Source organism: Rhamphochromis sp. 'chilingali' (assembly GCF_963969265.1).
Source record: "Rhamphochromis sp. 'chilingali' genome assembly, chromosome: 21".
NCBI classification, from domain to species: domain Eukaryota; kingdom Metazoa; phylum Chordata; class Actinopteri; order Cichliformes; family Cichlidae; genus Rhamphochromis; species Rhamphochromis sp. 'chilingali'.
Window position 1 is genome coordinate 19,014,227 of NC_137949.1, and position 115,826 is coordinate 19,130,052.

Here is a 115,826-nt window from a genome sequence, read left to right on the forward strand (position 1 = left end):
CACATGGTACTCAGCACATTTCTGCATGTTGCAGGTCTGCAGAGAAGGAGGAGCGTCAGCGTAAGCGGCACAAATGGCATCCTCCACCACGCGGGGTCCCGAGACATCATTGGAAACACACTGCACACTGCGCACCTGAGAGCCTCCACCACAGGTAACTGAGCAGGCGTTCCACTCCCCAGTTTGCCAGCTGAGAAAACCACCAAAAGACAAGAAACAGGAGTCAGTCTCTTTGCTGCCGATATAGACACTGTACAGCTGACCATACAGCATACACAGCTTCAGCCAAGAGGAGTGATGGGAAGAGTTTCGTTCCAAAATCAGGAAAAACAAATGAGTTGAACAAATACTGTCCAGTTTGACTTCACTGCTCTTCAGAGCCGGTTTTTTACATTTTACTTTAACTATAACATAAACATTTCTTCGTCAGTACCTGACCTGGGACATAGTCTTCCATAAAATCTTTAGTAGATTATGTATATATTTTAAATGTTATTTTTGGCTGGATGCATGGATAAACTAATACGGGAAAGAAGCGTTATAATTTTCAGCAGTGAGAAATACAAAGACATTTATTTTACTTTTTTTTTTAAATGAGCAGAATAACTTGACCTATGACCTACATGCTAAACCTATTTGTGTTAACATATCAGCATTTTTTTTTTTTGACTGACAAATTCAATAATTATTTCATATTTGATGCAAATCGCTGTTTGGAATGAAACCTCCGGATGCCTTTAAAAGGCTGCGCTGCTGTTTGAACAAAGCCTCTCACATGCAGCTAGAAAAACTACTAAACCCCTGGACACATACACACTGATAACAACACTTTTAGAGACAGACATCGAGACACCAGCTGATCCCAGATGAACCTCAGACAGTGTTTTTCTCACTATAATAGCTTAGAACCAGCACTAATGGGGCTGCTAGAAGCATAGGCAGAAGTGAAAGCAGCAATAAACGGCATTTAATTCCTCGCATCTCCGCAAATTAAGCATCTACTGATTCTGGCTTTAGGTGTTAACTTTAATGGATACTGAGGGTGCAGTTAGAGTCACTTGAGCTACATAAACATCTCAGGTTTCTAAGCTGCAGCAGCATGAAAGAAAAGAAAGCAGGAAATACCAGAAAGTCATAGACTAAAGCGACTATTTACTACTTAGCACTACTGCCGTGTCCCAGCCTGAAAAGTACACAATCCCCAACACCCACGGCATGACGATCTTTAACCTCTAAGCGCCTCACAACACATTGGCTACAATATTGCACAGGAACAGAGAGCTTTACAGTTTGCTGAAGAGATCAGGCAGCAGCCCAGCTCAGGAATCAGACACAGGTGCCACAGCTTAAAGGTTAAAGAAGAAGAAGAGTTGGCTCTTTGGGGGGGAAAATGCTACATCCAATCATCCATCACTCACTTTACAAAGTGCTGGATGTTGTCTAAGGTAAATGAGGGTCATTAAAAGGTTGAAAAGAGATCTCTGAGCTTGACAGTTGCCCCATGCCTTCATCCTTATCTCACATGGACAGAACAGACTTGGCACTAAAGACGGACTTGACTAGAGTCAAACACTTCTAAAGGGGGAGAGATCGCGCTTTCAATCAACATTTCTGGTCATTTTTGATATTTTCAGCCCAATTTTAGGGACAAGTAGCCAAAAATGATTCGTTGTAAAAGTGTTTGTTTGACAGAAAGTATGGAAATGATCTAAGAGAGCTAATAAAAGAATCTTTTCAAGGAAATAAGTGAAAGTGTTTAATTATTTAGATCTTCCCCCGGTGTTTGCAGACACCTAAAACTCCTCTACGAGCGCTGAACATGGGTTACCTGAACACAGAGGCTCTAGGCCTCTTTGAGGATCTCAACAACTGTGGTGGATACAGGTACGCCATCCTTTCAGACAGGCATAACATACCAACAACAGTCAAAATACTGCTCTGGGAGTTATTTATGGTACTCTTTAAATTCATTCATTCAGAGTGGAGCAAAGTAAACTCTGGAAACGTCTAAAATTTAGCTTGCATTTACTGAAATAACACATTTCATTTGAGAAGTTTAAGCATTACTTACCTGCGGATTTGTGGGCATGGTTGAGGGTTGCATGTACGGTTGCTCTGTGGCCTCGGCAGAGAAGCACAGAGATAGTCAGGATAGGCCTCATTGTCGATTGAACAGAAGACCAAACGAGACTGGTAGCCTGATAAAGGAAGGTATGGAGCTATTATACTGTCCAAAAACAAGGATGTTTAAAACATTTTAAATTAAATTATGCTGGCAACAAATAAAAGTTGCAGTCTAACCTGATCCACACTCTTTGCTGCAAGCAGACCAGGATCCATAGCTCCAGTAGTAGCCCTCTCTGGAGCGTCCATTTGGAAGGTAGTATTCATATTCCACTCCCTGATTGGGCTCCTGGCTGATCAGCTGAGGGGACAGGGTTAATTTTAACTCCTACTTTTATCCACACATCCAAAACGCTACCTTAAGTTTACAATTTTAAACAAACACTTATGGCATGAAGAAACTAAATGTTTCTCTTTTCTGGAAATGTTTCTCATATATTTCTGTGGCGGAGGTGTGGTCCCTGGCTCAGCTGCAGGGGAGGGAGCTCAACGGGGCGGTGCCAACGGGGCGGTGCCAGCGAGGCAGGTGAGAACACAGCTGGTGGCATTTGGACTGATGACAGTCTTTTTCCCCTTTTAGTGAGGGAGGAGACGAGAGAGGGGAGGATGGAAAGCTGAGACCAGTGCAGACCAGACCGTGGGTCGTTGTATAAGAACCAAAACAAACTTGACACCTGTGAGCACAACCATTGTGTGTGTGGAGTGCATTCTACAATTTCATATTTATAACCCTGTGAAGTCTATTTGATCATGAATGGTCATTTGTTTTTTACCTCAACAACAAGTGGTTCAGTGGTGGGGCCACGGCCGATGATGGTTTCAGGGACACTGTCGCCCTCAGCTCCTCTCTGGTAGTACAGCATGGTGCCGCCAATAGGTGTGGCTCTGGAAAACTCAATTACCCAGTGGCCATTGAGATAGTACTCTCCACGTAGATTCTTGATAGCTGTAAAGAAGTTGTAAATGTCAATTATTTTGATTATCTTGTAGTGTGTTTTCTAAAAGGTCTGACACACACTTACCGAGGTAGTTACGTGTGGCATGTGTCTCTCTGATGCTGATGGTGGTGGCTCCAACGGGGATGATGAACATCTGGTTGTAGCCTGAAATAAAAGTGGCAAAAAAGAAGAAACTGGGGTTTAAACTTCAGGAGAGGATTTAAATGACACATATTTAGATGATGATGATTTATGACATTTATCAGGTACATGTTGGGTACATATATCATTTGGCATATCATTTGGGAGTAAGCGTGACCAAATTATAATATGAATCATACCGGTTGGCAGGTCGCGGGCAGTGAAGCTGTTCTTGACACGGTAGCAGGACTGGCCGTTACCCCCGCACTGCAGACAGGGGTCCTCCTGCTGAGGAGACTCCAGCATGTTGTCGCAGCCCATACGCTGATGAAAGGAAAAGTTGGGAAAAAATGATCAAAAAAGAAGACGAAAACCACAGTTCACCTCAACCTGTATTCTGTGTCATTTAGGTTGTCTTCTGCAGATATAAACAAGCACAAATAACATCATTTAAAAACTTTAAATCTTGATCTTAATAAAAATCAGATGTGTTCATCTTGTAAAATTCCTGTCTTTGTATGACAACTGTCAAAGTCACGACTCCACTATAATAGAGAGAGATTAGAAATCATCTCCCGAGAATATATGTGCTAAAACATTATTTCTGTGAAACGTGTAGTTTGAAGAAAAACATGGTTGGAGGTGAAATAATTGAAAATAAATAAATAAAGACCCGAGAAAAGAGTGGATTTGGGACAGCTGTTCCCTTCAGGGAAGGTGATAGAGACATGAAGTCAGAGGTTAAATTGACGAGGTTTACTCATGAGGAAAAAGTTGCAGCAATAATTGCATGAGAAAAGAACAAGAGCAGAAGTGTTTGATGTTATACAGACTGAAGCTAATCTTTCATCCTGCTGCTCAGCTCCACTGATTGTGTCCTGTCTGATTAACGAAGTGATGCTGCATAAGCAAACCCCAAATCATGGATGGGCAGACTAATCAAATCATTAGACCTAACTGGCAACTCATATCAGGCTATGTGTTGCATTTTTTTAAATAAGACCTCTACAGCTCTTCACATTCCTTTAGTGTGTGGTAAACACCAAATTGCATATGTTATACATACTGTATGGTATTTGAGCTGCCACCTGCAGGGCAGAGAGCAGAACTACAAAATATGTGCCTTGCAACTTAGTTAACTTTATCATTGAAATGTTCATGCACACATTTATTAAATTGCAACCAATATATTTTTATCAATCATGTTTTCCCAAATAGATTTTGACCTCTGCTGGACACTACGTATTCTGCATGCAAGTATAAGGTAATGTACTTTTAGTACATTACATTTAGTACATTAGTTCAAGGAGTACTTTTAGCTGTCTCCTTGTTTCCCAAGAGGTCACTACAGCGGATGGATTTTCATATTTTATTTGACACCACCCTCCCATTTATCCAGGCTTGGGCCAACACTAGGAGTAGACTAGCTTGCTCCCCATTGAGGCTGGCTCTCAAACCAGGGATCTTTTGTGTGTTTTTGTGCGTTAACCACTGCATGTAGCTATTACTACTGCATATAACTGTGTTATGTGCAATTATAAATTGCTTTAACACGTGTTTTCTTGTCCACATAGAAACCCCAGATACAAATCACACGTTCGTGTCAGGTATAACCGGGGTAAAAATGTCAGCAGGGATTGCCCTGGGGGTAAGTGCTGAGGAGAAGCCAACAGGAGCATGTTGAGACTAAAGAACTTACAGTACACTCATATTTGGAAAGTTTACCACTTAAAATAATACAATAAATTTCCCGTTACATAACCTATAACAGACAGAAAAGAATACTTATTATTAGAATTATTAATACTCTTTCTCAAGAAGTATGGAGTAATAAAAAGTTACGGTTTCAGGACATTTTCAGGACAAGTTGGAAAACATAGAATTACATTTAGATGTCACAAACCTCCTTCCTACCCTCTCTGTTTTCGTCACCTGTCAGATATTAATTTATTAATTAATTTATTATTAATTAATTAATTTCTTTGTGTGTGTGCAAGTGTGTGCGCAATATTTGGCGGGGCATCCTACCCTGCACACTCCATCCACACAGATATCCGTCCGCCCTGGGTGACAGGGCGTACCATCAATCACGGCTCTGCGGTGGCGGTAGAAAAAGTTTTCCCCTCTTGGCATGCAGTTCAGCTCACAGGGGTTCTCAGCTATCACAGAAATAAGGCTAATTTTAACAATTTAAAGAACTTAGAAATACAAATGCTCACAAATAGCCGGTGCTTGGCAAATGTCACAAGAAAATTCAGTCAATAGTATACATAATATGGCCTGTCAAAGCAAACTCTCAGCTTTGTTTTTGTTTCTGACCTCCGTAATATGGAAGCCATTTGTAGCGTTTCCCGTGGAAATCTGTCCCATCAAACTGGGAGCACTGCTCTTCGCGGAAATCTCTGGATCCCTCTGGACAGTCCTGAGTTGAATAAGGAGATGCAGCAAAGGTCAAAGGTCAGTAATCCTAAAATAACTACTGTATTGTATTTTGAATTAATACAAATTCAAAAAATATATTTACAATGTCTTCTTTAAGGAAGAAACACACTTTTGTACTTTGATTTGCCTTAGGTTTTAGTGCATCATAGTGATTATTGCTATCAAGTTATCGTGTTTAAAAAAAAGTCCTTTGATATATAAAAAAAATTTAGAGGTCTAAATATAAAAGTATACATGAAAATAAAAGGTTGACCATTAAAACCAAATTAGTTTCACATGTGATCACCTGGATGTTGCAGGACCGATATGACTTGTCTGGTCCCACACAGTTGTGCCCTCCATCCTCCCTGAGTGCAAATAAAATAAAACATGAACATGACATTTCATGTAATACTTTTATGAATGAACCCTGATCTGCCCGATATAGTGAGAGCAATTTCCACAAGAGTAGAAGAGACTAAGACCTCCTGACTGACTTTTATCCTTGCTTCTACTACTCCTTATGCTTTAAAAACACTCCACAACATCATAGATACATTTCTTTAGATGCTTTAGAATCTAAAGCATCTAGGGTTGCATCAGGGCTGCCCAATCCCAGTCCTCGAGAGCTACTATCCTGCAGCTTTTAGATGCATCCCTACTCCAACACAGCTGAATCAAATGGTTTGATTACCTCTTCAGCATGCCATCATGTTTGGCAAAGGCCTGATAACAAGCCATTCATTTGATTCGGGTGTGTGGGAACAAGGATGCATCTAAAAGCTGCAGGACGGTAGCTCTCGAGGACCGGGATTGGGCACCCCTGCTTTAGATGCTCTGTGTTTCTTAATGACCACTTCATTTAAATTTGTATCACAGACTTTCTGTTAAAAGAAGATGTTCACAAATAATCCTGTCTTCCTTCTCTCACCCCAACCGCCCCTCCCTGAGCCTGGTTCTGCTGGAGGTTTCTTCCTATTAAAAGGGAGTTTTTCCTTCCCACTGTCGCCAAAGTGCTTGCTCATAGGGGGTCATATGATTGTTGGGTATTTCTCTGTATGTATTACTGTAGGGTCTGCCTTACAATATAAAGTGCCTTGAGTCAACTGTTGTTGTGATTTGGCGCTATATAAATAAAATTGGATTGAATTGAAAATGGGCTGACGATCCAGTATAAAGTCATTGCCCTTAACTTCCCACCAAACTTTCTCACATCTTTCCCAAGTAAAGTTTCATAAAAACTTGACAGCTTCTCATTGCGAGACAAAAACAGTTAATGAGTAGGTGCAATGAATGTATGCAAATACAGCAGAGACTGTCTGCACAAGCAGAAATAACAAGTTTCAGCTCTGACATTAAACAACATTCCTCTTTAATCTGTACCTGTTAAAAAAATGACCTCTCAGCACAGCAGAAACCTCAACATCAACATTGCTAAGCCCTAGTTTTGCACAGACATCCGTGCACATGCCAGTAAACTGCGAGATAGCAGACTGTTTCGCCACTCACCATTCCAGCACTGCTGATAATTCATGATTTAGTCATCTTCAAAAGTACCTGGCCTTAAGCCGTAAAACAAGACATGCTCCTGTCAGCACACCTGAACTGAAACTAAAACATGTCAAAACAACGGCTTTTCACTTAATAATGGAAAACAGCACATTGGCAGCATTAAACACTACTTTCAGTTTAAAATGATACAAAACAGAAATGTGGAAAAGTGGCAGTTATTCATGCAAAATTATTGATTGCACATAATTGAAACTGATTATAGCCCCGACTGACAAAATGACAACCCCAATCATGCTTGTTTTTCTTATGAATGTGTTTTTTTTACTAAAATGAATGTATGGTGAGACGTGGGAGTTCCTGTAAAGCACAGAGGGAGCTGTCAAATCACTGTGTTTAAAGGAGTGATTCAGCAAGCCTGGCAGACAAGACATGACAGAGTTCATCTGACTGGCAATGGGTAGGACCTCTTCCCTATTATTCATCATTTTCCTAAAGAAGGGCTACAGACTCACTATAAGGCTCTGACTCACTGGCTGACTGCACGAACATGTTGAAAACAAGCATCAAGAGACATCAGACATCAAAACACTGCCATCAAGCTTCTACAGAGATGTAGAAGCTGCACAAACAGCTATATCAACACTGTATGATAAAAACAACATATCTAACAGCTTGTGGTCAGGTAAATGCAACAAGATATGACACATGAAGTAAAACAAAGTACTTAGACCTGTTAAAAACAGCTCCTCACAGACTTGTTCTGTCTAGTGGGAATATTTCTGCGCAAAAGAAAATAAGACTTGTTGTTTTTAGAAAGGTATTCAGTATATTAAGCTAAATTATAGGCCGCTGAGATACTCCGTCGTCTACTTTACAGGAAGACTTTTGTTTTAAGCCTCTTTGATAGTTTTATTTATAGCGTGGCTATATTAAGATTGACTTTTTTCTCTATTTTTGTAAGGTACACTGGAGAAAACGAGCGGAAATGCAGGAAACAAAGCGGGGAAGTGACACAGGGGAGAGAGGCGGGGGTGTACCCTGGACAGGTTGCCAATCTAAGGCTAACACAGAGAGACAGACAATCATTCCTGCCTACATTCTCAACTATAGCTTATTTACTCTCGCCAGTTCACCTAGCATTCACTTCTTTGTCTCAAAATGAAATGATCCGTCAGTGCTGCCACAGCAGTCTGTCACACACCTGAAATCCTTCAGCCAGTAAGTTAACAATAAAATCTACAGCTATCCATCCATCCAGTTTAATCCCAATATCCAGGTAGAATTTTGAATGCTAGTTTTATGTGTAATATAGTATCTTTACTTCAATTTTCTCATATTTGTATCTCTGTAAAAGATCTGAGTACTTCTTCCAAATGGCAATATGCCAGACGGCCCCCAGCAATACTGCAACATTTACAGGAAAAGCTGGGAGCGTGCTTACATATTAGTCACATGTGAGAGGAGAAGCTTTAAAAACGAATCCAAAACGAAAGAAAAACTGTACGTGTTACTTAAATGTAACAACACGTGTGCCGCAAAGGAAACCTAAAATGTAATGTTGACTTTTAAAACCACTACTGAAGCAGAAAAATGGCAGCTCGAAACGTTCACTTCCCACCTGATCCTCTTCAGCAGACAACCGACAACACACAACACAGAGACGTCCTTTTAATATTAAAGGGCCCCTCCCTGCAGTGTGTTTTTGGAAGTAAGACAAGCCGACATCCTCGTGACTTCAAGGCATTCTTTCACAATAAAAATACACAGTCTGTGCCCGTGAACCTCACAATTAGCTTTATTCAAACAGGAAAAAACTCTGTGTGTGTGTGTGTTATAAGTTTATACATGTATTTATGTACATCAAGATGCATTAAAAAGGATAAAGTTAATGTGCAGAAGACTTACCTGTGAGTAATACAGCGCCTAGTTCTCACAGTCACACCCCCGCCACAAGTCCGACTGCATTCTCCATATGGACCCCATGAGTCCCAGTAATCCACACTGGGCCCCTGGGTGCAAAATTAGACATCAGAATTTGACAAAATTACTTTTTTTTCTCAGTGTTTTTCTGTATTAGCTGGGAAATTACCATGAGAGCTGGAGTCAGGAGCAGCTGTAGGATTGCCAAAGGCAGGAGCATCCTCGTTATTCCCTGGAAAAAAAAGAAGAATTAAAGGGCATCCAGAGTTAGTCACTGTGACTAATAAAGATGACTGCACATGCAGCAAACTTTTTCAAAAACAAGCCAAGAGTGAGAAAGAAACAGTAATTGATTAGGCGCACAACAAATGGGTTAACACAAGCAGAACAGAGCTCTAAGGAAGAGGGGAAAAGACTAAGCAAAACACTGCCGGCTGACACTCAGTAGACATCATTTTTGTTGCCTTGCAGCATTTCCTAAAATTTCCTAGTACATAAATCAGTTTGTGGTGCTTCTGCACTGCTCGTACTTCAGTGTTGGGTACTTTGACAGTTTTACAGACAGACTTTTACAAAGTTTTTTTCCTGGCAAAATGCAAAAACATTTACTGGCTCATCTTTAGATATGCATTGTTTTTCTTAGTCCTCTATAACAGTAAGTTTAATATGTTTTCCACTGGTCCAAATAGTGCTTATTGAAAAAATATTCACCAAATGTATGACTTGTTGTTCCAGTTATTGTTAAAACTGGACATTCACAATCCAAAATGCGCATATAGTGACAGGAAGAATGCGGACATGAAGAAAGCCTCTTTAGGAAAAACACTTTTTATCAGATGTCCATCACTTCAAGCGCCAGCCTTATCATTTCCCTCTGCTATCTCATTGCTTAATTGCTTAACTGAGCTAAAATGTTTCCTTTGTTGCATGTGGAGAGGCTGTTTGTTTGTTTTGTTTTTTCCAGGGCAAATTGCATGTTTCCTGCCTCTCTGAGAGTGAGAAGGGGGTTGTCTGTAGCTGCCAAATTACCCCTGACCGCTTAGCCATGACCACCAAACTGAAAGGAAAGTTACTTCACAGCAAATACACAAAACAAAGCAAAAAGGATGGCCGTGCCCAAGTGAAGAGAATACAGGGTGTCAGCTGGTCTGTCTCAGACATATATACACAAACACTTACTGAGCCATAGGGACAAAATTGAGTAACTTAATGCGGTAATTGGCCTGGGTGGGGTTAATCTGAGGCTGTTCTGTCTGGACCCGCAGCAGTCCTTGATGATGAAACCAGCACCTCCACATAAAACTTGTCATGTCATTTACTACTGGAGTGGTAACTGGTTTCATGAATGAGTTAATAAAATAGTTAATAAAATACAAATCTCTGATCCAAACCCTGTAATGTTTAATTGACATTTTTATAATTTCTATTTATTGTTTTTTTTTTTTTTTTTGGGGGGGGGGGGGGGGGGGGGTTGCTTCAAGGCTGGTTTGTATTTTTTTTTCCCTTAATAACAATTAACTATTTTTTTAATGAATTCATTTTACACCCATCAACAACCACATTAATCGTGAATTTCTGCTTTCATTTGTTTCGGTGGGTTCAGCTATAAATATTAGTTCAAAAACAATAATTTAGAAATAAACTCGCCAAATTAAGCACTTTCGAAAATAGATAGAAACACAGAAATACCCCCACAGAAACACATCTAATAAAAAAAACTTCATATCATTATATTATAGCTTTATTAAAAGTATTACAACATATTAATGCATCCTGAAACAAAGCACTAGAATCAAATATTAATTGATTAAAGTTTTAAGCTAATAAATCTTAGTTGTTTTAACAGCGATTGTAAACTGATCCCGACTATAATCGGTCACTGATCTATTTAGAAGTTCCCTATGAGATTCCAGCCTCGCTCCCTTTTTATTGTGCCGGCTCATAAAGCCTTTATCCTCGGGCGATTACATGCTTTTATCCAACCAAATTAACAATTATTCGCCAGTCAGCGAGGGCATGCAGTGTCTTGTGTCCTCTGTACTGTGGGTGAAGAATCTCTGCATCAGGCACCTGATCAGCCGGGAAAATTATAACAATTTAGCCTATTTGTGCTATTTCCATATTAAATAATAATAATAATAATAATAATAATATTAATAAAACATACTATTAAAATAAATGTTACCTCCTATGGTACCTCAGTGATATTTACAAAAGCACTATCGGTGACTCGGTGACCGTGAACAGGTTAGTTTTAAAAACTTGAAGTAAAGTCAGGTAAAATAATGTTGGATCCTCACCGTGTTCAGCGGGTTTAATAATGTTTTCTTGGAGTTCCAACCCGTCGGACCTTGCAGCGCGCAGCAGACCTGACAGCTGGTTTCTCTCTCTCCGAGTTTTGACCTGAAGATGCTACCGGTGCAGTGTCCTGGATATATGAGGAAAGTTATCTGGGAGGAAACCTCTCGCTCCCTCTCTATTTCTTTCTTTCTGCCGTGCGCCCAGCCTACGAGGAGAAGAGAAAGACCCGTTGGTTAAACCTCCTCCGCGTCGTTACCGCGCCTTTTAACCAGGAGCTCATCCAACCCGATTACAGCCCCCCCTAACTGCAGAGGAGGGAACATTTTACTCAACATCTCTAATTTCAGACTGTAATAAAAAAAGGGTTAATCAGCATGTTCGCTTGTTCTAGGCTCCCCACAAGCAAACGCTAAAAGAAAAAGACCCGCTTTGCTGTAACCAAACGCGTTATTATCATGCTCCCCCACTGTACCCACCGAACATGTAATACCGAACATGTAACACCAAGTTAATCATCCAAAGTCGTGGCTCTATTTTAAATGCTCAGTTACAAATTGTAAAACTGAAAATAGGTCCCAAATGTTCCCTGGATTGTATGTTCAGCAGGAATGTGTTGGTTTAATCTTTGTGTTTTACTTTTGCCTCTTTATGTCTTGAGAAATTGCGCCTGAGAAGAGAAACAGCCAAAGACATTCAAAAAATAATAATTACATCAAATATAGATTTCCTTTTTCAGAAGAAAAATTGTACATTATGCTAAATTCTCTGTGGGTTGTGTGGTCTGTTACTCAGAACTGCAATAACAGAAATCCAAGTAGACTAATATAGAAAAAAGAAGTCACAAATTACAAAACATCCCTTTCTTTAGTTTCAGATATCCAACTTATTACCGCACAATCAGTCAAGATGTACACTGAAAACTGCTGTCAATAATTCAAAAGTCCGATTTTTTTCCTCTGTTTTTCTTTTTACATTTTTTTCATAATCAAAACAATTTAACAGACATATGTCTAACAAAGTGTTTTGATGACCTCTTACTCAAACAAAAAGAGATCATCTTAATTACAATCACCCAATTCTTACAGTTCTTACAGGAAAAACAGACTGAAGAAAACTAACTAAAAAAGACACCTGTGTAGTTTGATAGCACCAAAACGTTCAAGGCTTTAACAGCAGTAAATATACCTGTAACAGTTTTGTCAAATTACACTGGCGTGGATTAAAAGTCCACCTACATGCCCCACTTTGACATATATTTGTGCAACTTTTATAAGTTGCCACTTTACCTAATCCCCCAGTCTTGTATCAAAGCCTCTCTGGGTGTCTTCCAGTCCCTCAGGGTGATTTGTTGTCCAATCATAGCAGTCATTGTCCAGTGTTACTTGGGCCCCAGTAAAATTGGTGAACATTTTTAAACTCTACAACTCTTAAATCTGATTTCAAACTTGACAAAAACAGTCTATTTGTAGAATTTGGTGATTTAATTTTCAAAACTTACTGAAAATGTTAAAACTAGAAGATACGAGCACAAAAAGGTTGTTGTTTTTTTCCTTTGGGTTTTAAATGCAAAACCAGATCTATAAACATCTCCAAGTATGTAACATGATTTTTTTTTTCCGTCCCACTTCTTCTTTTCCCAACCACAATGTGAAAACTCCACAACCATCTAAAATTATATAGTTTGGGATTCATAAAAATACAGCTTGGGTGTGATTTGTAGTTGTTTTGAGCCAGCTTTCTACAGTTGACATCATTTGTTTTTCATCCAGAGAGACACTGTGGTCCAGAAACCTTCCTGAAGTGTTTTGTTGCTGAATCTTTGGCTCCAAAAAGCGCTTTTTTCTTCTTACAATGAAACCTCATTTTAAATCTTTAAGCCAGACTGAGTGGCTCTCAAATCTAAGAATGAATATGTAGAATTTCAGTTACCTTCATCTTTAGTGCAAACTTGGCAAACCTAGCACACCTCTCACTCTGCTTAAATTCAGTGGACCATCAACAAGACACTGAGTAACCTCCTGTGGTCCAAATCAAATATACCACCTAGTTATAGCTCTCAAGACTCTGTGTCTTCAATCCAGTGTATGACATTTACAATAACATGCTTCCTATACACTGCACAACCGTGCTTTTATTTTATCACTGGTAAGGCCGTTGTTTAAAGAGACCACAGCAGCCTATTTTGGTAAACGTATATACTTTAAACCATCAAAAGCAAAAGGACTCATTGCGATATTGTTTGATATATATACATTTTCAGACTTATATATCTCACAACACAGCTAGCGCTACTCTCAGAAACCGTGGATGAAAAATGAGCTTGAATAGTCACGACAATTTTGCATAATAATGATCAAGGAAGTGATTTCAGAGCCCATTGCTCATTCAGTGGGCTGGTTCCAGTTATTGTGCAAATGTACTGTTCAGAAGGCTGAGGAAACCTGCTATCCTCAGCCAGCTGAGGATAGCAGCTGAGACGAAGTGACTCGGATGAGTGATGACAAAAAACATATTGAGCTAAAATAAGGGTAATAGGTGCACTTTAATTAAATTAAAAACTCTTTAAATCACCTTGACTGTCATTTGGTACATTGTCATTATTATTACTCTTCTTAACAAAGTAGCTCAGAGTTGTTGTCATTGGAAGAAAGCATGCTACACAAGCTTGTTCCAACATTCATTTGATGACGAACGTCTTTGAACTGGCCTTTTTTTATCTATATTGTACTCCTCCTAAAGTGTTTTTACAATCCAAACAATTTTGATATCTTCTACAGTTTCAACACTGCAAAACTCTCTAGAGTTAAAGGAACTTTTTGCAGTACCACTCACTTTGTACATACTCACAATCAGAGTGTTGATTAGTGTTGGATTTCAACTACTGAGAAAGCTTGTGAGGAATATCGAAGAGAGGATCCAAAGTCAGGATGCAGTCAGGTGAAACAAGCAAAATGCAAACCTCAGTCACTGAAGTCTCCTGTTGTTATCTTACAATAATGTCCTTTATCATCTTGAATATGTTTTGTCCTTGAAGGCAGCGATGTGCCTGCTGTGGGAGGCAAAAGGCCACCTGTGACATGAGTTTTAAACCTACAGTACATGAATCTCAGTGCATGTTTGAAGATCTGTGCTGTGGTTCACGGCAGTGAGCTCAGATTTCAGGGCAAATTAAGGTCCCTGATGTGTTCTGTAGAATATATTAACTGAACATTAACAGGTGAAGATGATTTGAAGTCAGAGTTGTGGAATATTTTTTTAAAAATCTAGGCACACGTGTGTCATTGCTGTCTCACAAGATGTCAGCAGAGATGTGATTGGTCAAATGTTTTTCAAAACAGCTGTATGGAATTTTACTCTTATGGACAAGAGTACAAGAAAACAACAAAATGCCACAAATAAGATTTGAGAGAGAAAGATTTTTTTTGTATAGCTGTCAGCACTGAGTCTGCTCCTTCGCTCTGCCTGAGAAGGCTTAAGGCAGCCACACCCTCAGACTGTTTCTGTGGATTGATTTTAAGCCTTGTGGTGATCATCCCTATCTGGGTTTGTTAAAAGTAGGCAAAGGGTGGATTTGACTGAAACCCCAAAAACAATACATGATGAGAGCAATTACAAAGTCACCGCACCCTAACACGTACCCTGATATATCGTTAGTTTTGCTTTAAATATGACTATAACTTGAAAATGATCGTGAGGTTGTGCTCCTTGAGACTTTAAACTAGCAATTAAAACTTTACAGAGGAAATAAATCAAGTGAAAATCAGGCTCATTTCTCAGAACCTTTTATACAATCGGACTTCCTTTCAAAATCAGTGAAGTCGCCACCTGCTGGCTTTCAGAAAGAATGCATGTTTAATGCACATGTTTGACTACATCAGTTTTTTTATGCAGTGTAAAACCATTAAAATTGTAAATTAACATGATGCAAAAAGCCTTAACACAAGCAACTGTCAGTCTTATATGCATAAGATGTTTAGAATTTAAACATGCTGAACAACAAATCAAAGCACATTTTCTCTGTTTTTCTTGTATTTGCACTCTTTCTGTGGGCGGGAGGGATAGCAAGTTATTTTTAGTCCTTGACACAACCAAAAATAGCTGACCACCCACTTAAAAATAATATCCAGTGGCTTTTATCCTGTAATAACTTTACAGGGAAGTGTATCTTAGCTTCCAGGAATGTTGTTTTAATTATAGAAATCTAATGAGCATAATTCTACTCTGTGCATAATCTTCACCCATTTTCAAGTTCACACATTCCACATCCACATCTCTTAAAGACTTTCGGTTTTTATTCCTGGTCATTAAGTCTTGTTGCAGCTTTAAAAGGACTCTAAGCCACAGGATTTAAGTTACATTCAAATTACTAAGCTTTACAGCCACTCTGCCGCAGGCATTAACTGTACACATATGTTCACTCTATATGTTAAAGGAAACAGCTGTGCCCAGTTTATTTTGCATGCCCACCCAGATTCTAGACATCATCTTCAACGAGCAATACTTTGTTCTTTTTCCATTCGCCTTCCAGTCTGGTTTTCCTACAGGACTGGGTCACATCGGGTTCCCACTCTGCATGTCGGCCCTCAGAGCTGCCTGCTGAGCTTCTGAGCTTGCCTTTCTTTTGCATTGAAGGCATATTTTGTGTCCTGTAGCTGTTCTATAATCTCCTTGGCTTCCTTCATCTCCACAGCGAGCTGGTTGTACTTCTCCACCAGCTCCTGGTTCTCTCGCCGGAGCTCCACCACCAGCTGGCTCAGCTCCTCGCTCTGCCTTCCGCAGTGCGTTTTCAGCTGCTCCATCTCCGACAGTGTCTCCTCCATACGCTTCACCAGGCTCTCCAGCTTGTCCTTGGACATCTCTGGTGGTTATTTATTCACCTTTACGGGCTTTTCTGCTCTTTTTGTCAAAGCTTCGTGTCCTCTCTCCCGTGCCGCTGAGTGTCTGCGCTTGTTGTCTGCGCAGAGCGATTAACGAAGCCTAATCCTCAATTCCTTGCATGTCTCACATGCAGAAGACGTCCCTCCCTGCACGATAATCTCCTTATTAGCACTATCCTGGGAAACCTCTTACGTGCACAGGTGTGATACACAGCCACAAAGTCTCCTGGCTAAATCAACTCCCATTAGAGGATGACAGTGATTGGCAGATTACCTCAGTTCACTCTGTGGTCTCACATGCCCAGTAAAGGAGCTTAAACAGCCACAGCCACAGAGGGATGTGGAAAGTTATAGCTTTCATGTGAAGTGTTAAGTCTTACTTGCTGGCTTACCATTAGTATTAACCAATATGAATGTGTCCTATGTATGAATCTATATTAATTAAAAGTACCTGCCTGTAGTGTAGGTCCCCCTGACCCCTGTTTCAGATGCTCAGTTGTATTGAGCTCTTAGATAGACGGTAGAGATTAAAGTAACATCATTATGAGTACCAGGACACAGTGTGTCCAAGCAGAACATTACCCAGCATCATACTACCTCCACCTGGTAGCTTTCTTCTCATAGATCCTGCCTCCTTCTCTTTCCCAGGTAAACTTGAACGCACCACAGTGGGTTTCATCCACGTTCCATTGCTCTGTGCTCCACTCTGATTGGTCTATGAGATGCACTCTGTTTCTGTTACTTCTTTTTCTATTGTGCAGACATCATCTGCAGACATCACCAGACACACTGATGAGTCTTCGCTGCCTATGACCCTGTCACCAGTTCACCGGTTGTCCTTTCTTTGACCACGTTTGGTACACACTAATCACTGGATGCTGGAAAAACCTGGTAATATCTGCCATCTTGGTGATGCTCTGACCCAGCTGTCCAGTCATGACAGTCTCACTCTCGTTAATGACTGTTCATCTGCAGAGTTACATCTCACAACTGACAGGTACTATGGATGCCCTTCATAGTGTAAACGTCTATGAGGGGATTTACTGCACTTTTCCAGCAAATACTTGCACATCCATAAAGTCTAATTTTTGTGCATTTTCACTTTTAATATTTGCAGTGTCTATATCTATGTCAGTGCAGCACATGAGACTTGCGTGTCTTTCATTGAAGGGAGAAAGTTAAAATAAGTTTGAATCTTTTTCCCCCTTGGTGAGAAGCCCAAAAGAGCTTCAAGTGCAGGGTATAACTTAATCTGAACAGAGCAGGTTTCTGGAATCAGTGCAAGGAAAGCATAATGGAATTAACTCGTAGGTGTTCACCGGTCGAGCTGCAGGATTTGCATGCCAGGAGGAGGCCTCACTGAGGGCTTGTTAGGTAAGTCACAGTATGAGGCTAAATATTCTGGGTAAACTGCCATACTGTGCCACTGTCCCAGCCAGCGAGGCCAAACAATCCCCATGGTGACAGCAAAAGCGACCAGTGCCCCAGGCTACATGCCAACTGCGTCTGCCAGCCAGCTGGCATCAGGGGATGCTGAGTGCGGGATGCCAGTTTACCAGCACGCCAAGGAATTTCCACAATGTTCCCACCGACCCGCGTAGTTCTGCGACAATCTCATGAGGGATTGCTCACTGAAAATCAAAAAAGGCTAAAGTGTTTTTCAACTATTTGAAGGTTGATGTTGATCCTGACCTTTGTGGGGTGTGGAAATGAAAAAGAGAACAATCTAGTTTATAGCTTTTGTGCTGAAATGACTAAATATCCTGTTTTGTTTCTATCTCGATTCATCTGCTTAACTAAATATTTGATCCAAGTGCCTGAAGAAGTCACTTGGATGAGTGACAAAATGTTTCTCCCACTGAAAACGCTCCAGATGAACAGAATCAAGATACAGAGACATTAATTAACAATTCTGTTAATTTAGGGCAGCTGTGGTGTAAACCATACATTTGGTGGTGGCCCGATGCATTAGCTATGAACTGTAAGTAGCAGAAAGAGCAAAGACTTCCAGGACTATAACTGTGGTCCCACCGTTTGTACAGGTTGAGAATGGATATAGAAGCAGATGTCTGATAAGAAACTGCAGCAATAATAAAAAAAAAAAGGCTTTTTCAATTTTATTGTTCATTTTTTTATTAAAAAAAAAAAAAAAGAACAAAATTTGAATTGGAGGAACCTTGCATAACACACATAAGCATGTGAAGGACAAAAAAAAAAGCCAGTTACCCAGGTCATTCCCAAAAACCAAAAGGGGGGGGGGGGGAAAAAACGGTCTGTTTAAAATGTCGCCTCTTGAATTCTTCTCTTTGCAAGCATGAGCCTCTAGTGGAATAACAGAAGTGCTGGTCACCCTCCAAAGTAATGTGCAGGCTTTTTGTTCTTACACATATCATATCGCTTTTTTAAATTTTTGAATGAAAGTTTTTGGTTTTAATCCGACTAAAGCAGTCTGCTTCATAAGTGGAGATTAAGTTGTTTGCAAATTGAGGTGTCAAATTGAAATAGATGCACTCGTTCACTTATCAGGTTTTGACGCTCAACAACTGCACGTCACTGTTTTCACACGCTCGCAGGTTTTAATAAACTGGCAGGAATCCAGTGAATACAGTCATGTCTCTAAAAGTACTGTTTCTTTTCTGCATATGTTGAGAAAAAAAAAACAAAACCCCAAAACAAAACATAACTGTATCTGCTTGTAAGTAAAATCATTTCAGTATCGATGTAGCATAGTTCCAAAAAGCACCAGGCGAGCATCATGAGGGCAGCTATAGCCTAAAGGTTCAGAGTTTGTGACCATGTGATCACAGGTTACAATCCCAATCGACAGGTTGGAAAAAAAAAATAATAATAAAGACAAGGGAAAAAGAAGGAAAAGGATGTTTCTGGCCTACAACAACAACTACTTAAATGCCCTTGAGCAAGGCACTGAACCACCGGCTGCTCCAGCAGAGCTCCTCAGTGGCAGACAAGTCTCAGGTGTGAGAGTGTCACTGTAGTGCTCTTTCCTCCCTCTACGAGCTGCGAATTCAAATCTGATTCCATTTAAAACTGGGGGCAGAAAACTTGGTGAAATTATGTAATGGGTGCCACAATAACACTTATTATTCAGTCCAAGAGAGAAAAGTCTCTACTATTCACATAAGGAAGAGCCTCACATGATCAAAGCATCCATTTCAGCGTACATCAATGTAAATCACACCTGCTTCAGACTTCTGCGTGTCTAAAGTGATTTTTTTTTAACCATTCTTAGCAGTGAGAAAAGCACACTCTGGTGACTGATATCTTATACACAATCAAACTACACATTTCTATCTATTATCACTATCATCACTGAGTGTCCATTCGTCTGATGAAGGCTTGGTAATCTTCGGTTTAGTTCGGGGCCAGTGGTAGCTCTGCAGTAATGCAAACAGATGTGACAGGAAGGTTGTTCAAAGTCTTTAAAGGAAGATTTCATGAAAACGTCTCCCTTTGCTCAACAGCTACCGCTAAGGTGTCCCTGAGGAAGGCACCTGCTGTAAAGCCACAGCTGTAGAAGACTGCGGTTGGACTGGGCTTCTCCTGGTTTTGAGTGTGTGTGTGTGTGTGTGGGGGGGGGGGGGTGTCTGTGTGTATGCAAAAAAAAGAAAAAAAATGGGCACTGCTGAGAAAGGAGCGGATGAGCTCTTGTAAAGCTTCCCTGGATAAATAAAAGTAAAAGCTTCCCACTGGGTTTGGACTGCGCCTGAAGCTGTTGATCAGCGAACGAACTGAAGATGAGATCCCAAGCCGAGCGAGAAGCGTCGCTTCTTGGTTTAACACAGAAATACAAAGGTTTAAGAACAGCTGTTGTGGAGAATACGCTCCTTCGGTGCCAGAAAAAAAGGCAGAGAAAAAACAACTTGTGTCCCAGCATCATGAGCTCTTAGGAGGGGATGTGGGGGCGGGAGGGGCCCCAGCATCGCTCTTTGTTCCCCGGCTGTGAAGGAGCTGCTCTCATGTTGTTGGCCGGAGAGCTATGTGGGTGAGGGTTATCAGGGCAGCGTCCTGCTAAATGTAGAACTGGTGTAGCGCCAGCTTGTCCATGAAGGGCCGTACCAAGTTATCTGTGGCGAAATAGAAGACGAGGCCGAAAAAAATGGAGATGGGCAGAGCGGGGAGTGCTTTCTTGAAGATGGCGAGGAGGAGCAGAGTCAGACATAAGCCCTGCGGGGGCAGAGACAGACAAAATAAAACACTTTGGAAATAGCACACTGAGTAATTGTATACCAAACAAAATCAGCGCTGAAGGAGGCAAAAAATTGCTTATTATGTAATCAAGAGGTTTACATAAAGGGGGGTGGGTACTGTGCACCGAGAGAGGGTTGAAACTGCGGTGAGTCGAGTTTGATACCAAAATAAACAGCTGATCACTCACAATGAGGATGGCTACGAAGCAGGCGAGGGTGGTGTTCCAGTCGCCGCTGGCCGTGGCTGAGGCTTTTCCCACCAGCATGCTGTAGAAGATGAAGTCTCCGAGTCCCAGCTTGACACCCCCTGAGGAGGCAGAGGGACGCCACATTCAGGGTGGAGTCAATTCAAACAAGTTTTGCTTCAGCCACACACCCTATAACCCTTATAGAAACCTTTCCTTGTGTGTAATTACTGTACAAACAAGATCGCTCACCCCATATTTACTGAAGCTTTAAGTTAAAACGAGCACTGGCCTCAATATAGCACAGAGATGAACACTAGCAATTTCCTTGAATAATCGCTTCCTAATTTTCTCAGTCCCAAAATAGTTCCATTCACACATGCCTCCAATTTCACAGAAAAGGGAATACTTAAAAACATTCCTAAAATGTTTAATGTCTGAGTAGAAGAGGGAAGTGAAAGCTGATGATTACACGCTGAGAAGAAGAAAGCAGACAATGTGAGAATTCACAGGTTTGAATTACCAAACCCGGCTTTTAAATTTTTTACACTTTTAAAATCTAAAAATGACCCTGACGGGTTTTGTTTTTACTTAATAGCTAATCTGGATGATTTAAAGTATGATGCTCAACTCTATGGAGCACGACAAAATATTTTATGTTTCAGCAGGCAGCTGTTTTCAGAAAACGCAGGTAGGATCTTTGCCCATTTTAAGTAATACTTGTAGAATAGAGTGGAATAATTCACCGCTGCAAAGCCACATAGTTGCAGGGAATACTGGGCTTAAATCTGCAATCCTGCATGGACGCCAACGTTAGTAAATATACTTGTTCCATTACTTAACATTCTGTTTATGCTTCCATCTGCCCTGTGTACTTAGTACTACATAAGATCCAGCAGTAACCACACATTAGTCAGCCATAATGTTCAATATTGTTTCACCACTTACTCTCCTCATCGTCCTCTTCAACAGGAGGACGCGCTGAGGGCATCTGCTGGATTTCCCGTCTGGTCTCCTCGGTGGACTGGAGCGGCCCCAGTCGATGCTCCTGTTGGCTGACCCAGGACTGGTTGAAACCTCCATCATCCTGTGACGGACTCGATGGGACCGGAGATGCCACTGGTGCTGAAAAAAGATACCAGTCAGGTTTGAAAAGTAACCGTCGAGTAGGGCTGTGCGATATGACCAAAATCTCATATCCCGATATAAAACATCTATCGTCCAATAACAATATAAATCACAAAATTTTAACATTGTCTGTAAATTCTGTGAATCTCGGGCAGCTCAACTTGTGTGAAGTGTTTCCAGCTGGGCGTCGTGTACCTGAAGTCGAGTGTTTTAACAGATGCATGAAACTATACATTTTTAGACATAAGTTGTAACGGCCGCCGTTTTCTTTGTATTTATTACACAGCGTGCTGCGGGGAAAAGCCTGTTCTAACGTTTGAGTCAAAGGTTTATTTTTAGCACCTGACGGCTCTTTTTTGCTTCTCATCCGTAAATACTCTGCATACTCTTTCACGTGATTCAGTTTATTTTGAAAAGTCTCAACAGGATCTTGAGCTTTATTGTGAAAGGTTTATGTGGAAAATAAACAAGCGGACACCCGATGGTTTGACCGCCGTTGTTGCTAACGACAACCCATAAAAACAGGCGCTTGTCCGTCCGTAGTGTGGTTATATTAAATATAAGAGAAAGAGAGAACTTTAAGAAATGAATATAGCCACTACAGTGACCATCAAAACGATGAAAAAATATTGCCGTAAACGTTTATTTTGCGACACCACGAAACAAACGATAGCGTAAAATGAAATGATAGATGTTTTTATATCATCATCCGATATATATCGTTTTATCGTACAGCCCTACCGTCGAGCACCAAAGTCAAGCGCAGTCCATCTCTTTGAGTTGTTAGTTACCTTCTTGAGGCTCTTGTTGAGGCGAAGCTGCTTCTGTCGAGTTCCTATTTGGCCTGTCTGTGTCTGCCATGTTGACGAGCCACACCATCGTAGCTGGAGAAGAAGGTTTGGGAGATCGGTTTGTGTTAAGAGCCTTTAAAAGGTAAATATAAGTTAGCAACAGCTGAAGCTAGAGTGCTACAAACACATCTTAAAATGAGCTGAAAAAAACAAAACAAAACAAAAAAACAAGCACTATATGAAGTTGAAGTGTCCATTAAAGGAAACACCATCTGTTTAAGGGAAGGCAGACATTCTAAAACAAAGCTTAAATTTAAGATTATTTGAACTATTGAAAGCAGAAGAAGTTTCATTAGAAATAACTGCTGAAGGTAGCTGAAGTTTCTGATGATATTTAAAAACATTTGAGTGTTTGAATGGAGGTGAATGGTTAAGGTCTCACTGTTTAAAGCAGGATGTGTGATACTGACTTTTATCGGTTTTCAGCGTCATTTTGTTATCGTTTTTATCGTTAACTCGGTTTTCCTGGGTCTTTTCACGTGTGTTATGAATAAATCTTCTTTGTTTCGGTACCGGTACTAGTTTTATTTTGTTGTATTTATCCGCGACACCTTAAAGGCCGGTCCGTGAAAATATTGTCGGGCATAAACTGCTCCGTGGCGCAAAAAAGGTTGGAGACCGCTGGTAGTTTTGCCTCCGTAAAACCACCACAGAGAATTTTAAACCAAAAAACAATCGAGATGTGACTGAAGTGCAGACTTTCAGATTTATTTCAAGGACTTTAACGCAAGTTGTATTAACCATGTAAGTTGCAGCCAATTTTATAGAGTCCTACATTTTCTGAGGCTCAAATTAAACTGACATAATGTAAAATATAATGATTGTTTTTACTAACTGGAGGAAAATCATTTGCAGTTAATGGCGCCGTGATATTTAGAATCAACGGACATTATTAAATGCTGGCCTTTGCTATAGCTACCTTCAATGCTGCATGTGTGTGGGTCTTTCTGCTCTCCGTTTAATCTGCAGTAAATGAAAAGTAAGCTCTGCTGGTTCTTAGATCTCGCTGAATCAGAGCAGATACTACAGCCCTGTACACTTCACATTTATCCTACTACTTCTATCAGCAGTCGCATCATCATTAAACACTAGTGACCCGATTGTCAGCCAGACATGGCCAATGGCATAAAACCACCTCCACCATGTCTGACGGATGATGCGGTTTTCTTTGGCTGATGATCAATTTGTGTCCTTCTCCATACTTTTCTCTTTCAATCATTTTGTTACAAGTTAGTCTTCGTTTTGTTTATCCAAAGATTTTTTTCCAGAACTGGGACTCTGGGAGAGTCTAATCTGGTCGTTTTGTTCTTGAGCGTAAACAGTGTTTTGTACATTGTTGTAAACCCTCTGTATTTCCGGTTATGAAGGCGTCCCCTGATTGTAGACCTTAACAAATGTGCCGAGCTCCTGATGAATGTTCTTCAGGCAGACGTTGCAAAGTTGTTTTCTTAGTGATGAAATTAATTATATTACCGTGCTATTTAAGCTATAAATTACAAATTTACCTCTTTAAATCAATTTTAGGCATTATGTCTGCTTAATTTGTCATGAAATAACAAGAGATGAATTCTCTCCTGTCATTTAAAAGTCCAATTAATTTTGAGCCACTGAAGAAAGGGGACTGTGTATAAAAATACCTGTAATTCCTAAGTTCTTGATGTAATATGCTTTTAAAACCCCTTAAATATCAGCAAAAATCTGCACTTTAAAAACATTACGATTGTTTGAAATTAAATCCACTGTGGTGGTGGTGGTGGTGGTGGTGTACAGGTCCAAAGCTACAAAAACTGTGTTTGTTCAGCAAGTTATGGATTTAACCCTTGTATGGTGTTCGGGTCTGTGAGACCCGTTTTCAGTTTTTCCCAAAAGAAAAATTAAACAATTAATTATTTTTCCAACCTGAAATTCATTGGCTTTGGCTTATTTTCTGTGAAGAACATAAATCCGAACTAATTTTCAATGACCTCATACCGTACCTCCCCCCACGCATTTACATTACATACAAGGTGTTCGGGTCCACTGGACCCAGGTCTAATAAAAGTGTTGAAAGTGTCGGTCCTGTGTTCCCACACTCTGTCCTCCTCCTTTCTGGTGCTGCTGATAGTGTTTTCTTCCCCTCCTGCTCCGCACAAAGTTGCAACATTGTTGAAAATTCAACTACCAACACCGTCCGCTCTTACATTCCCGCACATTTTACCCTCTTTCTTGATCCAAATTTTATTTTCTCATACCCTGTCCCACCTGCAAATTAGGGGCATAATACTATAAATAAGACTTTGCCAGTGTGGTTCTTTATCACAACTGATCAAGATGGCAAAAGATTATCTGCTGCGAGGGCCATCCAATTGATTTTGGAAGAGAGAGGAGCTTCTGATGATGATGTTGACAAAGAGGTTTCAGAATATTTCACATTTCTGAAAATTCAGAGTCTGACAGTGACTTTGAAGAAGAGGATGAGGTTGAGCACCATTTAGTAACAAAACGAAGACGAGTACCCCATCTGCAGCCAGCTCCAGGACCAGAACAAGCCCACCAGTCAGCAAGTGAAGAAATATGGATGTCAATAACTGGTGAAATTGAATGGTCTTCTTGCCCAAGAAATGAGCCACCCTGCAGAGCTGTTACTGTGATAAGCCAGGGCCAACACGGCTGACAGTTACTCATGTGCAGGACATCAAGTCTTCATTTGAGCTTTTCATCCCAGATTCCATCCAGAAAATTATTCTGGATTGCAGTAATCTAGAAGGAAGGTGTGTTTTTGGAGAGAGGTGGAAGGAGATGGACCAAATTCATCTAAGAACCCCAAAGGCCTACTTTGGGGTTTTTATCCTTGCAGGAGTTTTCAGGTCCAAAGGGGAATCCACAGAATCCCTGTGGGATGCAGAAACCGGCAAGAACCTTTCCGTGCATCAATGTCTCTGGAAAACTTCCACAAAATTTCCAGGATTATCCGTTTTGATAACCGAGACGACAGACCAGCTCGACGGCAGAGAGACAAGCTAGCTGCCATCAGGACAGTGTGGGATAAGTGTGTGCACCACCTCCCCTGTTTTACAACCCTGGGCCTAATGTCACCATTGATGAGCAGCTGATCCCATTTAGTTGTGAAACATATTGCTTCACATGTAAATGTGTTGTGTCTTTCCACTCACTCCACTTGATTATAACTGATTTATTTTTATAACATTTTATAAAAAAAGAAAAGAAACGAGAAGCACATTAATTCATAAATGTGATATAACAAAGGTAAAGGGAAAAAATTAAACATGTTTGCTGTTCATATGGTTTGTAATTGGGATGAAGTAAACATCTGTTGAGTAATTTAACATAAAATTGTTTGATAGTGTTAAACTCTAGCGGGTCCACCAGACCCATGAACACTGGCTGAGTAAGAAAAATATGAACACCACACAAGGGTTAACTGTAACACAACGGAAACACTGGAAACATTACATTTAGAGTAGAATTGGTATTTCTTAATCTACATATGAAATCATTTAAAATGCTAAAAATGAAATTAAATCACTTACAGAAGAGGAAAGAGTTTAAGTATGAGAAGAAAAATAACATTTTAAGTAAAGGTACTGAGGATTTCATTTGCCCATCTTTGTTTTAATGCAATAAAATGTTACTAAATGTAGTGGTGTAGGCCTGCGGACATTGTCCATCTTACAAGAATAGATGAGAGCTGGAAAGATGGGCTCATTTCTCTCTTGAGCAGTCTCCACCAGGATCCTCAGAGGCCCTTTGGGACAGAGCACTGCCAACAGATCTGCAAGAGAAAAGACGACAGAGGCCAGAAAAAGGATGTTAGCTACTGAACAGAGGGTTCTTTAAGAAGCCAAATGACCTGATGTGATATCTTCTATGAACAAGGGGCAGGAGCTTAAGTTAACATGCACAGTTTCTGGCAGTCCCAAATCTCTAAAGGGTTTATTTCCTAGTTTATTGAAACATGGCAAAATTTATGATACATCCAAGTATTACACAACACTGTGATCTGTGGCTAAACTTTGGCTCCCAGTTAAATAGTATTCTTGGAAAAGAAAACTGCCACACTAACAGGAAATCTAATTTGATGACGCTTGATATACCCTGGACTTTGTCCCAGTGCGCTGTCTTTGAGGAAATGCACAAATCAAGACAAAAATATTAAGCAAGCTTTCGGGCAAACACACTTCCTATGGCATAAACGCAAAGTGATTTAAGCCTGGAACACTAACTCAAAAATTCCTCTGTGACTGACACCTAATCTATCTACCGTATGTGTTTCTTGTTGCCACCACTGATTTGACAGTTTGAGCATCTGTGTGTGCTCTCTGGATATCAGGTTTGGCTTTTAGCCCTTCTGCCCCCACATTTCCATTCCTCACAGACTTTTCACCCCATTTTCAAGTACTTTTGTAAACGTTTTAGCTCTTGAGAAACATTCTTCCCTCTAGCAACGAGTTATTTCAACACTTGCATACATACCACTGCAGAGAGAAAACATTTTCCTATAAGTAAGAATACATTTGCACAGTGGTGTTTAGTTAAAGGTGTAACGGATTGGTCAAGATTAGGTTTTATTTCAGAGTTTATTCATTTATCAAAAATATAGAAAAGGCTCAATTGCTTAAAAAGTTTTTGTTTAAAAATCAAAAGTTTATATATCTTAAAACTGACATTTTAAAGTTTAGCTTTTTTTCCCCCCTCCATGCTTTTATCCAGCGCAACCGCTAAAAGAAACCAGATGACTGGACATTAGCACACAAAAACATCTTCAAAGGTTTGATGAAGACTTTAAAGAACATAGAGGTCAAAAAGCAGCGTGCGAGACTTACCGTAGACAGATATGACAGCTAATATGAGCCAGGCAGTCCACTCTGGCAGGTACTTGATGAAAACCAGGGCCATCAGGGCACTGATCATGATGAGGTAGGCCTGCTGGAGCCGCAGAGGTCCCTTCCAATGAATACACATCATCCCCACCACTCCGAAATTCCAGATTATTATCGCTAGGGTTACGTAGTCCATGGCCAGATTGTAGGTCTTAAAAACCTCTCTGTTTGGACAGAGTGAAAGCATAATGAATTAAACTGCTTGACACTTTGAAATGTTTGTAACAACTGCATTAAAAGTTAAGTTGTGCGGCTTACTTGAGGTAGATGTAGGAGAAGAAGAAGAGCAGGAGGAGAGAGGAAAGGAAGAGCCAGCCTTGGATCACCTGTGAGAACAAAAATCCGCATTATTTACAGAATATTTCACCGAATCTGTGCTTGTAAGACTCTGTATCTAGAATTTGATTTAAACTACAATATTTGACCCAAAAGGAGTCGCCTTTAGGTCTTTAATGAAAATTTGAGTCTCTTTAATCTCTCCTCCTGAAACATTTTTACTTCAGGGTATGACCAAAATATGTGATTATGGTCACTAATATGTGGCTCACATTTTCTCCAACACTCATTCAACTCAATTTCTGCTACCATTTCTTCCACCCTAAAAATCTCATGTAATGGGAGTTGGTTCTCTGATGTACTCCAGTCCATGTTCTTACCACTTATCCTGTAGTATAGCTGCATTTGCTTTGCCAGCAGAAGGTTTGTGGGTGGGGCTTCTGTGGTCACAGAGCAGTGTTCATGAGATGACCGTATGAGAGATGTTGTATTATTGCCATCACATACAGCCCAAGAATAGCAAAAATTGATCTGTGTTTGCAGCAGTCTGAAGCCTGTGCTTTTAGCTCAGACGGTTTACTTTTATATATGTTGCAAAGCCATGTTTAATACAAGGTAGACCACAGGAAACACAATGGACAAGCAGAAAACAGCATCAATGAGAGCTGTATTTGTATTTGTGATCACTCCATGATTAAATTGCTATATATTTCATCACACTTAATCCCTGTATTTTTTATTTTAGTCTCCAACTCAATGTGTAAATGTATCCATCATGCTGTGCATTCTAGCAATGGAAAGGGAAAACAATGGTGTCTGTTTCTTATAACTACTCTCTGCTAATTCAACAAAAATTATGAATGCAAAAGTCAAGTATTGATTAAAAACTAAACCTTTCAATAATAATGAAGGAGCTTTGATAAAGGAAGCAGTGATTTGGAGCCACACCTTACCAACTTTATTTTGTTTCTAACACAGTCACAGTTCCTGAAATCATATTTCTACAACTTGACTGGGGATCTACACCAACTGACAGACAACTTAAAACATGTTTTGTGTTTGGCGCTTTTCCACAGGAGATTTCTGTATTTGTTTTTTTATTGGTTTTTTTTGTTGTTGTTTTTTTATCTAAGCCGTACAGCTAAATAACAAATTATCACGAACACTATGTTCCTAGTGAAGCTATGTCTTTCCAACTTTAACAAGTTTAAACACATCCTGTAAAAAAGCCTTGAAACATTAAGTGTTTTTACACTCTAGGGTGCAGCTAATAAGACTATATACGTGGTGCAGCAAGATGTTAGAGGTGTTAATCTGTACCTTGTAGCAGCGGTACTTGTATAACATCACCAGCACCAAAGTCATAACGATGATTACAGTGATCATGATGGTGGCATTCAGAATGGAGTTGAGGGCTCTCTGTCCTACTGTGTCTGTGTCTTCAGGGAATGGTGTGTAGATCCTGAAGTGACAGATTAAACACACACACACACACACACACACACACACACACACACACACACACACACACACACACACACACACACACACACAGTACAGTTACAGTTTTGGAGCAGATGATTCAGGGGCATTAAAGTCTTCAGAAAAACTAAAGATATGTAAGATTATCTTTCTGTGGTTTGAGCCAAATTCAGGCTCTCTATAAAGATCTTAAGCATTAACAAAGCTACACGTATTACTGTCTACATGCCCAAAGCATGGACACAAGCACATTACATTATCTATACCTAGTGGCAGTTCTCCTGACCTGCACTGCATGTCATTCAAACAGAGGCTCTAATGTGAGCCTTGGATCATCTCATTTCCCTATTACAATCAGTGTGAAATGGGTCACAGCACTTACAATCTCTGCCCGTCATTCTGGGTGTAGAAGCTGACAGATTTTATGGTTGCCACGACGACCACCATGCAAAGCGTCACTGGGACAAAAAGCATGATGACATGCTTGGCCCCGTATTTCAAAGTCAGCTCCTCCTCATCCTCCTCCTCTCTTTCCACCACTCTTGGAGCGGGAGCAGCGGGGGGCTGCCCATTCTGCTCCGGGCTGGTGCCATTGCCACCTCCTCCACCGCCACTATCACCTCCTCCTCCAGTTCCAGCTCCAGCACCAGCTGCTGAACCACCTCTGGACCGCGCTCTGGGCACACCAGTTTCTTGTGGTTTCTGGGTGGAATCTGGGGATCTGTTAGCCTCCTGTTGGTTCTGCTGATGCAGGAAAAGAGCCATATTTGAAATGTGTGAAAAACAAACAAACAAACAACCACACACACACACAGTTATGCCTCCCGTTACTAAATAAAATTCCCTCAGACAGTTTTATCAGCCCCTACCTACTATGATAGAGTTAAAAAATGTATCTTACACATACATAATGAAATCTCTGAACTAAGATTTTGCCACACAAATGTCTAGTGGTGTACACATTTGCCTAACAAATGAAAGATCCCCAGATCAATCACAGGAGGAGACACAAATCCCTTTAGGGTTGTGCCAGGAACGCTGTGGTGACCACCTTATGATTACAGAAGCAGCCAAAAGTAGTTTCTTCTTTATATTGGCAAATTAAATGTTTTCATTTAGCCACTTTATTTGCGTAAATTGAAAACAAATGCACACCAAAATGTGAAAGATTAAAACTAAATGTTATCAGATGATCCATATGTGCACTTGACTGGCTCACCGCCTCTCTTGCTCCAAGGATAACAGCAGCGTGCTTGTTCCCACTCACCCTGAGGATCTGTCCCGTCAGGACAAAATAAGGACGCAACTCAAGGAGACTGTGTGAACTAAAACTGTCAGGCTGCCAGACGAGTCGAGACATGCGGCAGCCTAGACATGAAGCAATTGTACCAGGTACACAGAAATGAAGACAGGAGGCGTCTCCAGAGATCCGAGTAGTGAAAGCTGCCAGAGCTTTTAAACAGGCTGCTGTGCAAAAATGACCTCGCTGTGTGGTATGCTGCTTTGTGTCTCAGTCCTGGGAATTAGGCCAATATTGGTCTCAAGGACAAAAGAGATACAGACTGCTTTTCTGAATAAATTAACCAGGTATGTAGTGATACTGTAACAGCACGCCCTTCCTAGCCAGACTTGTCACTCTGACAAATCTGGCTGGAAAACAGAAACAAAGTGTTCCCTTAGCTGAAATATAGATGCAGTGTATGAGTTCAACTGTTGTAAAGCACAAGGCTAAGCACTGTTAAGTGCACTATGACAGTAAAAAGGGACTTTGAGTTATTCACTCCACGAAGGAGGAAATGCCTTTGTTTACAGTAACAGCAAACTTCAGAGCACAAAGCCAACTTGTTCCTAAAGCTTCTATGTATGATTTAAAGGTTAATGGTTGTGCTGTCAGCTGAAACACACTGCTCCTTATCAGAATATAATCACCCTGTCCTGGACAATTTACTGTAACAGAGACCAAATTAAATGATTCAATTAAAACTACTCAACAGCACATGACGTTACAAAATGACTACGAAACTTTACTTCCCTCTTACTGAGACTCTTGTGTGGCAATCATTAATCACTACATTAAAATAGACGGATATAGCATTAGAGGCACTGTGAAACTTTATTTCATACTGACCATATTGTTTTCGATATCCTCTGCATTGTTCGCCATTGTTGGCTCGGTGGACTCTTGTCCTTACATGCAAACTGGAACTTTTCAACCCTGATGAAAGAGAAGTGGGTCAATAGAACATATAACCACCAACACAGGAATAAATCAAGCGTGTAAAGACAGAGAGAGTCATGTTTTGTGCAGATTATAAACTAGATTAGGCAAATTTGTTATGTGAAATGAAAGGGACAGTGACAAAAGTAAATTAATCAGAAAACATGTTAAATATCAGTGAATATCAGAGTTCCATTGCGTGTGCATGTTGTTACAAAACACAAGACCAATATGGGTGTCGGTTAGCTCACAGCATGAACATGCAACCATATGCCGCAGCGGCCCAGGTTTGATTCAGATCCACAGCCCTTTGCTGCTCATCTTAACTACTTTCCTGTCTACCGGCCACTGTAAAAATGTTAAAAGCCAACCTAAAAATGCATGTTAAAAAACCTAAGACCCATATAAAATACTAAAGTAGCACTAATTAAGTGGTAGGAATTTACTTAGTGGTGGAATTCAGTGTTTCGCAGAGTTGGAAATCATTTTAAAAGACAATTTCACACTTTTTTTAAAAATACATTCTTCTCATATTTTAAACAGTTCCAGTTATTTCTCAAAAATATTACCTGTGAAATCGTTTCGAAGACTTATCAGTCATTCCATTTTAATTAAAACATTTTAAATACTAGGATAAACTTAAATATCAGGCTTAAATAACAACCTTGATTGTGCTGAATTATGTCGATGTGTCTATCTTTCCACAGAGGCCTTTCTTATTGTAAAATAAGGAGGAAATAGATTTTGATAAGACTTCAGTTTTAAGAGATAACAACACGATATGTCAAGGTAACATTTGAGCCACAAATTAGCCTTGGTCGAACTTCAATCAATCAATATATACAAAATGCGTGTGTATGTACACACACATTTTGGGGGGAGGAGATCAGACAAGGGCAGTGTTCACTTCACAGCCATTGTATACAAGAAGAATGATTACGCTGATTAGTAACTCTTCTTGTGTATACAGAGACTCGTGAGAATTGTATTTGAACCTGTACTTGAAGACTTGAAGATATCTTTGAAGGCCATAAAAATAAAAATAAAACATCTATGGGAATGTAACGTTCACGCTGCTGATTACACGCCGGGAAATCCAAAATCTGTATTATTTGATCCCTTCTTCTTGCTGACTTTACATGCCTATCAGAGAGAAACCAGTAAGCTGTAACGTTGATTATCTAGCTGTAATAACTACTCACAGAGGTCATTTTTAATTGGAGATTCGCTAAAATGGCTAGTTAACGATAGCCAATAATGTAATAACGATAGAGCAGGCTGCGACCGATGCGGGTGGTTAGCGCTGGGTAAGTTACGTAACCCAAATTTCAAATGGTTCCTGAAAAGGTCCCTTAAAAGAAAGACACTTACCTGCTATGAACGCAAGATAATTTTCTTAATTTGGGGGTTCTCGAGTCGGGTTTAAACCCGGGTGCTTTCTCCTCTTTGTTGTTCCTGTGTTCTCGCAATACATCCGGCCGCTGCTGCAAACTACTTCCTGTAGAGTCAGCGAATGTTCAGGATCAAAAAACAGTTCGAGATTTGTTTGTAGTCTTTATTGTTTTGCCAACCTCGTCGAATTAAATAAATTCTAAGGATGAAATGTTAGCTTTTATCGCCATACCGAAGCAGTAATAAGAAACCGAAACAAATAGCTTGAATTAAAATAGCGCATTTTGTTCTCAGCTGGTTGTTCTTCCGGGTAACAGAGGAGACGACGCAAGGAGCTAAGAAAATCTGCAGAGAGCTACTCAAAAGCGTCAGAAAACATGGTTAGTACGTTTTGATGCACTGTTTGCAGGAATGATTTGTACGAAGAGCAAAAGCAGTGCGTCGGTTTTAGCGGGTCATTTCAGCAGAGCCGGGTTTGTTGTAAAAACGATTTGTAACGCATAGTTAGCATGAGTGGGCGTTTGGCTCCAACAAACCTCTGAAGACATGAAGCACATTCACGACTGAGAGACTAGCAGCCTGAGGCGAAAATATTATTTTAATTACTTTTATTAACAGTTTTTTGCCACTTGCTTATCGCCTAAAGATAGTTTTACTTAGCACTTAGACGAATAGTTTGCTGTAGGCTTAGGTGTAGGTCTATTTGTTTATAATTCATTTCAAAATGGGCCGTTTGGATTTTGAAACATTTTTGTCAATTTTTTAAATTGTTGTTGTGGTTGGCCCCCAAAAATGTCCACTGTTCTTAATATTCCTCCATCAGTCCTAAATTTTCATGAGAATTAGTCATTCTAGGTTAATGAGCCAGATAAGATTCTAAAATTGCGTAGTTTTTACAAACAAAACCAAAATATTGCATTTTAATATACCATGTGTAATAACTTGATTATAACAGATGGAATGTATTTGTTGAATGTAATGTAGTTATTTATTTAATACTCAATGTGCCTTATATTGAAAGACAATTACATTAAATAAAAGTAAAAATGTTTGAAAATTAGTAATGTAAGTGACAGAACTGTGCAAAAGTCTTAAGCCACTCCTCATTTAATTATGTTTTGCTTCCAGTCAGCCAGAAATTTCTGTACTATTTTTAAGGGGTTCTTGAGCAGCAGTCCTCCAGTCTCACACAGGGTTAAAATAGTAATTTTGCACCATCAAGATGACTACAAAGAGTTAGTAGCTGAAAACTTGGCATATCGTAGCATGCCGTGCAGAGTGCATGGAAGAAAATTGAGGAAACCTGACAAAATAAGTGGTAGGATATAACTTTCAGACCAGATATCTGAAAGTTATATCCTTAAGAAATAGCAAATAAATAAATAAATCCAACAAAGACCCGACACAGGATCTGAGAGATGCATTTGACCCTTTAGTTGTTCCATCTACTGTTCACTGGGTTCATCAGAAGTGGTCTCAGTGGAAGGGTGGGTAATAAGAAGCTATTCTTAAGATGGGTAAACAGGAAGAAAAGGCTGAGGTATTCCATATTATACAAAACCTGGACTGAAAATCAGTGGGAACAGGTCTTATGAAGAAAATTTGACGTTTTTTGTACAAATTATCATTAATATGAGGAGGACTCAGGAGAAAGTGACCACAGTGAGTGTTTTGCAGTTTGGGGCTGCATTTCAGCCAGTACAATTGAGAAATTTGTCCAATTTGATAGAATTATGAACACAATTAGCACAGATGTTGATCTACTACGTAAAACCATCAGCAGTGCATCTGATTGGCAACACCTTAATTTTTCAGCATGACAATGACCCAAAATGGTAAATGGCTTGTATTTATATAGCGCTTTACTAGTCCCTAAGGACCCCAAAGCGCTTTACATATCCAGTCATCCACCCATTCACATACTGGTGATGACAGCTACATTGTAACCACAGCCACCCTGGGGCGCACTGACAGAGGCGAGGCTGCCGGACACTGGCGCCACCGGGCCCTCTGACCACCACCAAAAAAACACAAGCAATACAGTAAAAGCATACCTGGGTAGAAGAACACACTGTAGAACACTATCAGTCATGGACTGGCCTCCCCAGAGCCCAGGCCTCATTATTACTGAAGCATTGTTGTATCATGTTGACATGGATTGGGAAAAAAAAAAGTAGCCAACATCCAAACAATGGCGTTGAATCTCCTTCAAAGAGCCCTGCAGAGCTATTCCCAAAGACATGACAAGAAGCCTAAGATGGTCAGAGCAAATATTGACTTTCGTGCTTCTTAGAACTATAAACTGTTTTTGCCTCAGATTCTATATTCACACAGAAGTACACCCCCACAAACTAACAAAAAAGACATTTGAAGATGTTGAATAGAGAAGGTGACTTGTATTATCAGACTAACAATAAGTATTTTGTTTTTCAGTCTCACACCATACTTCTGGTACAGCCCACCAAGAGGCCGGAGGGAAGGACCTACGCTGATTATGAGTCAGTCAATGAGTGTATGGAGGGTAAGCTGGTGGTTCTTTGTTCTTTTGTGTATTGCCTTTTCTTTCAGTGATATGTAATTCCACTCCACACTTCCAGGCTTTCATTGTTTACATGTACACAGCTTACGTGCATCCACCTGGAATTTTAGTCAAACTTAGTGAAGTTTCCATGATATTTCCTATCTATCTTGAGTCTGTAGTGTTAAAATATTAAGGGAAACTGGTTATTTTCACCCGACATGTATGCAACTTGTGTTTACTTACATGAGAAAACTTTTGGTTGTAGTGGTCAGGCAGTTCAACTAAAACTGTCCAGTAAACTCTGGTCATTTGACAAGTAATTGTCAAATAAGCATTTCATATGGTAATAATCTCCTGTTTCTAGTAGCACAGTTATCTTTCTTTGACTTTAGGAAGGAATTAATCTGTTATCTTATTATTTTTACTGCAGTATTTCTAATCATAGACTTTTCAGGTATTTATTTTGTAAGGTATTCCTTATTTGCATCAGAAATCAAAACATTGTCAAGTGAATATGGAAATATTTACTCATTGTGAGTGTAACATAGCATATTTTCCCCTGGCAGGTGTATGCAAGATGTATGAGGAGCATTTAAAGAGAATGAACCCCAACAGTCCGTCGATAACATACGATATCAGCCAGCTGTTTGACTTTATTGATGACCTGGCTGACCTCAGCTGTTTGGTGTAAGTTTCATGTTAAATTATTAAATTGTTTGTCATATCCAGCCCTGTGTATGTCTTCTAAACCTATGTATGTGCAAAGCATAATTAACTGATGGTACAGAATGATCAGTTTTTAAAAAAAAACTAGAGGAGTCAATAGAGTGTTAAAAGTGTTTGCCACATCAGTGCATTCAGTTCACGATTCTGCTTGCTAAATCTGCTGGGCAGGACAGATTTAAAAAGGGGGGTGGGGTTCTATAAAAAAAAAGAGAAATAAGTCTTGATGCATGCTCAATCATCCAGGTAAAGAAATCCCAAAAAGTTGATTCTGTTCATCTGGATGTAGCGTTTTCAGTGGAGGAATCGTTTCATCACTCAAATGACTTTTTCAATCTGAGCTGAATGCAGGTTTCCCCAACCTTATAAACCGTGGAACCATGGAACGTGTCCTCTCTGGTGGGGAAGGAGCCTCAGCTAGTGTGTGAGGTTGAGAGGTACTGGCTGGATAAGGTCAGGCTCACCTAAGCGCACGCACAGCTTAGGCTCCAGAACCAATCTCGTGGAAAGGGCCCGGACTCTTTCTCAGTCGGGAGTTGCCCTTGGTGAGAGGCGGCGGCCTGGGGTGGGTATCTTAGCATCCACTCGGCTTGCTGCTTGTACAGTGGGGTTTTTCCCAGTGGGTGAGAGGGTTTGTTCCCTGCACCTTCTGGTTGGGGAACAGGTCTTGACTATTGTCTGCTCCTATGCGCTGAACGACAGTTCAGAGTACCAAGCCTTCTTTGGAGTCCCTGGGTTGGAGTGTTTGAGGGTGCTCCACCTGGAGACTCTTTCTTTTTACTGGGAGACTTGAATGCTGACGTGGGTAACGACGGTGAGAACTGGAGGGGAGTGACTGGGAAGAACGACCTACCAGATCTGAATCCGAGTGGTGTTCTCTTATTGGACTTCTGTGCAATATATGTGAGGTCACTGAGGCATATTATCAATTCCTTGGTGGCAGGGCCCTTGTGGTGGATAGGGTTCGCCCTGAGTTCCTGAAGGACTTGGCCCACATAACTGGCAATAAGTCAGACCCCAGTGAGTTTTGGACTCTGCCAGGGCTGCCTTGGCATCTTGTGGTGGCCTCCAGCTCACACTGGAGTGGTTTGCACCCAAGTGTGACGCACAGGAATGAGAATCAGCACTCCAAGTCTGAAGCCATGGTCCTCGGCCGGAAAAAGGGTGGAGTGCCCACTCCTGGTCAGTGACCAGTTACTTTAACTCCTCCACTTGGGGCAGTATCTTGGGTTCTTTTCACAAGTGAGAGAACGGGAGATCGACAGACCGATTGTTGCTGTGGCTACAGTGATATGGGCACTGTACTGGTCAGTTGAAGTGAAAAGGAGGTTGAGAATAAAAGCAAAGTTCTCAATTTACTGGTCAGACTACGTCCCTGCCATCACCTGTTGTCAGGAGCCTTGAGTAGTGACCAAAAGAAAGAGATTGTGGATAAAAGCAGTGAAAATTAGCTTTCTCCAAAGGGTAGCCTAACCCTTCCCTTAGAGAGGGTGAGGAGTTCGGCCATCCGGGAATGGAACAGAGTAGAGGCGCTACTCCACCACATCGTTAGGAGCCAGTTGAGGTGGTTCGGGCATCTTAAAAGGATGCCTCCTGAATGAGGTGTTCTGGGCATGTCCCACTGGGAGGAAGTCCTGGGGCAGACCCAGGACATACTGGAGAGGTTATATCTCTCAGCTGGCCTGGAAACACCTTGGTGTTGGGGAGAGGGAGGTCTGGGTTTCTCTGCTTAGGCTGCTCCCCCTGCAACCTGGCCTTGGATAAGCGGAAGAAGATGGATGGATAGGTCAGTACATGGACTGTGCGCTCAAACCAGCGTTTCTCCCTGTCCAGGATGCGTACATCCTTATCATTGAAATAGTGGCCACTGGCCTGTAGGTGTAAATAGACTGCAGAGTCCCCTGGCCTGACGAGTTAGCTCTTCTGTGTCATGCTATCCACTTAGCCAAAGGTTGTTTCGTTGCCTTGATGTCTTAATCATGGCAGGTTTGTGTCGGGGGACCGGATCCTTGTGGTGGACCAATTTTTAGCGCGGCATGTTTTGGGGATGTTTGTGGATGTGTTATGCTCCAGGTAGTCCAGGAAGGATGAAGGACAAGTGCTACCTAAGTGAAAATCTTTAGTGATCCCTTGTGTGTCAGGAGTATCGGAAGAGTTTAGATGCATTTTCTCTAGACACCACATCTCTGTGGCTTTCAAACCTCACAGCCCATCATTCATCAGTGGTGCTAGTTTAAGTCATTATGCAAATTTACTGTTTATAAGAGACTGAGACTGAAGAAGTCGTTTGGATGAGTGACATTTCACCCACCGAAAACAGTACAGCCAAATGAACAGAATCAACTTTTTGGGGCAATAAGACAAGTGATTAAGAAATGAGATGAATGCTGCAGAAACTCGTTAATCTCTGGATTCATCACACAGAGCAGTGAAATGTGTTTTAATTCAAGTTAATTATTTTATCTCTGAGTGCGCTCTCAGGGATGCTGTTTATTCTAAAGTGATAGCAGCAAATTAGAGCTCTAAAACTTTTAACCAGATACATTAACATATTAAATGCTACTGTCCCACAGCCTGATAGAGGAGATGTAGAAATCACTTTAGTTTCTCGGCATATCAAAGTGAAATAATTTTTTTTGATTGAACAGGTATTCTTGCTGTGTGTTCTGTATTTTAGTAGCTGCAGTTCCACCAGGCTAAATGAGGCTTAACCGCAGATTAGGACCAAATATAACAACATTTATGTAATTTATGCATCGCAAAATTAATAAAAGTGCATTTCCATGACAATGTGGTGTCCAGTTTGCACTTTATTTACTGTTTTTAGGTTCAGCTTAACAAAATGCACATATAAACTTATTTCTCCAGCAAAGGATCTATATTGTGCTTACAGCATGCTGTAAGTAAAAGAATCAGTGAAAACATGTCACTTTCACACTATTTTAAAACCAAAGCTGCTCCCCAGGTTATGTGTTCAGCATAAGTTATCATGGCGATTTAACCAGGTAAAAAGAGAGCCACCCGCGACATAGAAAATAACTGTCCAACCTATTAATCTCATTTCATTGTACACCCTTCAGGTGTAAGAATTTAGATGAGCAATGTTGACAGACTTAAAAAAAAAAAGATATTACAGTTATAATGGCACACTTGATGTTTTGTATTTTTAAAGAAAAACAGATCAGCCCCTCCTCGAGCTAAAATCTGTCCTCAAATTATTTAGAACCCATATCTTTTGATGATGACAAATCAATGACAGTCCTTTTTTTCCCTCAATCTTTTTGTCATCTGCTGGGTTTTCTTATTTCCTTCATTTAGATTTCTCCATCACAAAGCTGCCAAAACATGTATATAATTCATAGAGCAACCCTGCAGGGATATTTCCAGCAGTTTTCTAACACAGTTTGATTTGAAACAAAGTCTTTAGCAGTAAGTTTGCCTTCTAAAAAGAGCTTGTTTCCAGCTTTTTTTTCTGCTGCATTTGGCAGGAACGGGCACATCTCAGCATAAGTGTTTCTATTAATATTTTTTTAATGCTCGTGGCAGTGAGTGAAAACCACATCAAGCTTTATAGAGATGTAGAACAAGCCAGCTGCAATAACCTGCCCACAGGTGATTTAGGGCAATTTGTTATTCTTAATTTGGGGAGTTCAAGCTCATTTATTCAGGCAAGATTACTCTGTTTGAGTTCCTCTGAGCTAATCGCAGCTCGCAAAAAGACAAATCTAGAAGAACAGTCGCTACTTAGGTCACTTATTTGCTCATGTTGGGTGTTTTTAAAAATAAGGAGTTGCATGTTTTCATTAAAAAAACTGAAGATCCTGGGCCAACCAGAGGGGGGGGGGGGAAGAAAAACGTTGAAACTGAATTTAATTTTTGGTGCTGCCTCAGGTATCGTGCTGACACGCAGACGTACCAGCCGTACAACAAGGACTGGATCAAAGAGAAGATCTACGTGCTGCTGCGGCGTCAGGCTCAGCAGGCAGCGCAGTGAAGCTTCTGAGGAGGTGGAGAGTGGGGGGGATCAGAATTATTTTTCCTGTCTTGAACTTGTTTTAAAAGTTTTAAGTAACTTGTTTTCAGAAGTTTTTGACTTTTTTTTTTCTCATCTCATGTGGGGGGATGTATTTTGTATTTTATTGTTGGACTTAATAAAGTTTCCCTTTAAATAGCAAAACTCAAGACTCTCGTCTTATTGTCCTATGTTCTGTATTTCTGTGTTCTGTCTCTTCTTTCTTGAATTGAATTTTGCTCATCTTTTATTTATTTATTTATTTTTTATCTCTGTTGTATTTCCTTTAGTGGAATATTTTGTTTTCTTACTAGTTTTATGTGTCTTTCATCTACATTCCCTCTTGAACAGCATGTCAGCTGTAGAAAAGTGCTAATAGTGATTGACTTTAAAGTACTCGTGAAGTTTTCCCCTTTTTGCCGCTGCTTTTCTGTTTACATTATTCTTTTTTGTAATTGCGTTCTTTTACTGCCTTGTTCCTCATTTTCTGCACTATTTATTCTGCCCCTCTCCCTTCTGCTATCAATTTGTCAAATGTAGAAACGTGCTGCTGAGAATGATAATTTGCCTTTCAGTCCTGCACGTTGTGAGGCTTCCAGTTTTGGCTCAACAATACAAAAGCAAATAAGCTTAACAAAGCAAATAAGCTCTGTGTTTAAAAAAGGGGGTTTCAAAAAGTACGGACTGATTTACATGATTTTTTTTTCTTTGTTATTATTATTAGAGGTGAGACTTGACCCAACTAGATGCAGGGACTGAATTAATGAATAGCTTGGAGTTATTTTTCAGCCTTAATAGAGCCTCCATCTCACATTATCCAGCATCCTCTTCAGTCACACCAACCCTCTCCATGTCCTCCTCCACTACATCTGTGAATCTTCTCTGTGGTCTTCTGCTTTTTCTCCTGCCTGACATCCACCTTCAACATCCTATGTCCAGTATTGTCTGTCTAACTTTGTCTCCTACTTCTCAGCCTGAGCTGTCCGTCTGATGTACTCATTTCTAATCTTGCCCATTCTGTTCACTCCAAATTAAAATTTTAAGCACCTTCACCTCTGCCCTCTTATCTTTTTTGTCAGCACCGTCTACAAGCTATACATCACAGCAGGTATCGCTACCATCTCGTAGACTTAAGTTAAACAGACTCTTGCTGCACTCTGTAATTAGCTCCTTAATGACTCGGTCCAGTGGTAAACAGTTTGGTATCCTTTCAGAATAAATGGGGATACGGTTTCGAAGAAAAAGCTTCCTTCTTCACTGATATTTTTTCCCCTTACACTCATTCTCCTTTGGCAGTTTAGTGCATAACTTTTGAAAACTGTGACTAATTATGTTAGTTTGCTTTGGAGTTATCCCTCATTTCACAGACAAATAACTCTTTGTGTATGTGTGTGTTTTTCCATGGATCATACTTAAGCAGACTTCTTTTTTTTCTTTCTTATTTCTGGTTATATGTGGCCTACATTCAATCTTTTTCCACCTTCTTTAATTTCCTTTCTCTTTTTTCCCCTCATTTTTTCCACTTTCTCCTCTCTTGATCTCTTGAACAGTGCGTGATTAAGCAACCCTCTTTGCAGCAGAAATAGTTTTAAAAAACGAAAAACTATTTCCTCAGTCATTTTATTTATAAGCATTATTTGCTAATGTTTTCTCATCTTCTGTTAGCACTTGTTGTACTTTCTTCTTCCTTAACACCATAAAGTCCTACACGAATGCAGCTTGCTTTACTTTCCCGTAGTTATGTCTTCCTCCTTTAGGTAGCACATTGCATGTCCAAACATTGATTTTCTTTTTCTTTACAATTGTGACCTACAAATGTATTACAAATATCAGAAGCGAGTGACTAAAAGATGCATATAATGCAAGAAAAGCCTCAGTAATCGGGATGAGGGAGCTCCGCGGTGAAGCGCAGACACATCTGAAGCGTCTGCCGCCTGGCGGAGCGCACAGCGCGGTCAGCCTCCTCCCGCAGTCGCGCCGCTGAATCTGGATACTTGTCTCCTCTCAGCTGTATTTTCCTCCTCTCCACCTTTGTGCTGTGATCGGCTCTCCCAGTCTGTTTCTCACACCCACCCCGGTACCCCCCATCCGCACCCCTCCTCCTTCCCACCTCCATCCCACCCTACCCTACCCCATCCACCGCCACCCCCTCTCCTCCTTTTAGCATCTGAAAAGACCACTGAGTGAGAATCGATGGCGCAGAGGCCCGCTTGACAGGACAATAAACCACAAAGAAGGGGTGAGTTTTTTTTCCCTCTCTTGGTTGTTTTTTTTGAATTGCGGAATTAACTCTAATGGCACAACCATAAGGGGATCGCTCGAGGCTGGCTGCGCGGAGATGATATTTTAACACACGGCATCTTTTGTTACCGCGATATGATTTACAGCAGGCGTCAGCTGCCGTGGTCCCACTCAGGGGGTGGGGGGGGAGAGAGGAAAAATTATATATATATTTTTCTAAAAATAAATTAAAAAAATATATACCGTAAGGGGAAACCAGCGGCTCTGCATCCAGCATCGTTTGGGACATTAATTTCACATGAACACACATTCACCTTACGTAACCTATAAATGCATCACAGAATCCAAGAGAATAGCATGGCACTTGCCGCTGCAGCTTTAGATGAGTGTCGTTTGCCTGGATTTCATTGGGCGATGCGGTACCTTGAGGGTGTTAATGCGGTTGTCTCTTGTTGTAAACAAAAATATGTCAGCGGAATCGGAGAGGGAGGCTTGTCTTGTCTTTTTGAGGGACCTCCCCGGGAAATTGAGCGCAAGGCAGTGAGTAATGTTATAATTGGCTTGCTCTGCGCCGAGCTTTTCCACATTGCTTCCCTTTTCAGCCATGAGGAGAGGACAAGTCACATCCAAGGCGCAGGGGGAGCCGTCTATTTACAGCTGAGGCGCTCAGATCTGCCTCTCACGTCTGTGAGCGCCACAACAATAGCTTCCATTTTCCTCATCAACCTCGGGCATAATCGATAGTAAAATATATATGTGTGTATTACACTATTGTTAGTGCAGATTTGGTCCAGTCTCCCAGGTGTCTGCTACAAAAATCACACCAGCACTGCCCACAGCTGAGAAGAAACTGATGAATCATATATTGATCTTATGTCTCAGCGTTCAGATGAGAATGTGTTTTGGCTGCTGATAACCTCAAGTGACCTGACAGCATGTGGTGGTCTGTTTGTGCCCCCCCTCCCCTCCTTGCGTACAGCATCTTCACCGGCTACCCGCACCGTGAGACGCAGCGATGCCCCAGCAGAGGGAGGTCTCGTCTCCGTCCCGCCGCCTCGGCCTGGCATCCACCCGCCTCCAGACACTGATGCCCGACCACGACTTCCCATGAGGCCACCACCAGAACTCAGCTCGACCGCTCTGTATGGGGCCTCTCACATATGAAGTAGGTTCCTCTTATATATGGTATATGGGTGAGATACATCCAGTGCTCATGTTTTACATCAGGACTATAAAATGGCCCAATAATTCTCGTTTTGAGATCAAGATAGATTTCTGGATTCAGTTTTTTCACGTTTCCCTGTGAAACATGTGACACTTTTACTCCTTCAAATTTATAAAAAGAAATATTTGTTAATTGAACTAATAGCCACGAACATTACTTTATATTTTCTGATTATTGTGTGAGCTCTTGCATTGCAATATTGAAAAAGGCACACACACAAAACACCGTTTACATTTATAAAGAGTTATTAAATTATTATTTTTTAAGTGGTGTTGAGCAGTAGTTCTTCAGGCTTTCTGAAGGTCTTTGGATAGCAGCCTGTCACAAAAACCAGATGTCATTTGTTTCTTTATTTGAATCTATAAAAAATAAAATCAAGGATAACACAAATTGACAGGCATAAAACTGAAAACCTGGCAAACCTCAGCATGCTGTGCAGAGTGTTCTTAAAAAAAATTGGAGGAAACTGAACAAGTGGAGGAAAAAGGAAGAAATGGCAGACCTAAAAGACAATCTACAGCACACAAACAGTCCATGAAGTTGCTTAAGAGTAGGAACAATTTTAGCAAATACCTGATTTAGGACCTGAGAGATGCATCCCTTCAGTTGATCCATCTATTGTTCACTGAAACCTTACCAGAAATGGTCTCAGAGAAAGGGAAACAGGGATGTAATACTGAATAATGCCAAATTACACAGGAATTGGAGTAAAAAACAAAAATGTACAGAGGAAATCAGGACAGAGATACATCTTTAAAACAGTGTGGAGGCTCTCCATGGTTTGGGGCTGCCTTTCAGCCAGTGGTGTTGGAGATCTTGTCAAAATTTTAAATGCAGAAAAGCACCATCAGTTTCCAGCTTCTGGAAACACAAACACACACTGACAATCCAGCAGAAGCATATCTGGATAGGAAAAAAAAACACAGCGATGGACTGACTTCCCTAGAGCCCAGATACTGAAGCGGTGTGGGACAGAGAATGGGACAAAAGGGAACCGACATCCAAAGAAGATCTCTGAATGTCCTGCAAGAAGCCCCGAGGACTATTTCTGAAGACTGCTTAGAGAAAGCTTGCCTCAGAGTATTGAAAGATAAAGGTGATTATACTAAATAGTGACATATTTCCACATTTCAATAATTCACTGCACCTAATTCGAATTTTCCTCTTAAAATATGAAGAAATGAGGGGTGGCTTGAGACTTTCGCACAGTATGGAGAACAATACCGAAGCAAGCGTTAACAAAATGATTTAAAATATCTTTAAATTCAGATAAATAATGCACATGGGAATATGAAGCAACTTTACTTGGTTGGGTTTGCAAACTGAGAGCAGGAATATTGTTTGTAGTAGAGAGGTTCTTAGAAGTTTAGTTTACAAAGAGCAGAAGCTTAAATTCGCAAAAGAAAATGTTTTTACCAGAGGAGAAGCCAATGTTCAAGTCCTGGGTAAAACCTATTAGGCAGATTGTTGAACAAGCTAATCTCTGGTTCTGCAGGAAGACGCAAAACCAGGAATTGCTATGGTCTGAACTATGTGTAACAAAGCCAAGTTTTTTTGGCATATTTTATAGATTGTAAGAGTGTGTGGCCTCATTTCATTTCTACAGTTTTTGATTTTGTCATTAATTTGTTAATTATAATTTTTCCAGGCTAAAAAAAAGTAGAATGATGATTAAAATAAGTGTGGGTGATGGACAAATAAACTAATTACTGTTTTACTGTCCCCGTATCCAGTCACCGGCTCCATCTACTGAGTCAGTTTCAGCAAATGTTGTCCACCCAAACTATCTCTCGTTCAAAAGCAGATTTAGCCACTTAACCGGCTGGGCTGTCCTTAAAACCAAGCAGCTTGCATCAAGTTTCAAAATGTTCACTGTTTCCTCCTCTTCCTTTCAGTTGACATGGAGGATGAAGATGGGACTTGTCTACTTGATGTTTTGTGGTGAGTTTCTGATCTGTAATCGTACAGCAGGTAAAAAACAACAACAAAAAAACAGTCTCAAAGATATTTAAAGTACATAGATTATAATAAATTAAGGTTATTAACTGATTTTTTTGTTCTTTGCCTTTGTAGTGACCCCCAAGCCCTGAACGACTTCCTTCATGGGACCAATGAGGTAACAAATACTTAAATAAAGGGACTCAAATGGGGGAAAAAAATCAATAGTGCTAATGATGGATTTGAGTTGGAAATATTTCTGGGCACATGGTACTGAGAGATGTCTGGAGGAGCGCAGAGAGTGTGAAAGGGACTCGTTATGTAGTACTGCGTGAATTTCTCAGCACGTTTGCGTGAGCCCGACTTAAAATTGGCTGATTTTATTCCACCAGCTGCAGACTGAAGACCTGCTCATTAACTCCTCCTCTGGGGAGCCCTCCCTCTTCACAGATGCCCCGGTGAGTGTCTGGATCCACAGCCAGTAGCGTCACAACAAACAGCATTTTCCCTCAGGAGAATTATGTTTTTCTCCCCTTCTGTGCTTGAAAAAGCTTCCTGTTAACTTGTGCTAATCACACAGTTCTCCCCTATTTTCACTCAGCTTCTTCTCTCTGTTGTCTGCACCTTTCTGTTTACCTCCCACTGCTTCTTCCCCCAGAGTCCTGTCTCTCTGCTGGGAGATGGCAGGGACTCCCCAGACACGCCTCCGCCTGGATGTGTGGATCTGTCCTTCTTGGAAGAGGCCCTCCTGTCATCTCCAGAGGGTGGAGAAGACCCACAGGTGGTGCAGGGTGAGCCACCTGTGGAGGCAGCTTGTGAGGCAGAGAAGAGAGAAGTGGAGGAAGAGGAGGAGGCGGAGGTGGCATGTGATATCCTCCAGCAGAGCCTACAGGAGGCTGAGATCACTGAGCAGACCATGGCTCTGGAAGCAGGTCTGGCACAATCAGGGGACAGCCTGTCCCTGTACTCACCGGCCCCTCTCCTTTCTCCACCCACCGCTCCATTCATTCCTAAATCTGTGACCTTGCCCGTGACCACGGCATTGCCCAGAGACACCCAGGCAGCAGTGGAGCCTCCCCAGCCCTCCCTACTGGCTGTCGGGCCTGGATGTCCTTCTTTAAAGCCTGCCGCCCCTCCTCAGCTGATGGGGCTACTACCTGGAAATGTATTTCCTGCTCCTTCTCCAGAGACCTCCTTTTCTCTAAGTCCTGCCCAGGGCTCAAGTATGATCATCCACAAGGCTGTGCCGAGCGTTGCCAGTCGACCTCTTATAACTCCAACCCTGAGAGCAGCAGCAGCAGCAGCACCGAGCATCGTCCTGCAGCGCGCACCTCATCCTATACAGCCCAAGTTGCCCATCAGCATTCAGCCCAGACTGGTTCAAATTAGCCCCAAGCCCTCTGGGCAGAAGCCCACTCCTGGTCTTACATTCGTCCCTGGGACTGCCTCACCAAACATTCTATTGTCTCAAGCAGCGGGCCAAAAGACTGTCGCTCCGCCACCGCAGCCCACCCAGCAGCTCCCCAAACCAGTCAGCCTGCAGCTGGTCAATCAGGGTGGCTCCTTTGTGCTGCAGCCTCAGGGACTATTCCAAGGCCAAAACCAGTTCCTTCTTCCGGGCCAGTCTCCTGTTACAATCTCCCAGTCTGTCAGTGCAGCACGACCGCTGCTGACACCCAGTCACCAAGGCTCATCGGTTCACAGCATGACCCCCTCCACTGGGCAGCTTGTAGATGGCTCTCAGATCTTAACTGTGCCCCAAAGACAGCTGAATTTCAGCCCTGTGTTCACCACCGCAGCTGGGCAGCTAGCGCTCCGCCAGGCCACTGTGCTTTCAGGACCTTTGCAGCTACAGTCAGCACCTGCTACTGTCTTCCAGATGCCAGCACAGCTGGCTGGAACCTATGCTCCAGGAGGGCAGGGGCAACGTGCCACCCTGGTCCACAGTCCTGCTCTTGGAAACCACATTACCTTGATCAACAGTTCAGGGGTGCTTCCCCCAGATCTTACTTCTATCTCAATTGTTAATGGCCCCTCAATGGTTCAGGGGATGCCTTTTGCTGCCCAGGGCCCAGCTCCTCCGAGAGGAGTGACAGAAGGACAGCTAAACCTCCAGCAGGCCTCGGTGGTCCTGCTGCCAGAGAGAACTATTCAAGAAGAGAGGACCAGCTCTGAGGAGACTTTTCACCAGCTACAACAGGTGAGCTGTAACTGGAGTGTAGAGGCACATGATCTGCATGAAGGAGCTTTTGGTGTAGATACTTACAAAGTAAAACTGAGTAGCTGCTTTAACATAAAGTAACAACTTTGAACTGTCTGATTTCTTACTGTAGTAACACACGAGATTCCTCAAAATGCCTAAAATCCCATTTTGCCCACAGAGATTCAGAAAATATTCCCTCCATAAACACACCAAGTCTACACGGCTACATTTACTTTTTTTTATCTGTTCCTGAACTTAATTACCACACAATAATAATATAACTTTGATATAAAGACTTGATGGTCATTGTGCTCAATTACACAACCCAGTTTTATCTGACTCTAACGTCTCCTTCTGCAGCCCTATGGACACACTCTCCAGCACGTCTCTGTACAGCCCACCACTTCTGCAGGGCTGCAGTCCTCCTCTCCCCCTGTGGTTACAGTCCTACAGCCACCTCCCGAAGCACCTCTGGCCCCCGACCCTGCAGAGATGCCCAAACTCTTGTTGCCCCCATCAGATATGACCCAAGTGGTAGAGGAGGTGACCCACTCGATGAGTCAGAACCAGGCCTTTATGCAACATCTGCAACAGGTCAGAGCTCGAGCAACCCCCTGCGAATTTTACATTTACATGACAGCAAGAAAGTGCCGATTCTCATCAGTGAAGTGGATGTAAAAATATAAGCAACAGGCAGCTAAACGGTAGAATGTAATTTAAGGTCTAACTTTACAGTACAGAAACTTTACAGAAAAGGACAAAATGATGGTGTATTAAAAAAGGAGTTTCACTGATAGAAACAATTTATGTTATAATAACACGCCCTGGGTGCAAGTATGTGATTATGTTTCAAATAGCTGCTGCTATTTGATAGACTTGCCTCTGTTTCCTGTGGAAGCAGGCTCACCAAAAACAAGGATTTGCGTGAAGTTTAAGGCTCAGGCAAACTGGAAGAACTTAGATAGGCGATACAGAGAGAAGTAAATGGATTGATTCCTATATAGCGCTTTTCTACTCTCCCGGAGTCCTCAAAGCGCTGTGTACAATGTGCCACATTCACCCAATCACACCCATTCTCCCAAGCACCGACTCTAAACTGAGTGCTTTTCTAACAACATTCACACACTGATGGATGCATCGGTGAGCAACTTGGGTATCTTGCCCAAGGATACTTGGCATGCAGACTGGAGGAGCCGGGGATCGAATCACCAACCTTCGGATCAGTAGGTGACCTGCTCTACATCCTGAGCTACAGCCACCCCCAAGAAGTTAGACGACCTTTTTAAAGATGTGCAAAGTCAAATGTTAGATTTTTGAGTTTGCTGCTTTAAGGAGGGACTAGACCCCCTAAGTCACCCCTCTTTTCTAGCATAATTGTGGCCATAAACACTATAGGATTCAAATTACAAAAAGAACTCGCAATATAGCATGCTTGTTGTTTGTTACGTTCACTGGTGATGCAGAGGAAGAACTATAAAGAACTGTAAATATTCATACCTTAGAGAACTTGGAGTCTTCAACTCTTCGGCCTGCAGCTCAGTCTCCTGGCGTTTTCTCAGTGCCACCATCTCCTAAACAGACATCACATCAGGTCTCTTTACCATCTTGTAAACTTTCCCTTTCGATCTTGCCAAAAGTGAAGTTAAATAAATGAAAATAAAATGTGTGCAGAGCTTCTGGTATAGATCTGTAATGTCAAGTTGCCTTAAAACAATAGAGGCAATAAAGATGCAGTGGTGAAGATAATATAAAACGATCTAATTTGTCTGGTTTTTTCTGATTCTTTCTACCACAGCAAGCACTTAGTCCCCCGATCACTTCTGAATTGTTGGTTGGAGCGCTGCCGGTGGTGCCAATGGAGTCGCTCGCCTCACCAGTCACCAGTGACAGAGAGTCCCAACCTCAGACCCATGCAGTCTCCAGTCAGGACACCTGCACAGTGATGTCAGACCAGTGTGCTGAGGTTTCTCCGCTTCACTCGGACCCTGAGAACACGCCACTGATCTGCTCCCCCTCTCAGATTCAGGACACTGGAAGACCAGCAGCAAGAACTTTTTCCCCTCCAACCGGCCCTCAGATTGCTCTGCCAGGACCTGAGAATTCAGTCCCCCAGACTACAGCTTCCCAGCCACACAGTGAACCCCTGGTTCAGTACGAAGTCCCTCATCAGCTACAGGTATCGCAGGCCTTGTTTGCCCACAACCAGTTGCAGATCCAGTCATCTGTTTCCAAGCCTCTGCCCCAGGCTCAGGCCTCAGTTTCACAGCCCCAACTATCTGTTTCGCAGCCTCAGCCTTCAAACCATACTTCAATCCACAGCAGTCAATCCCCTCTGCCTGTCAGTGTCTCGGTGCCTCAGCAGCAGCCTAATCCCACAGCTGCATCTGCAGTTCTCTCCAAAGCAGGAGACGACTCTGCTGTCCAACAGCACACACAAAACAGTGAGTTATCTGCTAGTTGATAAATAATATGATTCTTAATTAGCTTTTTTTTTTTTTTTTTTATTGACCCCACTATTGCTATCGCTTTTATTATCTTTCATTTCCAGTTAATTCATTATTATGATTGCTGCCACCGTTTCTGTCATCCTTGTAATTCTGTCCTCTATCAGAGCCAACAGCTGCCTTGGCCGTGGAGAGTAAGGCATTTACTCTCGATGTCCATCCACCCTCTCCTGCAGCCCAGGGGGTCCAGGGGCCCCCTGCTCCCATGGAGTGCGCTCCCATCCAGACAAGTCAGCAGACGAGCACCAAGGTGAGCGAAAGCTAATATCCAATTACTTGAAGTCTGATTTATTATTTAATTTAAAAAAAAAATGTAATTGTTATTATCAATTAATATTATAATTATTTTGTCAGTGTATTAATTTCTTGGTATGTTTCTAAAACAAGTTCTGACCAGCTCCTTCATCATTTCATGATGTTCTTTCTTGTGATAATATTGTGTTTAGTAGGTTTGGTGCTATTAAAATATGTAATCTACTCATAATTACTATACATAATTTTTCCTCTGTACTGAAATGAAAGAATAAAAGATGGCAAGCTTTGAAATTATTATTTGTTTAATACTGCAAATGTGTAACGACTGACTTCAAAATGCACCCGCGTCTGTCGTTTTTAACTCGTCCAAAATGTTGTGCGTCTGCCAGCTGGCAGGTCCTCTGGAGCTGCAGAGAGAGGAGAGGCTCACACCAGCAATGCGCAGGCACAGGTAAGAGAAACTAAGAACATTTCTGTACTGCTGAAAGTCGTCATGTAAGACGCTGTTGTGTCTTCCAGATTTTTTTCCTGGTGAATAACAGGAAACTGTCTGAAATGCAAAATGTTGAAAATATAATGCAGTGGGAAATTATTGCAGACGTATGAATGTTGTGTGTATTATGATGTATGCACTTTTGGCCATGTATCATTAGAACAGGGGTGTCCAACTCCAGGCCTCGAGGGTCTGTGTCCTGCAGGTTTTAGATCTCACCCTGTGTCAGCACACCTGAATCACATAATTAGTTCATTACCAGGCCTCTGGAGAACTTCAGGGCATACTGAGGAAGTAATTTAGCCATTTAAATCAGCTGTGTTGGATCAAGGACACATCTAAAACCTGCAGGACACCGGCCCTTGAGGCCTGGAGTTGGACACCTCTGCATTAGAATAATGATTGTACATAATTCCTTAGAAGCTTTTTTTTTTTTCTTGTTTGTTGGACTCTTATTGTGAAAACAGAGTGCAGTAAATAGTGATTCTACAAGCATTTTCTGCTATTGACAGGAAAGATGGGAAGTTAACGCAAAGAGAAACTTCTGTCGCTTCTCTTGTTGTTGATGATGAGGTTTTGGAGTATTGGATGAGTATGCTATCTTACGTTGGTACACACCAACTGAAGTGTGAGGCCTCATATTTTAAAACATTGTATAATTTGATTTAAAATCACTTTAAATTCAGTTATTGATTTATCTACTTTAAATATGAAGTGAGGAGTTTAATAAGATTACATGACAATTACGAGTTATCTACACCAGTATCTCAGCTGATGGAGGAATCCAAATGGTGTATTGATAAAAGCTGCATTCAAACTGGAGGGGGGGCGGTTGTGGGCCCAAAGCGGGTTGTCTGCTATTTGGAAGGTCCGTGTTTAAATCCCTAGCTCCACTAGTCTGCATGTTGAAGTATCCCCGGGTAAGATACTGAACCTAAAGTCGCCCCGAGTGCATCTATCAGCATCTGGTTTGAAAAAAATAGGTTTGATAAGCAGCTTTTACTTAAAAGTGAGACAGTTTACATTTTATTCTACCAGTTGTCTGTGCTACCTGTGTGTTCGCCTCAGTATAGACAACACACACCAGCAAACATCAGACTTTACTTGCATCACTGCACACACACGGCATAAACTCAATACTGCACGCTTCAGAAAGCTTGCCCAGTGGGTGAAGCGGATTCAGATTCTACATAATAACCCAAAGTCTCTCCCCTGAAGAGTTCACAGCCTGGCAGCAGCTCCCCATGTCTGCGGTGCATATATATGTGTGTGTCTTGTCAGCCCTGCACCTACTGTATAAAAAGGTAGAGGTTAATTGGCAAAATGTGCAACAGGTGTGCCAGTCACCTCACTTGGCACTGCTCCCTGAATCGCTCTGCCCCACCTTTCCTCCTGCAGCTGAGCCCCAAAACCACACAACATGAAACATAAAACATGAAGATTCCTGTAAACTGGTACTTTTCATGGCTCTTGAAGCTGATAAATGTAACAAAAAAAAACAAAACAAAAAAAACAAACCCACGCTATTAGATGGTTCCACCTGTGTTTTGTGTCTTGTCCTACTTCTTTTGTGCTGTAATAAACTACTGTAGGTTTAAGTTAACGCAGAGTTTTTATTAAACCCTTCAGGTTCCAGCAGCAGCTTTGTTTGGACCATGGAGCAGTGCAGGCTCCGCTCACTGGCCCAGCCTTCTCCACACTGAAGGACGCTGTTAGACACCTGCTGCCATACCACACCTGCGCTGGTCACCTGCCCACTCAGGATGACTTCAATTTAGGTTAGCTTGATCGCTGACTGATTACTGACCTAACCATATCCTGCACATAAATGTATCTGGAAGAACAAGTGCCAAACTACTTTATAACTCAATAGGATGTAATTATTTTATCATATGAGTTATTAATGATGTTCCTCTTCACAGTGGACCAGGAGTTCGACACTGTGTCCGGTTTCCTGCTGAAACGCACCAAGGACATGGTCAACAAATACAGGCAGCTATTAGTTAGAGAAGCCCAGGTGAGACACCTCCTCTGGGGCGGTATTGCTTCAAAACCAAAACAATGTCTGGATGTTGAGTGACTCAGTTTGCTTAGTTTCAGATGTTGATTCTCTATAATCATCTTCTCAGTACTGTTTGGGTCTGTGTTTAAGGGGATTTGAACTTGTCTCCACAGCAGGAGAGTCCCTCAGCAGAGATGGTAATGCTGGAGCGTCTCTTCCTCCAGGCCGAGCGATACGCTCTAGCGGAGGACAGACGGCGAGCCCGCAGAGACCCGGGTCAGTGTCACAGCAGGATTAAAGAAGTACCGCCGCCTATTATTGTTACTATTATTAAAAAGAGGTTTGCTATGTGTGGGTGGGTGTTTGCCAAAATGCAGATGCCAGTGCTGAAGTAAATCTGAACCGGCAGGGAAAAAAATGAATTAGTGAAACAAACTTATTAGCACTGCTTTTAACCTGCATATTTGCTCCAGAGCAGCTCCCAGGTGTTAAGTAATTAAATGGTGTAAATGTGGAGCAGGGTGTGCTGAGAGAGACTCAGCATGATGGTGAAAAACACAGTTATGTTAATTAAACATTTGGAAAAGGGGCAGGAGGTTGTTGAAAGCTGTTACGAAAACTAAGACATCAAACTATTCGTTTCATGTCTGTTTGCATGTGCTCTCTTCAGGTGCACTGCTGCATTTTAATCTGGCAGTTCTATAGCTGGATTAAAACGTTATGTTTTGGGGGTGAAGGCATAGGCAACTAAAAGCACAGCTTTGTGCATAATTAGAGAAATTTGTTTGGATAATTTTTTTATTCTCTATGATCTGATCCTTTAGACTTTTATGCCTGAAAATTCTTCATCTTCACAACATGTCTATGTAGAATTAAACCAGACAAACTGGATAATATTGTTCAATCAGCTCCACTTTCCTTTTTCCAGAGTCCTTTATGACAGCTTTGGCTACATCAGCGTCTTCCCCTCATGCCCACTCCTCTGGCAGCCCCTCTTCTCCCCCAGCCTGGACCAGACTGTCCGACAGGCCTCCGGGACTGAAGACCTACCGCTCCAGCTCGCGGGGGGCTCTCAGACTCACCATCAAGCAGGAGTCAGGCTCTCGTAAGGTGATCCACAACTCGGCCTACGACCCGGGACTCAAAAGGGACCACACGGGGCAGCTGACCAACGGTGGCGGGACTGTGAACGAACGCCACTCTCAGGCACCCAACAGAGAACCCAAGCGTCCTGAGCATGACGAGGAGATGACCAACGGAGCTCCGCTCAGTAACACTGCTGAGCAAGTCTCACAGACAGCACCCACGTCTGTAAAAAAAGTCCCAAATCCTCTTTCTATGCCAGAGCCGCAGGATGTGCGCTTTGAGTTGCCTCCCAGAGACGTCAGCGCTCCAAAACTGAAATGTTTCAGGGTGGATGCGTCCCCTCGGGCCGAGCAGCGGTTCAGCCCGCCGCCTCCGCCTTTCCAAGAGGACAACATGCTCAGTGAACATCTACAGAGTGCCATCGACAGCATACTGGAGCTTCAGCGCCTGCAGGGCCCCTCTGCAGCCCCGACAAGGGCCACGTCAGGCCCGTCATTGGACCAGGCTGTCACCAGCATCCTGGAGGGACACCTGTGAGGTAATCTGCATAGACAGGCATCCACACAGATCCTAAAACATCGAAGTTGAAGTAAAACAAAGGAAGGTGTACAAGACTTCTTACCTGTTCCCAGAAGGGTTTCAGATTTTACAGAAAAAGCGAGGAGAAAAAAGTTAAGAGGCACTATAAGCAGATGCATACCAGACAACAGCACTATCTATAGTCCGATAGATGTTAGATACTTCATTTTGATGTACGTTTGTGGAAAAAAAAATCTATTTGAATAGGAGCTATATTGTTTCAGTGGTAGTTGAGTCATTCAGAGGTTTACGACACTGGTGTAACCTTCATCAGCATATAGTATATAAGTAATAGTGAGGCAAACGAAAACGTGGAGTAGACTGAGATTATTCAATAGTTTTTTATAAGATTTCTTTCGAAAATGTGAAGTTTTCTTTTGCATAGTGCCAAGCTTCCAGGGTATTTATTTTGATAATCTGTGCCAATTGTGTTTTGCGCAGCGAAGATGTGCGTGCGTGTTTTCCTTTGGATTGGTTTGCGTGGATCAGATAAGTGCGTGTGTGTTTGTGAGAGTGAGAGAGAAGACATTGCATCCTGCTATGGGACAGTACAAAAAAAAAAAAAAACTACAAAAAAATATATACAATTCCCGCAGGCTCCATCATCTTGGCTTAATGAATGAAACTCCAAAGAATTTGTGCTACATCCTGAATACACCAGCAAACGTCCGTGTTGTGTCTCTTCCCACAAACTGGAGTGCGTCCTTGTTATAGCAGAAATAACCCGAGGGAGGTTAAAATACATATTAGGCAGTCATGCTTTCTTATTTTTCATTTTTTTGGACCCTTGCTGTCACTTGTGCTAGAGTCTTAACTGTGAAAAATCTCTAGTTTTCTGTGCGTTTTCAGAAACGATAATGGTTTCCCATACTGTATGTATTAACATGCAAGCAATAATAAGTTGGGGTTGTTGGGAGCAGTGGTGGTGCAGTGAAGAGGAGGAGATGACAGATCTTTGCCTGTTTTGCTTATCGGTGTCATTGGATGAGAACGAAGATTATTTATCATTGACTAAGATGCTTATGCCATTATCAAAGCCCGTGTAGTTTAGAAATTGTGTTTCTAACATGTTTTAAGGGCTTTGAGGGTACTTAACTGCAAACGTGACCATGAAAATGTCCATTTTAGGGGGAAAAAAACCCACCAAAACAGACAAACTGTACAGATATTGAGCCTCTCTGCATCGTCAAACAGCCTTTGACCAAAAACTAGAGGAACCATCCGCTTCTCATCTCTTTAGAGTTCTTTGTTTCTAGCCCGCTGTCCTAAAGCTGGAGCTTTATTTTACCGCAGCCGTTGTGGAGCAATATATGATTTTTGCGACATCTTATGTTAATGTGACAATCTTATTGGTCTGTGTGAAGGTGTGAATTCTGGTCATTTTGGGGTCATTTGTAACAGCTGTACGACTCTCTCCCTTGTGAAACGCGTGCAAGATGTTCCTTGTGGATTTTTGCCTAGAAGGTCGAAACGTACAAGCGGCAAATAGTCTCCTTTTGTGATATTACCTGAAAATTTGTTTTAAAATTTTGCTTTTGCAAACCCGTAAGGGATCAAGGTTTGACTTGCAAATTGGAATTGTTGAGAAAATGCCTTATTTTAATTTCAGTGTACCTGAATTGGAGAAAAAGCTTATTAATGTGGTGTTTTTGAATACTTTTGAATAACATCTGGTGTTCTGAAAGTGAAAATAACTTGTCCCTTCAAAGAGGGAAAAAAAAAAAAAAAAAAAAAAAAAAAAAAAGATCCAGAGATTTGGGGCTAAATCTGAAACTCATTTCTTGAAATGTATTGTTTGTTTGTTTTTTTGTTTTTATATCTGTAAAAAAAATTGTCTTTTGTCGCAGTGAACAAAAGGAGTTAAATATGCAGTAATTTAGTGTTGAAACTCTGCGGGATTACAAGTGGACACACACAAGAGGATTCACTAAGGACTCTAAACTTTTAAAGTTTCCTGCAAAAGGTTAGAAGTGAAACCATGTATATGCTTGCCAACATAGACTGTATATAAAGGACGGACATGGGCAATTTGACACATGCACTGTTTGTGAAGCCTTATTTTCTTAAGCCTCTAGCTCAGTGTTTTTGTTTTGTTATTTTTAACCCAGGTACCACAACATGGGACAGATCTCACTGTGAAATATAAGATGGGGACTGATTTGGCACCCTATGATTGCTAATTGGGATGATTACCTAAAGTTAAGCCCATAAATTCATCAGGAAAGTGTTTACTGGAGGCAGAAATCAAGGAGGCTGAGGACCATTTTCTAAGTCAAGGGGAGAAAAAAAAAAAAAAAAAGTCAAAATTTCAGATTATTGCCTCAAATGTCTTTTGACACTGAAGGTAGGATAACCTCAAATTTTCAGTGGCAGAAAGAAGCTTCTACACTTTTCCAATTGACTTCTGTACAAGCAGACCTTTTTCACAAGCACAAGAGTCGCCCCCTGCAGGCCACTGAAAAGAAAAATGAAAATGCAGGTTTAAGGTGCTTCTGCAGTGAGCCTGAAACTACAGCATTCTTTTATATACAGTCTATGTATGCTAACCTAGCATGAGGCCTGTCCATAGCAGAAACAGCTAGCCTGGTTATGTCCAAAGGTAAATGCCTACCAGTGCTGCTAAAGCCAAGTTAGCGGTCACCTTTCAAAGTAGTTCCCAAAATTCATTAAATAGAATACCCCCCAATTAAAAGCAAAGGCTTTCTAATAACTTAAACTGAATCTTCAGGTGTGTTTCCACCCTCAGAGGTTTTCACTGTAATGCAGTAAAGATGTCAGAGTGTTTTTCATAACACAGGATTGCACTCTTTATCACCGCTAGACTTCTTCAAAGGGTAATTCCACCAAAATTTACTTCAAGAAAAAAAAAAGAAAAAAAAAAAGAAATAATTCCCCAAAGTCAGTCCATGTTAATAAATCAAGGGCACCCAAGAAATGAAAAGTCAACTTTGATGGAAACCCCTTGGATGAAGCAGCATTATGTGCCATTGTTATTGTTGCAGTGTCAAACACTGACCTTTAGAAATATGCTTAGTTTGTCAGCGTCTTAGGATAAAGGGATTCTGCATGTTGAGCCATTTTATTTATTTGTAAATGTGTTTTATTTAATTTTCCTGACTGAACTGTGAAACCAGGGGAGCTCATAACTAATTCAACTTCAGATACAAAACATTTGACTGACAGATTGTTTCTGATGCCAAAATCAAGAGGCCTTAATTCAGCAAAACTAGATTGTAGAAAAAGAAAATCCACTTAAAGACTCCTTTGACCTGAAAGTCACGAGTGATTCATATATGAAATGTTAAGAAAACCACTTTTGTACTCATTTTTACAGACTATTTATTAAACTGTGATTTTGTAAGAAATAAACAAATGAATGTGGCTGTGTCTTGTTTCGGGGGGGTGGGGAGTGGATGGAGGGTATAGGTGTGTTCAATAACTCATAAGATTAATAAACATCACTTATTTACTGTATCATTCACAGGAAAACATGAATAAATATAATGCAGCTGCTTCCATAAGGTAAATTTCTTATACTCTAAAGCTTTGCAGAGGGTTAAATCTTGTAATTTATCTTCATCACGTCCAAGTTGGCAGCTTTTCTTTACTGTGCAGTTTGGAATCTGTGAAACGACGTCGCTGTTAAACTGAAACGAGCTCATGTCCCGACACAGTCTCCAGTTAGGTTTAGGGGTTAAGAGGCACGTTCACACACGCCATGGAGAGGTCCCAGCCGTCCGGAGAATCGGCACCACGACATAAGCAGGAGTTTAAATAAATGACCAAGTGAAAGCCGCCAACTGTACTTACATTTTGTCTCCCCTGCTGCGATAAGTGTACAAAACCACAGACGCAATACATTCAAGCCCAGAAACACCTTGACTAACTCATCTTTGAAAAAAAAGGAAATTGAGCAAAGATGGATTTTATCTTCATGGCATTCCCAGGGAAATTCAGTTATCATCTATTGACCTAAACCAGACAACAGAATGAAAACTTAAACTAAAAACAACCATCTCTCTGCAAAGCAAATCATTCATAATAAGCTGCTGGAGGTCAAGAATAAAGTAGCAGGCAGCAGCCTTTTCTAAAAATCTGTTCAAGATTTATGATTGTTTGGTTTTTTTGTTTTTGTTTTGTTTAAATAAAAAAAGTCCACATGCGAACAACGTGTCCACGACATTGTAAGGTTAGTGTTTTACCTAGATTTCTCTCCACAGGTAGGGTCAGTTACTCTTACTGGAATTTGGCATCAATGTTCTTTGCCCAGTGGGGTCCTGACAGCAGCCACATACTATAACATTTCCATCCCTGCTGCTCAATTAGTGCGTTCACGTGCTCACTAAAAAAAAAAAAAAAAAAAGCAAAAGCAGGTTGGAGAAACTGATGGAGTGGCTGTTGAGTTTCAAAGTAAAAGAGTAAAATCCAGGTTTCCTATCCAGGTGCGAGGTCAGTCGTGCCCTTCTTGGAGATGGAAAGTCAGTTGAGTTTAATGGGCAGGTCCTCTCTGTATTTGCGAAGTAACTTGCTGTGATTGTGATCGATGGACCACAGAGGAGGGAGGTGGCGAGGCTGCATGGTGGTGAGGAAATGCTGCCTCCAGCGACGCTCCAGGACCATCAGTCCCCGCAGGCCTTGCTCAGCGTGCGCTTGCACCACCTTCAGACCGTGAGGCACGTACGCCTCGTTTAAAATCCTTCAGAGGAGAGAGGAGCGGTCAGAGAGAGCGCATACTAGCAAAAATGATCATGATACACTACATGCAGCTGTTTAAACGTACAGTGATGATTAGGACTCAACCAATAATTTGGTTCACTGAGTGGGCTGTTAAATTATGAATGCTTCTTAGCATATTTAAACTGGGAACTAAGTGAAGTTAAATGTGACTGTACACTTATGTTTCACTGTGCCTGTGATTGGCAAGTACACATCTTTGCACAAGTGGTTCACAAAAAGTATAAATAAATTCCTTATTCGTCTTACATCTGTGCATTTTTCTGTTATTTGACCACTTAAAAATCTCTGGGCTTGTTGTCCTGTTGCATGACACCGTTTCAGCCTAGCTTTAGTTATTGGACAGATGGCCTCACATCTGATGTTATTTGGTATACAGAGAAGTTCATGGTTGACTCAGCGACTGTAAAATCCTCAGGTGTTGGGTCTGCAAAACAAGCCCAAATCATCACCCCTCCACGACTGCGCTTCATAGTTTGTACAAGGTATTTGTGTTGATATTGTCCATCGATTATGGACAAACATCTCCCACTTTAGTCTCATCTATTCAAAGCACACTCTTTGTCTTGTAGCTTTTTCAGATGCAACTTTGCAAACCCAAACCATGCGGCCACATTTTTGTTAGTGAGAAGAGACTTGCTCCCGACTGTCCTTCCAAACAAGCCATACTTGTTCTTTTTTAATTGTCCTGTCACAGCTTTAACATTCAACATGCCAACTCTGTAGAGTCTGAGATGTAGCTCATGGGTTTTTTGCAGTCACTGCTTGGTTACATCAGCAGTGCTCAGATTTACTTAAAACCTAAACGCTAAAGTATTAAAATAATTTAAGGTATCATTAAGACAACCATAACTGACGTGTGATCACGTATCAGTTTAAACTCACTTAGTCTCCAAATTGGCCGCTTGCTGCAGCGCTTCCTCCGTCGCTTCCTCCGTCGCCCCCTCTTCGTCATTCAAATTCAGGAAACTCTTGATTAAAGCCTGCAGCTCCTCTCGCCGTTGTTTGGGGAGTCCTTCCCCGGCAGTGAGCAGAGCCCGAGCCGCCGAGCGTACTTTCCGTCGATCAGAGTCCTCAAAGATCCGAACTCCCTCCTCGCAGCCCTGAGGGGCAGAAAACTCTTCAGCCAGCTGCTGTTTCAGGAAGCTGTCGTGTACATTGGAGGCAGCGTGGCAGCTGGTGCACAGCAGCAGGATGTCATGGGAGTTGTGGTCCTTCATCTCTGTGGGAAAATGCCGTCTGTACTCATGCGGCACAATATTTTTCCTTAAGGATCAAACAAAGATGCATGTTAATCACGTCTGCAGTGATTTGGTGGCACCACAAAATAAGACATTTATACTTAAACAACACAAATGATCTTCTGAAGTTCAGAACAAACTGCCATTTGTCAAGCAAATTTGTTTGTTTTATTGGTTCTGTGCTTGAGATCAGACAAGCAGAACAAGTTCTAAGTAAACCTTCAATATAAATCAACTTCAAAGCGAATAAGTGTGTCAAACCTGATGTAAGAATCTGCTTTTCCACAGACCACACAGAGATTCTCCTTGGCAGTCAGGTAGTAATCCTGCTGCGAGTCAGGACGTCCCGACGGCTCAAACAGCAGCCTCACAATAAAAGGCTCTTCACTCTCGAGCACTGCATCACAAACGGAACAGCATCGGGTTTTCAGGCTATTCTTTGAACCTCACAGGGATGCAAATGCATAACAGTATTTACAGAGTTTGAGAAGAAAAAGCAACAAAACAAAAAACACACACATTGTATAGTTCACACTATTAATACTAATACACTTTTTTAAAATGCACAAATCTATACACTTTATACTGGTGGCCACTAGTGCTACTCCAGAGCCTTCCAGTAAACACGTCGTTGACTTCCTCTTTGAGTTATCACTTTCAAAGAAAAAAAACAAACAAACAAAAGACCCTTGACCTATGCCCTGGATTGCACGTTTGAAATCAAAGCAGGCTTCATGTTGCTGTGAAGTAATGACTAAGAGCATGCTTTTTGTAAGGAAGGATGCTCCTGACCATTGCCTTCTCATAGCAAGTCCTTTAGTATATACAAAAAACAAAATCACAAATACTGAAAGGGAAAAACATTTAGGTTGTACTTAGGACAGCTGAAAGGCAATAAAGAGGGTTTTATCCAGCATACCTCCTATTCCTTTATCAAGGTACCATTTGGCTTTTTTCTTGTCACAGGTACACAGGGGTTGGCCATCTGGTGCATGGAGGAAACAGTTATCATAGAGGGGAGATTTCCTGGAACAGGCAGAGAGACACAGTATAAAGCAGTTTACATTCATATTTTCCTGTGCAAACGATGCCCCAAACTCACTGTACAGTAACAGCGGAAAACAAACAACTGCTCATCCTCATCTAAGAATGAGCTTCTTTGTCATTAATAACACTCACCTGGCGGAATACCCGGCACCCAGCGATTTCCTCTTGTGATTCTTTCGAGGGTCTGAGACTTGCTGATCTCCAGACTCTGGGTTTTCATAGCCTAACGACCTGGCCCTCCTCTTCCTGTCTCCATCACCTGCCCTGTCATCTCCATCTCCTTGGCCCTTGAACGGCACATCGACCAGACCCTGGCAGCGGGAGGCCAGCTCAGAGTAAGAGCTCCCACTGGAAGAGGCGGGACTGGCTTCAGACTGAAGGCCAAGGAGATGGAGGAAGAGAGCAATGGAAACCTGGGCATCTCTAGCAGCATAAGTCATCTGGAGCGAGCGAAGGGGTAAAGAAAATTATTTTGACAATACATGTTTTTGTTCGATTAGTTTGGCATGGCAGAAGAAACCAGCGTCTTGTCTGTACAAGTATAGTATTTACAATACAGTAAGATCCCCACCTGCTCCTTTGTCAACTGATCTGCTTCCCAATCACTGCAACGCACCTCTGGAGATTTGTCTAGAGAGATTTTCAACACATCTGCTGCCAGTGACTTCAAACTGAGTCCGTTACTTACTGAAGTTTGCCTAAAAGGGAGAAGGGAAAAGAAAAAAGAAAAAAAAAGAAAAAGTGTGTATTTGCAATTGACACAAATAGTTTCGATTATAAGCAAGAGCAGAATTATTTTTTACTTTTGTCGCAAGGCAAGGTGACGCAGGTCAACCGTACACGTCAGCGACAAACCGTAGTCACGTGTCAGTCGCTTGCCATCTTCGTAGCAACCAACTCCCACTTTAAGAATGTGTGGGTTTCTGAGAACTTCCATTAATGTGTGCGGGAAAGGCTGCTGACTGCTGCGAAACGGTAACAGCCTCACCAGGATGCACAGACCCGAGTACGAGGCCATCTGTAGCAAGGAGACCACAGCGGCTTTGCCTTTAGCAGACACCTGTATCCAAACAACAGCAGCTGGGTCAGAAAACACAGAGACAGTTGTGTGAGGTGATGATAATGGATGATGCTTAAAAGGGAAGAAATCCACCACAATTGTGTAATGTCATTAATGTTTTGTAAAGCTCAAGGTGTTTGGTTGTTGGCAAGAACAAAGGAGGGGATTTATGCATCTACACCAATGACAGCTGGTGCAAAAACAAAAACTGTACACAGCCGTTGTCCCCCAGATTTGGAATATTTGACTGAAGTGCAGACCCGTCTACATACCTCGCGGGTTTACTGTTGTCATGGTAACGGCCGTGTATGTACCACCCGATGCTAATGCTAACTCGGCCATGGAGGAGCAATCAGAATTCCCATCCAAATGCAGTGCACATTATAGCTGGGGACTTCAACCATGCTGATTTAGTCAGTATTCCCCAGATTTGAACAACATATTAAATGTGCAACGAGGGGAGAAAAAAAAACAACACACTGGATAAAGCCTACAGCAACATCCTAAAAGGCTTGTGCACAGACACAGACCTCCAATGGAGCTCTACATCCCTGCGGTTTTAAAGAAGGCCCAACAGCGTCTCCACTTTCTGAGAATCCTCAGAAAAATGGACCTGAAGGAGTCTTCTACCACTGCTCCATTGAAAGTGTGCTGACATATTGCATCGGTGTGTGGTTCTCCAGCTGCACCACAGCACATAGAAAGGCACTCCAGAGGGTCATCAATATGGCCCAAAAAATAAATAAAAAAAATTAAAAAATCCTCTTCCCTCCCTGAAGGACCTGTACAGCACTCGCTGTCTTAAGAGGGGACGCAGCATCCAACGGGACTGCACACACCCAGGACACCGGGTGTTTAAGCTGCTGCCGTCTGGCAGGAGGTTCAGGCTGCTGAGGACCCGAACAAATAGACTCATGTCTAATGTGCAATAATAACAGTGTGCAATACTAATACACTTTTTTATTACTAAGTTAATATACTGTCTTGTGTTGCGTTGTGATGTGTCGTATCGTGTTATATGTAGTGCCAACGTAGGGCAGTTTTCCAATGTCATTGTATTATGTATGACTGTGCAATGACAGAGTTATCTTATCTTGTTGTCAGCTTTTAGGGAAAAAGTAGGAATTCCTCACAACCTGAACCCTGAACCCCATGGCCAATTATTCTTCTACATTTAGGTGGATTTTTCTCCTTTTTTAAAAAATAAAAAATAAAAAAAACATGGAAAAACATGCAAAAGGTATTTCTTACGGCGGAGGTCTTTACCCATTCACAGTCAAATCCCAGCACAGGGAAGACTGACAGTTCTTTTTGCATTATTGGCCACAACTGCTGCCACTCTTCTTCAGAGGTCACAATCACTGGTTTGATTCCCAGCAGGTGATCAGAAGACAGGATCCGGGCAGGAAGTGTGGTCTGGCACTGTACAGTCTGAAATTCATCCTTCACAACATGTGGCGGCTGTATGCATGTACACTCCACAGCTGTGACCTCTGTGGACTTTTCCTCAAGATTGTGCAAGGACTCTGCGACCTTCTGGATGGAAGGTAACCTTTTCCTTTTTGTTCGATACACCCGCCATATGAGCAGCCCTCCCAAGGTTGCCCCTAGTACTGCCGTTACAACAGCGGTTAAAGGTCCTCGATGAGACATGCTGACTTGTAATGATCCTAATCAGTCTGAAGTTCAAACCTAGAGCCAAAAACACAGTAGAAGCAGTGAGTGAGACGATCTGCAAGTTTTATTCAGCTTGTCTGTTAAAATAAATTGGGAAAAACAAACAAACAAACAAAAACAAAACAAAACAACAACAACAACACCAAAAACAAAGGAGATGACCTACCTTTCCTGCATCAGTGAACCCAGCTGTTGCAATTTAGACAGACAACGCGCATCTTTGGAACAAAACCAGCAAAGACAGGTTATTTTATAAATACCCTTCATAAACAGATCTATGTCTAGGTTTTTACTGTCTTAAAGCAGACAGATAATCCTCACACCATCAATCTCTGCCCATCAACATGCAAAATCCAGAAAATCAATGGCCAAGTTAATCATGTTTGGTTATTTTTTTATTCCAAGAAGCCAGACTTTGCAGTAAATTTTAAGCGCTCTTGAGCCATATGTTGTCCAATCTTTAAGGTAATACAAAGTTTTAATTTAGACATTAGCTGCAATTTACTCATTTTCAAAAGATTTTGATCTACCATTCAATGCCATCTAAAAAGGATCTTTTTAGCAACGGCTTCATTTTTCAATATGACAATCATCTGAAACACACTGACAGTGCAATAAAAACATACGTGGTTAGAAAAAAAAAACAAAAACAAAACAATGGAAAACTAGTAGTCATGTTTTGTCCTTAACATTGAAGCAGTGTGGGATTATCTTGACAGACTTGAACACCACGCAGCCAAAATCCAAATACGAGCTTTGAATGTCCTTCAAGAACAAAACTATGTCTGAAGAATATTTACAGAAATGACAACAAAGCCTGACTAAGAGAGTTCCGAATTTACTTAAGAATAAAGGTGGTCAGACCAGATGGCGCCTTCCAAGCAATACATGTTACAGTAAACATTTGCTCCCATTTTCCTACAAAATAAAAAGAAATGAAGCGTGACTCATGTATAGTTAGTAGCTGCAGCTCTTGATGGTAATCCTGCCATTATATATTTGCACGTGTCCTTTCGGGTCCTAAAACAGGATTAGGATTATTGGGGAAATTGGGGGACAAAACAAGGGCGAATTTAGCGTAACATCGGTCAACTTAGCTGACACTGGTTTGTAAGGATAGGCTAGAGTTATAAGATCACTGCAAAGCAAAAAACAGCTATTGTTAGTTGTTATAAAGAGCAAACACCTCTCGATCAGGTAAGCAGCCAGCTGTTACTATACCGTTTGTTAACACAACTTTTGCTAGCTTCCCTCTGCGACGTAGCTTCAGCTGAAATAAACATCGATAAATTCAGTTCTTCAAATGTCTATCACTTTTAAATGCAAGGCGTACCGCGAATTGCGTTCTGCCTCTAATCCCGTTTACTGTCCTCCAGTTTAGTCAAAGCAAAGTTTAATCAACGTTAGCTTGGTTAGCTGCTGGAGCTAACCGGTTAGCTTGTGAGCTCTTCAGCCCCAATACGTTCTTTAAATGCAACCTGGACGCTAATTTTTAAGCGCAAAGTAGCACCGTACATATCATCCCACGTATTCTGCAGCTTACCTTTACACTTTCGAACAACACAACGCCACTTTATCTCACATGTACACTTGTTTGCTGTGCTCGTCCATCTCTTCCAGAGTGCATTTATATGAAGCTGCAGCGCCACCTGTTGGGGGGATGGACCAATAACAGACCAGTGGAGCCCATAGAATTTTAGCTCTCTGGCAGTGCTGATTGGGTGCGAGCACTTGTAAGGTGATTGCCAACAGCTTTCACACATTTCTGTAATTAATATTTAATATTACATTGGTACAGTGGCAACTAATTGCTAAAAGAGTATGTTTTGTCAAAAAAACAACTACCCATTAAATCAAAGACACGATTTTTAATCATACAAAAAAAAATGACAAATTATCAATTTTACAACCTGAAACCAATTAATATTCTTCTTTTTCTTTTTAAATAAATCTATGAATATAATTTCACTTAATTATTTAAGAAGTTCATAATTAGTCATTCGTGTTAAGAGATTTCTCACATAGTGTATATTGCTTATAATCAAGAACACACACCACTTTTTCCTCTACCACCATAAATTTATTCAATCTTTTAGCTTCAGTATTTTTCCAAAGAAGTGGAACAAAGTAATGAAATAATTACAAAATGGAAAAATAGATCAGAGAATAGATCATATTCACAGGTTTGATTTAAAAAAATAAAACATGACAGAGAGAAAAAAAAAAAATCAGACAGTGAGAGAAACCATTAATATCTCCCTGCATTTTTCTGCTGCCCGTCAGAACAACAGCCGTCTAACGGAGGTCAGGGTAAGTCAGCATGCAGCTTCTCAGATCCTACAGTACCACAACTGACAAACCGTCGGCGATTGAGGTCACCTGGGAGGTGATGTCGAATCATCTACTTTAGTGCTTGTGCATAAAAAACTTTTTTTAAAAAGAAAAAAACAAAACAAAAAAACCCCCTAAAATTACCAACTTAAAACTTAAAAAAAAATAAAGAGGTGGATTAAAAACAAGATGACACATCCTACAGTGTTAAATAAAAACAAATAAGATAGTTACCACACAAAATGAAAATAAAAATAATGACAATAAAGACAGAAGAAGAAGTTAAACTGTCAAAAACTGAGCACAGGTAAGAGAGGCAACCAGTCGGGCACCACCACCATCGCTAGGTCCACATTGGATGTAAAGCATCTCACTGTAAATAGGGTATCATTGCAGCAACAATCAATCACGGGATGCAACAGATGGCAATAAAGAGACTTGTCTTCAAAAATAAAACAAATAAACACAAAAGTAAAGCAGCTGTCCCTTCACAAAATCTCTTTACATCACATCAAAAATTAGCACTGCCGTGAGCTTTGTGTACAGTATAGATTCTTTATAGATATATATTTTTTGTATAATATATACGATCATTTCTTGTATACACAAACATAAACTCGATTCATTGTAGCTAGCCTGTGCCTTTGGCAAGATTACTTACAACTCTTCTGTTAGATTCCAAAGCTATTTAAAATATACTTAATGCATAAAAATAAAGATTTTGGCATCGTCTCGCTCTATTCTTAAGATTCTGGAAGCTGAGTTCTCTCAGTACTGCTGCATTCCTCTGTCATGCCAACAGGGGGCGCTAGGAACTGGACTTTGTGAAAGGGAGCTGCCACGCCTGGGGTAGTGAAGGAAGCTGCCACACCTGGGGATGGTGGAGGAGCTGCGGGGAGTGGCTCGGCACAGATATTCCACAGAGTTATGACGACCTTGCGCTCCACAGCAGAAACAAAATAATACAGACAATGCCAATGAAATGCCTCAGGGAGGGGGAGAAGGGGGATACACCCTGTTTTTCATTTTTGTTTTTTGCCTTCTTCTCTCAATGTCACGCAGGGTTCTGCTCCCTTCTGATTTGCCTGCTGTTCTCTACAGGCTTCACCCCCTCCCCCTGCCGCCACTGAGATTTTCCACTAAAACAGAGCGAGAGAGGCAGAACAACATTCTGAGCTCTAGTCAATTAGTCAATTCAACCAATCCAAGTCTTTAACGTCCAGTTCTTTCTAACTTCAATCTTAGTGTTCAGAGCTGGATCTCAAAGGTTTTTTGTAGCTCAGTAGAGAAGGGATTTGTGGGGGAGGGTGTGGTGTGTTGGCGTGAGCGGCCCTCCAGGGCTGCCCACTGGGCCTCAAAGGCATCTTCCTGCTGCGGGGGAGGCTGTGTAGATGGGGAGGATGGAGCGATTCGAGATGGTGCAGCCCAGCTGTCCGCCCCGTTAAAGGTCACACTGTCACTGGATGGCTGCTGGGGAGCGGGGATTGCCGTGGTGGACTGCGGAGGCTTGATGAATGGGCTGATGTTACTGACAGGCTGAGCGTCATGCTGGGGCGTCGTGGAGACCGGGCCGGGAAACGGCTGGGGTTGTGTGGCTGAGCCAAACACATTAGCCACCATCTGTGAAGGAGTGATGCCAAACACAGGAACGCTGGGCTGAGGAAACGGCAGCCCATTAGCCATCGGGTGGGAGGCTGGAGCCTGAGCGTGGAAGGCAGGCTGGCGAGGGGGCAACATGGGCACAGGAGGGGGTATAGAGGGCAAAAAAGCCACTGGGGGACCAGAAGGTACAGAAGCCACGGGCATCGGCACAGGGGCAACGAACGGCTGGGGAGGAGGCGAGGCAGTTGCCAGGATTGGATTGGGCTGCGGGGCTCGGACAGATTTGGAAACTTCTTCTAACCACCGGTCTGCTTCTGAAGGTGTGCGTTTGTGGGAGGAAATAGCTGGAGAAGACGTGGGGGGCACTACGATCACTGGAGTAGGAGCTGACCAGTCACCTCCTGTCAGCAGAAAGTACAAGAATGAGTCTCGACCCAACATTTAACCGGAAAAAACACGAGACACTGCAACAGTGAGACAGAAGCAAAGGCAGGCAAAAAGAGTATCAGGCAAAATAAAAGTTGATCGTGCTACTGATATCTGTGAGCAAGAATGAACGAGAACCTTTTAAAGACCTGAAAGAAAAACACTTTTTCCAAGTTTAATCCTTGAGTTAAATGATCCATGAATGCATTCATTCTTAGTCTGATTTTTAAAATCTTTATTTATCATAATCCCACCCTGTTCTCTTGCTCTAAAGTGCTACAAAAGATTTGGATACCTCACCTGTATCTGCTTTAAATAACCGGGGGCTGCTAACTTACCCCACATCTGCCCTTTAGTTGCTGGGTTGTACTATTTAGGAGAGCAGTTCTATAGCAAGACAAGATGTTTTAGGGACTACTCTAATAAAAATCACTTCTTCCTTAGAGAAGACAGATCCTACTATGTGCTAATCTGTAGTAATCCACACCACCTTTTAAGCAAGCCATACAAATTTGAATGGTTTGATCAAATCTTGTCTTCTTCCCACATATTCAGTTTAACTAGAAAAAACTGCTCATCACATTAGACTGATCTTATAAGAATTATATTGAATTTTAACTCTCAATCCAAACCCTTTGATGAGCTGCTTACCTGTCCGTGCTGAGGCCGTTGCACCTGCAGGGCTTTTAGCCCATGGGTTAGTTTCTCGAGCGGGCAGAGCAGGGGGGAGAACTGAGGGGTTAGCAGTAGTGGCAGCAGGGAAGGCAGGAGTTGTGCCATTCACTAAAGCAAATAAGAGACAGAAGCTAGTACAAGCAAGCCTGTGCAATGGATGATGTCCATTGGACATGCACAATGTTACTCTGCATTTAATTAGCAGTCTAATGAGGCATAAACTGCACGCAAAATAAATGTTATTCACTAAGTTATGAGAAAATATGAGCAGCCACACATTCTCCAACTGCAAATTTAAACTGCAAGCAACACATTCATCAAGTTATTGGAAGCTGGCTGAACTTCTACAGAGCAGAATTACAGGGAAATTCAGCCAAACTGTGAGAAATAAACAACACTGATCATAAAAGTGAATAACCAGGGTTTTAGTGTGTGCTTCTATATTTCCCTGAGTTTGCAAATGCAAAATCACCAGCTGATTGAGCTAAACCATAAAAAACAAATAGTTAAAGTGGACCTATTATACTTTTTCTTATGTTTTGTCATATGATGACAGAGTTCAGTGACTGAACCTGGCATGGCTGTTGGTGCCAGACAGACTGGTCTGAGCATTTCAGAAACTGCTGATCTACTGACATTTTTCTACATGACCATCTCTAGGGTTTACAGAGAATGGTCCAAAAATATAAAACATCCAGTGAGCAGCATCAACAAGTTGAAAATGCCTTGTTGACCATCCCTAATAAGGCCTTCTCAGTCGCACAGCTCTGCTCGCTTGCTGATCAACCCTTCTGATTACAAGAGGCATCCAATTAGAATACATTTAGATTAAAAGGAAGCGGAAAAGAGCTAAAATGGTTTGATACATAACAATTATTTTGAGCTGTGAATCATACAGAGCTACTCTAGTATAGTCAAATAATAAAAATTATTTAATTTAAAAAATGAAACAAACATAATAGGTCCACTTTAAGCATCTTATCTGTTTTCACTTAATTGTGTGTTTAGTATTAAAAATAATCTTTAACTTGCAACAGGATCTAACTAAATATAACCTTTTACCAGTAAACAGCAAAGTTATTTCTCTACTACTTTTTTTATTTTATTTATTTAAATGCAGATTCATTCAGATCTTCTCACAGTACACACAGCTGATCGGAAAGTTTTACAGGTTTTTACCCGGTGCTACAGGAGACTGTGGGGATGAAGCTGGTTTAGGCATCGGCGCTGAAGAGAAGGGATCCTCTGGCGGTCCACTGAAGGCCGTGGCGATCTGAGTACACAGTGAACTGATGCTGTCACCTTCTCCTTCTAACTCAAGGACTGGAGGAGGTGCACATTAGAAAAGAGGTAAAGGTCAGCATAAGCTTATATGCTATAAGAACATGGTAGAAGTATTTTATTGTGCATATTTGCAAGGGCAGTAACAGTTGGACTCACCTGTGTTTTTCATGGGGAAGTCAGATTTGCGCTGCATAGTGGAGGGCAGGTCATTCATGCGCAGTGACTGCTGTCGTTTGAAGGGAGATGTCTTCTGACTAAGTGCCGGGAAGCCTCTGAAGGAGCTCTGCCTGTGGAGAATCTCAACTGGTGCGTGTCTGCGGGGTATCGCCTGAGGTCCCAGCATGGGCACTGAAAGAGGCGGGGACGATGAGGGGGACGGTGAACCGCCCGTCTGGTGGACTGACGAGTTTGTCACACTTGCTGCAGAGTTCCCAGCAACCTTCACTTCTGTCTCTGCTGTAAGAGATGCGCAACATTTAGACAACAGGCCTCTGCAGTGGTAAGAAATCACAAACAAATTAAAGCTTGTGACATCTGCCGATTTAATCAGTCATGCTTTTTAATCATATCTACATCTGTAATTCACTGTGCAACACTACACCCCCTCACAGAGAATGGCAGGTGTAGGGGTCTGAGAACATCTTAGAATAGAATAGAAAAGCCTTTTATTGTCATTGTACATCAAATGTAAATGTAATAAAAATGTACATAGTAGGACAGCAAGAATAAATAACATACAAGAGGAATATATGCAACAAGGGAAAGGCACAAAAGAGCTTGAAAGTAGAATATAGAGTCAGTGATGAAGGTTACTAAGACCATGGCTCAGATTGCTGGTTGGGTGGGCAGGGGTGGTGGGCGGGGAGGGGGGGGAAATAGTTGCCTATCCTTCCATCTTCTTTTGATGTTTTCTTTTTTTTTGGGTGCTTTACAGCGACCTTCTGAGTCAAATTACAAATCTGAGACTGGTGCGAGGGGGAAACTTTCAAATGAATGGTTATATATTAGCTATTGTACATTTAAGGCATTTTAAGGAGCCGCTAATCTGCTGCCATGGCTTTGTAAAAGAAAGAGGTTATGTAAAGCAGCATCAAACTACTATATGCTGATTCGAGCTGTGCTGGTTTATCATACATCTCATTTAAAATATAATCATAAACTTTTAAAAAGTCAATAAACTATTAAACCTTTTTTTAAATTGTGTGGAAGACAAACCGGTCGATCCAATCCTGAGGACGGGGAAAAACACAACTAGATACAGACCTTTTTTAGCATCTTGTAGCTGCCTCATGACTTCTTCCCGCTCTGCTGCCTCTGTTGCTGTAGTAACACGAAAGGAGCCCTCGCGGGTGAAAGTGGTTCGGTTAGTGTCAAAGGTTGCCGTGACCCCACACTCCTTTTCCCGTTTCTGTTTTCGTTCCAGGCAAGCAGCGAACGCACAACCCACAGCGTGACTGAGACGCTCTCCCTGAGAGAAACAATTCAAAAAGCACACTGAAGTGCGTGATATCAAAACGGCCATCTAACCTAAGTGATTCAGGGATATGACGGTCTTTTAAAAAAAAAAAAAAAAAAGGTTAATCGTACACCTCTGAATATGAACTCCAACATTTTTAATGTTCACTGTCAGTGATTATGAATCAGGAAAATAGAACTGCAGTTACAAAAAGGAGTCCCTACTGAGTCTTTAATGGCCATAAAACAATGGCAGATCCAGCGTCGTGTGGTGCCATCCCTGCAGATGTAAGAGAATGCCCGCTCAAAATTCCTGTCTGGAGCGCAGAATGACACCTTCTCTATTGTCTGGTCCAGAATCAGGTCCTGCAAAAAACACACACAACCTTATTATTTTTTGATGCCGTGATTTTATTGCTCAAAGGAGGTTTTCTGATCATCAAGATTCTCTCAGCCACTCCAAATTTTCCAAAACTGGAGTGTCTGTAGCTCAGGGGGTAGAGCAGGTCATCTAATAATCGGAAGGTTAGTGGTTTGATAAATGGCTGCTCTAGTCTGCATGCAAGGTGCTTTGTATTTAATATTGTTGCTGCTTTGGTGCTATATAAATAAACACCTGTAGTTAAGACACTCTGTTACCATTTGAAAACATGGGCTGAAAATGTTCACAGTAAATAATAACTGAATGAAAACGAGCCCAAAAAGATGGAACTAATTACATCCAGCTTCAGAAGGACGCTTGGAAGGAAGCTTGCCACAGTTAATACATTAATTCTAATAAAGCATAATCTAGACAAATGGCAATACAATTATAGAAAAGACAAGATCAACAGGGGTAGTACAGTACATGCAGAACTTCTTAGCAGTACTTTCTCACAAATTAGTTATTTTCCACAAAAGGAAATGTTCTACTCCTTCATTATTTCTCATTTAAAATATTTAAAAACCAGCTTGGTAGCATTCTTTAACAATTATCCCCAAGAAGTAAATTGTTAGCTAGAAAAATGTTATGAAAACCGAAATTAGTCAAGTTACATGCAGTGCATAGTTAACTCACCTAACACATGCATGGTGCATTTAACTTAAACTTATCTTAAACTACATTCTGTGCTCACCTGCATGAAATTGCTAGCAAAGGGTTTATTAGTAATCAATGGCACAAAGAAAAATAGATGGGAAAAATGTATTTTCTTTTCCATGTTATAATCTCCACAGAAACCACAAAAGACCATCAGCACTGGCAGTCTGAGGCTGTTGTCTGGCAACAAACTGATGCATGCAGTACCAGTTACTTCCAGCAGGTGTCAGTGGAACCTGTAATATGACCCTGTTTACCTGAATCTTATCTACAGGTGCACTAAGTACATATTTCCAGTGATCTGCCTTTTGGAGGTCACTAGGCTACAATTGTAGTAGCTTATCTTATTCACTGCTGAAGCTCAGCAGCTTCCACCTTTACAGCTGCTAAAGCTACTCGTAATTCCTCCGACTGTTCTTTCCTTTTGATCAAGGTGCGACAGGCGACCGGAGGGACTCATTACCTTTGTTTTGTCGTCTACAACACGAAGACCATCTGCCGACACCCACAACACAGCTCGCACAGGCTTCTTCCCAGCCTGGAAAACACACGACAGGGATGGAATAAGTTAAGAAACAAGGAAACTTTTTCAATCTTTCCACATGCCTCAAGATTACTTCCCTTTGTGTTATTCCTTGGAACCTTCTCATAGAGGGGTAAGGAAGAAAAAAATATATATATCAGTCAACACACACACACACACACACACACACACACACACACACACACACACACACACACACACACACACACACACACACACACACACACACACACACACACACACACACCTGTAAATACATAGAAACCAGCAGGTAAAAAGACAAAAGAGAAGACAAGTCAGGAGTTGTTGCTTTTTTTTTTTTTTCCTTGCTTTTTTTTTTTTCTTTTTTTTTGGAGGGGGGGGGGGGGGGGGGGGGTGTCACACCGTAGGACCCAAATTTAAAGCAAAGAAGTCGATATGAGATTTTTGTGCCCTGATGCATTAGACAGTGAACCCCATTGGTTAGAACAACAACAATAAACAAGGAAATGTTCATTCACAAAAAAAACTGTTCATTGTTCTATTCTTGGTTCAAGGAAGAAGAGCTGAAGGGAGAGAGTCACGCATGTTAATACCACACACACACAAACACACAACAGAAAAGTGCCCTGCCCCAGCCTAAACCGCCCCACCTGCTCACAGCCACATGCATCATTACGTTTGTCTCTCCCCAGACAGATTCCCCCTGTATTATGAACGCGTGTGTTTGTGTGTTTTCTTCCAGCCTTCAGATGTGATCAAAGGGTGAAGTGTGAGAGGAAGAAAAATAATAATAATAATGATGATGCTAATAATAAAGAGAAACACACTCAGACACACAAAGCAATAACTTACTTTTGAAAAGAATCCTTTGAAGAATTTCCTGTCCTGGAAGTGGATATGGTAAAAAGGGGAGGGTGGGTGAGAAGGGCGGAGGAGGTGGAAGGAGGAACAAGGCATGAAAATGTTACCTAGGAAGTCTAAAAATTGTCGGGAGCCGAAAGTAAAGGATTGGATTTGGTTTATTTTTGGTGAAGCTGGGTTATGTGTGAGAGTGAGTGGGTGAGGGAATGGATCAAGTAGCTCCATGTGATTCCACAATGAGAGAGATGTTTCGATGATGTGTTTGATGATTACTGTTAGTAACACCACAATGGAAGCAAGAATACCCCTGAAAGCAAGACCTCCACAGGCAGAAAAACCACCCAGGAAAACGTACAGAGCCGTCTGAACAGAGGTGATAAAGATGGCAGATCATTAGGTTTCTGTCTGTGGACGTGAAATTCCTGAATCCCTTTTCGTTCTTTTTCCCTCCGATTCCCGGATCGAGACACTTTGCATTGTTGTTCAGCAGACAGAAACAAATTCCCACTGACAGCAGTTTGACCTCTGAGTCAAACCTGTGACTGTTCAATGGTCAGCCTGAGTCTGGAGTCATGTTTAGGCTTCCACAACCACATCAAAAAAACCAAACCAGACCTGGCCTAGTCTTAGCCACCCCACCCTCCCTCTTCTTTCACCCACTCCCCAAGAGTTCCTCGCCTCCCCGTAAGCTCTGAAAAGGAGTACCACTCCGCTCCTGTTACACAGCCATGGTGGAGACGGCACTCCAAGCGCCATGTTAATGCATGATTTAACATGTTAACCAGAACTGGAGATTCATTTGGAATGAGCTAAGCGATTGTTAGGGTATGTGTGTGTGTGTGTGTGTGTGTGTGTGTGTGTGTGTGTGTGTGTGTGTGTGTGTGTGTGTGTGATTGTGAGAGTGTTTTACATTTATGTTTGAGAGAACCACACAGACATGCTGATGATAGCAAAGCCTGCAAAGTTAGTATTAGTATGCTATGGTTAGGGGGGAAAAATCTCTAAAGGGTTAAGAGGAATGTGGAGGGAGGAGGATTTCGAGGCATTTCTCTGCATTAAAAACCTGCTTAAAAAGACAAAAAAAAAGCACCAACAAAAAGGTAACACAACATTCAAGTATTCAATGTGTGAAGTGAGATGGAACTAAAGTGAATCGGAGGAGTTTTGTGAGCAGAAAGGGTAGTTTTTAAATAGATGAAGGTGATTCCAACAAGACAAAAAATAAAAACAAAGCTGTGTAGCCAACATGATCGCTGTAGATAAAAAAATAATAATACGTTGAACATTGAGTATTTTAACTACTGCCTACAGTTACAACCTTTCATTGTCACACCCAACTGGTGGTTTAAAGTCATTTTGCCCTCAAAACAACGGTAGCCACCAACAGGATGTGTAACAACGTATTGCACAGCTTGTGCAACATCGGTCAAGCTGCTGCTTTCTGCAACAGCGCACACCTTACAATATTTGTCACAAGGATGAAAGAAATCTCTAATACAAGACAGCATGCTCTTAATCCTGGACAGTGGATTATTATTGATGATATGTGGCTTATTTACTTATTTTTTCCTTCATGAGATCAGGTTTGTGGTTTAAAAAAAAAAAAAAAAAAAAAAAAAAATGGCACCGAGACCAGAATATTAATAGTGGGGGAGGCTAGCACAGGAAGTACTTTAAAAGTTTGCATCACAGAAAGCACATATTTTAATTGTTTTAGGTCCACCGTCAATGATACATCCTCAGGCTACTGGGCGTTCATGCCCAAATGCAACTAGGTCTTCTAAATGTGTCAGCAGTTCCTCGTGGAGTGCCTCACCCAGTCTGCACAGAGGTAACACGCCAACGCACTATCATCTCCTGAGTAACAGCAAAAACATTCACTCAGAATACACTTCAAATCCCCAGGCTGCTGGCCAACAACGACAGGAAGTGATGTCACGATGACAGGAACAAAAAAAAAGGCAGCGTGGAGGTTGATGGTGGTGCAGTGCAGCTTTCTTCTCCACTCGCCTCTGCCCCACCTCCTCCCATGTGAGTCACGGGTCAAAAAGCTGTGAGAAAACTCTTATTATCGTCCCAAAGGCTGCTGGGAATGCAGCGGCGTCGCCTCAGAGCTGTGGCTGTCACACTTGCAATCACACACACACCGGCTGAAAGGCTGGACCACCAACATGCACCCTCAAGCACAGTGCACATACAAGGACATCTAAACACATTTCTTTCTCTGCAGTTATTTCTCACGGCACATCAGCTTGTTGTCATTGGTTTTTGTCCGTTTCAAGACTTTGTGCCGATGTTGGCTGACTGTATAGGTAACGTGGCTGCAGTTAGCTGACTTTCAGAAAACAGCCTCCCCTCATCGACCAGGAGCAGATATTAAGTGCCTACAGGTGTGGAGCCTGGTTTCTGACCAATTTAGTTATTAGTTTCTGGAAATAGAGCAATATTAACTCGCATGTCTCTCCAATGGTAGGGACTGTATTTGTTGCCTGGCAACAGTCTGCTTATTAAAGCATCAGTGAGGATGAACTTGGATGTATCAGGGCCTCGCTAATTGTATTTTTGTTTAAAGGGTCGCCCTGGTCTCCTCTGACAACCTAACTTTGACGTGGATCATTGGCATCAGGGGGCTGCTCTCTGCAAGGCTGTTTACGCAGACTTGTCCTGGCATCACGGGCTGCGTTTCAAACCATCCATTAAGAACCTTTCACTCCAACCTCATTTTCTCAGCAAAATGCACACTTCGTATGCTGCATCACGGGGTCACAGTACGGCAGGCTACAAACACTACAAACCTACTCTCATCTACTGACTGAAATGGAAGAAGAATGATGGAAATGAGGGGCAGACTGACACAGTACAGCAAGACTCATTTCTGTTTGCTGCTCCACTGCTTTGAGCTCCAGTGATGAATGTTAATGCCAGAATAATAATCCTCCTGCATTATGAATTTTTTAACTGTGAAGACTTAGTATCACTATGTAAAATCTATGGGACAACCCTAAGGAACACAACAACAATGTGCACCTCAAGACGGCGGCACTACAATGAGGAAGAGGGGAAACAGATCTGCATCCCTGCCACTGGGAAGGACAGGCACTATGTTGGAACACATTAGCAGTTCTCAAGCCAGTGGCAGATTGTTTTCCGGCATTTCCTGTAAGACAAGCCATTCAGGGCACAGGTAAAGTGCCACATCTAGGCCAGAGCTCAACATTTAGCAAGAATATAATGGCAGCAGTTAAACTACAAACAAACGTTTTGGTTTTTCTAAACACTCCCAAAATATAGTTTTGCAAATACATAGTTTTGAGAGTGTTGGTGTAAAATAGCGATCCTGCAGATCAATGAAGCCGTGCATCTGGCCATTTACACATAAGGCTTTTGGCCAGTGAGGAAAGCGAGGGCGAGCAGCAGCGGAGGAGACAGGGGAGGAAATGTCATTAGGCTGAGGAGGGTCAGACAGTCGCAGCCTGCAGGAGGACGGGAGGCAGAAACACCCGCCTCTCCTCTTGAGTTGGCTCCATTTTGTCGGCCTTGTTAAAACGACTGTAACTCAATAAGAGCTCGCGGCCTCGGGCTCCGTGTTAACCACGTGACCTCATCAAGCACCAGTGTGTGCACGACACTGATGTGTGTTGTATCTGCAGTCGACCTTTGTGCATTTTCTGTACACTAAGAGAACAAGTGTGCTGCAGGGCATGCAGCATGTCTGTCTGCTCTGCCTCTGGGTGCACTTCGCCCTGTGTGCGTACACATTATCCCACTATGAGCTCCATCTCAGTGTGCATGCTGTGCAGCGAATGTCGACAGCTGCATCCAAATATAAGCAAATGTGTGCTCACGTATGTTTCATGTCAAACATTTTCCTCCACAAGTAGCGTGTAGAATGTCTGTTGTGTTTTCTAAAAATATAACAAAATGTCAGTATACAAAAGTGAGAAGAAAGACCCTTACATATAACTGTAAGACTGCGTGTGAGTGCACAGTCTCTTATTTGTCTTGCATTTCAACTAGCATGTTTTTCTGTATAATCGTTCTAAGAAAGGGTTCTCACAGCTCAAGCAGTCTTCAGTAGTTTGTTGAGCTCGACTAAAAGCCGCTTTTTCACAATAGTGAGAAGAAGAGGCATTGATAACAAGTGAAACAGGGTGTGAATTCTCAATTATTCTGAGTCACCTCAAACTGAAACCAAAAGCTGTCAGCAGACACGTCGAGCGGGAGATTCATTACCATTGCTGGCAAAGGAATCAAATTTACGTCTGCGCATGACGTCCTCTCGATCATACAGAGGCCGACTGTAGCAGCAGACCTGCCGACTCAGGTTTGGCCCCAACTACAGAGAATCAGCCTCTTTTGCACCGAAGAGTTTATGACCTGGGTGGGGCCTTGGCAAACAACTGACAACGTGGAAAAGCAATAGCGCCATTGCTTTCCCCGTCCTTCCCCTCCTCCTGCTCCTCAAACTGGAATTTGTTCCTTTTTGCGCAACTCCGCCGGAATCTGCTCCAGCAGGAAGTACGTGCTGACCTGCTCTGGCTGAGAGTGTGCAGAGAGAGCCAGACAGGAGAACAATCGACACACTTGGGCCTCTATGTACTAGAAAGCTAAGTAGGAATAAGCAATGATAAAACTCTTGGAAGGAGAGTAATGATAGCTAAAGGAGGGCTACCTTAGAAATAGTTTTTAGGAAAAGTCAGTAGGATGTTGGGGAAATAGAAAAGTAATGGAGGAAAAGTTGAAAGAAAGAAGATACAAGTAGGAAATAGCAGCCTCATTCCTGGAAGTACAGAAGATATTTCTAGTGAAACCTACCGTCTTCAACCGTTTTACTGCATCTTCACAGATGTGCATGCCTCTGGATTCATCCACCTCCACATGTCCCAGGTACTGCAGGGCACAGAGAAGTAGATGGACAGGAAAAAAAAGGAAAGAATGAGTAATGCTGTGACAAACCTTTCCTGTGGCCATCTCTGCTGACGTTTAACTAAGGCTACAATAATAAACTTTAGAATGAGATTAGGTATTTAAATGAGCTCAGATTGTCTAATATCCCCTGGTACCCGAACGCTGGTGATTTATACACCTAATTAAATTCCGTTTTGAGGTCAATTGCAGTCAATAGCTCCATAGCTGATCTCTAATTTTGTCCATGGAGAAAATGATAACCCGTTCATGAGAAATGTATATGGGCAAGTGTGTAGACTGTAGTGTGTGATCCTGTAAGGGGACACGAGGAAGATCAAAGAAGCACGCAAAGAGGCAAAAACAAACTGCCCCTTCCGATCTCTTTGTGAGCTGACGGAAACAATGTAGGCTGTATATTTTATCTTTTGAGCTTCACCACCTTCCAGTAATGGCTGGCTCATCGCAACTCTAGTTAAGACTATAGCAGGTTCCAGGTTGTTCCAGGTTATTATGCAATAACTTGGCAGATGCTCCTACAGTACAGGGAGTGCAGAATTATTAGGCAAATGAGTATTTTGTCCACATCATCCTCTTCATGCATGTTGTCTTACTCCAAGCTGTATAGGCTCGAAAGCCTACTACCAATTAAGCATATTAGGTGATGTGCATCTCTGTAATGAGAAGGGGTGTGGTCTAATGACATCAACACCCTATATCAGGTGTGCATAATTATTAGGCAACGTCCTTTCCTTTGGCAAAATGGATCAAAAGAAGGACTTGACAGGCTCAGAAAAGTCAAAAATAGTGAGATATCTTGCAGAGGGATGCAGCAGTCTCAAAATTGCAAAGCTTCTGAAGCCTGATCATCGGAAAATCAAGCGTTTCATTCAAAATAGTCAACAGGGTCGCAAGAAGTGTGTGGAAAAACCAAGGCGCAAAATAACTGCCTATGAACTGAGAAAAGTCAAGCGTGCAGCTGCCAAGATGCCACTTGCCACCAGTTTGGCCATATTTCAGAGCTGCAACATCACTGGAGTGCCCAAAAGCACAAGGTGTGCAATACTCAGAGACATGGCCAAGGTAAGAAAGGCTGAAAGACGACCACCACTGAACAAGACGCACAAGCTGAAACGTCAAGACTGGGCCAAGAAATATCTCAAGACTGGTTTTTCTAAGGTTTTATGGACTGATGAAATGAGAGTGAGTCTTGATGGGCCAGATGGATGGGCCCGTGGCTGGATTGGTAAAGGGCAGAGAGCTCCAGTCCGACTCAGACGCCAGCAAGGTGGAGGTGGAGTACTGGTTTGGGCTGGTATCATCAAAGATGATCTTATGGGGCCTTTTCGGGTTGAGGATGGAGTCAAGCTCAACTCCCAGTCCTACTGCCAGTTTCTGGAAGACACCTTCTTCAAGCAGTGGTACAGGAAGAAGTCTGCATCCTTCAAGAAAAACATGATTTTCATGCAGGACAATGCTCCATCACACGCGTCCAAGTACTCCACAGCGTGGCTGGCAAGAAAGGGTATAAAAGAAGAAAAACTAATGACATGGCCTCCTTGTTCACCTGATCTGAACCCCATTGAGAACCTGTGGTCCATCATCAAATGTGAGATTTACAAGGAGGGAAAACAGTACACCTCTCTGAACAGTGTCTGGGAGGCTGTGGTTGCTGCTGCACGCAATGTTGATGGTGAACAGATCAAAACACTGACAGAATCCATGGATGGCAGGCTTTTGAGTGTCCTTGCAAAGAAAGGTGGCTATATTGGTTGCTGATTTGTTTTTGTTTTGTTTTTGAATGTCAGAAATGTATATTTGTGAATGTGGAGATGTTATATTGGTTTCACTGGTAAAAATAAATAATTGAAATGGGTATATATTTGTTTTTTGTTAAGTTGCCTAATAATTATGCACAGTAATAGTCACCTGCACACACAGATATCCTCCTAAAATAGTTAAAACTAAAAACTACTTCCAAAAACATTCAGCTTTGATATTAATGAGTTTTTTGGGTTCATCGAGAACATGGTTGTTGTTCAATAATAACATTATTCCTCAAAAATACAACTTGCCTAATAATTCTGCACTCCCTGTATATTACTCCAAGGCTTCCCACAGTATATTGTTGCTGGAGCAGGCTGCTTCACATGACTCAAAACTGCCTGTACTGACACTTCAAGTATAAAGTAAAGAATAACTTTGAAGTGCGAGCAGTGCATTTCAGCTTGTGGCCTTCAGCAGGGTCATCTTCATCCTATCCTGTGGCTTGTGAGTGCAAACATCCTGGTTTTACTGTGAAGTTGCTGATAAAGCTGTAGCGGTGACCTTTTCGGACAATTTTCCTTCTCGCTGTACTTTGGAAGTAAATAAAAGGTCTCCAGTTATGTTAGACAAAGTCAGTACGCCTTTTAAATCACACAGAATTACAGTTCATGGGGAAGAGTCATTACCCCATATATGCCAAACATTTATTGAGACTAAGCTACGGTAATTAGAGACAAGATATGTCAGGGTTAGTCAGATTCAGCACTGGAAGCTGCACTAAATGATCGTCCACATTATACGTTCCGTCCAATCACCAATTTCTCGGGGGAAACCCTGTGCTCCTGACTATGGAAATACTCGCCAGGAGTGAAAACCTTACGTGAGTAGGCTGAGCTCCAACTGAATGAACAGAAAAGGCTGCCGCTTCCTGCCCGACCCTTCCCGCCCCTTTCAGACCTGAAGCAAGATCACGCCCTGCTGTGTGTCACTCCAGAGGAGTCACAACCTTGACTACTCCAGAAGCCATTGTGCATGCTGAGCTGGAGAGGAAGTCCTTACCCTTTCCTTATAGATACACATGCTGACCCACGCCTTTCACCCCCACCCTCTGGCCCTGCTATATTGAGCGTGTGACGCAACTGCTGTGAGTCATACTGTCGCCGTTTTGGAATACACATGCACGTAAATACACATCGATGCATGCAAACGTGCAAGGTGTTAAGGACAATAGTGATGCGAGGAGGCAGCTGTGGATAGTGAGGACAATGAAAGCAGCGGGGCTACTAATCAGGGATCATCCAGAAGGATGTGGCAGAGGTGAGATGAATAAATGCAGGGGAGACTTGAAGTGTCACAACAGATTCTTCATTATGGCGTCTTACTCTGCTCCATTAGTAAATAGCTGCCAGCAACAATCTGGGGGCTGAAACATTCACATGTAACAGAAGAAGAACTCCACCAAATAAATGGAAAATAATAGAATTTGAGGAGATTTCTGCAATTTGGTTCTGAAATTCAGATTTGTGTGTGGGTCCCTTCCAGGATTAGAATCACTTGACAACTATCCTACGGTGGGCTACGATTAGATGAAGCTAAATAAAACAAACTTCAAATTTTTCCAGCAGTAAAAGGCCAACAGAGCAACCATAAACAGAGAAAGTACTAGGGCTGCTTGATAATTGCAACAATCATAAACGTGTCTATTGCTGGTCAGTAATTATATCTATTAACATGGTTATTCATTAAGTTAAATGCATTGAATTATTAAACTGTGGGATGGTTTCACTGAACTTTATAGCTAGGTCAAATTAAAAATGTAAGAAAAAGGGAGAGTTTTAAGGTTTATCTGGTTAGGATTTGAGGTATTTTTGCCAGTTTCCAGTCATCAGAAATAAGAGCAGCCCTTTGGGCAGGCAGTACTGTAGCTACAGGGAGAGAAATGTACAGCTGACACTCCCAACCAACACCTCTGTCTTACACTACAGAAAGCAGCACCTACAGGTCCCCGTCAATAATTCTTCCACAGTTTTGCCCATTGAAAAATTCAGAGAAATTTACTACTTCTAGATAGATTTTGGTTCAACAAAAGGTTCACTTTTGTTTGATTTTTGGTTCAAACTGATCTAAACTATGAAGGAATTTACAATTTTAGGGGCATGTGAAAGACCCGCCACTATAAAAGAAAGGAGTGTATATCCTCTGGATGTGACCTGGGAATTAATTCCGAGAACTTGCTATAAATCAGTGTCAAGTGACAGTGCAAAACAAAATTCAGTCCAATTCCATAAGCAGCCTCACAAACGTCTCCGCTGGTAAACAGCACACACAAGCAACTGAATCTAATCTTGCATCTGCCACCAGCCTTCAGCAGTCATAAGGCTGATATTTCCATATGAAAAACCAAGTCTACATGTTTATGCCTTTCACCATCACCTTGAATTATAATAGACATATTTAACATTAAAACAATTTGCTTATACATAAAAAAAATGTACAAGCACTACGTAACAGGCCCTGATAATGACAATTAAACTCATAATCTTCTTGCCAAAGGCACTACAGAATGGGTGGGTATTCTTCTTCTCCTTCCCTGCATGTCCTGTCCTACCATGTATTTATTACTCTGTATTGTAGCAGTCTGTTATAATTTCACCACAACTATTCACACACAGACAAACATTCATGCAGAACGGGGCTCCTCTAAGGCACCTAGAGCAGGAGACAGGGAGCAGCAGGAGGGGGAGGAGGGATACAGATGAGTAGCATGGTAGGTTGCACCATTGCGATGAAAGCCAGTGTAAAGGTGGAAAGAAAAATACTGGTGGAGTAGTGTGCGTTTGGCTGCAGAGATAACATAAGGACAGTCAGGTTTTTTCCCCCCCCATTTACCTAAAGTATCTGGCTTCTAAGTCAGTGGCTACTTTTACACCTTCACTGTGGTAATTATGGCTAATTATTACTTTTCAAACAGATACAAACGTTTTGTAAATGTCACAAACCTTTTTCTGTGTTTCTAAGTCAAGAAAATACTATCAAAAGTTAAAATATTCTATTATTTTATTATACCAAATAACACAGCTAATACTCCTTAGCCTTGCTGAGCTAAGAAAAACATTATATTAACAAAATCCAACTTACTTTGCACAACAGAATGAAACTGACGTGCGGTTGTCAACAAAGGGATAAATGCCTATTAAAGAATTTGCCATATGTTGGTAATCCATGATTAAAATATCTCTTAAAATATGAACTAAGGGTTAGGGCCATAGCAACAAAATCAAAAATTATGTGCTCATAAGACCTACATTTCTTATATAAGCATATAAAAGATTAAATACAATTAGCGTGAAGGGTTTTCTGCTCATCTTGTTGGAGAAAATTAGGATCTCAATATTCTATTCTGGACTTCGTGAAAGCATCTGGACAAGCAATTCTTTTTAAAATGAAGACCGTTTATGCAATTCCAAGAGCAAATTGCTCAATATTGCTCAATAAAAACTACATAAAGGGAGCACATAGGCGACATCAAATTAAAGCTTGTACATTTGCTTATGCACAATTTACATCCACTGAACAGCCGCCAAGCTTAGAAATTCTGAGGTAAACGTTCCCTTTCATGACTCTGAAGTCTTCAGTTCCCTTTTATCCCGAGTAAGAGGAGGATTTGAGCCCATGTGATGGGAGGAAGTGTACCGTCACACTTCTGTTTGCAAAAGTAGGAGGGTTTTGTTGCCAAAATAAGGTGAGATCACCACTTCATCAACTGCTGCACAGCAGGGCTGACTGCCATTTCACCATGTCCCCGACTTATCTTGCCAGTAATGAAACATTTCTTTCAATTCCACATATTTTTACTGGGGATTCAAGGGGTTCTGATACTCCTAAAACACAAAGTAATTGTGCACACACATCCCACAGGTTTGTTAGACTACAGCAGATAATCCCGCAACCTAGATAAAAACTGTGCTCAAACTCTCTGAATGGTTATGATTAATCACAAGCCGTGTCCTTGGGGAGGAAGGTGGTATGAAGAAGTTTCGCAAAGGTAAGAATGCATCAAAGTGAGGTCAGCCCTGCACTCCGTTTCTGTGTCTGAAGTGGGGTGTACGCAGGTGTGTGTGTGTGTGTGTGTGTGTGTGTGTGTGTGTGTGTGTGTGTGTGTGTGTGTGTGAGGGAGAGTCACCTTGACTGCAAAGCTGCATTTGCCGGTGCGGACTGCCTCTTCGTCTGTCTGCCACTGGTGCGGCCGACTCGACTCCGGCACGTAAACGTCTTTCTTCCGGCGGAAGCTCTGCCGTAGCTTATTCATCGCTGAGCTCCCTGTAATTGGAGAGACATTTTTAATAATCTTACAGTGAAAACTGAGCTGTCAGCAGCAGCAGTGAAATAAAGAAGGTGCAGCACTAAAAAGCTGGAGATTCATCTAACTCAGGTTAAGCTTAGTGTTTTTCTACAGTGAAATTATAGATAATGGTCCAAAAAGCAGGCGATCACGCAAACCCACAGCAGCAGAATAACACTTTCAGCAGTCTTGTTTTGATGCCTGTAAATAGGAATCCTTTAAACTCTGACATCAGTGCAAAACACAGTAAGCTGCTGTGTCTCTGACTCACCAGGAGAAACAAAAGAGGCTGAGACTTTGCAGTGTTGGGAGTCAAGGCAGTGAAAATAAAAGGGAGCAGTGTTCCTTTTATTCAGAGCCTTTTTTTTTTTTTACCACAATTTAACAGACAGTGTTTGCACATTTTTAATTTAGATGGTCTGACATTTTCCATTAATATCTCAAACACTGCACTGAGGCCTCTCTGGGGGGAATTTAGTAAAACAAATCTTTTCAACCTCTAGATCACTTTGAATTACACTGCAATGTAATATTTTACAAAGCTAAAGTTTGCTAGAACATGGCTTTATTGCCACCCTGTACTTATTAACGTAAACTGAGTAAAAATAGATGTAACACGGTGGTCAGGTGATCATTCAGGCAGAAAACAAACTCAAGTCCCCAGTAAAGGTCAGAAGTAAACTTATTACCAGGTCAGGTATAAATAGTCTTGGAATAAAACATTTGCCAGTTAATCAGCAAAAAACGTCACATTACATTAAGTTCTGCAGTCATCTGTATAATAAGTAAAAGAGTAGTGTTTAACACATTGTATACACATGAAGACAAATGTACTAGCCCACCTATGAAATACAAAGTTATTGTCAATTGTTTTTAACAGAGCTTTAGAGTTTTAAAAACAATAAATTACTTCTATTCCATTTCTTTTATTTCAGAAAAACAAACGTTACCAGGGTCAATATCATTAGCCCCCTGAAAAAAATGACTTTTTTATGAATCACAGCAGAAACCGCTGCTGTGTAATGATGTGGTATAACTTTTTTATGCTTAAAGCTTGTAATATCAAGTTAAAACTTAGGGTTATCTTTCGATTTACACAAATGCAATTTGAAAAATCGTCATGGCAAAAAAAGAAAAAAGAAAAGAAAAGAAAGAAAGAAAAAAAGAAATCAGTTTAGACTTCAGAAAAAGAATTCATGCTCACAAAGCAGGAGATGGAAAGTTCAGGTTTTGAGACTACTTTGTATATATAATTTGTATCACCAAGAAATTGAAATAGAGCCACATAGTACATAACAAGCCCAGCAGAGGTAGGAAGAGAAAGATTTGAAAGACTCTATAGACCCCAGAACAACTGCCAAGACATGAGTGAAAAGCAAGTCAAGAACTGTAGCTTCAAAGGAGGCTGTCACTAGAACCCTACACAGGAATGAACTCAGAGGTTACAGACCAAGAAAAACTCTGCAGAACAGACGCCTTCAAGCCAGACTGAAGTACACCGAGGAGAACCTTGAGAAAGATTATGCATATTGAAAGAGCATCCTTTGATCAGAGGAGACAAAACTAGAGCTCTGTTGTCATGGAGACGCTCTTTATGTTTGGACAGAGAAGTGAGAGGCGTACAACCTAAAAAACACCGTCCCCCACAGTGAAACACGGTGGTGGGAGTCTAATGCTGTGGGGATGCTTCGGTCCGTCTGGAATCTCATCAAGGTGGAAAGAATCATGACGGAAGATGGATATGCAACACGTTCTCCAAAGCATAACATATTACGTTATGTGACAAGTCGTTGGTATGTTATGCTTTCGGCCACCAAAAGGAAGGAAACATGAGAACCATTTGGACTCAATTCGCAAATGTACATTTATTTTACTTTAATCGCTTTAGAAAACACTATCGAACACCATTAAGGTTGTCGGTAAGGTTAAGGATTAGGTTACGGTTAGGATTAAAGTTAGGGCTATGGCTGGAATACACAACTGGAACGTCCGTGACCACCAGGAGCATCATTCTTTTGGATTTCATCCACAATCCGGCCTGTATCACAGGAACGCGTAAGGTTACTTTTCGCGTTCCCATGGGACACCTCGGGACGTGACAAATTGTCGGTATGTTATGCGCTAGGATTTCAGATTCAGATTCAGAAGACTTTATTTATCCCCGAGGGGCAATTGAGAGACTGACCTTGCCGACCGTACATACAATACACAAACATCACATTGGGGAGACAGGTCAGGCTAGGTAGCTGGCCGGTCAGCCACCCAAGCAGCGACCCGGAACCGAACAATGGAAAATACACAACATCAGGAAAGACGAGGAGAAAAAAAGAACTCCCCCCAGACTGAGCTCCAACAGGGAGATCAGTTTGAGAACAGAAAGAAAAGAAGAAAAAAAAACACCTCTGCGGAAGGAAACCTCAAGCATTCAGCTTCAGCAGCAAAACTGGGTGTGGGTCTTTGTCTTCCAACATGACATCCCATTGAAAAAAAAAAAAAAAAATCTATGGGGTGAACTGAACACCAAGGTCCATGTCAGAAGACCATCAAAGCTGGAGAAGTTTGACAGATTCAAAGACGAATGGGCTGAGACAGCTCAGGAGACGTGTGAGACTTGCTGATAACTACAAATACAAAGCTTAAAAATCAAGTTTTCATATGGAGGATAATAATTAACTTGAGACCCCAAGCCTGGCTATAAAATTCGAATCATTAAACCCACTTCCTCATTCAAGTTTGAACTACCCTTCACACTGCAAGTTGCCCTCAATACTGGTTTAACTTCTAAATATAGTTCTCAACAATCATTCAAACATTTGGCCAACTCTACATGTTTCAGGTCCTTTAGGGATCTTGTTGCACTCTCAGATCTAAGCAGTTATTAAACTAGTGTTATTAGTGCTATTATTCTAAATTATTAGTATACTAAATGAGTATTATTTATAAATAACCTAATACATGGAGTTGTTGAAAATATAACCCAGGTTTGTATTTTTCCTTAAAATCTTACAAATCTGAAGTTTGACCTTAGTGTAGGTTCAAACTCTAAAATTATCTTGAATTTTAAAAAGAACCCAAAACAACACAGTACAATTAATTGGGCTAAGAGCACATGTATGTCCTCTTGGCACTGAGAGAGGATTAGGAGGCACAAAAAAAAGCAAAGACCCAATTAAGAGTTGCTGATCCAAACTAGAAATGAAAGGTGCATCCATCATCGAAAGCCCGGCTCACGTCTCCTGGAGTGAGTCATAACTGGGGACCAGAAGTCATTCAGCCATGCAGCTCCGACTTTTAACACGTGACCAAAGCAAACTCCTTGACTAACAAGTTGTACCCGCTAACTTCTGAGCTGATGAGGATCTACTGGGATTAAAGGTCTTTAATCCACTAGATCGGACTGTCCGCATACACACAAGACACAAGGACAAGCAGCAACATAGCAGCAAACACACACTCTCACATGAACACACCTACTTAACCCACACATGTATACACACAGAGGACCTTAGATGTTTCTTTGCATAATGAAACCTGTACTGAGAGTGTAAAGTGTGCTCACTTATCTGTCTGTGCTAGGCTCCGGCGCTACGGGCAGGACACAATAAAGCTTTCAGCCTTGACCAGGTCACAGAAGCACAGATAAACACATCAGACTTAACTAATGTCACCAGAGCAGGACATTGGAGTTGACCACTGACTCTAAAAATGTCATGCAGTAGCATTTCTCCACAAAACAAAAGATACATCAGAAAGTTAATCTGTTGCACAGCTTACAGGCCAGCTACGTTTTCTTTTCGCCAATTTCAGAGCTAATCAGTGGATCAAATCAGTCTGAGTGTAGCCAAATTTAAGTAAGGTTCAGATTATAATCTGTAATGGAAACTGTTTTCTGCAATATCACATGCTGGAAAATCTGACAGAAACAATGTAGAAACCAAGCAGAAGTGTTTAAGCCAAATACTTCAGCAAGTGCTGAGATACTAACAACACTCAGTCACAACCTAGTGCATATGTCCGCATTAACTGTGCACAGACACATGAGTTGTACCCTGCAGAAGACTGGAGTGTTTGAAAACAAGATGACTTGAGCTACTAGAAAAAAAATATTGCTTCATCGCTCGCTCCCGCTCTCTCCTCACGCACTCGTTTATTTAGGTCATATCATGTTTGGGCTCACTGCAGTGCCGCTCACACAGGCTGCATGCTTCTAGCCTGCAGAGTGAAGAGGAGGGAAAACACATTTGTGTGCACACACACCAGGCGCACATTTTGAGAAAAATGTTCTCACCTTGAATTAATTTGTCATATTTTCAGTAGACACAGAACATCGTCCAGCGATGATGACTTAGACACATCTTTGAGATGTGTCAACAATGTTATATTTTTGGCGGGTGGGTTTTTTAAAAACAGATTCGTGCCAAGCGGGGACTTTTTTTTGTTTTTGTTTTTTTCACTTTATATAGAAAACATGCAGCTTTGCTCCTCTACCAGTTCCACAGGTTTTTCAAACTTGTAAAGCACATTTTCTGTAAATAACAACTACTAGAATTAGGTCAAGTTCAGTGCGCCAAACATTCTTTTTGTCCTGCCCTGTCCTAAAAACACAATTTAATCAAAGAAAGAGAAATACAACAAATCTTTTCGTAAGTCCCAACGAGAGAACCTTGACTATGACCTTTTCTATCACGCTTTCACGCGGAATTATCCAAATGCTATTTTGAGCTTTTTTTTTGCTCACTGTTATTGTGTACAAAGCTGGTTGGTCTGAAACAAAACAGAAAATTAACACATGTCTTGCTCTGTTTGAGGTTGACTGAATGGCTCAGTGGAAAGGGTGTTTACCACAAGGGAATCCCCGTGTTTTCGCACCTATATGTTTACGTCTACCTCTTCTGTTAGACCTAAGTGGTGTGTGTTCACCGATCAACTTTAAAAGGTTGACATCTATGTTGTGTTTACAGCAACTATTATTTTTGTTATAGTTCAAGGTGCAGATTCATTGATGGATTCTTTTATCAGTTACTCAAAAAAATAGATAAAGGCTTTATGTAAGTGTGCATCTTTAGATACCTTTATTAAAAGATAAATGCATATTTGAAACACACTTTAGGCTGAGCTGGAATCTACGCTTTGAAATCATTTTTTTGTCTCAGTCAAATGTTTGCCTACTAATGCCCTCGTAATTTTTGCCTCATCTCACAGCACCTTGCTCAAACTCAACCTCTAAATCGCTCAATGCTTCATGCCAGCTTACAACCCACACGCTTTGTACTGTAAACGGCAGGGCCTACAGTCCAGGAGTCTAAGTCAATGCACATATATTCATGTGCGTGGGAAAAAGCATACGCTTGCTATGTGTGTGAGTGTGAGTGAATGTATGTATGTGCTGGTGCTTAGCCAAGCATAGGCACTTTAGGAGTGTACAACATGTGTAACCATTTGCATGAATGTGCAAATGTTTGTTCAGCATGTTAGAAACAAGCAGTATTAAGAAAAATGTGACCTTCCCTAATAACATGTTATTGCTGGCTGCTATTAATCCAATTTGGAGCTCCTACTAATGTTGTTTGTGCGTTGACCCTTTATGTCACCTTCAAACTGTGCCAAAGAAGCAGGATTTGCCAGTGAACTAAAAAAAAAAAATAAAAAAATAAACCCACAGCAAGGTGCAGGTAGGTTTATCAAAATACATCACACAGCTCCTCTCCAGTACAACATGTTTAAATCATAATACTTTTTGGCCACAATAAATCGCGCGCTTTATTCACAAAGACCATTTCCCTGGCCTAATGAAAAACTTCCAATTCAACGAAGACAAGAAAAATTCCAGCTTCATATAGAACTTCCAAATAATTTACATTAACTGCAACAAATAACAATTTCCAAACTGATCCAAAACAATAAATCAACAGCATTTACATTTCAGCAACATAAACACATCACAGCCTTGTGCACACAACTAAAGCTGCAAAGGGTGTAAACCAAGTAATCACCGGTGAAATTTGCATTACCGCTGGCATTAGATAAATGCATTGTGTGCGTTAAATGGCAGAAAGGCGAGCGTGAAGGCCAAGCAGTGCAAACCAGAGAAACCAGATATTGAGCAATGATGTGAAGATCTGTGTTTGCCTGCTACAATGAGCAACGCAATATGTTCAGCCCTACGACTGGCCACAAGCCAGAAAGACGAAGGGACAGACTTACGGAAGGTAGGAGACAAAGACAGAGTGATAAGTTTAGACAGGAAGGGGAAATAATTGGGAAGGAAATGATTAAGCAAGGGAAGAAAGTGCAGGGTGAAGGTGGAGATAACTTTTCTTCAGTGCAGCAGTAAGACTTCTCAAGCAGTTTTTTTCACTATATCAAAGAACTATATATAATCAAAGAAACTTTATGACCTCAAAGAACAAAAGCAAAGCTGCACTAATCCAACATGGCTTCTAACACTGACAATCACATCACAGTTTATGAACATTAACAGCGACAATTATATTTAAAAAAGGACAAAAGCAACTTGTTGTTGCTTGCACTTCGACAAAGTCAAAGCAAAAATCAGAGTGCTGTTTTCACACTTGTAATGTGACGACAAAAAAACCTTGTTTCTGCTCTGTGTTAATGAACTTATAGTCTTTGGAGAAATGCATTTCCATTCTGAGTGCCTAGCATTTATATAAACCTTTTCATTGCAGCTGCACAACACATGCTTGGCTACTTACACAGGGACAGTGCTACCAGGAAAACAAGCCTGCAAGTAATGGTATAATTTTATTCTAACAACGAAAGCTGCACAACAGATGCAAACTGTAAGGAGTAAAAATATAACTGTGCTCCTTGACAGCAATTATATACTTTGCACCCATTGTTAGACCTTAATCAGGGCTCTAGACTAACTTTTTGCCATGGGCGTACAGGTACGGCTAACTTTAAAAAGTTAGGCGTACCGGCACAAAAGTTAGGCGCACACAAATTTTATAATAATTTATATAATATAATGTGTTTTTCTGGATATACTGTGCTTTTTCAGCATTCAAAGATTGATGACACCATGTCAGAGCACTGGCTATGAATTTCAGAAGGATCAGGCCTTAACTTAACAGAAAAGTTAGCAATAGTTCTTTTCCTATTACAGCTACATCCACTTCTGTCGTGCCTAGGCTGCTCACTAGGGCTGGGTATCATCACTGATTTCTATAATCCATTCGATTCCGGTTTTCAAAGTCCCGATTCGATTCAGCTTAGCCTCAGACAGTCAAAAATATTATAATTCTGATCATTTATCAGTACTGACTTCATCAGAATTGTGAACATCACAGCAGATGCCTTTGTGTGAAAGTAACTGAGAATAAAACACAGAAAAACATGAAGGAGATTTTCCTGGTCTGGCTTTTTATAGCAGATAACCTTAAAAATATTCTACAATGTTCTGCATATAAAGTTTAAATTTCTTCAGTATTGAACAACAGAAAAAATAGGCTTTCTTGTCCGAAGTCATTTAAGTGAAAGACAGCAGCTGACAGCGCTGTAAACAACGGTAGACTGGTGGGTAATAATAATACAGAAAACAGAGATTGGAGACGGGAAACTGTTCTTGAAGTACAGAGAGAGATAGAGAGAGAGCTAGCTGTGCATGAAGTGTGTTTTTAATAGTCGTGGAAGCAAAACAGCAAAATTCATGATGACATTGATCAAATGTGAAGCGCAGTTTGCTGCTTCTTTTGCTGCTGGCTCGGTGAATTTTGGTTGGAGAGACAAAACCTGCAGCTCAGAATCAGCGCAAAAAGACGTAAACACAGCGCGGACCGGACGCATCAGGATCGCTAAGCTCCGACAGCGTGTCCGTCTACGGGCCGTCAGGTGAGAAAGCCGAGAAAGACAAAGTTGATTCTGATGCGTCGGTCCGCTCTGTGTTTACGTCTTTGTGTGGAATCCGTGTACCTGCTCTCATTTGCTGTTTGGTTGTTGTTGAAATGGTTTTGTAAGCTTTAATCTGAGAATCTGGCATTTCTGGCAAAACACAGTTATATTTAAAAGTCGATTCAGGATTTAATGAATAATATCGCTTTATTCACCTCCCACTTCCACCTGCACTTTCAACTGGACCACAGCCAATCAGAGAGGTCCCGCCCCTTACTATCTCTGATTGGTTTAGTCCACGATAGGGGCAAAATGTGTGTCTGTAGTTGACCACAGGGAAGGTTGCAGTTTGTTTGTTTTTTGGCTACCCGAACAGTTGGTCGCACAGGTGCAACCAAATTTTATTTTATTTTATTTTTTTTTTTAGTCGCACCACTGAAAAATTTGGTCGCATTTGCGACCAAATTGGTTGCACTCTAGAGCCCTGTTAATAAATAAAACGATACTTTTTTAAAACAACAGAGGGCATAAAAAGGCATGAGGGGCACCCCAGAGCCAAAAAGTTATGTAGTGAGGTAAGGGCTTTGGTTTAGGAAAGCAGGATCTGAATCCCGCTGGAGCTGTCATAGCTCTTGCAGCCTATTGCTGTGAGGCCCTCTGGCTGTACTCCTAGAAGCACTAATGAGGACAATTACACAAGGACCATTTATACTCTCTCTGCATTCATATACACAGTAACATGCAATAATAAAAAAAAATAAAATAAAATAAAAATTGCAGAGCTCTCCCAAAGACTCTCACATGCAATGTCACCAACATGCTCAATGGACAATTACAGACACAGGCACGCACAGAAAATTATAAGGTAAACAATGTTGGTAAAATGTAAAGAGACCAAGACATGGGGTCCGTTCTTCGTACCGCGCTAAGTGAGTTAGCTGGATGAGATTGTTGACGATTTCGCGTGATCCTGGATCGTTCGGTTCCCCGAAGCCCATCCGGGACTTGCTGTCATAGCAACAGAGCCGTAAGCGTAAACCTGCTGGGGAGCAGGTTTACTTTATGTAAACAGGATTAGATCGCGGCCACGCAGGTATGCCCGCGTCATTCATACGAAAGCAACAGCGATATTCCACCACTGTTTCACCATAAATAAATAACATCAATGTAACTAAAGACAATGCAGCACCTGATCCATTTATTGATTTCACACAGGTCATTTCCTAAAAAAGGGAAATGTACTATTAACATTCTATTACATGTATGTGATTATTACAGATTTAATTCATATTTCAGAGTAGCAATTGTAAATTACTTCGTGTAATCAAGATGAGAGACCACGGCTATAAAAGCGAAGGTGGATTTGGGAAGTCTGTCGCAGCCATGTCCTGTCCGTATACGCGAGCCACCCATTGCGGAAGGTGCAAGATTGATAAGGAGAGTCCTCAGAATTCAGCGTATATTGCGGGACAGACAGGATCCTTTAGCTCAGCGCGACAGTGTGCTCATAGAGAGATATCGATTTTCCCGTGAGGGTATTATTTACTTAACCAACTTGTTGACGAGGGGGTGCAGGACCACCACCTGTCTTTTGTTGCTCTGCCCTTTTCTTGGTTGCTGTTATAAACAAACAGATTATTCCAGGGTCTCTTTCCAAGAGACTAAAAGCAATATAAGTGATAAATATTACCATTCTGTAGGATATTCTTATATTTCACTTTTACCTGTTCCCATGTTCTAGTGGGTCCTGTCGTGGCTCTAATGTGAAAGAGGATAAAATATAACATATTATAATATAATGTAATATAATATTGGATAATATAGTGTAATATAATAAATCTACCCTACCGCCTACTGGTGTTGGCCAGAGGGGCCGATGGCGCAATATGGCAGCCTGGCTTCTGTCAGTCTGCCCCAGGGCAGCTGTGGCTACAACTGTAGCTGCCTCCACCAGTGTGTGAATGTGAGAGTGACTGAATAGTGGCATTGTAAAGCGCTTTGGGTGCCTTGAAAAGCGCTATATCAATCCACTCCATTATTATTGTTATTATTAAATTACTTACGAGTTTAATTTGTCAGCAACTTCCTGCCAGCCCTCGCTCCTTGCTTTTGCAGCCTTTGCAGTGTTCCCTTGCGTTCTGATTAAACTCTGAAACTCCTGAAATCCCTCACTCAAGAGTTCTTGCTCTGCTGCCGAAAAATACCGAGCCGAGCGCGCTCCGTCGACATTTTCGCCGACCAATCAGAGGGTTGCCGATCAATGCTTCTACTATTGATGCGTAGCCCCTTTTACGACACCCAGTGATGTCACATTACTGCGTCCAGCTGTACTAATCGTCAACAGCAGGTGTGTTCGGGGAACCGGATTAGCGCGCTCACGGTTAGCGCGATGGTTTGGTCTTGGATGTTTCATTTGATCTTGGATGTAGTAAGCGACGTACGAAGCACAGGGCCATGGTGGCCAAACAGAGGCACAAACAATAAGCAAAGCTACAAAAACAGAGGAAAGCAGAAAGAATGAACAGTACTTTTCCCCCCTCAGCCTGGTGGTGCACAGCACAAGGAGGGAGGGAGTACTGCTGTTGGCTGTGGATGTAACAGTATTTGAATAATCTCTCCAGGAATGGAAAACTGATTAATCCTCGCAGAAGGATCCTAGGGATGAGTACAGCAGTTGGGTTTCAAAGAACAGATAGGGGCAGGGAGGGAGGAAGAGGCTAGGAGGGGAAAAGTGTAAGACCAAGAGAAAAGGAAAGAGAGAGAACAGGCAGCAATTCAAGACAAAAAGGCCCCATTGTCTCCTTTCTTAACTTGCTCCACCACTCTGCCAGCTGATACTCTTCATCCCATTTTATACTCAGTTCAGGGAGTTCCACGCTGTGTGTTCAGTTACTTCATAGTTTGGGGACAAACAATAACACATTATATACTAATTTCAATAAGACCAGCTATAGATAATGCAAAACATGCCTTTAAAGCATATCTACTGAGCCATGTTATCAGGGCGCCAGCCAACTTGAGGTGATAGTGCCTCTGTTCTCCTTCCCTCCAAGACGGCCATATGAATAGAGAATTTTAAAAATGCTGTTACCGTGGTAATCCAATTTTCCAGCCCCAGTTTGTGGCTTGGCATGCTTATATAAAAAAGGTGGGGGCAAAAAAAAGAAAAAAGAAAAAGAAAAACGAGAGGCGAGCTATATGTACATAACAGTAAAAGACAACCAGTCAGACCAAGATTGGAAAATGTAGTTTTTGCCATTGTTTTTGTTTTGTTTTGTTTTTTGCGGGGGGAGGGTGCTAGGCTAAACCAACTTGGATGATGTCTCATCCGTGTTTGGTGATACTGTGGACAGAGTACAATGAAATATCTGGGTCAAAAAGAAGCTGTTCTGTGCTTCTCTGCAAAGCCTGTCCTCATCATTCTTCTGCTATGAACAGAGAGCAGCCTCTCACTCGTTAAAGTCTCTGTTCATGTTGGCAAAAAGCTCTGCACCAGTCTATCGAAGTCTGCTGATGCCTGGGTTTGTGTGTGTGTGTGTGTGTGTGTGTGTGTTTTGTTTATTTCCTTAGGGCACTAAGAATAAAAATCTGCATGCAACTCAGACCTTTACTGTGTTAAAATTAATTCATAAACGTCACCTGGTCCATTATAACAGCGGTGCCATGAAAAAAAAGGTCCTGGTTGCTCATTCAGCTTAATGGAGTATGTGCCTAAAAGGAGCTAAAATTATGGTGATAAGTCAGCTAATCTCTCAGTAATTACATACAAATAACTACACAATAAACATGAGACTGACCAAAACTTCACAACAGACATGCAACAGGGCTGTTACTGACATACAACATTCAGTTAAGAGAAACTGTGTGTGAAGAGGAATTAAGCTGCAGCTTCATTAATGCTAACCCCTAAATGTGATATTCTGGGTCACATGCAACTGTACAAATTCAATTAAAGTATTACAGACAGCCAGTCGGAGTAAAGCATGACCTGAATGGTGTCTATTCATGGTGCTGTGCCACAACATATAATTTGTGATAGCACTGATACAAATTTTTTATGTGATATAAAAATGTCATATCATGACCTAACTGCATAGTGCGTGCAATAACAAGACAAGATTGGGCAGTAAGAGCAACATGCCTGGCGACAAATGAGTACCCAAAATGGAGCTAATTGGAAAATCTCAAAAACTAAGCAAAATAAACAAAACAAACAAACAATCCCCCCCACCTCCCCACCCAAAAAAAACCCTCACTAATTCACACAATAGATCACAAAACATGCATAAAAAGCTACAGATAAAGATGGAAACTACACACTTGTTTCAGCACTTGAGGCAAAAAAAAACAACACATACCATCAAGCACAACCAGACTATGGAAATACCAGCAGCTGATGACGTGCAACCCAAATGTAAACAAATTACTTGCTGCTGGAGCACTCGCTAGCTATACTCCATATGAAAGAGAGCAAACGGCAGATAAAAATTACTGATGTGACAACATGATGGAAAAGCAGGTTAAAGTTCCGTTAGTTTTTGTTAAACTAAAGCATGAAGCATTATTTTGTACATTAACTTAAAATTCTCAAGGGAATACAATAAATTAATTAATTAATTAATAAAAACACTACCTAGGCTACTTTTGTGCTTAGGTAGTGTCCTGACTTATGCTGTGTTACTGGATACAATATTGCACTAGAATGCTGTTCTTGCTGGCCTATTTCAGCCAACTCACACTTGAAATTAAGAATTGCGTCTTCAATGACAGTTGAAAACCGCCTTCATTTACTTATATTTATAAATGCTTATTCTATTTTTATCTGATTCTATTCTATTGTTTTTTTTTTCTTAATGTTTAATCCTCTTAACTTGTACTGTCCACTTTCTGCCACGACCAAAACATTTCCCATGTGTGGGACTAATAAAGGTTTATTTTATCTTATGCCGTGGCAATCCGTGGTGAGTCAACCCAAGTAGGTACTACTGGAAAAGGGTTTTAATGATCAAGATAAATAAAAATACTACCAAATAAGTTTTCTAGCAATCTATCCTGGCAGTGTTGTTGTTTCACCCACCCATCCATCCATCTTCTTCCAATTGTTCAAGTGTGGAAGAAGATCTAAGCACCAATTTCTTCATGGATATATCAAGTAGTTTCCAAGCATGCTGAGAAGCTTTATCTTTAGTATGTCGTGGATCTGCACCAGGGTTTCCTCCTAGTTGGAATAAGACACACTCAGGAGGCATCGTAGTCAGAGGCCCAAACCATCTCAACTGGCTCTTTTCCATGTGAGAGTAGTAGCAGCTTTACTCTGAGAGTCCGTCCCAAATTACTGAGCTTCTCACGCAATTTCTTAGGGGGATCCCAGCCAAACTTCAGAGGATACAAGAGGAAGCTTGTATCCATGATCTTATTCATTTGGCCACTGCCCACAGGCCATTTTTGAGGGTAGGATTAGAGAATGCCCAGTAAATCGACGGCATTCCATTCACATTTAACTCTCTTTACCTCAACCAACCAACCATATCCCTGTCAATCCATCTGTCAAACTTTCCACTCTCCCCCCACTCATTAATAAGACTCCACTTAAACTCCTCCACTTGAAGCAGAAGCTCAATCCACTTTTTCTACTAGAGAACCATAATGTTTAAATTAAAACATTTCTGTATTTTGTTTGCTAATGTATACATACACAAAACAATTACAAATGTATTAAAGTGGTACATTTATTTTTATAAACCTTTAGAATGAAGTACACCTTTTACCAAATGCTCCATCATCTTCTGAGTAAGATTTTCCTAACTTATATCAACAAGCTCAACATGATATAACTACTACGAAAAATAGCTACAGCATGATCGAGCTGGTGGAACGAGAGAATGTTTGCAAACAAGTGTAACCCACTGCCAGCTGCTCTTCAGCATGCCGCTCTTGAATATTAATGTCTGTACACTCTGCGTCATTCACCTGTCAGGTATGGCATGTGTCGGAAGTGATCCCCTGACATAAAGTGATGAAAAGACGGATGCAGAGAAGTAGTTGGCAAATGCAGCTGGTATTACTACTTGGAGAGGAAACAAAATTAAATTATTCCAGAATGTCAGCAAGAAATTGGGTCAGCAATTTTATTTTGGTAAAACATCTATTTGGGGATATTCAAAATGCTCAGAGTGAGCCAACTTCATAAAAGAGAGACATCAATAGGACAAAGTATAAATGGGTGGTACGCAACATAGGAAGGAAATGATGGGAATAGGGTTGCTGGCTACTGTTTGTGCTGTACTCCCTGTCGCCTATCTGCCACTGAATCATTTCGAAGTCCTTCAATCTGTTCCCTGCCCCCAGCTAGACACGATGACCCTTCTTTCCTGAGTGCATGCAAGTAAAGGGGTTAGGGTTGAGAAAGGGAAAGAAAAGGAGTCCAGACTGCTGCGCAGGGGATATTATGTTGCTCTTTTCTCCAGCAACTTCTAACAGTGTGTGTGTACATCACAAACTCTGCAACTGGCTTTTTCCATGTGGCCATGGTATATATAGATATATGCGTCTATGTACCTAGGAGCATCGGGGGAGCTCGACAACAGCAAGTTCACCAGCCAGCCAACCCTTCGACACAGAAAGCCACACATCACTTTGAGCAACAGCTGAAGCCACATTTAAAAAGCCAAGGCAGTCCCCTTTCACTGGGGAGTGGCAAATCACTGTCACGGTATCTTCTCCCCTCAAACATGCCCCTGCAATGATTCACAGACTGAATCGATAGCCAGGATCTGGCCTGGTTTCCACCACAAGGCCACACAGGTCATCAAGCAGGCACTCCTAAGATTTATATCACTTGCATTTGCAAAAAAACAAAAACAAAAACCATTTAGTCACAGTTTTTCAAAAATTCTTACCAGAGGAGAGTATTTTGGTCTAAATAACCCAAAATGTGATGTCCACATGTGGACGTCAGGTCCTAGGAGGTTAAAAGAATCGTTCTGGAAACGTTGCAGTGATGTGCTGGGCATGGGTTGCTGATTCAAACCCCTGCAAGGAAGAGTTTGATGTAGTGTTCTGAGTGGCCCAACTTCATTAATCCTGGCCCTGGACTTTATAACTGCTCCAAACTCAATAGCCATTAACTCATGTGGCAGCAATGGAGCAATGTCTTTATGAAGCAGCTGTGAGTTAACAAAGCGGCTGTTTGTATGTGTGCTTGGAAGCCACGGCTTTCTCTCTCTGCAATTGAGAAGAATCACGATAGCCTTCCTTTGTTGGGAGCACATGAGTGTTGTGTAAACTGTGGCACAGAAGCTTAACCTCCTCCCGAATACTCAGAGCTAACTGCAATACATTCTCCCTGACTCTGGAAGTGAACTCTTCTGGGGAAACTTTGAGTAAACCTCTGAGCAAAAAAGCTACTCATGGAAACCGTGTTTACTTTTTCCCCTTGACATCAAACGCATTACGTGCACATGCTATAGCAGCACTTCAGAGAGCGAGCGAGCGAGTACAAGAGGATACACTCTGACGCAGATACGCACAATGCTCATGAAAACACACTCTCGCAAGTTAGACGGACGACCACAGCTTCTCAAGGCCCCAGAGCCAAAATGGCACTATTATTAAGTTTGGGTATTCTTGAGATAAGTAAAGTGCCATTAGTAGGGTTTTACCAAGATGAAGAAACCAGGCCAAAGTGCACACGTTGGGTACTCTTCATGAGGACAGTGCTGACAATAAGGACACACAGCCATGAATGTTACTCATTCACCTGACTTCCAGAGACCAGTTAATACATGATCTATTAATCCTACTTATGGTCAACTCACAACAAATAAAAGCAAGCAGTAGCACATTTATTTGGAGGCTCAGAAGAACAGAAGAAGAATGCTAATCTCAGATTGCAGTTTGTCGTCTTTCTAACCCACCACAACACCTGCTGACCAAAAAGTGATAGCTTATATTTCTGATTGGTATTCTTCTTTTGACTTTGTGAAGTTACTGCAAGCTGTGCTCCCAGGATCTATGTGGATTAGTGACTTGTTGAAGCCCTGTGTGTGTCAACATACACTTTATAAAAGGCCACAGAAAATGTCATGTTAGAGTGTTGTCAGGGTCAATAGAAGCTTAACCACAAACTGACATGCTGTTTTGCCAAGAAAAACGGCGTGGACTGTGTCGCATCAGATCCAGCACAGACAGACACACTGTTTCTGTCAAGTTAAACAGGAGAGTCCCAGTGTGAGCCAGTTAGCATGCAGAGCAGGGCAGTTTAGAAAAAGAAAAAAGAAAAAAAAAAAGCAGGGATGCACCATTGAGCACTTGATGCAGAGCTGGTGATTCAAATAATTAAAATAAAATATGGTATCTTTAATGGTTAAGCAACATGTTAAAGACAGTCCATGTCTTTTAGGCAAGGATGCTGTTCCTGCACATCAGCACCACCACGCCTAATTTAAAAAGCATCAAGAAAGTGACAGTCTACAGTTCTTGTCTTTTTTGAAACACTGTAATTACTGCTGACCCACACAGGCAGCTACCAACCCCCTGTTTCTAACTGCAAAAATGCTTTCAGCTTAATCACCAGCCAAACATGCAGTTTAACTCCCAAGGAAGTGATCGGGAACACAAAACACACAAAGAGTAGGAGTCAAAGGTTAAACAGAGTTAAATGAAATCTTTGGCCAGGTTATTTTGTAGCAGTATAAACACCCGCTAAAGTGTATATCTCAACTCAGCTATGCAATACACAATGGATTTCACCAACTCTGAAGCCCTAGCCCTGGGCCTTCGTGGATTAATAGAATAAACCATGCCTCCAGGGAATTTCTCATCCTGCAAAGGAACCACAACTCCAACATCTTGGACTACACCTGGCAGTAGTGCTCCTTCTGTGTCTAAGATTTGAGGAGCTCTGAGACTGCTGCTGCAAGGAGCTTACGAAGGCTAGGGAACAGAAACAAGACTAGCATCAGCAGATGTTGAAGCCCATGGACAGGTCGAGAAGATCACACAAGAGACAAGTGATTCCATTAATCCACCATTTATTTGGCACAAAATATTTGGCTATTATATAAGGTGCAAAGTAGCCTTTGAGCCTTGCTTTCACTATGCAGTTGCATCGACTCGTTGGTACAAAGTCTCCTGGGAAAATGAGGGCTCAATTGCACAACCAAGATAGGGAAACGGCGGCGCATTAATTTATTTTTTTTTAACCCAGCGTAACTGCGGTCACTTTACCTTGCAAAAAAAAAGGAAGAAGAAGGTTGACAAAGAGGAAAACCAACAAGGAAGCATTTTGCTTTTTTTCTTACTTGGCCACATGTTTGCTCTAACAACTTCAGGTTATGCAGTATATAAACACTGCTAAATGGTTACAGTTCGTTAGCTGCCCCACTCTTCTCATTTTCCTTGTAGTCCACTCATCCCTCTCCTTTCCCTTCACTTAAAGCAACCCAGAGGATAGATCTGCCTTGCATCTGCCAAATGACTCTGCTGCTTATAAGGAGCTTTGATAACACACTTGCAGCAATGAAACTGGCCTGACAGCCGAAGGCGGATGCTCAGTTAACACGAACATTTATTGATTAAATGTTCTAATTGTTATTTGGACACATTCAAAAGAAGAAAGACAATTCAGGCATAAAAGAAAGACCAGAAAGAACAAAAAAATTATGATTTGATCAGAGCCAATTAACGTGTTCCTCAAAAGAGCTTGTGGGCCATTCCAAGAGGAATTAAGCTTCACAAGGTGATTTGTCTATCCTGTGCGTGGTGCAAACACACTAAGGGAAAGTTAAATTGAGCTGTCTGCAGCATTTAAAGAACCTGTTAGAATCGCCTTCCAATTGCTGGGGGTGACTAAAAGCTAGTCATTTTTGTCGTCATCATCATCATTACAATCCGCTCTCTTGGTAAACAGTGATTACGAAGCCACCAGAAACATTTAACAGTAGCATCAGGTTACTACACAGCATGCAAATGAGCCCAAGCCTGTGGGCCTATATAAAAACTAAGCTCAGAGGTAATATGGATGCAAGATACATAAAGAATGCAAATAAAAACTCTTTAAACAATCCAGATTAAAAGCACCCTTGTTGTTTCTTCAGTCTAATTTAAGTGTTCAAAGATCATTTAGGCTGGCAATCCTGGTGTGAGAGGTGCTGAAAGCCTCACAGTTAGGAATGGTGTCAACTCCCCCTGACTTCTGCTCCGCGGCTGCTGGGCGAGCCCTCATCTGGGACTCTCCTCAGCTCTTACTGGAACAGTGGCGCGGCTGCCCCTCTGTTGGTCTTCCATGGTCTCTTGTGTTCTGGGGGCCTCTGGATGTCTGGAGTTTTGATCTCCTCCATACCCGCTTCACACCCTGGAGGACGGGGCTGTGGCCCCCCCCCCACACTCCCTAGCAGATCATTACATGGAGAAACCTTTGGAATGCAAGCATGCTGATCCACACAGGTATGCACACATGGGTATTCACAGACGCGGACTAAAGCTTTCTTGGCTGCTGCCTCAAAGCACACTGTGCGCTGTCTATCTTGCGTGCTGCACAATATCGTTTATTATTTAGTAAATATTGATATCTATGACTAGCTAGTTTATTGTGATGGTGCTTTGTTTTCTCTATTATTATGTTGCTCTTTGTTGTTTGCTGTCTCCTCTGTTTGTTTTTTTTTGTTTGTTTGTTTTTTTTCTCCATACAGGTGACCCAGGAGTTCTTTTTTTTTTTCTCTCTCTCTCTCTTCCCCCCCCTTCTCACCGTCTCTTCTCCCCTTTGGTTTTCTTTCTTTCTCTCCCCCTCTTTCTCTCATTCATTCCCCCTGTCCTATTTATTAAAAAAAAAAAAAAAAAAAAAAAAAATGACAAAGGATGAACTGAAGCTCTGCCATCACGTAATGTCGCATACTGCTGTTTCTGATGTCATTTAAAAAAAAAAAAAAAAAAAAAAAAGGAATGGTGTCAGTATGTGTGTTCATTTTGTTCACTGAGTGATGAAAGCCTGTCACTCTTCACTGCACTACCAATCATCATCTAGAAATGGCTGCAAGGGGAAACCAATTCTTTCAGGTCTTACAAAACTGCACTGCTGGCTTTTGACATTCACACACACATACACACACTTTGACACGTTGCGATACATCATATAGAGTGTTGAACATGTGTCACTTAGACATGCCCAAACACAAGCCCACAGGAAGTCTGAGAGCGCCACACTCACAAGTGACGAAGATAAAGGCAGAAAAAAACAGAAAAAAAAAAAAAAAAAAAAAAAAGAAGTGGCAGTGTGAGAAGAATATAAATGAAAAAGAGAGGGGCACGAGAGAGAAAGACATGCAAAAAAACTAATGAGTCAAGGTCATCTCAATAATATAACTGTTTATCCCAACAGTGCTGTTTGTAAACGGAAGGACAGTGGCACTTAGTGTCTGTGTGTGTCAGGAGCAGTATTTGTTTAGCAGCAGGAGTGATGAGAGGATGGAGTGGAAGAGGAATTTCCTGCTGCGTGAACAGACATACAATCGCTACACTGCCCTTCTGACCAGGCCAAGACACACAGGAACACACGTATCCATGATAAAACAAATAAGTAACATACACGGGGACAAGCCATTTTACAGTTACCTCAACCTGCCCGTCAGTTTGGTTGATTTAAACTGAATGATGATAAACTAAGAATAAAGACTGACGTCTCCGAGGATGTCGTTCTATGAACTACCTTTAACTGACTTTCAAAGGAAAGGGTATCAAACAGTCTGATGAAAGGCAGGCTGTACTGACGTCAGGAAGCCAACCAAACAGGTCTTCTGAGTACGGCTGCAAATGCAGCTGTAGTAATTACTGCAGCTGTATGAGCTGCTCACTTATTTTTGGAATTCTCTGCACGTATCTGAGCTCCACTCTTTGTATCCTGGTTGGGCTATTTGTCAAGTTGAGGATGACGGTAGAATACCAAATTACGTAACAGATTAAGGCAGACTGCTGGTGCTGCCTAGCTATTTATCTAGCACATTTATGGCTGTGGTTTTTGCTCAGACAGGGGTGGAGCAGAACTTCATTTCTAGAATATGACACTAACAGGTTGTACTTTGACTGTTCAATGTGTACTCTACTACTTAAGACTATATTGTGTTACTCAGCAGTATTATCTAAAGTCTGGAACTGTGCTGTGTTAGCCATGTGCTTAAATTAGATTCCCAATCAGGTTGCTAACTCTGGAAGCACAAGGAAGGTTTCAGTTTTGGTCAGTTTTATAGCTATGTTAGTTTAAGGCTGGACTATGAACTCAAGCAGAGTCAGTAAGAATTAGATAATGAAAACTTAACTCAAAAATCCTGATTGCTTTTATTTCAGAGAGATTAATGATTATGCAGGAATGGCAAAACACTAAATCCATAGTATACTTTGAGTACCAGCACCCATTTGGGACTGTGTGCCTTCTTTTGCCCAAAAATGGACACCTCTTGTGAATAAGCCTGTAAAACAAACATAAGAAATGATTTCACCGTGTCCATTTGCACAGCCAACGTGCCCAGGTAAACAAGCCATTCTTAAGCAGCTAAAAACTGGAGACCAAAGCCATTTCACATTTTTAGATTGGACCCCATTTTGGATCTGATGATTATAAATCATATTTGAAGGGTAAATATGAGGGTTGTACAGATCCTGGGTTTTTTGTTTTTGTTGTTTGTTTTTTTTACACTAGCCAAAGAGAAAATAGATGATGTCATAACCATCAATGCAGAAAAAAAAAGACCAATGCAATCAGTTGAAGCGAGTTTAGATGAAGTAAAACTGTGCAAGGCACATGACTGAGGTGTAGGTGTTACTAAAGAAAGCTGTGCCAAATCACACAGCTGATGGATGCACTATTGCTTGACGGCCTGAACTTGACTTTCCAAAATTAATTGATTTTGAGGAACTGAGCTGTACACGTTTCAGCACTCAAACTATTTAACAAGGAAGTAAGCCGGGGTTTTTTTTTGAAAAAGCAAGGTAAGGACAGCCCACCACTGTCATGTCATATGAGAAAACCAGGATTAATAACAGAGACAGACGTCAAGCCTTTCCCTCCATGTCCACAGACAGAGTTGGAGCAGCCAAGCAAGCAGAGAGAGACATGGACAGGCAAGTAGGCAAAGACTGCAGAGCTTCAGAGGATGGAAAATTACCAGGGCTCCACAATCAGCTGGGCACCTTTGATCAGCAAGAGCCCAGGCACCAATTACTGCCGGATAATGGGCAGCTCCTCAGAGGCCTGACGAGCTGCAGGCAGTGTGGGCACAACGGGTCACTGACCACCAGGCAAACGCCTGGTCAACAAGGCTCACAGAGCCAAAAGCTGATGGTGGCCCTCGCTGAAATGCTGCATGAAGGCGGCCAAACAGAGAAGCAGCACAGCGAAGCCATTGTTCCCCTCCTGCCGACTCAGCACACTGGCACTCTCACAAGCCAGACATCCCTCTTTGCAGACCGCTCAGTAGTGAAGGAAGAGAGCTATGGTTAGAGTGTGTGAACCTGCTACGCCACATGTCGTAGTTTTTCCCACATACTGCCCCCGTGTCTGTGCTGACACATACGTAACATATGCAGAACAAATGTGCACACGCATGCTGATCAAACACCTGTCCCCGTAACTGTGGTAAACAAAACGCTGCAGTGCACAAGGCACCACGAACTGCACAATGATGCAACGTACATGAAACACATTCCACGCTGCCTTCCTGCCTGATAACCTATTCCTACGCAGGAAAAAGGCCAACCTGCCTGTTCCCGACTTACTACACGTTATCTAAGAGGAATGTGGACTGACAAAGATATTTAAACCAAACTGTGGCATTCAAACACGACTCTTACATTTTTTTCCTTTCTTTTCCTCTTACTCACACCGATCGCTGCAAATCAGCAGTGATTTAAAAACAAAAAACAAAACAAGTGTCTTCACTTGAAGCAAAACATGATATTCAGCTCATTAATAATTGATGTCTTTCTTGTGCTGGGGAACGTTCATTATCGATTAGGCTACGCTAGAGTGGTGGTGCTTGGTGTGCCGATCCTCCCTCCACTGTCCACAATACAGCGGTCTGAAACAGTTCTGACCACCACCAGAAAAAACTCCTGCAGTGGTGCATTAGAAGAACAACTCAGAAGCATCTCCGATTCCTTTGCTTGTTCATACCATACTGTTATCCAACAGAAATCCCAGCAGCAGCCAGCAGACTTTGGATGAGGCACGCTGCAGTTATACAACAGGCAATGCCGGTAAAAGCAGACCCATATGGGCCAGAAGGAGCTTCCCTGTAAACCAAGAGTTAGAGGAGGAATTTGTTCACTAAGCAGCAACATCTTAACAGACGAGAGATGTTACACTGGAGGAAAAGAGCTCGTTTATGAGGCCATAAAGGAGACAGCTTTCGAGACCGGTATCAATGTCATATTTTCAAGCTGATTTCAGAGATGTTTCTTAGTGTTGATACCACAGCTGTACCTCATTTCACATCTTAATTCATTATGTTGCGTGCAAACAGATGTCTCTATAAAAACAGGTATTTTCATTAAATCAGGCAAGCAACACCTCAGAAATGCCCCAGTGTTTAATGCTTTTTACCTCCACACAAAAATAACCAAGAATAAACATCAGCATACAGGATTATTTTATAGATTTATGATTTATATCACACGTACAAGTTCAAGCTTCAATAGCTGTCAGGTTTCAATCAATGCTATTCTATGAACACACTCTATAAAGTAACTACTGATTAAGATAACAAAAAACAAACACTTATGTGTTTGATGATGTGTTAATGATAACACACCAACTCCATTAGGCAAGCCTTCGCACCACTACTATGGCTTACTATGCTTTCTTTGACTTGCCCCCATCCAGCATCATAGCTTAGTGTATTTCCAAACACAGTTCTGCTGAGATGACAAAATTTGTGGGTGCAAAGGGAACTCTTATCAAGCACAGTAAAACAAAGGGGGAATTTCAAGTAAACATGGGAATCAATAACATGACAGCTATTAGATTTAAAACTGTAAAAACAATTATTAGATCCTGATGTACACCAAAGCACGCAGAGCACATTTTGGCCATTTAGGCCGTACGCTGTGGACGTAAAAATAATGCAGTTTTTTCCTCCCATTTTGTATGCAAGGAGGTTTTTTTATTCTGTGGCACCAACTTTGAATATTTTGTTGGGTCATCTTGCTTTTTCCCGCTGCATCATCCAGCAACCACTGTGGTGGTTACCAGGAAACTAGTTCCACAGCAACCTTGATACATCAGGGTGACCAGAGGAGGCGGGGCCAAGAAAATCCATGACTATTGTGCAGATTAGGCAGAACTACACTAGAAGCTGCCTGCAGATGGTCACAGTATGCAAGAGAACAGTGCAACTGTTACCCATGCTATGGACAGGCAGTCATTTGGCATAAACACATATCACTTAGTGTTAAGACAAGTAGTAATTACACCAACCGCGCTCTCAGTTTACGTAGTTCATACACAGGAACTGAGAAAGGGATGCACAGCGGTGGTTTTACAAGATCAATACCGAAACCTGACTTTGCATCAGAATCTTTTGTCACATTATAAGCTGCTGAAGTGTTATAGTTTAGGTGGCAGACAGACACTTTTCCAGTAGTAGATATTCATAGTAAAAATAGCTGGAGATTCAAATAAGGAAGTCAATGTGTCTGAACTCCTGAAGCACAGGAGCTCTTCTCTGAGCTCTCTATGGTGCCAAGGGGAGAGGATTTAGCCAATATGGCCATCTCGGGTGTGAGAACAGAAGCCCCACCCACCTGCTGTTCAAATCTTCCATCTGAGAGGGGCAGATAATCAGAGGATGGGAGGATATCTTATATGCAGGCTGGAAAGGAGCTAAAAACGTCTGGTTCAAACACTTATACAAACTAAGGAGCTGCACCAAGGCAAGATAAATAAGGATTATTTTGAACTATAAATCATACTAAGCTATATTAGTCCAAGAACAAAAACACGGACCTGTAAACGAGCATTACAGTCCCCCTTAAAAGGTAAATAACATTTAGAAAAGATCAGAAATATAAAAAGCTCCTTAAATCCCAGATTGAAACCTCTTCCAGTGGCTATTTTTATACCTTATCCGATGTCACTGTTGCCTACTGTTAACATTTTGGTCATTCCAATCGTTGTGCTTTATAAATAAACATCTCTTTGTGAAGCAACAAGCACCACAGTTAAAATACTTACACGTCTTAGCACTCTAACTAGAACTGGTTACTCCCAACCTGTGAGATACACTAGCGGTCACTCCATTCTGGGTCACTCATAATTAAAGCAGAGATCAGAGGGCTGAATAAAGCATGAGCTGTTCTAGTCCAGGAGGCTCAGGTATCACTATTACAGGGGCCTAGAGAGGGACAAAGGAGTCCCTGAGCCCCATACCATACCAAGGGAGGAGTCACACAGACACTAACCTGAAAGGCAACTCCTTGCATACAGTGATGCACCCCCAAACCTCCTGGCCCTAATCCATAGTTTCAACAGCCAGGGCAAAATGAGGAGCTCAAAGCCCTTTGGACCTAATTACAAGCTAAAGATATTGTCCCTGATGGGGACACTTTAGGAATCGAGTTCAAAGCAGTTAAACACCATCCAGGGCCCACCTTACACTGGGTTTTTTTCCCCACTTTCTTAAAAGAGTGCTAACAAAGCCAAATGCTGCCACTAAGAAACAGCCTACAGATACAAATACTGCACGGTTTGCATAAAACAGGGCAAATAAAAGTACTTTGAACCAGAGAGAAGAAATGTGATTTGAAAAACAGCCACAAGAACTTCAAACACCATTTCTGTTAATGTGTAGAAACATTGAGACTTATCAGTTCTACCAGTTTTATCTTCTATAAAAGAGGAAATTCCTGTTGAAGCAGCCCATAGACTCTGTGTACTATGCATATATTTTGTAACTGCAGCAGTTGCACTAATACAGTTATTGCTCCAAGTGACGGGAAATTACTTCGTCACCTCTTGGACATCAGGTGCAATATGTATATATGTGATTACAATAATACATTTACAATGAAATGACTGTATTTTTGCATTGGCTGAGAGAATCACAATACTAAAAACAAGGTTTATGAGTGGTAATAACAATGCAGCAAATAAACATGTCCAACAAACAGCAAACACAGAAGTTCAAATCAACTCCACACATCCTATTTTAGGCTACTTATGTTGAAATGGGGTCAGCGGCACATTTGAGATCCTGCTTCTAAAACCTCTCCTCTGGTTGAATCCTCTCAGAGTGTCTTTGCTGGATCTAATCCAGCAGAGAATATGAAGCTAGCAAGTGTAGACACTCTATCGATTCAAAGGCATCGAATCCCACATGCACCTGGATGTTGACCTCCTTTTGTGAGGGGGACCATTAACATACAATGGACCTTTTTACAATGCTTCCTTTTTGTGGCATTTATTATATACATCAGTTTCTCTATGCTTATTCAAAGCAGAAGAGTTCAATTTGGTGGACTGTATTCATCTTGTGTCACACTGTCCAATTAGAGTTTATAAATAAAAACTTACAGACTGCAAGCAGCATTCTTAGGGAGCAGCATTTTGGTACTTGTAAAACAGGAGGGCGTCAAAACACATTCCGCTTTAGCGTTTGATGTTAATGAAAGCATTGTCTGCATTGTCGTGTCATAATCTCGCACATCTACATCATCAAAAGACCCACGCGTTTGGATAACATTCTCACGCCTGACGAAAAATCACTTGGAAGAGAATCGGGTTTGCAGGCATCTCGGTGAAGATGAGTTTACAAACCCTTTTTCTCGCATTCCCACGCAAGTCAGGTTTAATAAGTAAACATCTGAGCATTTCATTTAATGGGTGCATCACTACCACCAAGAACTGGTGTTGACAAAAAGCACAGGATATGGATAACAACACTGAAACTGGCTCAGATGACATACACATCACCCTGATCCAGACTGTTTGACGATAATGTGAAAACAAAAAACATATCTGCTATATCAGTCATCTCTTAATGACCAAGGTAACGCTGGACTGAATGCTAAGCTGACAGCGACATTCACTCTAATTTCACCATGAGCAGCAAGAGGCTCAGCTATCACTCTCCTATCAGGGTCCTATCAGGGTAAAGCTTTAGACTGCATCGTCATCATACGGCAACTTTATCTACCTGCAGTTGCATCACTACGCAGTATTCACATGTACGACTCACTGCCAAGTGTAGGCCCCGCCTTTGAGAAGAGAGCAAAATGCTGAGAGTTAAAGCTAGATTCTCCCACAGAGTGAATCACAGAGCCCAGGACAGAGACTTGCTCCTGCATTCTCCTCCTCTCCCAAACAGCTGACAGACTTACACAGAGGGTTTGGTGGCTGGTAGCCAATCTTGCCTCCCTCATCCTGTGAGATGAGCTAAGCCATCCCTTTCAAAATTTGGAGGAAAGAAAAAATCTCATCTCCCTCTGTAAGGGAAAAGCAGCAGTCCCCCAAAAAGAACACAAAATGAGCCTTTGGAGACTGCTACACACATAACCACAAAAGGGTCTGTATAGCCAGACCTTACAGAAGTCTGCATGTGCATTTTAAGGCTGAGTAATTTAGAGACCACTAGCAAAAAATATTGACAAAAATGACAGTCCTGGTGATTTTCCTCAGAGTGGAGGCTAAATTGTCTTTGATGGGTGCCAAAATGTTGTAAATGCAGAACAAACCCTGGATAAGAGCCGACATCAAACTGCACCTCTCTGGTCATTACTCTGCTACCACTAGGGATGAATAACAATAATGACACTATTTCTCTTTCCTGTATTGCTTTTATAGAACATTTAGGATTTGTTACATATGGTAAATAGAATTAAGACTATCCTGTTTGGGAATTAATCCATTGATACATCCAGTTCAAAATCACTGTTAAAAATATACATTTGGCAGATCTTTTTTTTAATTGTTTTGTTTTTATTTTCTGCCCTAACATTCTTTTTCTAACCCTTATCTAACAGGTCTACTGCTTCTTTCAGGTCTTTAACACACCATCATTAAACATTTAGCCTGTGCAAAACTGACATGACACAACAGATAACTATCCCCTGCCATCACTAAATGTCATCTTCCCTGCAGATAGCATGACAGCAGTCAACAGCTGATGTGCGAGCACTCCTAATGTCCTCTTCACTCACTTTAGTAGGTGCCCCTGATCAACTACTCCTTAATTCAAACAAATGATCAGCCAATCACATGGCAGCAACTGGGAGAGCTGGTTAACAAGACCAAGTTCAAACTGAGCATCACAATGGGGAAGAAAGGTGACGAGCACAACATACAACATGTCCAACCTATGAATCTCTGCCACAAAGAATTTCTGTTCTCAATGAAAAAGGGAGTCAAACCTGGCACTAGCAATACCTAGTAAAAAGTATATAAACTGAATAGCACTTGACTACATCCCCCACTGCTGTGAGCACTCTGAAACCGAGTGCTAGTATTGTAAGCAGAATAAAATAAGCAATGCAGGACATATTTTGAAATTTTACTATAATCTGATATTTACAGTCAGAATAACTGGATTTCAGCACCTCTCCTCGACCCGTCAGAGGGTTGCGTCTGTGTTTTCCAAACAAAAACAAATAACTCATCCTGTGTATTATTTCAGGTCACAAATTACATCGCTGCTCCAATAATAAAATGCCTAATGACAGAATCCAAATAGAATTAGCATCCAATAAACAGGATGTTTTCAACCGTATGGTTGTGCTGCTGGGGCTATCACACAATCTGTCACATGGTTATCTTAGTACAGTCTCCACGTGGAAGGTAATCTGACCACTGATGGTTATCTGATCATGAATGGCAGACTTCTTGATCTCTCTTGCAAGAAAAGATCCACCTGCCATATAAGACGATCTAAGACACATTATCACACTTCAGAAACATTCCGAGTGCTAAGACTCTGAGTCACAGTCTGTATCGTCATGGTGATCAACCTGTCTGGATGGATGAGTGTTAAGAAGACTCACCTTTATTGTTACAGAACACTTTTTGAGGGGGGCGGGGGGGACAAACTTGCAAGTCACTAAACTGCCAAGCTACCGATTAATACCATTTGTAAGGATGGTATTACACAAGCGAACCGTGTGATAGGGTGTAAGTGAATGTCGTGACAAACCGTGTGCTAGGAGCAAGCTATCCGATGAGCTTAGGTCATTTTGCTGAATAACGTCCATCCCCCTAAAGTTATCCAGGTAACTTGAGAACGCTACTAACGTTAGCCATACCTCTTAAACACCTTAGCTTATTCGGCAAGACAGAAGCAGATATTTTCTAACAGGAAATAAAGATGTTAGACAGCTTAACACCATCTATTTTGTCCCTGCTTGTGCTATTTTGTTAGGTTAGCAAGAGCGCTAAACGCCGTGTTAATGGGAGCTGCCATAGCTCCGTGTGCCGCATCAGAGAGGCACAAGCTAGTGTTGCTTAGCTCGGTGAGCTAACAAGCTTCACCGGGCATGCTTACCAAAGTGCACACAGCCCACTTTCAACCTACCTGCGATCACCGCTGCGACCCTGCAGATTCCCCGTGTATGCCGTCACCAGTGTATCACGAGCCGTGCCCTGCCAAAATAATTCAAATTCCACAGAAAGTGTCGGGAGAGACGCTCGCAGTCCAATCGCTTCAGCCACCGCCGCTGAATGGCTGCTACTCAGAGCCTCAATCAAACTTCCTCCTTAGCAACGGACCGCCTCCGCGTGACCCCCATTGGCCGGCGCGTGTACATCGAAGGTGATCGATGGTCGATAGTGCAACCTGGATCGAAGCTGAGTTTCACTCTTTATGCTGTTCGTCTCGTAGTTATTAAGAGAAGCAGGCGTGAAAGCACATTGTAAGACACCGCTTCTGTCTATCGGGTTTAGCTTCAATTAAGATGCACCTGTAAATATATAACTACTATAATCTGACCTGAAGAGTGTGTGATGGATTATTGTTACAATTAATAAATTGTAAGCAACACTTTACTTTTCGTATTTTGTTACAGTGGGGCTGGTTTCTATGTAAGCAGGTATCAAACTGTATGCATATGTTTCTCATTAAGTTTTCTTGTATTTCATACATTAGTGCTATTTTCCTCTCAAATGTAGTACGGTATGTAAAGCACCATTGCAAACGTTCAGTTGCACCACTTTTAACGAGCACCTTCATTACAAATTCATTGTCTGGGTGATATGCAAATATAACCCTGTCAGTGAGGTCACTCCTGAAACGACAAAAAATTAGGGCAACAGTGCAGTGCCATCCCGAGTTTCACCGTAATCATCCTTCCTGTGTAGGCCATCACGTTCTCACCACATAACAAAAACGAAGCTCGTTTAAATGAGTGAAACGTGTTTCTTTCCATATACATCCAGTTAAAGGCTTCCTCCACTCCCGCTGTCTTCACTGACCCCTTGAAAAGGCCAGAAGTTTATCAGCATAAAGTTGCATTCCTCGCATACCTTTAAAGCCTTGTAAGCTGCAGTGGAGCTTGTATTGTGTCCTCAAAGGTTATAAAACCAACAAGGAGGGAAACAAAAAAAACCTTTGGTTCACAAAGTTGTCAAGCCTGTTATGCAGCCTTGCACAGTATCTTTAATAATCATCACAGTGCCCCAGCAGTGACCTCCCAGTCTCCAATACGTTGTTAATGCCGATCTTTTTTCCCCTTAATTATCTAAACTCTTCGAGAGTCTTTTATTTTATTTTTAAATTTATTTAAATTTTGTATATCTAGTATTTTTACCACTAGGTTCCATCAATGAAGTTACCAACGTTATAATGAAAAAAAAGTTAGCATATTATGCCCCCTGGTGGTCACTTTGTGTGAGTAATGAGTGGTGAACGGTTTCAATCATGTCGCAATGAGTCTACAGATTTTCCCACTTACTGCGTTGCCTAATTAAAAAGATTATTTATGCACACATTGAAGCTAATCATGGCCCTTACTTTTAAAGGGAATACACTCCTAATTTCACGCTGGCCCCAAGTAATGGAATAATCTACTGTCAGCATCTGAAGAATTCCATTAAACTACTTGATTTTTTTTGCTTTATATTAAAAATATATATACTTTAAATAAATGTCTCAAATATAATGGACTTAAAAGGGGAACTGCAATGCTTTTCTTTGTATATTTAAATGGATAATTTCAAATAATCTGGTCAGAGTATGTGAAAGTAATGCCTGTGAGCCAAAACCTCAGTCCATTTCAGACTCACTTTAGCGTTTGTTATATCAAGGACAGGGGATAGTCTAAAAATGGTTATGTTAGGCACTGAGTCCAAACAA

The 115,826-nt window shown here is 41.5% G+C and overlaps 6 protein-coding genes across 12 annotated transcripts in view; 2 read left to right on the forward strand and 4 right to left on the reverse strand.

Annotated features, from left to right (window-relative positions):
* paplna (papilin a, proteoglycan-like sulfated glycoprotein) overlaps nucleotides 1-11,615 on the reverse strand; it is a 22,153-nt gene extending 10,538 nt beyond the window's left edge. Inside the window, 12 exon segments of the mRNA XM_080871731.1 lie at nucleotides 1-190; nucleotides 2,072-2,198; nucleotides 2,302-2,425; nucleotides 2,898-3,070; nucleotides 3,147-3,227; nucleotides 3,404-3,527; nucleotides 5,232-5,362; nucleotides 5,523-5,625; nucleotides 5,932-5,992; nucleotides 9,042-9,145; nucleotides 9,226-9,288; nucleotides 11,357-11,615. The exon segment at nucleotides 1-190 is cut by the window's left edge and continues 15 nt beyond it. Coding sequence (XP_080727857.1) covers nucleotides 1-190; nucleotides 2,072-2,198; nucleotides 2,302-2,425; nucleotides 2,898-3,070; nucleotides 3,147-3,227; nucleotides 3,404-3,527; nucleotides 5,232-5,362; nucleotides 5,523-5,625; nucleotides 5,932-5,992; nucleotides 9,042-9,145; nucleotides 9,226-9,276 — 1,269 coding nt within the window. The 5' untranslated portion in view covers nucleotides 9,277-9,288; nucleotides 11,357-11,615.
* A 7,264-nt stretch (nucleotides 11,616-18,879) lies between these two features.
* Nucleotides 18,880-32,964, reverse strand: psen1 (presenilin 1). 2 transcript variants are annotated; one of them, XM_080869953.1, is made up of 11 exons: nucleotides 32,834-32,964; nucleotides 31,373-31,459; nucleotides 29,627-29,985; nucleotides 29,083-29,224; nucleotides 27,745-27,812; nucleotides 27,430-27,650; nucleotides 26,280-26,378; nucleotides 22,547-22,639; nucleotides 21,576-21,752; nucleotides 20,631-20,749; nucleotides 18,880-20,419 (listed from the first exon to the last, which is right to left on the reverse strand). In XM_080869953.1, exons 2-11 carry the CDS (start codon nucleotides 31,406-31,408, stop codon nucleotides 20,264-20,266), a joined length of 1,470 nt encoding a protein of 489 aa, XP_080726079.1. In that variant the 5' UTR covers nucleotides 31,409-31,459; nucleotides 32,834-32,964; the 3' UTR covers nucleotides 18,880-20,263. The 2 variants fall into 2 exon arrangements, with proteins under 2 accessions (XP_080726079.1, XP_080726078.1); XM_080869952.1 differs by having other exon boundaries at nucleotides 29,627-29,988.
* A 13-nt stretch (nucleotides 32,965-32,977) lies between these two features.
* LOC308388932 (enhancer of rudimentary homolog) lies at nucleotides 32,978-40,275 on the forward strand. The gene is made up of 4 exons (XM_080869954.1): nucleotides 32,978-33,234; nucleotides 35,288-35,375; nucleotides 35,942-36,062; nucleotides 39,990-40,275. The coding sequence occupies exons 1-4, from the start codon at nucleotides 33,232-33,234 to the stop codon at nucleotides 40,090-40,092; spliced, it is 315 nt and encodes a 104-aa protein (XP_080726080.1). The 5' UTR covers nucleotides 32,978-33,231; the 3' UTR covers nucleotides 40,093-40,275.
* A 2,014-nt stretch (nucleotides 40,276-42,289) lies between these two features.
* LOC308389183 (BRD4-interacting chromatin-remodeling complex-associated protein) lies at nucleotides 42,290-58,163 on the forward strand. 2 transcript variants are annotated; one of them, XM_080870388.1, is made up of 15 exons: nucleotides 42,290-42,349; nucleotides 43,331-43,516; nucleotides 45,472-45,517; nucleotides 45,650-45,692; nucleotides 45,907-45,972; nucleotides 46,173-47,714; nucleotides 48,078-48,311; nucleotides 49,513-49,893; nucleotides 50,005-50,158; nucleotides 50,329-50,471; nucleotides 50,866-50,927; nucleotides 52,599-52,747; nucleotides 52,892-52,986; nucleotides 53,145-53,247; nucleotides 53,900-58,163. In XM_080870388.1, the coding sequence occupies exons 3-15, from the start codon at nucleotides 45,477-45,479 to the stop codon at nucleotides 54,592-54,594; spliced, it is 3,708 nt and encodes a 1,235-aa protein (XP_080726514.1). In that variant the 5' UTR covers nucleotides 42,290-42,349; nucleotides 43,331-43,516; nucleotides 45,472-45,476; the 3' UTR covers nucleotides 54,595-58,163. The 2 variants fall into 2 exon arrangements, with proteins under 2 accessions (XP_080726514.1, XP_080726513.1); XM_080870387.1 differs by having other exon boundaries at nucleotides 49,513-50,158.
* On the reverse strand, nucleotides 57,965-66,043 carry exd2 (exonuclease 3'-5' domain containing 2). 3 transcript variants are annotated; one of them, XM_080870389.1, is made up of 10 exons: nucleotides 65,939-66,043; nucleotides 64,562-64,613; nucleotides 63,970-64,410; nucleotides 62,462-62,718; nucleotides 62,230-62,356; nucleotides 61,791-62,098; nucleotides 61,531-61,637; nucleotides 60,873-61,008; nucleotides 60,256-60,636; nucleotides 57,965-59,332 (listed from the first exon to the last, which is right to left on the reverse strand). In XM_080870389.1, exons 3-10 carry the CDS (start codon nucleotides 64,369-64,371, stop codon nucleotides 59,116-59,118), a joined length of 1,935 nt encoding a protein of 644 aa, XP_080726515.1. In that variant the 5' UTR covers nucleotides 64,372-64,410; nucleotides 64,562-64,613; nucleotides 65,939-66,043; the 3' UTR covers nucleotides 57,965-59,115. The 3 variants fall into 3 exon arrangements, with proteins under 3 accessions (XP_080726515.1, XP_080726517.1, XP_080726516.1); XM_080870390.1 differs by having other exon boundaries at nucleotides 57,972-59,332; nucleotides 63,985-64,410; XM_080870391.1 differs by lacking the exons at nucleotides 64,562-64,613; nucleotides 65,939-66,043 and having other exon boundaries at nucleotides 57,967-59,332; nucleotides 62,462-62,738; nucleotides 63,985-64,123.
* Nucleotides 66,044-66,434: 391 nt separating this feature from the next.
* numb (NUMB endocytic adaptor protein) lies at nucleotides 66,435-114,201 on the reverse strand. 3 transcript variants are annotated; one of them, XM_080870393.1, is made up of 11 exons: nucleotides 114,051-114,201; nucleotides 85,489-85,625; nucleotides 79,449-79,523; nucleotides 74,625-74,657; nucleotides 73,710-73,784; nucleotides 72,394-72,534; nucleotides 71,977-72,181; nucleotides 70,870-71,166; nucleotides 70,609-70,752; nucleotides 69,406-69,537; nucleotides 66,435-68,729 (listed from the first exon to the last, which is right to left on the reverse strand). In XM_080870393.1, the coding sequence occupies exons 2-11, from the start codon at nucleotides 85,612-85,614 to the stop codon at nucleotides 67,975-67,977; spliced, it is 1,983 nt and encodes a 660-aa protein (XP_080726519.1). In that variant the 5' UTR covers nucleotides 85,615-85,625; nucleotides 114,051-114,201; the 3' UTR covers nucleotides 66,435-67,974. The 3 variants fall into 3 exon arrangements, with proteins under 3 accessions (XP_080726519.1, XP_080726518.1, XP_080726520.1); XM_080870392.1 differs by having other exon boundaries at nucleotides 70,870-71,169; XM_080870394.1 differs by lacking the exon at nucleotides 74,625-74,657 and having other exon boundaries at nucleotides 70,870-71,169.
* Between the last annotated feature and the right edge of the window lie 1,625 nt (nucleotides 114,202-115,826).

Excerpts from the sequence above, each read along its gene's own strand:
- psen1 (XM_080869952.1), bottom strand. The coding sequence starts at position 31,408 with ATGGCGAACAATGCAGAGGATATCGAAAACAATATG. Across the intron at positions 29,989-31,372 it reads AGGATATCGAAAACAATATG|CAGAACCAACAGGAGGCTAA; the intron begins GTCAGTATGAAA and ends TTCCTGCATCAG. Across the intron at positions 27,813-29,082 it reads ACAAGTACCGCTGCTACAAG|GTGATCCAAGGCTGGCTCTT; the intron begins GTACAGATTAAC and ends TTGTTCTCACAG.
- LOC308388932 (XM_080869954.1), top strand. Across the intron at positions 35,376-35,941 it reads AGTCAATGAGTGTATGGAGG|GTGTATGCAAGATGTATGAG; the intron begins GTAAGCTGGTGG and ends TTCCCCTGGCAG. Across the intron at positions 36,063-39,989 it reads GCTGACCTCAGCTGTTTGGT|GTATCGTGCTGACACGCAGA; the intron begins GTAAGTTTCATG and ends GTGCTGCCTCAG.
- LOC308389183 (XM_080870387.1), top strand. The coding sequence starts at position 45,477 with ATGGAGGATGAAGATGGGACTTGTCTACTTGATGTTTTGTG. Across the intron at positions 50,159-50,328 it reads CCAACAGCACACACAAAACA|AGCCAACAGCTGCCTTGGCC; the intron begins GTGAGTTATCTG and ends GTCCTCTATCAG. Across the intron at positions 50,928-52,598 it reads CCAGCAATGCGCAGGCACAG|GTTCCAGCAGCAGCTTTGTT; the intron begins GTAAGAGAAACT and ends TAAACCCTTCAG.
- exd2 (XM_080870389.1), bottom strand. The coding sequence starts at position 64,371 with ATGTCTCATCGAGGACCTTTAACCGCTGTTGTAACGGCAGTACTAGGG. Across the intron at positions 62,099-62,229 it reads ATCAGTTGACAAAGGAGCAG|ATGACTTATGCTGCTAGAGA; the intron begins GTGGGGATCTTA and ends CGCTCGCTCCAG. Across the intron at positions 61,009-61,530 it reads CCTTGATAAAGGAATAGGAG|TGCTCGAGAGTGAAGAGCCT; the intron begins GTATGCTGGATA and ends TTTGTGATGCAG.
- numb (XM_080870392.1), bottom strand. The coding sequence starts at position 85,614 with ATGAATAAGCTACGGCAGAGCTTCCGCCGGAAGAAAGACGTTTACGTG. Across the intron at positions 71,170-71,976 it reads GCTACAAGATGCTAAAAAAG|CAGAGACAGAAGTGAAGGTT; the intron begins GTCTGTATCTAG and ends CATCTCTTACAG. Across the intron at positions 70,753-70,869 it reads CTTCCCCATGAAAAACACAG|TCCTTGAGTTAGAAGGAGAA; the intron begins GTGAGTCCAACT and ends CACCTCCTCCAG.